The 144,179-nt window shown below is 45.0% G+C and overlaps 2 protein-coding genes across 4 annotated transcripts in view; both read right to left on the bottom strand.

Moving 5' to 3' along the window:
* The window catches only part of LOC136647637 (flavin-containing monooxygenase 5-like), a 22,175-nt gene extending 11,144 nt beyond the window's left edge, over window positions 1–11,031 (bottom strand). The window contains exons 1-5 of the mRNA XM_066623277.1: window positions 10,888–11,031; window positions 9,719–9,907; window positions 8,902–9,064; window positions 4,866–5,008; window positions 1,443–1,642 (exon numbers count right to left, since the gene is read on the bottom strand). Of these exons, the coding sequence (XP_066479374.1) occupies window positions 1,443–1,642; window positions 4,866–5,008; window positions 8,902–9,064; window positions 9,719–9,907; window positions 10,888–11,031 (839 nt within the window). The remainder of the gene's footprint in view (window positions 1–1,442; window positions 1,643–4,865; window positions 5,009–8,901; window positions 9,065–9,718; window positions 9,908–10,887) is intronic.
* Window positions 11,032–57,113: 46,082 nt separating this feature from the next.
* Window positions 57,114–131,596, bottom strand: PRRX1 (paired related homeobox 1). 3 transcript variants are annotated; one of them, XM_066625077.1, is made up of 4 exons: window positions 131,065–131,596; window positions 78,409–78,584; window positions 71,218–71,399; window positions 57,114–58,341 (listed from the first exon to the last, which is right to left on the bottom strand). In XM_066625077.1, exons 1-4 carry the CDS (start codon window positions 131,288–131,290, stop codon window positions 58,200–58,202), a joined length of 726 nt encoding a protein of 241 aa, XP_066481174.1. In that variant the 5' UTR covers window positions 131,291–131,596; the 3' UTR covers window positions 57,114–58,199. The 3 variants fall into 3 exon arrangements, with proteins under 3 accessions (XP_066481174.1, XP_066481175.1, XP_066481176.1); XM_066625078.1 differs by having other exon boundaries at window positions 57,114–58,338; XM_066625079.1 differs by lacking the exon at window positions 57,114–58,341 and adding an exon at window positions 67,636–67,688.
* Between the last annotated feature and the right edge of the window lie 12,583 nt (window positions 131,597–144,179).

Below are 144,179 nucleotides of genomic sequence, written 5' to 3'. Positions count from 1 at the left end.
TGAGGTCAACTGAAGCAGTCACCTCAGGCAGCATAAGGGTGAGACCACTTCAGTTCATCCACTCACCTCCACATATCCTTCTCTTTTTCCCTGGATTGGAAAAAGAAGAGGGGGACCAAACAAAAGTTGGAAGAGAAAAGAGTGCTGGGCTAGAGTGTCAGAGGGGCAGAGGATAGCACATTACTAGGTAAGGGGCAGTATTTCACACATTGCCTCAAGTACCAGGAGGCCTTGGATTGGCTATAAAATTTGGGGTAAGCAAAAGCAATAGGATTTGATAGTGCTTAATGGTCTTTGTGACTGCGATGAATTATTTAACCAGATTATTAAGCCATCGGTTTACCCAGTTTAACCGATGAATTATTTAACCGGAGACATGGAGTCATGTCTCTTAGAGTCTTTTTTTTTTTTTTTTTTTTTTGCAAGAGTCTCTCTTTGTGTGGCTGTTGCTAACTCCTCAAAGCATTCAATGAAGCAGCACTTTCTGGTCAAAAGAAAACATGTTCATTTATATAATGAACACAGGCACAGATTTCACTGTTTTCTATTGCAGAATTTGGAATACGCTAGTACAGAATGTTGTGCTTTAGCGTGTTTTCGAATATTTCTTTACAACCATGAGAGCTATGAGTAGACTATGCAAAGACTCTCAGAGCCTTATCCTATTCTTCTCCCCCCCCCCCCCGCGCAGCCATGCCGAAAAGGAGCACACTGTACAGAGTGGGGAGGGGGGCCAGATTGGAGGGCAGATTTAAGTCCCCTTATCCTCTGTGAGCCTCCTGCTTTGTAATGGGTCTCATTGGACCTGCACCAGTTCTTTAGCTTGGTGCAAGACCAAGGACAGAAAGATGGCGAGGAGGCTGCTGACAGGGGATAGGATGCAGTGCACACCATCACCACAGGATCAACATCATTCTGCATCCTCCTTGCCCCTGGTTCCTCCCCATTCCTCGCCCAATTTCACCCCCTCCCCACCCCCGCCACCTGCTCTTATCTGCTGTACCAGCCATGGTGGCGTCTGGCAACTGACAGGAAACACTGCTCCCTCTTGTGGGAGCTCTTGTGAAAGGACCGCTGATGCTTTGCAGCCATTTTATGACAGTGAAAGCCTCTTCCACTGTTCTAAATCCTTCCCCCTGACAGCCCAATTCAAAATAGGATTGGGCTGTCAGACACAATAGCCTTCATGTGCAGCTGCTTTGCTTCTTTGAATGCACCAGGGCACCAGGATACAGGTTGTATCTGTTGTCTTGTGTGCTCCGTGGGGCATTTGGTGGGCCACTGTGATATACAGGAAGCTGGACTAGATGGGCCATTGGCCTGATCCAGCAGGGCTATTCTTATGTTCTTAATGTTCTCTTAAAATATCTGGAATTGTGAACTGAACTTGCATATGCCCTAACCTTCACAAATCTCAAAGAATTGAGACTTTCTAGCCTTACCTGTGCTGGGGCTTTATACCATAGTTCTCATGGTTAAACCTTGTATTCAGTTTTTTCTCTCCCCACAGGTTTACCAGAGCCACAGGGAGCATACTGCGAAGGAGGTTTTTGAAACGTGTAAAGTGCACCACATCTAAGGGGTACCCATCATCAGAGACACGATTCACCACCCAGGTACCAGTTCTGGTGCTCAAAAAGATCTGCCAGGAGGAATCAGAAAAAGAGTAAGTTGATGATAAAAATCTTCCAAGGATGAGTCAAGTACAGTGTTTCTCCACTGAATCATTTCATTTCTTATGCCAAGGTCTCCACCAGTGCTTTTGAACCAGTGGTACACTATGTGGACCGGTGGTACATGACCTTACCAATTAATCTATGTGTGTGTGAAGTACTGTTCCAGCTTGATCCAAACCCATTGGAGATGGAGATGGCTGGGCCAGCAGTATGTTGCAGCTGTGCGTCAGCTCTGCTCTTGCGCTTCAAAAGAGCTTGGGTGGGATAGCAGATGCAGAGTTTAAACAGAGACCAGGAGGCAGCAGTAACTGGAAAAGTCTTACATTTGCTACAGGAATGATCATGTGGTGTGGTGAGCTGCCCCATCCTGCAGTTAGCAGCCATCCCTAGAGACAATGGTACTTGTGACAAGAAATGATTGAAAAGTCATGGTTTACCCAGGCAGCAGAAGAAGATGGGAAAGAACTTGCAGAGACTGGTGGAGGTAGAATGGACTACAGGTGCATTGCTTAATGATGGGGATACTTTCTCCGATCCCCATCATTATGTGGACAGAATTACATTCTGTATTACATTCTAGTCCAGGGTTTCTCAAATTGTTGGTGGGTTGTGAAACTGAAACTGACAAGCTGATAGCTGACAAGGAAAATGCATTGAGCCCTATGGAAAGTGAAACCGAGCCACACGGTAGATTTACTCATGCGTAAGCAACCATGCTTTGGCAAAAGGCAGGCTGAGAGGAATGCAACACCACCAGACTGGTCCCAATCCAATGAATGCAGGCCCCAACGAATGCTAGAGAAGGAAGTCTAAGTTGACAAATATATTGAGTCCTATAGAAAGCAAAACTGAGCTACATGGGCACAATTATTTGCAAGTAAGCAAATGTGCCTTGGCTCCTATTGAAGGTCAGGCAAAGGGGAATGCAATTCCACCACAATGGTCCTGATCAGATGAATGTGGAGCTCAACAAATGCTCCAGATGGCAGCCCCTCCCCAACCATAGTACAGTAAAAAGGATAAAAACAAGGTTTGAGCTGGTAATGTGAAACTTTGTTTTTAGTCTTGAAAGGCTAGGTGAGTCCCAATATAGCAGTGATTTTCATACTGGAGAGTTGCAACCCACTGGGGGAACCAGAAAAGGGGCATCGCCCTTTAAAGGGAATGGCCCAGAAATAGGAAGCAATGTGATCACCATGATCGCACTGCTGCTGAGCAGGGAGGGGTTTTTTATAACTTGCCTGGGGGTTCCTATGGCTCTCTGGAGACCTCTGCAGCCCTCCTGGAGGCTTGGAAATGTTGTTAAAAGAGGGGCAAAAACCACTTCTTGTTTTTGTCCCAAAACGGGAAGTGGTTTTTTTTTCCTTTTTTACAGGATACTGAAACTGCCAGGAGGGCTACAGAGAGGGGTCTTAAGCTCCCCAGACCCTCCAGAGAGCCAGAGTGACTCTCAGGTAAGTTAAAAAAAACAAAAAACCCTTCCCTGCCCAGCAGCAGTATGATTGTGATGATCGCTCCCCCTCCGCCCATGCAAAGACTTACAGGGTTCCCAAAGTCCAAGTAGGACTTTGGGAACTACTGCAATATAGTGTAATTTTAAAAAGTGGGTCCTGGTGCTAAAAGGTTTGGGAACCACAGTTCAAGTCAATTACATTACATTATCCAGACGCTATACCGCGTTCAACCACTAGATGGGGATGAAAGTATGGCTGAATGAGGTATAGAGTCTAGGTAATGTAATGGACTGAAATTGACTAAAGTGTAATAGTGTAGGCCAGCATTTCTCAGCATTTATCCCCACTGTACTACTTCACATGATCCACCTTTTGGAAGAACCACTGGTAATAACTGATGATAACGTCATCACCAGTTAACATGATAAACACCAGTAAGAGACTCAGGATGGGCAGGAGGATGGGCATGAAAAGCAGGCTTTGGAGCTCTGCCCACCAAACCAAACATCCTACTGATGTTTGTCATGTCTTGTTACTTGTCTCGCTGCTGGGCAGCAGATATCAGGTCCCACAAGTACCACCAGACACCACCTCAAGTACCACTGGTGGTACCCATACTACTGGTTGAGAAACACTGGTGTAGGCAATTGTAATTACAAGACTGCTGTTATAAATGTGGTCTGTCTTTAAGTGGAACGTTGCTATGCAGTGAACGCCTGTACACCATGTTAAATTGCAGGAGGAGAAATCACTTTTTTTGTGTGCTTCACCACATTAAAAATGCCTCCCTGCAAACGGGATGGTCTAAAATATTTCTTTCTAGTGTGTTAGTTTTCTATTGCAGGGGATTGTTTTTACACACAAAAATGGCATTTCTCAGCTGCAGCAGAAATAGTGCAGTTCATTCTATTATCACAGATATCAAGTATAGATTGGTTGAGTGATATTCATGCATGTGTGAACCAAGTTTTCTTTGAAGGATTGCACTGACACAGCTGGCTCCATAAAGGTAGCAAAGAACAGTCCAGCAGCCATCATTACCACTACCCTCTCTAACCAGTTGTGTGTCACAAGTCAACTTTGTGTGTCATCTGAATATATGATGTATGGCATGTCTTTCTGACTTGTCTCAAGCTCATTAGCTAGTGAAGCAGCTGATTAGCCTGCTAGTGATCTGGTGAACCAGCCACCCAACCAGTAAAACTATCTTTTGGCAGACTAGAACCATTACAGGTGAACATAGCAAGCAGCCTTATACAGCTTCAGATTACTGGTTCATCTAACCTAGTGCTGTCATCTCTGGCTGTCTGTGAATAGCTTCAAGGCTGAAGGGAGGTCTGACATGGGGGAAGAGGATGCCTAACCCTTTTTTCACCCACCATTTGTCTACTCAGTTGCCCTTGGCAAGTTGCTTTTATCTTCTGTATCTTTTGTGGATGAGAAAATAGCTTGGACTTTATGTGATTTTCATTGAAAGAAGGGTGGCAAGAAAAAGAGTCCTGCTAATCCTCTGCTCAACCTTGAAACTGTTTTGTATTAAAAGAAAATTGGAAAAAGGAACAGAGAACTTTACACAATGTGTAGCTTTGCCCCAAATCACACTGACTAGACTGGCTTCCTTTCAAGAAAACATTCATAGGATCAGGATGTTAAGTTCCACTGAAAGCAACTAATTTATTCTACTGGATTCAGTGGGACAAACTTTGGCTAGATCAATTGATTTAATGAGCTGCACCTGCTTAGTGACATGGCTGAGGTCCACGGAGATGTCTGCTCCAGAATTTCCCAACCCTATCACTAGAATTCGCTGGTCCCGGAATTTTTCAGGATGCTTATATTCCCGACTGTGTATAATTTTCCCCTTAAATTTCTCAATACCTGTAAAAAAGATGAAAAGGAAAAGAATACATGATTTCCATGATCCTACTGAGCAAAGGATGTTGAAGGCGTTTGAAATGTGAAAGGAAGTGTGTGCTCCAGGGGGATTTCTATGGACATGGTTAAGATTCAAACTCCATTGGGTTGTCTCTGGGTTTTGGGGACCAGGACAGTCACACTGGATTTCCTAGCCCCAATTCCATTCCTTGAGATAGGTATTGCTGATTCAGTAGGAATTGAAGGAACCGAAGATGAATCTAGATCAGTGGTTCCCAGACTGGTGGGTTGCAACCAGCTTCAAAGTCCTGTAAAAAAGAAAAAGGAAAGAAAGAAAGACCACTTCCTGTTTTGCAATGAAAACAGGAAGTTTTCTTTTTCTTTTTTACAGGATTTTACAAGCTGCTGGGAGGGCTACAGAGGAGCTGCAGGCTCCCAAACCCTCAGAGAGCCTTAGTGATCCCCAGGTAAGTTTTGAAAACCATTCCCTCCCTGGCAGCAATACAATCATCCCATCTCTTAATGGTTATAGCCAGTGAGAATTATGTGGGGCAGTGGCTACATTGCTGGGCTTGGGGTGGAAAATATGGGTTCAAATCTCTGTCCTGATATGAAGCTTACTGAGGATCATTCTAGATGTGCAGTTCAAACACACTCAAGTATAAGGTATCTGTAGAGAGGAATGTCCGATTTTAAGGCCAAAAGGAGCACAGATGTGTGGTAAATTTAATCTGCCGCCTCCTTATCTTTCTGTGCCACACCCTAGGTACTCTTCTCCCCATTTGACTCAATTTTGCTATGCGAGAGAGCAAAACCAAATTTGAATGAACAGGGAAAGGTAAGACAAGAAAGAGAATAGGCTTCAACTCCCTTTATCCAAACTCTCCTTTCAACATTAAAGTCAATTTCACCCCTCCCACATTTCTATTCACATATATGTGAACGGGAAGCTTGAACTAGTTTGGCTCTTGATATGGCTTCGGGTGAGTCACTATCTCTCATCAAAGCCTATCTCACAAGTTGCTTGGAAGCTTTGAGCTTAACCAATTTCTGCCCAGTCTACAGGTGTACACGTTTTATCCTTGTTTCATATATGCAAGGTTGGGCAGAAATGGCTTAAACTGAAGAAAAAAAATGGTTTCCAGGTCATCCAGTACTCAGTTTTGTAAATATTTCAGAAACAGAGAATACAATTTCAGAGTTCTACTTATGGGAAGAAATTCTCCCTACAATTAGCAATTGTCTCTGCAGACAAACACTGAATGTGGGGAGAGTGGCAGCACATAATTGATTTAGGTAAGTGGTGTGTTCTCAAGAAGCCCCTCATGTATTCACTTCCCATGGAAGAGCAAAGTCTATTTACAAGAGCTTTAAGATCAGCCTACGCTTTCCAACAGATAGCATTATTGCCTTTTATCATTCATCACACCAAGGAGTATCCCTAGTATCATGGGGGAGGGGAGAGAGAGAGAATGCAACTTTCCCAAGGACCCACAACAGCCTTATCTGCAAGTCAGAAATGTTTGTGTGTTCTGTATACAGTATACATATGATTGTTGAACTGTATGTGCATGCAGTGAAATGTTATGTTCAACTTGTACAGTAGTAGTACACTTGATAAGAACATATGAAGAGCCCGCTGGATCAGGCCAAAAGCCCATCTAGTTCAGATTCCTGCATCTCACAGTGGCCTACCACGTGCCTCAGGAAGATAACTGCATCCTGGTGCCATTCCTTCTGCCACTCCTTCATTCCTTCACTCCTTCATTCCTTCTGCCACCATTCCTGGTGCCACTTGGCCTTCTGAGGTAGCCTATTTCTAAAACCAGAAGGTTACATATACCTATCATGGCTTGTAACTTGTGATGGACTTTTCTTCTAAAAATCTGTCTGATCCCCTTTTAAGGGCATCTAGGTCAGATGCCATCAACACATCTTTTGGGAAGGAGTTCCACAGACAGGGTAAAGAAATATTTTTTCTGTTCTAACTCTCCTGATACTCAATTTTAGTGGATGTTCCCTGTTCTGGTGTTGTGTGAGAAAGAAAAGAGCATCCCTTTACATATTCTATCCATCCTCTGCATAATTTTGAACATCTCAATCATGTTCCCCCTCAGGAGTCTTTTTTCTAGACCAGGGGTGCCCAAACCCCAGCCTGGGGGCCACGTGCGGCCCTCAAGGACTCCCAATCTGGCCCACAGGTAGCTCCCAGTCTCCAATGAGCCTCTGGCCCTCTGGAGACTTGCTGGAGCCCGTGCTGGCCCAATGCAACTGCTATCAGTGTGAGGGCTACTGTTTGACCTCTTGCATGAGCTGTGGGACGAGGGCTCCCTCCACTGCTCGCTGTTTCATGTCCGTGATGCTGCAGCAGCCGTGAAGGAAAGGCCGGTCTTGCTTTTATAGGCCTTGAGCTATTGCAAGATCTTCATTCATTCATATAAATGCCATCTCTAATATATTCGTTTATGTAAATATATGTAAACTTATTCAAATTTGAAATGTAAATTAATTATTTTTATTCCTGGCCCCTGACACAGTGTCAGAGAGATGATGTGACCCTCCTGTCAAAAAGTTTGGAGACCCCCGTTCTAGACTAAAGAGCCCCAAATGCTGTAGCTTTCCTTCATAAGAGAGGTGCCCAGCCTAGGAATAATTTTGGTCACTCTCTCTGCACCTTTTCTAGTTCCACTATGTCCTTTCTGAATGTGGTAACCAGAATAGTATGCAATACTCTAGATGTAGCCTTACCATTGATTTGTGCAATGGCACAATAACGTTGGTCATTTTTTTCTCAATCCCCTTTTTAATTATTCTGACCATGGAACTGGCCTTCTTCAGTGCTGCTGCATACTGGATCAACACTTTCATCATGCTGTCCATCTGCACGCCAAGATCTCTCTCCTGATCCATCACAGGCAGCTCAGAACCCATTAGTGCAATGGTTCCAAACTGGTTGTTTATGATCCCCAGGGAAACCAGAAGAGGACCATTTCCCCTTAAGGCAGGTGGCCCAGAAATGGGTGCCCAGATGACACCGCAGCAACTGTGGTGCTGCCAGGAACAAGGTGCTGTTAAACTTACCGGGGGGGGGGGTCACACTGGCGTCTGGGAGAGTCCAGGAGGCTTGCAGCCCCCTCTGTAGCCCCCTCCAATTGGCAATTGGAGCCCATTTCCAGTTTTTGTGTGAAAACTGGAACTGGGCTCCGATCACTGACCGGAGCTATTTGGAGCAGTATGGAGGCCTACAGAGGGGGCTGCAAGTCTCCCGGACCCTTCCGGAGGGCGGAATGACCCCCCCTGGTAAATTTTACAGCCCTTTGCTCCTGGTGGCATTGCAGTTACTGCAGCACTGTCGGAGCCTGCCCCGAACTGGCAAATACTTACCATGGTCCCAAAATCCGAGTAGGACTTTGGGAACTGCTGCATTTGCATATACGTGAAGTTTTGGTTTTTTGCTACAATGTGCATTACTTTACACTTACTTACACTGAAGCACATCTGCTATTTTGCTGCCCATTCTCCTAATTTGGAGATATCCTTCAGGAGTTCTTTACAATTCCTTCCATCTTTACCACCCGGACAAATTTAGTGTCATCCACAAACTTGATCTATAGTGGGCTCAGCCCCCATGTTGAGTTTGAAAATGAGCACATATACAATCATTCCTATGAAAATTAAGTAATGTGTGAATAGCCCTAACGAGTCCTGGCAAGTTGGAATTTGAACTGTGATCCTCTATATCCATGTCATATGTCACACCCCACTGATCAAACACTCTCAGTAGCGTGAAACACTAAGCAACAGGGTAGTGAAATGAATCACACAGAGGCTTAAGGAATTTTCTTTTCAAGGCTACACAGAATCCTCAAGCAATTGACATCATGAAACCCACTTACCCAGAAAGCAATCCAGAGGAAAATAAGGGTCTATGTGGTGGCCAGTGCAGACCAGAACAGCATCAAAGATGGCAGACTCCTGCTTCCCATAAGTTTCTGTTACAACCTCCCACTGGCCAGTGATGGAGAAATCTGGACGTTTCCTTACGTTGCAGACACGAGCCTTAAAAGACAAAGTAGCTTGCATTTAGCTATTGTTTTGTATGGGTTTTTCACAACATTGGGACCCAAGAATTAAAGCAATTATGAAGTCATGGAAAAAGGTGCTCTGGGGAAAATGGGATAGGCAAAGTTTCACACAGTCTCCTCAGACTGCAGGGACACACACACACACACACACACACACACACACACACTCGCGCGTGCGATGGAACTTGGATGTTGATTTGAATAATTTTGTGAATTTGTCCCACTGAAAATATCTAAAAGCAAACAGGCCTAGTTCTCACTGAGGGGAATACACTGAGCTGTATCACACGAGGCTGCTGGTGGAGGCTCATATATTTCCTCCATACAAAAACATTCCTTCCATATAGAAAATAAGGTGCGGGGAGTTGGGTGCTAAATGTACTTTATCCCTGATTCATCAGTGTTCTGCAAATTCCCCAGAATTCCCCAGAATTCTGCAAGTTCCCCAGAATTCCATTCCCATCCTTCTGCAACCCCCCACTTGTCACACCCACATATTGGTGGAAAGGGCTTCTTTCTAGAAGTATAATACTTGATGTATTATGGACTTTCATTGGAATACACTCCCCCACACACACACTTACACACACGTACACAAAAAGAGAGTTACCAGGGCTCAGTTTCTTACCTTGAAGTGTATGTGCCTTAGTAAGTCAAAGTGTTTTGCATACAGCCTGAAGTACTCCATTACTTTGCTGTGGTGCATGTAGTTGGGATAATCATCAGGAATGGGGAAATCACTGTAACTCATCATCTCCTTTGAAGTGTTAATAGTCAGGGACTTGTAAATACTGGCTTGGCCATCAATATCATACTCCTGCAGAAAAGTGCCAACATTAAGAATGCAGCTCCTCAAAGACTCCTACCACCAGTCTTCTTCTGCAGCGCACAACTGCAGGCGCGCGAGAGAGAACTAGGCATGTTTGCAAAGCATATTCTGCATTCAGGCAAAGCGAGACCCAACAGTATTGCACTGAATGGAGTGTGGATCTGGAATGTGTTCCACCATCCTCTGCTATGTGTAAGTGTTAATAAGTAAATACACTGATGTGGAAACTGTTCTCCTTTGGTAGAAACTTTGGATCTGCTGTGATATACTATTGCACATCAAATATCAGAACTGCCAAATCCTGAATATCACTTCATGTCAAGAATTAAATACTGTAAGATGTACTGTCAGATATCAAACATTGGTGTGGCACAGATATCAAATATTCAGATAATTTTTGAGCAGTCTGAGAATATTCAACATCAGTAGTCACAAAGGAGAACTTTCCAGAGTTGTCTGGGAGCTGTTTAATAAGAACAGAAGAAGAATCCAACCAAAGAGCAAGGCTCCATCAGTCCTACCCCCCTCCCAGGCATGTTCCTCTCCTTGCCCTGCCCTCCCCTGCCCTAAAAGGCTGTACCTGTCTGGTGCTTTTACCCTGTGCTGGGTGGCCATGCAGCATCCTCCACCTGGCACTGGGCCCAGCACTTCTTGGTCATTCTTGTATGAACGCCCTTCCTAGCAAATCTGGCCCTCACTAAGGCCAGAGAGCTATAACTGAGAGCTGTATCATACACAGTTCAACTTCTGAGCCAGCACACATTTATTCACAGCAGATATTAAACCTTCTACCTTCTTTTCCCCCCATAAATGTTGTGCATGGATAGGTGGACAAAACACAGATGTCAGCATTCTCTTTGCCGGGTCCTGATGTGGAGTGTTATTGGCTGTTATTCTTTGTGGCTTATTGACAATTTGTGCATTTGCATCCTGTGCAAGTGCACAACTAAGCTAAAAGCCAAATTTACCTGGAACCGCCACAGTCCCCCTATGTCGTCACTTCTTTCAAAGCATGTTGGTTGAAGACCCTCATCCAAGCAGCATTTAATGGCAGTTAGACCACTGGCCCCAGCTCCTATGATAGCAATTCTTTTAACCATGTTGGCCTGCATCCAGATAACAACAAGCGTTACAGACAACTCCAGACATTGTACACATCCAGGGATACATTATTGGCATGGCAAGGCAAGCAAGGGTTGCCAAAGCATATAAATAAGTAAACAGATCTTTCCCAAAGAGCCACGGGAGAGTGGGAAATAATAGTAAGTTTCATTCATTCTACCCAGGACATGCTGAAATGTGTGTGTTGGGCACAAATGCTGCAGACAATCCCATTGCTCAGCACTGTCCTGCTGTGGTCCAGTGGCAGGGGATTGTACGCAGCATGATGCCTCCTCTGGGATCTCTCTCCTCCCTGAGAAAGAGAGATACATTTCTCCTTTCTTGCAGTTTCTCTGTTGTGGGCCCTTTGTGGACAGGGAACCATTTATTGTTTTGTTTTGCAGTGTCAACTGCTTTGTCAGCTACATTTTGCTGAAAATCAGTATATCATAATAATTTCTCCCTATTCGGAAGCATTGGTAGTGAAACTTGTAGAATACTGACCTTGTCCCATGAAGTTTTGACACATACCTGCATGTCAACACATGGCATACAATATTGTCTTGCTGTCCCACCAAATCCTAGCCAAGCTATGGGTAGGGAGTCAATTTCTACTCTGATTAAGCATGCTTATTCTTTTTTCTCTGAAGGTGAGTAACCAAAAGCCATCAACCTTGTTGTATGGGACAAGAAAAACTCTACTGTAACTCCTCTTATAACATGAGTTTTTGAAGTGCTCTCTCTGTTGCATGTATGATTATTCTTAATGAGGAAGATGATTTTACAATGGCATAACAGAGAGTGGCAATGCTTTGCCAATTGTGTGAAAACGTTCTTTGAAGGTTGGTGCAGAGTACCAATCTGCATCTCATATAGTTTGTATAACGTATAGAATGTATCCCCACTGTTAAGTGGCGTGCGTGCACACACGCACAGGTTTGTGCCACTAAACGATGGGGATACGTTCCCCTATCCCCGTTGTTAGGCGATTAGGTCATTAACCAAATATTCAGCCTATTCTACTGCCTTTGATGTGAAAACAGACACTCCCTGCCAGACACTTGATGACTGCACAGGCTACTGGAGATAGATTGCCTCTTCTTTGCATTATGAACCTCTCTGTTGTATAAACAGACACTCTACTGCAGGCTATGGGAGATGCAATTGCTTCATTAAGAGCATCTTTATTGTGCTTTGACCACCATCATATATGCGGTCCGTCATTAAGCAAACAGTTAAGTGGTGCACGCCTGTACGTGTACACACACACACACACACACACACACACACACAGGTGTGCACCATTTAACAACCTTCCACTTAACGATGGATCACATATATGACAGTGGTCAAAGCACAACAAAGAAGCTCTTAATGAGGCAGTCAGGACTCCCATACTGCAACAGAGTGTCTGTTTACACAACAAAGAGGCCTTTAATGCAAAGAGGCAATCTATCTCCTGTAGCTTGTGCAGCCAGTGAGTGTCTGGCAGGGAGTGTCTGTTTACACAACAAAGGCACTAGATTGGGCTGAATGTTCATTTAATGACCTAATCATATAACAATGGGGATCAGAGAATATAACCTCGTTGTTCAGTGGTGCACTGGAGAACACCATGACCCATTTACCAACTGCTATTCATTGTCTTCTTTTAAGGTAATAGTAGGTTCTGATGACCGGTTTTGCCCCCAGTCTGTTTGAATCTTCCATGAGAATGAGTACAAAGCATTATAAAGTATTATACTCACTGTTTCCTGATGGCTGCCTGCTCCTAAAGATTTCTTATTTCTCTCTATAGCAGGCTGGTTAGGTTCTCTGCAGATGTTGTTCTAGAAAGTTGCCTATGAGTGGAGCAACTACTCAGCTATGCAATACAAGCGGTGAATGTAATGGAAGGGCTGACGGTGTGGAAGGGCTGGTCTGGAAGGGCTGACGGTGTCTTTTAAAACCACTTGACAATCAACCCTGCCCATTATACAGAGATAAATGACTTTCCCATATTTATCCAACTACATTTTTGTGGTAGTCATCACTGTTCTTCACTAGCCAAAGTTTTTCTTTGAAGGCCAAACATTAAATCAGAACATACCACTTAACAAGTTCAGAGAATATCTGTTTGTTAGAGATTCCAGAAAGATGTGCAATAAATTACATCTGATAAATGGCAGTGATGCTCTTCTTAGCTAATAATGTTGACCCTTTTCTTGAAGACCAACCGTTAGATCTCCAAAAGGTTATGTAATCAAAAGGTTGCATATTGATGTAAAAGTACAGATATTATCTGAAGTTGTTAAGCAATGGCTAAACAACATCAGAGAATATTTGTGTACTTTTACACTAATCCCTAGTGATCAGTTACACCTGATAAGTAGTAGAGATAGCCCTACCATGAACCAAAGAGAGAGAGAAAGAGAGAAGGAGAAGGTTTTGTGCACCAGACTGGAAAACAGATCTAACTCAACATTGGACTCAGTTCACCAGGAAGTTCTCTCTGTCATGGAGAATTTATTTCAATGGGACTTGTGCAGAACTTTCTGATGGATTGTGCTTGCAGTCAATCAGTGAGTTATGAGTGCCATTTGAATGTTCCACCTCATGTCAAAATGTGTTGTGCTAGTTGGCACTACAGACAGCAGAAATGGGTTAATGTAATTGCCGAGTCCATACGTTTCACAGGGAAATGCGAAATAGAAACTTTTGCCTCCTCTGTCTTCGCCCTCTCTCCTACAATGCAGAACTGCCCACACGAGACAGAGCAAAGAGGGAACAGGTGCCCACACAAGCCCTGTTAAGAAGGGTTTTTCTTTTCTCAGCATTTTCTCTGATGCTTGGAGGGAAGAGCAGCTGAGAATACCCCAGAACTAAGAATACCTGACTAGAATGACTATTTTTGATGAACGCCATCATTCCATCCTATAAGAAGCAGCCTCAGAAGCTGGATCCGGTCCAGGGCACCAGGATATCCACCACTACATTTGTTAGAAATAGAAAGTAACCGGAAATGTATGTATGAAGCAGCATAGTTGGAGGAGCAGTGAACAGACAAGCCACCAGCCTCGCTCCTGCCCTCTCTTATCTGCTGCTCTGTAGGTCACTCTGAAGACTCACTTGCTTTTAGCAAGAAGATGATGGCAGAGGCAATGTCCAGTGCTACGGGAGGGAGAAAAGGGAAGGGAAAAAAAGGCTACTGTAGCTCCAAATCATGTCTCCCCACCCACCCTGAGCTTAGGAAGCACCAAAAGGCCCTCCTTCTTTTCCCTTCCCTTACTCGGAGTGTGGTGTGTAGGCTCCCTCCTCCATGTTCCACAGGAAGTGGGCAGGTGGCTGAGGGGTGTGTGGCAAACTTCTGTGAGGAATTCAGGTGAATGGAGGCATGCATCCCTGGTTGGAAATGTATAAGGCTTTTCAAGATGGAACTCAGGCAGAAGGCTGATAGGAGTAATGAAAATTCTGGATACTTAGGAAGATAGTCTTTCCTTAGTAAACAGGATCTATAATGGTTTAACACTCTCCCCCCCCTTGACTCCATGTCATTTTCATTGCTGTTCAACAGGGCAAGTACTGAAATAATATTGAAATAATATTATTAGTAGTATATTATTATTAGTACTAATAGTAGGATCAATATTAGTATTGAAATAATAATTATTATAATCAATACATTTATTTAAATGATTTTTCTCCCCTCTTTTCCTCTAAAATATAGGGTGCTCAAGGTGGCTTAAAGTAAAAGGCAATTAATACAATAAATCAATAAAAACAATTAGAACTATAAAATGAAAAAACAGTCTCTCTCTCTCTCTCTCTCCTCTCTCTCTCTCTCCACCCCACCGGCAGCAGTAGTAGCAGAATCTACCCATTTGGGCGCAGATCAGGTGAAAGGGGGGAGGCACTGACTTCAGAGCTTTCCCCACCACAGTGGCACAAGGCAGTCCTTGAGGTACTGAGGACTTAAAGCATCCAAGGTGTTGTGAGAAATGGGTCACAAGCAGAAAAGGACTTAGCCCGGTGTGAGGGAAGAAATAAAAATACCAGCGCTGGGTTTTAAAATCTTATATTGCAATATAAGGACGCAAGTTGGCATGTGCCTAAAAAGCTTGTGTGCCAACCATCTCTTTCACCAGCCTTTTATTCATTCAAAAGGTCCATGCTGCACATTCTTAACATGTTGTTTGTACATAGTTGCTTATTACTAGTAAATCTATCATTAACTATTTTCCTTCCTTCCAGGAGGAGGGATTATAGGTTATCTCTTGTTTTTTCCTTGGTAGACTAATAGTATCTCCATATCTCTGTTACCTGGGGTCTTTCTGAGGTCTCCCAGGAAGGATACCTAAATCAGTTGGTGCCCCCCACTTAACTGTTTGATGGACTTAGCATGTTCCTTCTTGTTAGCCCCTTATATTCTTGCAACACAAAACTCTGGGAGACAAAGGAACAAGGGATTATCCTGCTTCCCAGCCCTTTGCCCTTTTGGTAGTTTCAACACATACTAAAGTTCATGATGGGCTCTTTACAATGTCTAATGAGAGAATACATTTCATTCAATTTGTTTTATAATATACTCTCACTTCAAAGGTTTTAAAGAGATTAACTTGTACCTTGAATTAGAACCAGAAATAGATAGGAAGCCAGTGTAGTTCGTGTAGGACTGGAGTAATATGCATCCCCTCTGAACAACCTAGCTGGCTGCAGTGCAAGTTGGAGTCGGGGGAATGAACTCCCCTTATCCCATGTTGTGCCACTGCCAGCCCTATGGGGCTACTCAAATTTGCACCACCAAAATTGCTGACCCAAATTCAAGCGGCCTGGCTTGGGCCGACCCAGCCGGGGATGCAGGTTGGGATCCAGCTTAACTGCCAGAGTCCAGTCCCAACCCCCCTCCCTGGGCTGGTCCACCCACTGGCCCACCCTTCTCTGCCCCAGAATGGCCTTGTTCCGCCCTCCCTGACCCTCCTTGCCAACCACGCTTGGTGGTGCAACCTTATGTACCCAGAGCAGTGTGGAGGCTGGATGCAGCCTCCGTGGGCTGGCACACATCCTTGTGCCAGCCCAGCCAACTCCAGAGGAAGTGTAAACGTGCCTTACAGCATGTTTGTGACAGTATTGGGCCAACTCTAGGACTTGCACTTGCCCAGAGAGCACTTAGGACCAATGAGACTGATTGTTCCAAGAGCAAATGAAGTGTCATGACACAGCAGGGAACCAATAAGGTGTTAGTATTAGTCAGTCCATTTCCACGTATCATAATTAGGGGCAGACAAAAATGGTAAGTATGAAATATTGCTATTTATTGTAAAATTGACCATTTAAAACCACAAAACATGAATTCTCCTTTAATCCCTCTAACCCAGGGGTGCTCACACTTTTTTGGCTCGAGAGCTACTTTGAAACCCAGCAAGGCCCGGAGATCTACCAGGGGGGAAGGAAGCATCTGACAGACACCCCCTTTGATGTATGGAGCCTCTGCTGGACCAGGTCAGAGGAGGCCCACCAAGTCCAGCTTCCTGTGCCTCACAGTGGCCCACCAGATGCTTCAGGAAGCACACAGGAGGCCTCTCCTCTCTCCCCACCCCACATACTGGGGGCAGCCACAGGTCCCCCCAAGAGGCACATGCCCAGCCTTGCTGCACTACGGGGGAAGGAGCTCCCCACTCCCCGCCCCCCCAAAACTCTTTGTGGCTGCGCCCCGAGACCAGCAGGGAGAGGGAGGCATCACAGGTCCTCCTCGGAAGGGGTGGGGGGGCTTCCCCGTTTCCATGGAGAGGGGCTGCGTGTGCAGGTGGGGGAGACACTGCTCCCACTGGCCCTCCTCCTGCAGCGGCGGGGGGGCCAGGGGGGTCGTCTCACCTGTCAGCCCCGACCGAGAGCGGCAGCGGCTGCAGCACTTACCTCTGGACTCCTACAGGGGCGGCTGGGCCGGGCATGGCTGAGCTAGGTTGGGCCGGACTTGACTAGAAGGGAAGGGGAGTGTCACTCGGGGCCTCCCGTGGCAACCGCCATCAGAGCGACTCCATCTCGAACTCCCGCCCCTCCCCCCTTCCACTACGGAGCCCCAGGAAGCGCCTCAGTCCAGTGCAGCCCAGCTCCCCCTCCCGCCGCCGCCCACTTTAGCTCCTGCTCTTCCGGCATGCAGTGCCACCAAACTGATGAAACTGACTAGAGTCTAGTCAGTTTTGTTGCTGCATGCCTGAAGAGCAGCTAAAGTGTCAGTTTCAGTGTCAGTTTAGTGTCAGCTAAATATGTCAGTTTCGTCTATTCACTAGACAAAACTGACATATTAACAGTTTGGAGAGACAGGGCTCCCCACATGTTTACGTGTTTACCCTTTCAAATCCCCCCTCCCCACTGTAGTAATAATTCATCTCTCTTCATTTGTAGATACTGGACAGAAGGGAGCATTTATTTCCTTTTGGTTTGAAACAGCAAGAACCTAGACTCATATACTGAATTGCTAAAGGGGGTAATTGTGAGATCATTGAAAAGAAAGGGGCAGCAGAGAATTTTGATGCTCCTTATTGAAGGCTTTTTCAAGCAGTGTAAAACAACAAGCTGGGCTGTGCATAGTTCATTTGTTCATTTGCTCTTGGAACAATCAGTCTCATTAGGTTCACTTTTGTTATATAAGGCAGTGTGCTTTCCGTTTCTAGTTATTTGACTATAAGGTTTGATAGAATAGAGATATTTCAATGTGGTTTGATGCATTGTATTCTACTTTAAATTACTCATCGAATGATATATAACATGATGGTATTATTCAGAAAAACCAAGAGTCCCACAATTTCGGCCAATAGTATCAAGCTTCCTTGACACCCCCTGAAGGCCTGATTCTCGGACCTTACATGTTTCCTTTCCCCCAAGTAAAACCATTCACAGGCCAAGATTGGACTCCCAGTTCTATAAAGTTGAGTAACATGGGGTACTGTACAACTATCTTCTTTCAATCAGATAACTCCTCCAACATTGCTCAAGAAGTTGACGTATGCAATGAAGAAATAAAAATGTTGTGTAATTCATACCTCATGATTAGGTTCAAATGATTGCTTGCCCTGACAAAAAAAAGGGGGGGGAGTTCATCAACACCAAGCTGGCCCTGAGCCTTATAAGCTGATTTTCCAAGAACAGAGGCTGTCTGACCAAACTAAAATGACAAGGATTATGAGGCAAAAGGCATGAAAAGCAAAGATCAAGGTTGGTAGAAAGTACTGGAAAAAGCTTTTGGGTGTCAAAGAGTTTCCATCTTCTATTGAGATAAACCAGTACTCCATCTACAGTATAGGCTATTCTGACAGGCAGAAGCTCTCACAAGTTTCAGGCAGAAGTTCTTCCCAGCCCTGCTACCTGAGAGAAAATTCACCTGACATTTAGTTCAGTTATGTTTTCTTCCTCAAATTGTTTCTGATGCACAGGACACGCAAGTGGCTTCAGACTGAGCAGAGCATTAAAGTGGGAATGGGCTGTTTAGCTCTTTCCTTGCCATCCATTCATCAGCACCAACTTTTATTCCTCAAGCTTCTTTTCTCCTGGCTGCAATCTACCCACTCTTGCCCCAAGCTGTCATTAAAATAAAGCAGAAACAACCAGTAGTGTAGCTGGCAGGGAGTCAGGTGACAGGCCGCACCAAATGTCACACTCAGGGTGGGGTATGACACCACTAGTGATCAAAATTGCAAAAATCACAGTTGTTATGAATAATACCACTATATTATATATCATTGATGTGTAATTTACAGAAGAATGCAATGAAACAAACCTGAGTGAAATTATTCTATCAAATGTTACAGCCCCAAAACCAGAAAACAAAAATACAACTATCTTATGTTTTAAAAAAAGTAGATTTCCTTAACTCAGAATGGACCAATGAGGCGGATTGTTTGAAGAGCCATTGAGATGTTACTATGACACAGCATGGAATCAATACAGTGTTAGTAAGGTGTTGCTCTGGGGCAGGGGTGACACCACTAGTGACCAAAATTGTGGAAATCGTGGTTTTTAGGAATAACACCATATGCCATTGGATGTGTAATTTAATGCAGAATATAATGAAACAAACTGCACTGAAATATCTGTGTTCTATCAAAAGTTATAGCCAAATAACCAGAAATGGAAAACAACCAGAAAGGTGAATTTCCTTAACTCAAAACTGACCAATGAGTCTGAGAGTTCTGAGAATAACGAGGTGTTATTAAGACACAGCACGGAACCAATAAAGTGTTAATATGAGCCAGTTCCCTTTTCCATGTATCAGAGCTAATAGTCAAACTCCTAGAGAGTTGTGCGAGTGCCATCAAGTTGGCCACTTTTTTTTGTTGGTTACTGGGTGACCTTTTTGTTGGGTGACCTGCACTGTTCTATAGTGAAATAAATAAATACCATGAGTTACCAGGCTGGGTGACATCAACCCTAGTGATGCCATTGGTGGGAAGGTTGGGTGTTGTTGGTCGCTGGCTTAAATGACTTTTATAGTGGATTGTAAACATTCATGGTGGACTGTAGTCTATCAGTGGTAATTAACCATGATGACTACATTGAACCTCCAGATGCAGGGGCAATATGTCACTAAGTACTATGTGCAGGGAGCAATAGAAGGGGAGGGCACTGATGTTCATCCATTGCTTGTGGGGAAATATTCACTGCATTTTCTGGCCATTATTACTATTCATTTCATATTATGACTATTACTATCTCTCAACCTCAACTACCTCACAGGGTTGTTGTGAGGACAAAAGGAAGGAACCATGCACACCACCCTGAGAAAGGGTGATATAAAAATGTGAATATAAATTAAGAACATAAGAACAGCCCCACTGGATCAGGCCATAGGCCCATCTAGTCCCACTTCCTGTATCTCACAGCGGCCCACCCAATGCCCCAGGGAGCACACCAGATAACAAGAGACCTCATCCTGGTGCCCTCCCTTGCATCTGGCATTCTGACATAGTCCATTTCTAAAATCAGGAGGCTGTACATGCACATCATGGCTTGTAACCCGTAATGGATTTTTCCTCCAGAAACTTGTCCAATCCCCTTTTAAAGGCATCCAGGCCAGACGTCATCACCACATCCTGTGGCAAGGAGTTCCACAGACCAACCACAGGCTGAGTAAAGAAATATTTTCTTTTGTCTGTCCTAACTCTCCCAACACTCAATTTTAGCGGATGTCCCCTGGTTCTGGTGTTATGTGAGAGTGTAAAGAGCATCTCCTTATCCACTCTGTCCATCCCCTGCATAATTTTGTATGTCTCAATCATGTCCCCCCTCAAGCGTCTCTTTTCTAGGCTGAAGAGGCCCAAACGCTGTAGCCTTTCCTCAAAAGGAAGGTGCCCCAGCCCCGTAATCATCTTAGTCACTCTCTTTTGCACCTTTTCCATTTCCACTATGTCTTTTTTGAGATGCGGCGACCAGAACTAGACACAATACTCCAGGTGTGGCCTTACCATCGATTTGTACAATGGCATTATAATATTAGCTGTTTTGTTCTCAATACCTTTTCTAATGATCCCAAGCATACGTAGAATTGGCTTTCTTCACTGCTGCCGCACATTGGGTTGACACTTTAATCGAGCTGTCCACCAGCACCCCAAGAGCTCTCTCCTGATCTGTCACACACAGCTCAGAACCCATCAGCCTATATGTGAAGGTTTGATTTTTTGCCCCAATGTGCATGACTTTACACTCACTTACATTGAAACGCATCTGCCATTTTGCTGCCCATTCTGCCAGTCTGGAGAGATCCTTCTGGAGCTCCTCACAATCACTTCTGGTCTTCACCACGCGGAAAAGTTTGGTGTCGTCTGCAAACTTCGCCACCTCACCTCAAAATTAAGTAAATAATTTTTTCATATGGGTTTGCCAAAAAATTATAGGCTTTGGATGTCAAATGATGTAGCTATGCCACTGTAAGCAACCATAGCTCATCGTGTACTTTGTCTATCCAGTCTTTTACATTTATATTTTGGGGACTGTAACAAGAAATTAAGGACTTCAAATATAAGAGGGTGCCAGCTATGCCCTTGGTAAAGAAAGCACATTTGGCCACAGCCACTCATGCTTTGGTCACATCCTTATTGAATTATTGCAGTGAGCCATGCATGGAACTATCCTTGAAAAATCTTTGGAAACTTCAGAATGCTGCAGCTACATTGTTCAGCAGGGCAAAAGAAGGGATGCATATTACTCCCATCCTACACAAACTACACTGGCAGTGGCAGTGGCTTCCCATCTATTTCTGTTTCCAGTTCAAAGTACAGGTCGATATTTTTAAAGACCTGGATGCTTTAGGGTAAGGATTAGGGTTGTTTTTTTTTCCTATGGGCAATTCTTGTGTGGATCTTTTTCCATGTGGGCTTTTTTCATAGAACCACTCAGAAGTAGTTGGTGGTGACATCATTGTGTCACCTCAATTTCTTCCGAATTGTGTCATTTTTGTGTCTCCAGGTGCCAGATGCCTTAGCTACAGCACTGCATAAGGAGCTCTTTTAAGTGTCATGAATAGTGGTCAAAAGGCTGAACCCCTAAACGCACAATCCAAAAAGGTGAACTGGCCGGCACAAGTCCCTTGCGTTGGCCCACTGGAGTTGCGAAAGTGCCATAAGTCATGTACAGTGTCGAGCTAGGCAGGCACGGGGATCTGGAGAGGCATGGGGAGGGCAGGAGGGCGGATGGTGGGCAGGCAGCAGGTAAGTGGGGAGAGGGGCAGCTCTGGGCTGCTCAGATCTTGAGGTGGCACAGATCCAAGTAGCCCCATTGGGGCTGCTGCTGTGTTACCCGGATAAGGGGTAGCAATTCCCCTTATCCCAGGCTGAGCCACAAATGGCCCCAACACTGCTTTGGATATGGGGCAGGCCCACTGGCCTGCCTGCTCCAGGGCAGATTAAGATTGGGCTGTATGTACGTTTTTCAATGTTGCCCAAAATTTTCAACAAAATAGTGCTTCCGGCTCTATCCCTGCAGGTTCCAAAGCTAAATGGACCTGAGATCCAAACACATTGCTTTGGAGGAGAGAACAAGGACAAAGACAATGTAAGTGTGAAGTACTTCTTGTCTGAAGATTCAGTACTGCAGATGTATTGCATGACTCTCCTAACAAAAAGATAGCATCAAGGACCTGCTTACAGCAAAACCAGTCTGTGAGCAATTTGGGGCTATTTTTGCTGTGCCTTTATGAATTTCTGGCACATATTGGTGCAAAATTATGGATCTGTGCTGGCTTTTATATTTTAAGGAGTCAACATAAAAATATCTGAGTTACTCCACATCCTAACAAAATTGCAACATATATGCATTTTGATGATTTTTTTCAGTTAGACGTTTCTGAGTCTATTTACGGCTTCGGCAACAACAGAGCACTGGGCATTTGCAATATAGTGGCAGAACTCATTAAAGGGGATATCAAAATCATCAGTAGATGGCTTATGAAATTATTTAACATCATTTGGGATAGTGAGGAAATCCCATCCAAATGGAAACATGGAATCATTATTTCATTTTTCAAAAAGGGAGATCCATCTAGCTGTAACAATTACCATGGTATAATACTGCTGCCAGTTATTGGAAAGATCTTTGCCTCCCTAATACAAAATAGGATTAACATAATGACAAACACTTAACAATATGCAAAATGGTTTCAGATCAGGACGATCTACTATTGACAATATCTTCCTGTTGTGACAAATAGTTGAGAAAACTTATCAGTACAGTCAAGACCGCATCATGGCATTCATAGATTTCAAACAAGCTTTCAACTCCATGATACAGACCTTAGAGCCCAATCCTGTGGTCTGCGGCATGGACCACAGTCGCAAATGTGCCGTAAGGCACGTTTGCGGGGCTCACCACTGGGCTCCCACCAGAGCTAGCCCAGCGCCGGCCAGAGCTGGGCTAGTGCAGGGTGGTCACCTGAGTTCCATGGCTCGACGGTCTCCTGGACTGCCAGGCTGTGGAACGGGAGGCGGGGGCGTGGCCGGGGGCGTGGGAGAGGCATTCCAGGAGGGGGGAGGTGTGCTAGGGGGCAGGTGGGAGGTGTGTCGGGAGAGGGGGAGAGGCGGATCTGTGGAGCTGAGCTCTGCAGGATCCAAGGTGTTCATGGAAGGCTGCGTGCCCTACATGAGCGCCTTTACTTTAGCACCGACCTTTTGGTCGGCGCTAAAGAGAGTAGTCCCATTGCGGGGCTGCTTACCTTACTTGGGGAAAGGGGACGAATGTCCCTTTCTCCTGAGGTGCCTCCTGCGGTAGCACGGGAGGCACTGGATCCGATGGCAGCCCTCCACGGAGCTGCCGAGCCTGGACGCTGTGGGCAGCTCAGGACTGGGCTGTTATTAAGCCATTATGGCATTCAAGAGACAACCATTAGATTAATTAAATAACTTTACACTGACTCCAAAAGTTCAGTTAAAATATGAAAATGTTCTTAGTGACTTTTTTGAAATAAAAAGTGGAGTCTGACAGGGTGGCACGTTATCTCCTACAGAAATATAAGTGGTGGGCAGGTACTTTGCCTGCAGCAGCCGAGAGAGTTATGACCCAATCCTTTGCAATTGTATTCCTAAACTGTAGGAGAGTTGGGAGGCCAGATACGACAAGACAGACACTAGTAAGAAGCTCAGGGTGGATGGGAGGGCTTTTTTGAGCACGGAAAAGCATGTTCTGGAGCTGTGCCCACTGAGCTGAGCCTCCTACCGCTGTTTGTTGCATCTCATTCCTGGTCTTGCTGCTGGGTGGAAGGTGTCCAGGGGTCCTGTGAGTACCACCAGACACCACCACAAGTAGTACTGGTGGTACCCATACCATTGGTTGAGAAACAGTCTTACGCTTTCACCTCTGTTAGCAGAGCTGAGGGATTCAAGCAAGCTGGCTGTTGTTAAGAACTTTACAAGGACAAAGAGAGAAGGCAGAAATGAGAAAATAGGAAAAGAACCCAAACAAAAGTCTACACAAAGGCATCAGCAATCCATAATAAGCCCTAAACTAAGGACCACCTCCCCCTACTAGTGGAGGCCAACATGTACACACTATATCCAGGTGGCTCAGCTTATATGTTGTTCCAACCTCAGCCACTCCTCTCAGGCACATCCTACGTGAGATTCCCAATGTAATATTCCATTCTTCTAGGGAGGTTTCCCATTAAGGAAGCTTCCTGGACTTGTTAGCAGTTCTTTACACTTTTGTTAAATCTCAGAGAATTGCCCAAGTGCTGCTAGACTCACACACTGAATTTCAAATACTATCATGTTATCTCAGTCATCCTTAAAACAACCTTGCTAATTATTATGATTACAGATGGAAAGATGAGGATGAATAAAAGTGATTTGTATAGGTCTACCCCATGAGCTTATTGAACAAATTACATGCTTATTGCCTCACAGTCCAGCCTCTTATAGCCTAATCTTACGCTGCCTGGTGCCATGTGGTACGTTGGTTCCCTTCCCCCATGTAGAACTCTGGCAGCCTCAATGGTTCTACTTGGATCTGTGCCAGCTACTGAGCTGGTGCAGAACCAAGGAGACCCATGTCAAGCTCCACAGCTCAGGAGGGGGGACAGGATTCTGTGGCAGCCTTTGCCACCATCCCCTTCACCTACCAGATCCAGTCTGCCCTCTAGCCCTCTCTCCATCCATTTTTGCCCCTTCCTGCCTTCCCCCTAAACCTCCCCTTGCCCTAAAAAGCCTTCCCATCATTGGGACACTCACCAGCCAATGCTGGGTCTGGGACACTCACCAGCCAATGCTTGTCTGTGGCATCCTTCCTGTTGCAGAAGTCCAGCGCAAAGCAGCATAGGCCTCTCTATCACTCTGTGTCTCCTGCTGACAGCAAAGGGCCTTATGACACTTTTGTAATGCCCAACACCAGTGCTGGAGACCTTAGAATTGGGTCTAAGCCATTGTGCTGTTGTATCTTTTCTCAATTTGTAGTTTTGGTCAGTTTTTTTTTTAAACCCATTTTTGCCTGGCCCACATGTATGCATCTATGCAACGTTGGGCAGAAATGGCTTGGGGTTTTTTTTCCTGAGGCAATCCCAATCAATCAGGGATCATATAGACAACATGGTAATGTCGTGTCATCATGCAGTCAGCCAGAAATGGTTATATAATAATGTCAAGAAACTAGATCAGAGAATTTTCCTCATTCTAATCAGACTTCTTAATGATGCCATATAACCAATTAAGAGTCCAATCCTATTCAACTTTCCAGCACTGATGCAACCATGCCAACAGGGCATGCGCTTCATCCTGTGGTGGAGGGGCAGTCACAAAGGTCTCCTCCAGGTAAGGGAACGTTTGTTCCGTTTTCTCAGGGCTACACTGCAGCTGCATTGACGCTGGAATGTTGGATAGGATTGGGCCCTAAATTGGGAAACATGATGAGGTGATAAATCAGAGTGACAGCAATGTTTTGTGCCCTTACAATGCAAGGACAAGAATTTTCACTTTTACACCTATTCCATCACCAAAACAGGTGGTGCATGTCAGAGGGGGAGGATTTTTAAAAAAATAAAACAAAATCTTACATATATTTTACTTTGATAAAGAACTTTTTTCTTAACTTAGAATCTCCATTTCTGTTATGATAGAAGCCAGCACTTACAGGGCTCCTATTGATTGGGTGAATTACACCACGTCCTGGGACCTCCTTTTCTCTTCATACCATCAAAAATAGACCTATATCTGTAACTTCAACTTCCAGTGATGGAAGAATTAGGCTGATTGCATTGGGAGGGAAAAAAGCTTTGCTATGAGCTTGGTATTATTCCATAAAAATTTGCTTCAGGCTCCCGAACCTTCTTTTTATGATGTGTTTATATGCAACTTACAAACAATTCATAAATTCAAAACAACCTTATCACTGGGGAAAGAGTAAAAAACTGAAGTGCATTGTAAAGAGAGGCAAATTCCTGTGCAACTCCTTTTTCTGTTCATTGCCAAATACTAATCCATCATTCTGGGTAGCATGTTGTTATCAGATATGGCTTCCATCATGTAACCTTCTGCTTAATTTGGGGAGGGAAACATAGGGAGGCTCTTAGGGCCTCTAAAAGACTAGTCAAGTCATCCCCTTTAAAAAGCCTGATATGAAAAAAAAAACAGGGCTGCTGCCAGGGTGTATGTGTGTGTTGGAGTTCTCTTTACTCACTCCCCTGCTGCCCAATCCATCTGTAAACAGGATGGGATGGGAGGGACTGTGAGAAAGTGGGGAGAGAAGTGGTAAGAGGGAGGAGGGTCATGGACACCTCCTGCCTTACCTCAGCCAAAGAAAATATCAGAACGCCCATCCTTTGTCCAATGATAATTGGTTCCTTCCTTCCTTCCTATCAGAGACAGGCAAAAGGGTCTGCTCCCACCTCCCACTTCATGCTAAAGCAAAACATTAACACTCATAGTTTAAAACTCTGAGTTTACCAGCCACAAAATTCCAAAACAACTAGTTCTGTTTGATGAATTAAAAGCAATCCTACAATCCCTGTAGACATCACCAGGCATTCAAAGGCAAAACTCCACCATTCACCTTTCCCTGCCTCCCATCAGGAACTTCCCTGCTGCTCGCCCGGTCTGAATGATGACTGCACAAGGTTTTCCACACTGTGAAAACAGTAAGCAAACACACCCAGTGTGTGCGGGGATGGGTGCTGAGTCAGGGGGCCCATGACTTTAATATTTTTCAGACTTCCACATGCACAACTCAAGTGTCCACAAGTCAGCAAAAAACATGCATTTTTCATGACTCCAAGTCTAGTCACCTGACTCAAGTTCCCATCCCTGCCATATAGTTGTCTGAAAAGAGTGGGGGCAGAATTACAAATGTTAAGAGAGTTGGGGTAATGTCCCCTGGTGATTCAATCACGTCTTCTGCAGCTCTCAAAATCCAGGGGGCATCAACGTTTTAAAAATAAAGTGTCTTGCACACATGAAACGGTAATTGCTTGGAAACCAAAGGTTATGAGTAGCCATTGCAGGATCATCCCCGGGACAACATTAGTAGTAGCTGGAAGAAAGCTCAGCCTTATGAAACCTGTCCCCACTACACTGCTATTATGTAAAAGGATCAAACTACATGTTACTTTCAGAACTTGCTCTGCAAGTTCATGCTTTTTTTTTTTTTAAGATAAACAGCAGCCCAATCAAACCAGAACCATGGTAGAAATTCCTGCACTTCCATCATGCCACTTGGCTGTTTTCTCCATTGGAAAAAAGAAAACTCTCATTGGTACAAATGACTCATTGATCTCAGTAAATTGCAACCATGGGGATGAGGGTAGGGCAGGGGTGATCCAGACCAGGACTATGATGGGAAGTCAGGGTCATAGTCCTCTTCCCCTTCCATGGTCCCTGTCTGTATGTGTAACTAGTTGGCAACCTTCAGTCTCGAAAGACTATGGTATCGCGCTCTGAAAGGTGGTTCTGGAACAGCGTCTAGTGTGGCTGAAAAGGCCGATTCGGGAGTGACAATCCCTTCCACACTGGGAGCAAGTGCAGTCTGTCCCTGGCCTGTCTCCCTGGCTATGGGCCTTCCTTCTTTGCCTCTTAGCCTCAGACTGTTGGCCAAGTGTCTCTTCAAACTGGGAAAGGCCATGTTGCACAGCCTGCCTCCAAGCGGGCTGCTCAGAGGCCAGGGTTTCCCACTTGTTGAGGTCCACTCCTAAGGCCTTCAGATCCCTCTTGCAGATGTCCTTGTATCGCAGCTGTGGTCTACCTGTAGGGCGCTTTCCTTGCACGAGTTCTGCATAGAGGAGATCCTTTGGGATCCGGCCATCATCCATTCTCACGACATGACCGAGCCAACGCAGGCGTCTCTGTTTCAGTAGTGCATACATGCTAGGGATTCCAGCTCGTTCCAGGACTGTGTTGTTTGAAACTTTGTCCTGCCAGGTGATGCCGAGAATACGTCGGAGGCAGCGCATGTGGAAAGCATTCAGTTTCCTCTCCTGTTGTGAGTGAAGAGTCCATGACTCACTGCAGTACAGAAGTGTACTCAGGACGCAAGCTCTGTAGACCTGGATCTTGGTATGTTCCGTCAGCTTCTTGTTGGACCAGACTCTCTTTGTGAGTCTGGAAAACGTGGTAGCTGCTTTACTGATGCGTTTGTTTAGCTCGGTATCGAGAGAAAGAGTGTCGGAGATCGTTGAGCCAAGGTACACAAAGTCATGGACAACCTCCAGTTCATGTGCAGAGATGTGTGTGATTCTGCAAAGCACATACTTAAAGCAACATGTTATTGGAACCTCAGGGGATGAGACGCACTTGCATAAGAGCCGCTGGTATAATGTAATAGCTATAAAAAAGTGAACATGAGGTGGGCAGTTTCTGCTTCAGAGCTTACCTGAGCCATGAACACACTAGATTTTCCTGGGCAGCTATTCTGCCAGCCTCTCTCCCATCTTTGATATGGAAATCAAAATGCTGGTCTATCTTATAATGCCATTGTAAAGCTATTCTTATGAGGGCAGGTAGAAGTTTTTGCTTCATCCAACTCCTTCACATAAGAAACTTTGAATAACTTGCTTCATAATGAATTCCTATGAATGTCAGAGCAATTCTTTTTCTTTCCCCATGGAAAGAGCCAGTGATTTCCCTGCCACAACTCCATGCCATGTTACATAAATGACTTATCTGATTAGCATCGTTCATTCACTGAACTGTGCACTTTATAGGCCAGGCAGAATACATTGCTGAAGCAACCTTGCATGATGACCCACTAAACCAAACACAGTCCATCTCTCTCTCTCTCTCTCTCTCTCTCTCTCTCTCTCTCTCTCTCTCTCACACACACACACACACACACACACACACACACAGAGCACAGGCATCACAGTGTCTGATCCAAAAGTACCTTCTAGATGCAAGGAGAATTGCAAAAGTCCTATAGAGAGTAAAACAGCAAACAACAACAGTGTCAAAGAAGATTAGCAGATATGAAGCCAGAATTGCACAGTATAGGCAGAATTTCCAATTTCAGTTGAATCAAATACTTCTATCAATGTATAGATGGAGAAACTGCAAGAAACAGAGAAAAACCAATACAGAAGAAACATTGAGATTCTGGGCAAAATGATGGGGCACAGCAACAGATTACAAAAAAATAGCAGGCTGGATAAAAAAGGTCAGAAAATGCAAGATTTAAGACTAATACTAGAATTAATGTTAAAGACTTATTTTGACCCAGGGCCTGGGTACAATTTACCCCTTGTATCACTCTCTGATGGGCCCTGGTTCACTGGGATCATAAACCTGATAAAATCACAGAGAACAACCAAAGATCCTTTGGGATTTCAAATTACAAACCGATAAACATCTAGAACACAATACACCAGATATAACTGTAGCTGACAAAAAAAAAAAAAATCAGTTTTGGATCATTTATATTGCAATCCCAGGTGACAGTAGAATTGAAGATAAAGAACATGAAAAGATTACAAGATATCAAGACGTGAGAGTAGAACTTGGGTGTCTCTGGAAGAAAAAGTTCAATATTATGCCAGTTGGAGCTCTTGTAGCACTGCCTAGAAGTCTGAAGAAACACATTCACATTTGTGGCTTTGAGCAAATTACACCTCCAGAGCTCCAGAAAGCAACATTTCTTGGAACTGCAAGAATCCTACAATGATCTCTGTGACTCCCAGTATCTTGGCTAAATCCTGAATTGCAGGCTATAACCCGCCCAGCATAGGCTGTGGTGAAATACAGGTGTGCACTGCTTAACAACCATTCTCTTAAAGACGAACCACATACATGATGGTGGTCAAAGCACAATAAAGATGCTCTTAATGGAACAATTGCATCTTCCATACCCTGCAGCAGAGTGTCAGTTTATACAACAAAGAGGCTCTTAATGCAAAGAAGATGCAATCTGTCTCTGGCCTTGTGCAGCAAGTTAATGTCTGGCAGGGAGTGTCTGTTTGCACAAGACAGGCAATAGCTTGGACTGAATGTTCACTTAATGACCTAATTGCATAATAACAGGGATAAGAGAATTTATCCCCTTTGTTAAGTGTGCACACCTGTATAATGATCACAATAATTCTAGATGATACACACCAGCTTCTTAATCCTCTTTTAAATATTACAGGAAGCATCACTAACTTGATTTTAAAAATACATGCTTAGTGTTTGCAGCCTGAGATAAATTTTGACTTATCAGAAGTGAAACTTGCAACCTTCCAATGTGTTTTGCACATGAAGGAATGGAGCCTGCCAGGATAGGGTATGTGCTTAATAGATTTTTTTTTAATCACTTGACTTGAATATGTGGATTAATAAAACAAAAAAAATTCCTGACACTGAATCCAAGACAAAAATATTAAATTAGTGGATAAAATAACTGATTGTTTGGAATACTAAGATCAGGTGTAATTTTTATTCTTGAGTTCTGCGGCATGTGGAAACTCCATTCTTACTACATATAAATCTAGCACACTGTTTGTGGTGGGCAGACTATACTGCTTTTCTTATGCAGCATGCATTAATTTGTATGTCCAATACAGACGTTATAGAAGAACAAGTAATGAACATGGAGCATGCTGGGAGTATGCTTTCAGCATGAATATCATGCTATCCATGGTGTCCCAGCCCAGACCTGCTGGAATAGGAGCCTTGCGGGCAGGGAGATCTTCAGGAGGGGAAAAGGACAAAAGAGACCTTTTCCTTTACCATTCTTCCCCTCTGTTCTGTACAATACACTACTAAAATGCTCTGGTTTCAAACTGGCTAGCAGCTCTGAACCCAAGCACTTTATTGCTATTGACCAGTGTTTTTCAATCAGTGTGTCTTGGCACATAGGTGTGCCACATATGATATATAGGTGTGCCATGGGAGTTTTGGGGAGGGTCATTTATTAGTAAGGCCATTGGGAGACGTGAGCCCTCTACCAACAGTGTGATGTGCCTTGTTAATTGTAAAAAAAACTGATGGTGAGCCTTTACAATATTAGCAATGTGTCAGTGTGCAATTAAATAATAAAAGTTGAAAATCACTGCTATAGACAGCGTGGAGTACAGATTTCTGAAGTGTGGGAAAGGGAAGCTGTGTATCCTTTTCCATTCCTCCCTCTAAAAATGTTCCAGGAAATAGCAGAGGAGAGTTTTTTTTTGTTTTATTTTAACCGCACCATGCACATTCCCCAAACTTTAACCCCCCCCCCACCTCCAGAACTTGCAAGCCAGTTTCCTCTCACTTCATGTTCATTTCTTTTTCCTCAGCATTCCGGAGTAGTGAAACTCATGAAGAGCTCCAAAAAAATCTCTCCAAACACACATGCTGTGCCATCTTCTCTTGTATCAATCGCAGATGTAATATATCGACAGTGCCAGAATCATAGGGTGAAAAAAGTCTTTTGAGTTCAATTCATTCCTGGCTGTTTGAACCTTCCAGTTGTTGAGGCCAAGCAGATGCCATCTCAGCTGAGGCAGTTAATTCCAAACAGTTTCAGTGTTTTTAGTGCAATGGGGCTTTTCTATTAAGAACCAAACACTTTGTTTCATGCCTGTGACACTTTGGGTGCAATCCTACCCTGCGCTGGAACAGGCAAGCCAAGAGGCTTGCGCTGTATCCAATGCAAGATAGGGGCCCAAGGCGGCTCAGCCAGAGGCAAGGGGAAACTTTTCCCCTTACCTCCCAGTAAGGCACCTTTGCCCCAATGGGTTTCCTGGGACTTGTGCCACCTCTTGAGCCTCCCTTCCCTCTCCTCCCTGCCTTCTTCCTGCCCACGCCAGAGACTTGCGTTGGCCCAGATGGGCCGACGCAAGACTCACCAAGGAAGCAAGCAAGGAGGCTTGTGTAAGCCTCCTTAGGCCGGCACACCACTGAGTGCCAGCCCGGCTTCTTCCCTTGCTTCCTCTCCAGCAGCAGAATGCACATTCAGGTGCTGGCCAAAGCCCATAGAATTGGGCAGTTATGTGGGCTCCCAAGAAACCATGATTTCCCAGCTGGGAAGCAGTCATGGGAACTTGCACTCCCCTTCGTCTTGTATGGCACAACTTCCACCACCCTGCCTCATCAGCCTTCAGCATGGCTAACATCTGCACTGTCACTCCTGAATTAGCTTAACAACAAGGCTGGCCACCTAGTACTCCAGCAAGTAAGAGGAGCAGATCTGCTGGCATCCAAATAGCTAAATCATAACTCCTTATCCCTTTCCTAGTTTCATAAATGTTGGAATAAGTATGAGAAGGGAAGCAGCACAAGTGAAATGTCCCACAGGGGACATGTCCCACAGAGGGCTCCACTCTTATCGACATCTACCTCTTTGCCTTTTTGGGTCATTCCTATTGTGCATGTGACTCAATCTGGGAAATAAATCTGAAAGAAGATATCTTTGCAAAGCCAATTTGCTCTAGCAATGTCAAAGAAGGAAAAATGTTTTCTTACTTTGATTCCAACCTACTTAAGGACAAATCTGCTTTTCATAAGATCTATAACCACAAGCAGATAGGGCCTTCCCATATGGAAACAGACAGCGTGGGATTGGAAATAAATATATGTGCAAAATTAAAGAAATATGTGCTGGCATCACCAAAAGCTGTTTTCAATTACTGCCATAGCAAGAGCATTAAGGGGAAATATTTTAAACAAGGCCACTGCAAAAATAGATTTTGTTTGTCATTAGCTTTGAAGCAATGTTTGAGCTACAGGGCTGCAAGTTCCATACACCAAGTTTTGCACTGTCCTGATTGGCCAGGGAGAAAATGTGATTTGTTCTGGTACTGTAATTCTGAGCAGATCTTCCTATATAAGGATTTATTTTGGAGAATTCACTTTCCCATGAGGCCTGATCTTTCTGTGTCCAGTGGGAGATACATTCAGGACCTGTGAGATTAATCTTAACTAAGCACTTTGGTGAGCTAGTTCTAGAATTAAGTGTCAACATGTTTTTGCTCCCTATCTCCCCACCCATAATGAAAAACAGCCCTCCTGGGCAGCAACTTTTGGTTACCATGCAAGGAAACTGAGAGCGGGAGGGACAGATATGACACACGGGGCATGATCCACCAGGATGTTCTCCAGCCTCATTCAAATGATAGAGAACTGCACAAGAGCATGGTAGAATAAAACCTTTAAGGAACACAAACTATTGCATTGGAATCTCTTGATTACAGTTCTCTTGAATTACAGCAGAGATGGCCAACTTCTGTATTCTTGAGAACCCTTTTATTCTCCACATAGTGTTCTGAGGCCAGTGGAAGGGAGTCTTGCTGCACAATCTAATCCAGCGATTTTTCAAACAGTGTGCCATGGTACACTGGTGTGCCATGTCTGGTCTGCAGGTGTGCTGCAGGAGTTTGGGGAAGGGTCATGTATTAGTACAGCCAGTGGGGATGTGAGTCTTCAATTAGCAGTGTGGTATGTCTTGTCAATTGTCAAAAAACTGATGGTGTGCCTCAACAATTTTAGTGCCTTGTCAGTGTGCCATGAGATGAAAAAGGCTGATCTAATCCCTCAGGGAAGGTCAGGCTCTAAGGTAAGAACATCTAGCAGTAAGGGTATTAGGATTATAGAGCAAGTGAGATTGCAAGAGGAGTGTTATTTAAAAGAGATGCTACAAGAATGTTTGGTATAGACTTCATAATTTATTTCCTCTTAAGCGATAACTGTGCAATTCTTTTATGACCAGACCTCAATTAGGATCACTTTAGGGCCACTGAGAGTGGCCAGGGTGATGCCATGAGCCAAGAGCTCTCACTAAACTCTGGCCAAAGTAACGCCATTTTAACATCAGCCCTGACTCTGGACCTAAAATGCTTGTTAGCAAAAAGCTGTGTGCCAGCCCTCACCCAGTGCCTTTGTTATAGCAATAACACAGCTTCAAGTGCCAGCTTACAAATCTTTTGCCTTCATGCCTTCACTCAGTGCTTTTAGTCCCAGTTACCCGGTACCTTGATCCTTGAAGACCAGACAGAGCTGGCCTCTGTTATCTTGCAAGAGCAACAACAAAAGAAGTAACAACCTCCTTCCTTCCACACCCAGACTCTTTTCTTTCTCCAGGAGCTGCTTTATCCCTGTGGGGCTTTTTGCCTCCAAGTAGCTGCAGCTTTGCAGCACACTCACTGCAATCTAAGGCCCTAGTGTTAACCCCTAAGCTTGCCTGCCAGAGCAAGGGGCCTCTGTTGACACCACACCGGATCTCCTCCAGGGATCTAACATCTTTCCATTACATCCACTTGCCTGCCCTCTCTTTTTGGGTGCCAGGTGAAAGTAACCGACCCTTCCCACCTTGCACTGCTGATCAGACAGGTGGACAAGCAAGTGTTGGGTTATCATCCAGTGACTGAAGAAGTAGCAGCCACCACAACCTGCATTCTTTCTCTAGATGGCAAATGGAGAAGGGAAGCTTTCATCACGAAGGAAAAAAGGCCCCAGCACTGAGGGACAGTGGCATTCCCAGAGGGTGGTCAAAACAGTACGTTTTGCAGGTGACTCAATGCACTGTGTAAGTGGTCACTTCCCCTTGCATTCGGAGTCATTCTGGGTGGCAAGAGCAACACAGAGGAGACGCCTCTCCCTTGCTCTCGCTGTCTGGAATAGGCAAGAGGAAGGTCTGCTTACGCATTGAAATGCCTGCAAAACTTACCATTTTGTCCCTCCTCTGGGAATGCTACTGCTAGGGGAGGGAATCCTCCCAGGGTTGCCCAGTCTTTCCTAGTATCTAAAGAGAATGGGCAGACAGTGGCTTCTGCTGCTCCTCTCCCTGGGTCAGGGATTGGAGGTGGGCCTTCCTAGGACACTGAGGCCTCCACTGGCAGCTGGCTGAGGAAGATTGCTCTGACTGCCCCCGCCCCGCCCTAGAGCAACTGTCTCCCTTTCCCTCTGTTTCTGCCATGTTGAAACCCTGTGGAAGAAGCAGAGGGGAAATCTGCATATTTGTTCCAGTCAGGCCAGAGTGCCTTTCGTTGTGGACTTTGAATTTAGGCGTTTCTGTAGTACATCTCTTAGATTCAGGGTGCGTGCACATTGTATGTAATATCTTTGTCTTCGATATCAACTATATATCAAGTGCTTCAAAGGCTAACAGCATTTTTTCAATATAACTCAGATCGTACCATGCCTCTCCATTCATTTTTTCCTCCTTTGTTGTTTGGTTGCTATTTCTTTGTGTGATTTTTTTTTCTCCACACGGTGGTGCTGCAGGCTGCCATTACAACCCAACTGAGAGCAAAATTCTAAGGGCTGAGGGTCAGTTCAAGCAAATGCATGCACACAAGCACATTTTAGCTTTCGTAGAACATTTATAAGAATCTAAGAGGAGGCCTGCTGGATCAGATACATCAGATTTGAGACATACAAAATTATGCAGGGGATGGACAAAGTGGATAGGGAGATGCTCTTTACACTCTCACATAACACCAGAACCAAAGGACATCCACTGAAATTGAGTGTTGGGAGAGTTAGAACAGACAAAAGAAAATATTTCTTTACTCAGCATGTGGTTGGTCTGCGGAACTCCTTGCGACAGGATGTGGTGATGGCATCTGGCCTGGGCGCCTTGCGACTCCTTGCGACAGGATATGGTGATGGCATCTGGCCTGGACGCCTTTAAAAGGGGATTGGACAAGTTTCTGGAGGAAAAATCCATTACGGGTTACAAGCCATGATGTGCATGTGCAACCTCCTGATTTTAGAAATGGGCTATGTCAGAATGCCAGATGCAGGGGAGGGCACCAGGATGAGGTCTCTTGTTATCTGGTGTGCTCCCTGGGGCATTTGGTGGGCCGCTGTGAGATACAGGAAGCTGGACTAGATGGGCCTATGGCCTGATCCAGTGGGGCTGTTCTTATGTTCTTATGTTCTAGATCTTAACCAACATCATGTTTCCAACAGTGGCCAGATGCTTCCTTCGGGGAAGCCCACAAACGGGATTAAGATAACAGCTTTCCTCTGCTGCATCCTAGTAATTGGTACAGTATTGAGGCATAGTGACTCTGAATCTGAAGGAGGTTTTCTTTAGCAACCATAAGTAAAGTTCAAGCAGACCAATTCCATCTCTCTCTCTCTCTCTCTCTCTCTCTCTCTCTCTCTCTCTCTCTCTCTCTCTCTCTCTCTCTCTCTCTCATTTTGCCCAGCCCACAGGTGTACTCATTTGATCCCTGTTGCATATATGCAACATTGGGCAAATTTAAGCTGAACCCCTCAACATTCCATAAGTCCCAGAAATCTACGAACACAGGTCTTTCTGAGGTTGCATTTTTGTTGCCCCCAAAATTATTCTTTTTTATATTCACAAACTAATATTCATCTGCATACCTGGGGAGTTTTCAAAAAATGCAGTTACTATCTTTTTGAGTGTTCTGGTGTGCTGCCAAATGAATGTATCAGAAGGAATGGTGGTGGAGATCATGATAAGACCTTGCATTTTTATAGCAGTTTCTAAGTGTTCAAAGCTAGTCTGAGTAATTCTTACAACAACCCAAAACAGTAGATCAGTTTTCTTGTCCTCATATTGCATAGGGAGGACTGAAATTGGCCATCAGAAGCTTGCCTATGACCACATAGTGCATTCATGACAGAGGCCGAGGTCTTTGAACTGGGGTCTTCCTGATTTGTAACTGAATCTCTTGGCTATCATTCTACAAAACCTCTACAACTAGTTTAGTTGGCAAAACTCTCCCACTCCACTTGCTGGCAAGCTATAGGGACTTGTTGGCGTCCTTCAGTCTTGGAAGACTATGGTATCGCACTCTGAATAGTGATTCTGGAACAGAGTGTCCTCTCCAGTGCATGAAGCCTGGGTAAAGTAGATATGGCGGATAGACTGTTACCCATGCAGCAAATCCCCCCTCTCCACGTCGATGAAATGGTCCAATGGAAAGGCAGAAGCCAATACGGTTGGTTCCAGCGGCGTCGCAGAAGTTGCCAGAACGTGACTGTGTTCAGCCATGAACTGCCTCAGGGACTCCGGCTCCGGATTTTGCCTCAAGGTTGACTCCTGAAGCCTTTTCCATACCTGGATGTAGCCACAAGGCAGTGGAGGTTTGGGATCAGAGTTTTTCTTCTCTCAGATGAGCTGCCTTCCCAGGCGAAAGAGTCCCACCTACCCGATGGTTGTTCAGAGGTTGTTGCCTCTTACGACAAGTACAGCCAAACTGAGGGACAACAAGCTATAGGGAACAGCTTAGTCAATTCACGAAAAGAGAGCAGCATGGAAATGCACCAGTAAACTAAAATCCTGGACTCAATGCCCCAGAGGATAGATGCACTGCAGTCAGATCCAGTTCTCACTGTGACTCTCCCAGACAACCCCCTCCTGTAACTCTACCTCTGCAAGACTGCAGAAACATTTCTCAGATTGCTGAGGGATGTAAATCTTGCTGAGGAACTCCTGACACTTAGCAAACGTTATTGTATTATTAAGGCATAAATCCCATGTCATCACAGCAAAAAGTCTGTGGCTGTTGAGTTAAACGAATCAAGACGACACTTAACTCTTCCCAAACATGATTGGAGGCAAGTAGTACATAATGAGTCAGCAGAGAGAAGGTCCTGAACAGCCATTTATCATGTTTCCTCACATCATAAACTGATCTACTGAACTGTAAATCAGTTGACAGTGGCCTCAAGGCTGTCTACTCCAACCTCTAACCAGCAAGGGCCATCTTCAGTGGCAAGATTCCCTTGAGCAGTGGTTTTCAAACTGCTTCTGGTGGAAGCTTATTAAGGCTTTGGTGATGGTTGACAAACTCCCCTGACATTTCTAGGGTGTGCACTGGGTTGAGACAATTCAACAGTGAGGCCAAGGACTTGGCTCAGTGCCTCACACAAACAGAGTATGCAACCTGTCCCAGAATCCTCTGCAGCATACTAATATTATGTGGCAACTGTGGGGGGGGGGGGCAGGATGCTGAGCTGATAAATTAACATGGGAAGGGTTCCCTGAGCATAGAAAGTCTAAAAACCACTGTTTCTGTCACTGAGTGAGGAGAGAACTAAGGGCCCAATCCTATGGGCTAGATGCGTCAGTGCTGGAGCTCAGTGCTGGTGCTATGTGTTGTAAATGTGCTGTAAAGCACAATTATGGCACCCTTGGAGAAAGGAGCACTGGGCCAGGGCTAGTCGGCACTGGGCGCAGCACTGGGAGGAGGATGCCACAGCCACCGGAGGAAGGTAAGACTGCAGGGCAGCGGTGCAGTTGTTACGTGAAAATCCCCTTTTTCCTTAGTTGTGATTTTGTATCTGGTTGCAGGCCAAACTTCTCACAGGCCAAACTTCCAAAACTCTGGTCAAGCTACAAGCTCATGGATTACACAACCTCCGCTTCCATGTGGTCACTGTATTCATTGTATTGTTTTAACCCAATCACTCTTTATGCAAAAGTGTCTCCTAATCCAATCACTGTTTATGCAAAGGCATTAAACCTCAACACACAGGTCACAATCAGGTCAAACCACAAGCTTATGGTTACAACATCCACCTCTCTAGGAGGAGAAACATCCACCTCTCTAGGAGGAAGAAGTCTGGCATAGTAAATCATTGTTTAAGTGTCTCCTATTCATTGTATTGTTTTAACTCAATCACTGCTTAAGTACGCTATGCAGATTTGAACTGCTTTCCTGGGTTACTGTATTGTGTAAGTTCCCCCAGCTAGGAAGACAGTCATTTGACCCTATTGAATTTTGCTGATAATCCTTTCAATGTTTTACATATTCCAAGTACCCCACTGTGTGTAGTAAGCAAGCACATCCAGGTCAGCTCTAGGTCACATCCAGGTCAGCTCCAGGTCAGCAAAAACCCCTTTTAAGAGAGAGCTTCTGCCCACATGCTCTCTCTCTCTCTCTCTCTCTCTCTCCATGTCAGAGGATCCTCCACATGACTCTTCCCCCCCCCCATCCAACTGCTCTACAAGTCAGGTAACTATCTCGCGTCTGGGACTTTTTCCTTTCTTCCCCCCACCTTTTTTTTTTTCTCCCCTTCTCTCCCCATCTTTAGTTAGCAACTGGGTTTGGCAGACCAGGGACCCCTAAAATCCTTCCCTACAACCGTTCCCTTTCTAATTTCCTCGAATGCACCAAATACTTTTCACATGCAACCACCATAAAGCTAGGTACACTAGATGCAAGTACTAGGACCAAGACTCATCATTTTTCATGTGCATTATGTTTACCTGTGTGTTTTTGTAATAAAAATATAATCTTTTATTAAAAGTTATCTTTCTTTCAGTCTCCTCCTCAAGCTAAAAGGGAATTTCTCTGCATTACGCCATCTTGTTATCCAGCCTATGGTCCTGAAGTTTCCAATAAGGACAGTGTAATTATTCCCCTATACAAAACAGCCCTTTTTGGTAACACAGTCTTTTGGGGCAGGGGGAAGCATTCCAGGGCAGAAGGAGGAACGGGCAGGGAAGAGGAGGAGCCGGCCCAGGGTGGAATTGGCAGAGGCCTTCTCTTCCAGATTCTATTTTCTATTCTATCTGAAAAGCCTGACACAGAGGTTCTCAAGTCCACGCCAGCAAAATAGCCAGTGCAGACTTGAGAAGCCCCATTTCGGGGCCTGGGGCTTTCCTTGGAGGAAGGGGATGAACATTTCCTTCCCCCGAGGAGACCTCCAGTGGCTTCCCCGTGCCTGCAGGATACAGCAGTAGTCATTTTGGTGCCATTGTTCCTCTTGTCATCAGGAAGCATAGGATTGGTCTGTAAAACCATTTGTCCCACCCATCCATCCTGTCTATATCAAAAGGTGACATAATCAAGAAGCAGGTGCTCTGTATGAGATTCTTAACAAAGCATTTGCTGCCAAGCTCCGGATGACTCAGGTAAAATGTAAATTGCCTTTAATTTCTAATTTATCTTGACTGTTTGAGAATGGAGCAAATATTCTGGAGTCTGTTTTCAGCTCACACTATCCCAGTCATTGGCTAATAATCAAGGTCCAGAGGCATATCAGAGGAACCCAGAGCTGTTCCTGAGGCTCTCACCCAGTTGCTTGGAATATTTGTGGGGTCTGGTGGTTTGCTGCAGTGGTAAGGGATCATGTTGTGGAGACAGCAGAGGGCTAATTACTTCTGTCATTGTCCACTTTGCAAATCCAGCCGTTTTTGGCATGAGGCACTCCCTTCTATGTGGTTTCTCGGGCAAAGTCTTTTTGCAGATTACTGCTTGTTTACAGCTGGAGCAGCCACTGCAATTGCTCCCACTAATTACTAATTACTCTTATAGTAAAAGCTCTGTAGCTAATCTTATTTAGCCTTTGGCTGCTTTGCACTGATCAGCTTGCCAATTCCCATGTTTCTTGTTTTGTATGGAATCTCTTTGACATCACAACCAGAGAGAAGTATGGCCATCTTCCAGGTGTGGCAGTCTGGAAGATAGTGCTGAGAAAGACCACATTCACTTCCATGAATTGAGGGCAACAGTGAAACCCAGCGAGGATCCAGGAAGATTTTGATCAAGGCTATCGAGGGATAGCAGTCATGGGACTCCAATATCCATTTGACGGGGGGGGGGGGTGCTACCTGAGTGACCCAAAGCTAGACCGAACAGAGGATGTGATTCCTGGGGCTGATTGCTAGGCCAGCAATCATTTAGGGCAAAAAAAGTGGAGGGACTTCAGGAGAGGATGACAAAGCTTTTGTGCTCCTCAGCTCCTCCCCACTCTGTTTTTGACATTGTTCCTTTTCCTGGCATAAAATAAACTTTAACTACACAAGAGAACCCGTAATTATCCAGGGCTATTTTCTTTGCTAGGCAGACTTCACCCTCTGATTAATTGCTTGATTGTGAAAACAAACTAGAGACCAGAGACAGGATAAGATCCATTGCCTTTGGGGGAATTGGTCATGTATACAAACTTCCCAAAGATTTTTTTTACCCTAGGCAAGCAGGTTTTGCCATACAAAGAACCATATGGACAGAAGGGGGGGAAAAACTTGAATTTGTGTGTGTAAGATATCTATTTGAAATTCCCTGCTAGAAAAGCTGCTAAATCTACTATTAAAATAGATTTAGCAGCATGTGTAAGGAGACAGTTCAAACACAATGGGGAAGACTGCTGGTAAAGCAAGAGGAGAGGTGCTGTTTGAATGATAAAAGGATATACATCATCTGAGGAGTGCTACACACATCACTGCAACAAACCCATGGTTGCTGCCTGAGTTTACTTTCAAAAAGCCAATCCTGGATGAGTTTACATGTATAAGGTACATGTTTTCAAGCACTTATTTGTCCCATTCATGTGGTACACTTGTAGGCCCCCAATTCTATTGCAGTCTTTACTGCCAGAACAAGCAGGCTGCAGGGGGGTGGACAGAGGACAGGAAGAAGGAAGGAGTGGGTGGATACTGGTGACACCAGTTTTCCCCAAGAGCCTATCCCCTCTCTCCCAGACCATCCCACTGTAGCAGAAAGAGAGAAGATCCCCGTTTCTGAGCTCACATTCTCAAGTGATGTGTAAAGAAGGCTGAATTGAAAGGTGGATTTGGCAAGGAAAGCTGTATTCTTTGATCAAAGGTAGTTCCCCCTCCCCCGCAGGGTGAGGAACTCAGAATGCACAACCAGTTCCATTATATAGTTGTATTTTGCTACATAATTTCAGTGACTACCCTCTAGCTGGCATTTCTCCCAGTTTAGCCAATTCTGACTGCTTTCTGTAGTCCTTGATTTCAGCTACCTTGCATATTTCACACACAGAGCTTGTTTCTGGGCAGACTTGAGAATGTTGCCATACTGAGTTTATCTAGGGGTGAAGATGGAGTTTGTCCCATCAACACAACCACTTTCTGTCTTCAGACTTACACCATCAAAATGGCTAGTATAGGTCTGAAGAGACCCATAGGTAGCCTGGGGTAAGTAAAAAATATTGTTACCTCCTCCATTGGCTGCAGCATGCACTTTGTCAGCACAGCCACAATGGCACCAGTGGTGACAGGATTGGGCAGTAGGTGTATACAATACTTGTAAATTTTAGGCTTATGCCTAAGACTATAACATTTTAAAAGACCTTTATATGTGTTTCTGATAGCACAATCCTATGCTTGTCTACTCAGAATTGAGTGCCATTGAGTTAAATGGGACTTAATCCCAAGTAAGTGCATATGGAATTGCAGCCTGATAAACTGTTTTGTTTGGATTGGTCTGCATACCAATCCTGATTTCAGTGTCTTTTACTTGTGACGGGAGACCTTTTCTCTTCTGAAGTTGAAGTCAGCAAAACACAATATTTTTCACTAATGTGAAAGTTCCTATTTTAATGACCTTTCCACATTTGTGGTGTTTGAAGAAGGTCCTTAGGGAAATGGGCCGTCAGTTGAAGCACAGTTACAGCTCCATGTTATGCTTCACTCTCTGGCTTACAGAAGGATAAGGAACAGATTACTGGCTGTATTCAATCTATTAAGTTCTTTTGGCGTCTTGGAACAGTTGATAAATTTGTGGGAATCTTGGCTTTTACCAAACAATGAAATGCAAGTTTCTCCACACTCATGGTTGTACAAAATCACCATGCAAAGTACATGTTTCCAAAAATAAAGAAAACATCTTTTTGTTGGCAACCTTCAGTCTCGAAAGACTATGGTATCGCACTCTGAATGGTGGTTCTGGCACAGCGTCTAGTGTGGCTGAAAAGGCCGATTTGGGAGTGACAATCCTTTCCACACTGGGAGCAAGTGTAGTCTGTCCCTGGTCTTTCTCCCTGGCTATGGGCCTTCCTTCTTTGCCTCTTTGCCTCAGTCTGTTGGCCAAGTGTCTCTTCAAACTGGGAGAGGCCATGCTGCACAGCCTGCCTCCAAGCAGAACTCTCAGAGACCAAGGTTTCCCATCTGTTGAGGTTCATTCCTAAGGCGTTCAGATCCCTCTTGCAGATATCCTTGTATCGCAGCTGTGGTCTACCTGTAGGGCGCTTTCCCTGCACAAGTTGTCCATAGAGGAGATCCTTTGGGATCCGACCATCGCCCATTCTCACGACATGACCAAGCCAACGCAGGCATCTCTGTTTCAGCACTGTATACACGCTGGGGATTCCAGCTCGTTCCAGGACTGTGTTGTTTGGAACTTTGTCCTGCCAGGTGATACCAACAAACCAACAAAATTTATTACATTTCAAAGTCTCCTGAGTTCCAGAATATCCTACATACCTAGTCAGCTAAAATACTCAGGGGCCAATCCTATCCAAATTTCCAGCCCTGGTGCAGCTGCAATGCAGCCTCGAGGTAAGGGAACAAATATTTCCACACCTTGAGGAGGCCTCTTTAACTGCCTCTCCACCACAGGATACAGTGCACACCCCATGGGCACAGTTGCACCAGCACTGGAAAATTGGATAGGATTGGGCCCTCAGTGGACAAGCGAAAGATTGCAGATGGTTAATCAGCATCTATTCCAGACTTGTTAAAGAAGAAAAACTAGAAATAGACCTCAGGTTCTGGATATATTTTCTCATTTCATGTTTATATGAGCAGATTTATACAAAATATAAATGGAATTACTGAAATATGAAGGCTCTTTTTCTAAAATTAAGTCTTCCTGGGAGCTTCTAATTTTCAGGTAATTCTAGGATAATGCATTCTGGATAAGGCACATAAATAATCCTAGCTAATTAGGTATCATCTAATGAGATGCCCACCCCAGACTATGGTGGGGGTTGGCAGTGGGGGGTGAGGAAGGTGACACTGCCCTTGGAGGCATGGTGCCTTGGGGTGTTTGCCCCCTTGCCCCCTTAAGGAACGCCTATGGTGCTGCTTCAGCTGATGATGTGGAAGGCAGAGTTGGAAAGAGGAAACAAACACTACGGGGTAAGGAGAAATAATGAGAGAGAGGTGAAAGAGGGAGACACTGCTGGGGTGCTGGGAGAACCCAATTAGGCTTTGGCAGAAACAGTACTGCTGAAAGGGCAGCCTGTGTGATAATTGGGCTCTCCATTATCATGAAAATATGGTCAAGATTTGCACATATTCTCTGCTGTCATTTGCAGTTATTGAGCTTCTATGTGAGAACTAAGTGCTTATTTCTGGCCACCATGTGCTTAATGATGTCACTTCTGGCCCTCAGCAGGCACCATGAATACTATTCTGCCCACTGTTTGAAATTAGTTTGATACCTCTGCTGTAGAGGGTAGCAGCTTACTGCGCAATCCAGCCCTTGACTCGGGCCCACGAGGGTTACGGCATGTTTGCGCCTCTCTGGAAGGAAGCTGGGCTGGTGCTCAGAGAAGCACCAGCCTGCGGAGGCTGACCCAAGCTTCCGTGCCAGCTTCCTCTGAGTGCCTTGCATCGGCCTGGCTGCGCTGACACAAGGCTCTGAGGTAGGCAAGGGGGCAGGGAGGAGGTGGGAAGGTGGCGCTCCTCGGCAGGGGGAGGGCGGGTGGTGGGTGGCCCTGGGGGCAGGTGGGGAGTGGGAGGCGGGGCTGGGATCTGGCAGTTAAGCTTGATCCCAACCCTCATTCCTGGGTGGAACGGAGAGGCTCCAAGCTGCTCCACTCTTCTTGGACTTGCGCCACCTCAAGAGGTGACACAAGTCCGAGAAGATCCATAGGGGCCAGTGGTCCTGAGGTAGGTAGGGGAACTATTTCCCCTTGCCTCTAGCTGAGCTGCTTTTGACCTCTTGGCTTGCCTGTTCCAGCGCAGGATAGAATTGCGCCCTTAGGCTCTAAGGGTGCAATCCTAACCCCTTATGTCAGAGCTTTCCAGCACTGACATAAGGGCAATGCAGCTGTGAGGTAAGGGAACAAACATTCCCTTCCTTTGAGAAGGCCTCCATGAGTGACACCCAACTGCAGGATGCAGCACATGTCCCATTGGCACCACCTTGCCAGTGCTGGAAAGCACTGACAAGGGGTTAGGATTGCATCCTAAGTAAGGTAGCTTCAAAAGACTAGAGTGGGGAATTTGGTAGTATAGATGCTAAAGGCAGTGGCGTCACTACGCTTTGTGTCACCTGGTGCGGTAGGCCAGCGCGTCACCCCCATAATGTGCAGTGCACCCCCTCCCGTGCAGTGGGCGGTGCCTCTAGAGTCGTGCGCATTTGCAAGGCTCGCGCACGTGCACAATGCTAAATCTAACTGCAACTGAGTTCGGAGGTGCCTACGAGCCCTTCCGAACTCGGCTGCAGGTGTCTCTAGCGTCATGAGCATGCACGAGGCTTGCGCACACGCACGATGCTAGATCTAACTGCAGCCGAGTTCGGAAGGGCAGGAACTCGGCTGCAGGTTTGAGGTTGTGGCATCGCACTTAGTAAGCATGCAGGGGGTGGGGGCGCATGGCGCATCATCCCCCCCACAGCGCATCACCTGGTGCAGCCTGCATCCCCCGCACCCTCCTAGCGACGCCAGTGGCTGAAGGAGATGCATGCAGGAGCAAGTTAATGAATTTTAACTGTGTAAAAGTTTAAACTGTGTAATTTTTCTATCATGTGACATTATTGGTGGTAGTAGTAGCAGTAGTATCAATTTTTAATTAAAAAAAAGTTCAAAAGGCAGACAAAATTATTTAATTGATCTTCCAATATTAAATAAAATCCAGGATCTAAAATATTTTCCCTTTGTTTTCTCCCTGTTTTTACCACTCATGTTCCAATGCTTCATACGAGTTCCTGTCTGGAATGATGAACGATACTTAGGGCCCATCCTATCCAACTTTCCAGCACTGATGTAGTCATGCCAATGGGGCATGTACTGCTGCAGGATGTCTTGGAGCACTCCTCAAAGTAAGGGCAAGTTTGTTTCCTTACCTCAGGATTGCATTTTAGCTGCATTGGTGCTGGAATAGGCTTGGACCCTTAAGCACTTTATCCAGTGTCTGTACCAGGTTGCTGGAGGCCCTGGACTCTGCAGTGGGTCCTCCATAACATCCTCCAAGTACTGCAGCTGCTGATACTGAGGTTTTAATGGTGGATCTGGCCAAGGGGACCCTCTAATGGTTGTGGCCCTCAACCAATGTCCAACCTGGTTGACCTCTGACACTACCTAGACTCTTATCACACATGTGATTCAATATCATGAAATGAAGAGCATTTAAAATTTCCCACATGAACTTTTTATTTAACTAATCCAGCCAGAACCAAACTGAAGTACCAGCCACATCTCAATCTAAATCAGAAGCAAACACCACTAAAATATGATTGTAACATATGATGAACATGGGGTGTCCATATGTTAGACGTTGACTGTTTTGCTTTGATCCATGGAAGAGTTCAAACCTAAGAACTGTTCCATCCAATACCCATGTGTTTCAGATTAAGATTCTGATTTGCTGGATTAGGGCCAGAAGACACTGCCCTTTTGCAGAATCTGAGATTGTGTTCTAGAAGCAGGGGAAGGCTTCATTAAGAGACAGTAAAATAATATCTTTATGAGAACCAAACAATGTTTTCAAAGTGATGTGTAGTTTCTCAAGTTACATAGAACATTTTCTGAGGCTGGGCAAAAAAAAACATTTTTTAAGGAGGGTGAGAGAAAAATGTTGCTGAGTAGTGTTGAGTAGCCCTCACTGTAGCTGATTTAAGTCTTAAGATAGCAATCTGGGAAGCTCCTAGAAACTTAGAGTTGTGTCTCTCAGGAGCCATATAAGTATATTGGGAAGACATAGAAGTGAATGGGAAATCACCTTCTGAAAACATGAAAACCAGCAGGTAGCCCAGCACTCTAGTCACTGTGGGTAACATTTCTTTGGTCAACAATTGGTGTTTATATTTTCAAGAGGGTAAGGTACAAGGAAGGTGGAAGCTCCGGAAAAGTAGACAGATGGATTATGCCTCGACAAGAAAGCAAACGACTACCAGGCAGGACTGGGATCAGGAACTCAAAAAAGCACGCTTTTGGTAAATCCCTGTGTTTTCCTGTTTCCTTCTCTGTACTTTCTATGTTTCTTCCTGGTTTGGGGCATTTTAACCCCTTCCCTCTTAGCAGCTTTTGTGCCTTTCAAATGCTGAGAGTACCCAGCTATGGCTTTATGCGCAAAATGTCCCTTCCACTTGAAGCTGGCAGAAGCTGGTTAGTTCCTGCCAGGTTCCGCTCAGATTCCTGACAGCTTTCCTCCAGGCAGCAGAAGGTAGAGGTCAGGTAACTTGGTGATGTAATTCCAGCCCAGTGACAAATCTTCCCAGATTGGAAGCTCGCTCTCTCTCTCCCCCTCCCAATCCCTCCCTCACTCCAACTGTCCAGAGCTCCACCTTGGACCACTAGCCACCAGGAGTGGCCACAGCCACTTGTAGAAAAGGCAAGGGAAAAGGTTAGTGGTTCTATTAATAAAATAGACAGGGAACCAGTCTAAGTAGAGAATGCTTATTGTTTATGTTGTTTTGCCTTTGTAATCTCTCACACATGTGCTGAGTGCTGAAAATTCCAAGCAGCCATTGTGATTTAAGGTGCATGTAGGAGATTCTGCAGTGCCTCATTGCCATCTGCTGGTAGCCAGTATTATTGCACCTCTTTGTTTTAACTCTTTTTCTGCCAAACTTTCCTTGACTGTTTTTTCTTGGGCTCATCTTTTAAAAAATTAGACTTTTAATAAATTTTGTACATTTTAACCCCGAGTATACCTGGTCCCTGGTTTGGGAAGTATAGTGGATCGTCCCATCTCCCCACTCTGCAGGTACTACTGTGAGAGTGATTTTGATAGGAGATAGGAGGACCCCTGAGGTTCGGTATTTCACTAGGATGAGGATTCTGCCCAGGGAATCCTTCTAGCTAACCTGATCTGGGCTAGTGGCAACAGATTCATTCTGCTAAGGCCTTTCCCCATTCAGTTGCATGTCCAAACAGGAGAGGGGGAGCAGGAAGTAAGTAAGCATGATAACCACTAGACTAGCGTTCTCCAAACTTGGGACTGCTGCACAACGGAAAAGCCCTCCCCGTTTCAAGTGGCACTTACCATTCTGTCACACTGCTGCTGATCTTGCCAGCTGATCTGTACAGAACAATGCTCTGGGCTTTGCGCAAGGATTTGCTCCTGGATTTCTGGGCAGATGCGACTGCCCAGAGAGGCTGGCAAGATCAGCAGTAGTGCAGCAGAATGGTAAAGGCCGCTTAAGATGGGGAGGGCTTTTTTGTTGTACTGGATTCAGCCCATGGGCCATAGTTTGCACTAGACACTACTGCACTAGATCAGCCAGCAGTTGCTGACGGCCCCTCTCTTCTACCCTGACAATTCCAATGCTGCATCTGAAAAAGATTAAAATCAAAGAGGACTTAGGACCTTCATAATAGATAAGATGTTGAACTGGAGTCAACAGGGACCATTGTGTTCCTTGAAGATGGGCATGATACAAATGCCAATGGGAGCTTTCTTCCTGGAATGAGGAAGATGAGATGAGACAGAAGGTTAACCCCCCCCCCCTCAATGTTCCAATCCAGATTGCACTAACACTGTGGTCACTACTGATGAAAGAAAAAACTAGAATGTTAAGACTAAGAACCCATTAAATGTCATATACAATTGTTCCAAACTTTGCACTGGAGTGGGGGACAGGGAAGGAATGCATAAACCTGTCCTTGTTGCCTTGTTTCCCATTCAAATTCCCAGGCACCAAGCTGCTTTGGACCAAGCACTCTGCCCTTTCTCCCATGCAAACTGTTTGCTCCCACAGCTAAAACTTCTACATTCCAGGTATGGGTGTAATAATTATGAAGCACACTACTTGCCCTTCTGGTGGAATGTTTTCCTCCTAGTATTCTAAACAAAAGGACCATTCTAGTTCATTCCAGCAGCAGATTTGATGAAGGATGTAGAGGGGCTGCCACTTCAACTATTCCTTCACCCTTGTCAAACAATTGCTTTTCACACTCAGGCTTTTGTCCCTGGTGAAAGAAATTGAGCTTATTGCACATTCCTGCATGAGAGTGTGAGCCGAAAGTTTCTGCAATCACAGCAACTGGGGCAGGGGGGAATGCCTTATACTTTGATGTAAGTGATGTAAGCAGTCTAATGATAAAACAAATGAACCAACTGTAATTCTTTCAAGAATAAACTAAAGTAGAAATGCAGCCCAGAGGGATAGGATTATGATCTTGAACCTTGAGAACTTTAACAGACAGATTCATAACTTTAAAAATGCATTCAGCCTTGAGGACTAGAAACTAGACATGCCAAAAATATCCATTATTTATAAACTCGCAGTCACTGTTATACATAAGTGTTCTAAACAAGCAACAAGCCTGCAGACAGTTTTTGTAGATCTACCAGAGAAAAAAAGTGATCATTTCAGTGTGCAATAAGGTTAGTGGTGCTTCGAATCTGAACAGGAAACAACATGAAATAAAGCAAATTAAGCATGTGATGCACAACAATTCAGGAATTGTGAATTAAAAACGCAATCCTAAACTGGCTCTTGCTGGCAAAACAGGCACATGTGTGGTTGCAAACATGCTGTAAAAAATGTTGCAACCACATGTAGGTCAGTGCTGTCAGTGGAGAGGCCTCACTGCGGTAAGTGAACCATCAGGAGGCGAAGAGGCAGAGGGAGAACTGAAGAGGCATGGTTAGGGGTGTAACTGGGTGGGGGAGGAAAGAACAGGGGGCAGTTCAGGTCAGGAGGGGGCTGGGACAGCAGTAGAGGCTGCCACTGCATCCAACCCCTCCTCCCGTGCCTCAAAGCCCTATATAGGTCTCCTGCGCAAGCTCAATCACTGGTGCAGAACTGAGTAGACTCACAGGGACTGCTGGTACCCAACACAGGATAGAAGAACCAATGTTTCCTTAGTTCAAGGATAGCATTGGCTCCCTCCCTAGCCCTGCGGGATATAGCAGTGGCCGTTTTGGCGCCACTGTCCCATGGGTGGGCAACCCAGTTAGGATTGGGCTGCCCGGTTTGTATTTGCTTCCCTCATGCCAGGGTTCCGAAAGTCCCAAATAATATAGTATTCCTTATTTATACATTGTGACCAATTAGTTGAGAGTTTCTTGCTGAAAGAAAAATGACAGATCTCTGCCACCAGGAGCTTACAATCTAAATATAAGAATAAGACAACAGAAGGTCAAAGGGTAGCAAGGAATGCTTGGGAGCATATGCAATTGAACGTACTCAAGCTTGATTACAGTTGGAATTGAGGATTAATTTGTTAACCAATGGTCTGGAAAAGGAACATTTTGAGAAGGGATTTGAAGAAAAGGAAGTGACACCACACAGCTGACCAGAGAATGAATTCTGGTTGCAGTGAGGGAGACTAAGCAGAATTGTTTAAGTCTGGAGGAGACTAACACCTGGTAGTAGCCTTGGAGGATCAAAGGTCACAGATAGGGATATCATCAAAGATAAAAGTAGAGAAACAGGTTGGGGTAGCCTATGAAAATAAATGGGAAAGATTCATACATTTCTACTAGACATTTCCTCTAAAGTGGGAGTTTCTTAAGAAGCCTAGCACCGGCAAAGGTCTTTGTGTATGTGGGGGCCAAGCTCCCTGAAAATGATCCTTGAGCAATGGCTAATACATAAAATCCTTTCTGCTATAAGAGGGACAGAACTGATGTGGTAGTTCGAGGTTCCTTTCCTGTTACAGCATTGAGATCTCTTGCTCTGCTCTACAGAGCAATACTACCTCAGCTGAGTTGATAGCGTGCTCAGGACAAGAGCCAAGGGATACTATTGGCACCACCTCAGCTGTTCCAGAACATGCTGAAGCAATGAGAACGCCACATGGTGTTTCTTGATCTCCACTGTTATGCAAGCATTCTACACTTTCCCATTGGCCCCAAATCAACTTAGAGAAGTGAGGATATCACAGGCACAAGAGTGAGGCTTGATCAAATTTCACTTGTCCCAAAGGCTCATGGTTGATACTAAAACTTTGTGGTGTCTGGAATGGTTTCAAATCCCATTTTTCTCCTCCCCCCCCAAAAAAAGCTTCTGCCCTTCTTTGCTTAAACTGGGCTCAGAGGCAGCAGGGCCTACAGAACCATACAGAACAGTGTTTCTGCCATGCTTGCCTGTATCCATAATTGGGTGTGATTTTGGCTCTGGACAAATTAGTGCCACCTCCCACTGTCTCACACATACACAAGGAGTGGATCAGAACTGACCACCCCAGCCCCCCACCACATCTTACCAATTAAAATTTGGTATCATTTCAAAGTTAGTAGCTGTTTGATCCAGATTTTTAGAAGTAATTGATGTTATTTCCATTAATTATAACTAATGGTATACACTATGCCTATTTAGATGATAAAAATCAGTGTTGTATCACACTCCTGAAATTCCAGAATACATTTGGAGTGCATATTCCAAACCAATTAATGATGATTTATTTCTGACCTAGCTCAGTGGTTCCCAAACTGTGGGTCGCGAACTGATTTTTGGTGGGTCGCCAAAGGGTGATTGAAACCACTGGCGTAGCTATGTCATTGGATACCTGGGGCTCATAACTTTTTGTCACCCCATATAATTAATTAATTAATTAATTCATCCACTCAATTTTGTATCTCCCTTCTTCTAAGCAGCTCAGGATTTGAAATGAATAATAATAATGGCCAGAAAATAAATGCAGTGAATATTTCCCCACAAGCAGTGGATGAAATTCTGCATCAAATGGTATAAAACATGAAGGTATTATTCCTAAAAGCCACAATTTCCAGAATTTTGGTCATTAGGGTGTCGTTCCCCCCCCCCCGAATGTCTAATTGACCTGTTTTACATTAAGACAGTGGTTTTCAAACTTTTAACACTGGGACCCACTTTTTAGAATGACAATCTGTCCAAGACCCACTGGAAGTGATGTCATGGCTGGAAGTGACATCAAGCACAATAAAATAAATAATTGTAAATAATTAAATTAAAGAGAAAAAATAATTAAATAATGGGAAGCCAGCCCTGTTCCACCAAATGAATTTTCTCTGTAGCCTGCGTGCAAGAACACCCCCCCCCCCAAAAAAAAAATATCAGTGAGATTTTCAGTCCTCCCCAGTGCCCATTTCAGTGTAAATTCTTATACAGGTCCAGCCTATTTATACACGGATTTTTTATACACAAATTTGACTCAACACGAATGGCCCCTGCAAATGAGAAGGAATGTGCTGATCCCTGGAGAAGGGGAAAAATGCATCCCTTTAAAATCAGTTTAAAAAACTGAGCAGTCCTTTAACAATAGCCTCCTTAATGAGAGAGGGAGGGCAGCTGGCTGGCTCCTTAATGAGAGAGGGAGGGCATCAATCCTTCTCTCTCCAGCGGACCCCTCCCTTCCCCTTGAGCACATGAAAGAAAGGTGATCACTTTGCATTGGTGAAGGGAGGGGCTGAGTGTAAGCTCTCAGCTCTTTGTAAGCTCTTGGAGGAGGACTGATTGATGGATTTTCTTCTTAATGACTCTTATCTTACATCACAAAAGTCATCAAGGTTGTTTTTAAATTACCGAAGCAAAGAAACTTTGTTTTTTAAATTGATTTGCTATATTGCGTTTTTTGCCATCCACATGAGTGCTTGGAAGGGAACCCATGCGAATAATGAGGCTCAACCTGTATTTTAAGCATAGCACTATCAGGACCCAACTGGCTTTATAGGTATTAAAACAAATAAAATGGACCTTATCAGCTAAAGCCTCCGTTTTATTCTTTTGGGGGGGGGGGCTGCCTTCTGGAGCATTTGTTGACCTCCACTTTCATTAGATGGGGACTATGCAGCTAGCCTTGCATTCCCCTTTGCCTGACTTGACCAGGAGCCAAGGCACCTTTGCTTACTTGCGAGTAAATGCAACCATGTGGCTTACTTTTGCTTTCCATAGGGAAATTCCATAGGGAAATTCATACATTCATCTGCTTGGAGGGAGGGACTTCTTTTGGGGTGTTTTTTGGGAGCTGCATTCATTGGATAGGAACTATTCTGGTGTCATTGGATTCCTCTCAGGCTGCCCTTTCCGAAGAACTATGGCAAATTTGCCTACTCACGAGTAAACACGTGATATGGTTTGGTTTCATTTTCCATAGGGTTCCATGCATTTTTTTTGTTTGTTTCCGGTATTTTGGCCATAACTTTTGATGGAAAGGAGATATTTCATTCTGGTTTTTTGCATTGTATTCCGCTGGAAATTCCACATCCGACGGTATATAGCATGATGGTTACTCCTAACCTCCGCGATGTTAGTGATGGGGGCATTTGTGGTGTCACCCCCCCAAGGGGTGGTACCTTGAGCGAACCGCCCCCCACCCCCGCTAGCTACACCACTGATTGAAACATCAGATAACTAATTTCCTAAAGCCCTGAGGCTATTCAAAAATCTGATACTGTAGCTGCTAATTATCTTGCAAAAAGCTCAGCTCCTCCGGTTTACAAGCATATAAATATAGGGAGATATGGTAAATGTCTGAGGTCTTTCTGGCTATTATAAATAATAAATAAAATAAAATATTATTTCTTTCTAGATCTCCTTTTTTGAAAGTTGGATAAACCTTGGTGAGTCCTGATTATGCTATTTTTAAAAAATGAGTCCCAGTGCTAAAAACTTTGGGAACCACTGGCCTAGCCACATTTTGTTTAAAATAAGACCAGGCATGTTGACAGGGAGAGGGAGAGACATTGATCATGGTTATGGGAAATGAGTTATTTCTACCACCCTTTTAAACTATAGTCCAGTTTTTTTAAACAAACTGGGCCATATGCGATACTGATGGCAGAATCATGTCCCCACAGGGCCAGCTTTTCCGTACCATAACTTACTTAAAGGCATTGGTATTCTGTGTTGAATCAGACCTAAAGTAGGAGGGGTTTTACTTGATGGAGTGTTTGAAGTGACTCAAGCACTGCCTACAACTATTATTATGCATTTCCATCCATTCTGTGCACCACTGCAATGGAAAACAACTGATTTAGGACAGAGGCGAAGGGTGGAACAGGTTCTTTAATTCAGAGAAGACGTGACACTAGCTATGTGCTCATCAGGCATCTGGAAATGCTTAATACTGTAATCTTTTTCCAGGGCTGGCATTTTTGAACACTTTACTGTTCACCAATGGGAATAGGAAGGCCTCTTACGAGCACAAGGGAACCTCAGCAGCAAAGCATCAAGGTAAGCAGGAAGCAAACAGGGAAGTTAAGCATCTGTGCAAGGAGAAGATAAGCGCTCATATATTATTTAATTTATTTAATTATCTGACAAGTTCTGTAGAAACGTACAGCTTTCCAGTTGTACAGTAGCAGTGAAGTGAACTGGCTGCAGTAAAACTCTACCAGAAACCCAAACCAGTCCCAGACTTGAAGAGGGGAATGGTAGTATATAGTATGAACATCTCAGTAACAAAGCATCAAGATAAATGGGAAGCAAACAGATGCAAACACCTAGTAGCATGTGATTCAGTCATTAGAAACATAGAGAAATGGGCTTATGCTGTGCGTGTAGTGTAATGCCTGCCTGGTGCAAAGGTGTTGACATCATGCATTATCTAGATAGGGTGTTAGACAGTGCTTGAGAGGCAGAGCAGTCACCGTTCATATTGGCACCAATGACATTGGAAAATGCAGTCAAGCAGTCCTAAAAGCCATGTTTAGGGTGATTTAGTCTTGAAGAACAAAATCAGAGAGATATCCAAAGGAGAACACATTGTATAGTGGATGGCTACAATTACCCTCACATACACTGAATATATCCATGCAGAGATCATGATAAAGAGAACATGTCTTGATGTACTAAATGACTGTGACCTGGAACAGTTGGTCTTGGAATTGACCAGATGCTTAATTCCATGTGGCACACAGAGCCTAATGAAAGATGCAAGTGTTGTTGATAGGGAACAGTCAGGGGAAGAGCTCTACTGTGCCTGGGATCTAGGGTGAAGCCTGACAGAAATGTGTGTGTTTGTGTGTGTGCTTGCAGCTAATAGCAGGTGCTGTCATCAAACCAAGCAAAAAATAGCTTGCCCCCAGTCAGTCTAGCCCCTCACCTGGATATTTTGTTCTTTCTTTGTTCTTGTTCTTTCTCCTGGAGACCCTAAGAAGGAGGAAGTTGAAACCCTGACAGGTCACCTCATAAGATCAGACATAGCAATCCTACTTATATTCCTGCGACAGGTTCATATTAATTTTATGCTCTGCAGAACTGCTCCTCCAGAGCACTTGGACTGCATGCTCTACGCATAACTGATCTATTGGGCCTTGTAACTTATTAAGCCCAATTAATACCTCTTCCATCTCCCATTCCTCTGGTCATACCATGGTATCCCACAGCTGCCTCACTGGGTTAGCTCTCCTTTGCACTCCTTAGTAATACTGGTTTTTCATTCAGCTCTTGGTCTACTGGACCATTTTGCTAGGGATGCCAAACCTTGGGATCAAAAATATAGTATTACCCTCTGGGGAGGTCTGAAGGCAGAACTAGGATGGAACCAGAATAGAACCAGAAGGGTCATGTGCAGAGCAAGAGTGGAACCTGCTGCTTCAGGGAACTGCAGCTGCTTCCTCAATGATGCAAGGGACAGTCGAGTTGCATTTGACTCTGCAGAGCATCTGTCTGACTCCTCAATCAGAGCTATTTGTTTTTAGAGAAAAGATCTCGTTCCTTTGGTCTTTAAGTTTAGACTGTTATTTATGTAAATCATTTATATCCTGCCTTTCTCTCCAAACCAACAGAAGCTGCTATTGTGGCTATCATCTTTCCCAAGGACTACCTGAAAGACAATGTGTCATTCATGTTACATTAACAGCCCAATCACTAACCCCCCCCCAATCGATGCAACCACACCAACAAAGTCTACACTGCATCCTGCAGGGAGGGGGGTGAGGGAGCCACAGGCATCTTCTTGAGGTGACATTTGTTTTTTTTACCCAGGGGTAGCCTGAATGGGTTTTCTTGGTTCTGTGTCAGCCATTTTGCTGAAGGGTAAGGAGAGGGAAGAAGAAGGAATGAGGTTAGGATCCAGTACAAGTCACAGCTGCCAGGAACCATTCTCTCCCCTCCCCTGTTCCACCTCCTGGCCTCCCCCTCCCTACCCAGAAACTCCTCCATTCCTCCCCCTCCTTGCCTTATTCTGCCCATCACCCGCCTACTGTAACAGCTTACCTGCCTCAGCGCAGCTCACCCTCCATTTGTAGTGATGCTCTGAAATGGCTGCTGGCGTCACACTGCTTGTGACATCATAAAGACATGTATACTATGATACATGCTTTTATGTCACCAGAAACTTAGGATTGGGCCACATGGTTACTGTTGTTTGCAAATTTACCTGGGTGTATGTTCTGTTGAGCACAGCAAAACTTACTTCTGAGTCAACAAGTGTAGGATTGTGCATAATATACCTTTTATATTTGTTTGAGATGTTTTCCATTTTTTTTAACGTTTATACATTTGTTTTACCCTTCAAGAGTTTGAGATGCAATCAGCTAGATCTTTAAATGATGTATAATGGCATCAAAGGGTGCAATCCTGACCAACTTTCCAGCACTGACATAGCTATGCCAATGTGGCGTGCACTGCATCCTGCAGTGAGGATGTAGTCAAGGAGGCCTCCTCAAGTTAAGGGATGTTTGTTACCTTACCTTGGGGCTGCATTGTGGCTAGGGCAGTGCTGGAAAGTTGGTTAGGATTGCACCCAAAGTGGTAATAAGTGGCAAGAGAAGAATACACTGTAGTGAAGTGTATTCACTGTAGTGAATGGAGCAAATTCAAAGCTGAATCAAAGTTGATTTTTTTGCATTCTTAGTGGGGCAGGCCTATGGGGGCTGTCATATGTTCTTGCATTTCATACTTTACTGCTATACTGCAGAATGCTTGATGATTCTGGGTTGCACTGGACATGGCATGGGAGTTTCTCGTAATAGTGAGGAAGCCATAATGTGTGGACTCCTTCCCTTTCACAAAGCAAAATAGCTGCCTTGTCTATGCAAACAGTGGCTGTCAAATGGAATATGAGAATGGGGCAGATTCACCTAACTGTGAGGCCTGCCACACTTTCTTCCCTGAGAGGGGATTCCATATTCTTCAGTGATGTTTTCCCCTCTGCAGCACCAAGGAAGTTTTACTCTTCCAGAACAGTCCTGAAAAGATTATTGTGGGGTTTACATTTCAGATACATCACAAGAGGAAAGATGTGTGTGTCCATGGGCACAGAGGGCTCTCAGTGGGAAGCCACCATGGGATACATTGTGTGGAACCCCCCTCCCCAGCACAATACATTTTATATTTTGGTACCCATCTATTTAGAAACTCAACATGACCACGTACATCCAGAATGCTCTCAGTTCATTTTATTTTGTTTAATAAAAAATGAAAACCCACAAAGCTTGTATGTATATCTTATATATATAAATATATACAGTATATATAAAACAAATGATTCTGGACAACATTGTTGATTGTGGCATTAAAAAAAGGAGTAGCAAGGAAGGTATGTGGGGCTACAATCCACTACAGAGTTAGATGCACTTTAGTTCACTGAAATCAATAGGCTTATGCATGCCTAACTCTGCACTGAATTAGACCTCCAATATTTGCATTGGAAACTAACTTCCACTGCCAGTACCAGCAAATTTATTCTTCTGGATTTTCCAAGGGGGCTGTAGGCATCTGAAGACTTGTGAGTCGCACAGAACTCTGCCTCAAACACCACTCCCATGCACTTGCATCTATCCGAAAACTTCTGTTTAACTCAAAGACTTGCATATCCTAACATCAGCACAAATGAGTTCAAGATAACATGTCCCTTTTTATATATGGTGTTTCCTATTTCCTGCAAGCACCATAGTAGCAACTGTTTGTACCAAAGAGGCTGTGGCAGAATAAACAGTGATATACACATTTCTAAATCAAGATGGATTTCAAGATGGAAGGAGACAAAAGTCCTTCCAGGCAATGAAGGGTTGGATGCTAAGGTAGCCAGGTGATTGCTGGTGATCAGGGATGATCCTCCTGGGCTTTGGAGTGATGAAGGCAGAAACCAACAGGGCATCTTTGACTTTGGAAATCCTTTTTGAGAAGGGGTATGCATAAAAACTGTGAGTGGCACACACACAAACTAAAGGCAGATGGGGAAATAAAGAAGTTCAAGTGCAGAACCGGCGGGGTTGGGCTTGCAGTAATTCATAGGATTAGTAAGTGCCTTCGATCCTTCATTGGAAGCACCTCCTGCTGTATTGAGTTTTAAAAAGATTTGCTGGAGCTTTAAGTGGTGATATTTTGTGAGGGTTGGGAGGGTCACTTTTGGAAGCAATTCCCCATTGATTTTAGTCCTGATTCTGCTTCCAGTATAGAGTTCTAGGTTGGGTTGGCTGATTGGTTTTTCTGGATCTGAATCCAAGCAGGATGGCTGCCCCTTGACATGTTGCTTTTCTTTCTTGAAGGAGGCCATTCTCTCTGCGGTTATCTCTAATTCACTGTTGGCACCTGGTTCCTCTGTAAACTGTATTCCTTTGCCTTCAGTCTCAGATTAGCGATGCTGTTCGCCATATTCATGCCCTGGGCAGGGCTCGCATTAGAACAGGAGGCAGAATAAGAGGCCATGGCACTGCTAGGAGAGAAAGGGAGGGAGAGAAGAGAGAATGGGAAGAAACAGTGACATCAAAACACAGCTTTTTGTTGCAGTTTGGTTGCTTTTGGGTTGCCACATTATCCAAAAAATTGCTAAGCCTGCTCTTGTGCCATTAACAGCAGCTTGATCTTCAGAAGACAGCAGGTTACTTTTTGTGGCATAGAGCTCAGCTCACATGCTAATGCCTGCGGATCAAGCAGACAGCCTTGGCAGAAGAGCAGGAGGTCATACCAGACACTTGCAGCCCTACTTATAATCCTAACTGCCAATGTTTACAAGGCTCAAAGAGCTAGACTGAGGATTCTTCCACATTCCTGGTCTGGTGCTGTAGCAGACAAACCTGGAGCGTAGGAAGCATCCTAGAGAAAAGCAGCTACGTTTCCAACCCCAGGACACTGAAATGGGCGGGGATGGCAAGAAGCTGGCTTTGTGGACTGTGCAGCCTGTTTGGAAACTGTAAAAGTGTGGGATCAAGCACCTTGCAAATATGAGGTTGGAGTTTGGGAGCATTCAGAAGCTTACATCCCCTTGATTACTGAAATGACAGCTGTTGGCTTCAGTGTTTTTTTCCCCTCGTTTAAAATGCTGAAAATATCAACAATGAAGGTGACTCATGTTTTCTCAGTGTCCTGCTAGGGGTGAAAATAGCGGAAAGGCAGTCCCTGAAAGCAAATAATTTAAAGTGGTACTTTCTGATAGGGTAGGTCAAGCGCTTGTTACCGTTAAGGCGTGAGAGTTTTCCCCATCCTACTCCACTTGCAAACCTGGACTCTCCTGGGACCAGGTCTGCAGAATGCCCCCCATATGTGTCGTCGTCCCCCTACTGTCACATTAGGTAGGGCCTTTGGAGGGCCTAAAACCCCACTTCTGGTTTTCAGGTGAAAACTGGAAGTGACAATTTAGGCTCTTAGAAGGCCTTTGGAGGACTAGACAGGGCATCCCCGGTCCTCCAAAAATCATTCTAAGGACTTAAAACATCACTTTCAGTTTTTGCCTGAAAACTGGGTTTTAGGCCTACTGGAGGCTTCAATACAGAATTTCCATGCAGGGCACCGTTGGGGGGGGGGAATGAATGGTGGTGGCTCCCCCTCTTCTGTGCTGCTCTGGTCACTTGCAGCTGCTGCCCCCTCCCCAGGTATACCAGTGCCCTACCCAATTTTCATGCTGCTTCTACACTTGGATGGCTAGTAACTAGGACAGGAATCATTCTACACATCTTCAATCTGTGATTTGCAAGTGATCACTGATCTGAATCAGAGAGCTAGTCACCATTGCTAGAACATGGGAAAAGTCATGTGGAAACAACTTAGGGCGCAATCCTAAGTGTGCCTTGTGCCAGCCCAGGAGGGTCGCAAATGTATCATAAAGCACGTTTGCACCTCCTCAAGAGTCGGCTGAGCTGGCGCAAGGACATGCACCAGCCTGTGGAGGCTGAATCCAGCCTCCGCGCCGACTCTGATGGGGAGGGTTGTGTTGGCCGAGCTTAGCCGATGCAACGGAGGTGGGGAGGAGGTGGGTGGGAGGCATTCATGGGCAGGGGGAGGAAGGGAAGAGTGCGGTCCTGAGATGGCACAAGTCCGAGGAGACCCATTGGGGCTACAGTGGCTTACCTAGGGGTAAGGGCAAGAGTTTCCCCTTATCTCTGGCTGAGCCACTTTGGGCCCTTATCTTGCACTGGATACAGTGCAGGCCTCCTGGCCTGCCTGTTCCAGCGCAAGAAAGGATTGCACTGTTAATAACTGAGTTCATTGATATCATGTCCAGAAAGGTACATTAAGGTACTGATACTTCTTTCCTAAGACAACAGATACTGCATTCAGTTTGCCACTTCAAATCTATTTGGCAAGTATTATTACTTTTGTTGAGGCCAACTGAACTGTTATGTATTGCTTTCATTAATTTGGTTTAAACCAGCAGACTTGCTCATTAACCTCCCGAGGGGTCAAACTCTTGCAAGGAGCATTGCTTTGATCAAGCAGCAGCTGTTTGGCTCTTGCCTGTCAAAAACACAGTTTCAGAAAGTGAAACAGGTGGGCAGTTTTTCATTTTCATAGGATATGCTGGGCTTATAACCTGTCTAGCAGCTGCACACACATTTGATCTGGAAGACCTGCTTTCTAGTTCCAGATGACAGGCCAGAGCCTCCTGGTGGTGAAGGAAGTATTTCTAAGCCCCTGATTCCCTTGGATTTCTGTTGGTTTCACTGGCTGTAGTCTTCTGAGCACGCTCAGAAGCTGCCAAGGAAAATGCATGGAGCCCTATGGAAAGTGAAACTGAGCCACAGTACGCATTTACTTATGAGTAGGCAACCATGCCTTGGTCCATTGGAAAGGGCAGGCTGAAAGGAATGCAATACCACCAGAATGGTCCAGTTCCGATGAGCACAGTTCTCAAAAATACTTGAGATTGCACTTAAATATTTGAGTGCACACTGCAAGCAGCAGAAGATCCAATGGACCAATCTGACCCACAGTGCCTAATCAGTGGGGAAATTCTCTTGAGCAATCCACACTGAAACAAAGTGTATGTAAGAGCACAGCACAGTGTCTTCATGGCAGTATTCTTTAGTTTGGGTTCAGCGTTTGAAAAACATTTAGAGTTAAACTGGAAGTACTGGGAATGACAGACTGGTGCTAGGATATCCTGTATCAACTCTATGTGAAGTGCAGAACCTCTTAGACCCACTCATCCTGGGGAGTGATGCATATGAGATTTTCTTGCTTTTATCACTGTACTATATGACACTGTGGTGCTTTTATTGGAGAGTGAAGTAAGAGGAAGATATTGCTCTTGAGGTTGAGAGACCTACAAGAGGCAGGTACCTCCTTCTGCACTACATATCTTCAGTCCCAGAACCCTGCAGAGCTAAGACTCCTGGACTGGGGAGAGGCACTAGCAAGATCTTTAACCTTGCAGTGTTCCAGTTGACTGTGTATGGCCATGTTGTGTCTGCCCAAAAGAGACCTCCCCAGAAAGTTACCTTTGTAGAGTCTTCTCTTAGAATTCATTAGGGACTTCCTCATGCAAACAACATCTTATTTTGAGAAACTATTTTAGAAAGTATGAGAAGAGGGAGAAATAACAGGCCAAGTGAGTTCATCAGATCACCTCCTACGGATCATCACCATGACGTGAAGGGTGCTTTTGTAAGGTGGTGAAACAGTTGAATGCCATCACTCTGCCAAAACTTATATTGCAGTTCACACAGCACTGCACCTTCGTTTTAAGATAACAGTGAAAAAGAGGCTGTAGGGCACACATTTAAGTCAATTTGGCATTCAAAGTCTGTAGTAACATGGCCTTTAAAGAGTTAAGACTCTTCTATTATGGCAGGGCTCTCCAGACTCCAGTCCATGGGCTTGATCTGGCACACTGCCTTTTCCCTTCTCCATGTGAACAGTGCTTATGTTCTGCGGGGCAGCCTTCCTTCCCCACTGCTGATCTCCCTTGAACTGCTCTCTGGCCCACCACTTCCAGATTCTGTTGCCCCAGCAGCCACTGTGCCCAGATTTCTGAGCAGATGCGAATGGCCGGGGTGCAGTTTGGGAGACATCAGTGACAGGGAAGGAAGGCTCCCCAGCGGAAAGGTAAGCTCCTGTCAAGTCAAGCATGCCTTTCCCACTATGCAGTGGTCTCCCTTTTGGAGACCTCTCTATTATGGGATGGAGCTAAACTCCATCCTTTTCTTTCTTGTTCTTAAATGTTGATGTTAAGTGTGTCCTGCCCTACGATAAGGAAGCATGCCTGTTTGACTGCAATAAACAGTGAGTAAAAGCTATTTCTTCTGGAATATGGGGCCCCTTTATAAATAGCCAGACCCAATAGCCATGAATGAGTCCCAAGTAAGCAGCAATCCATTCAAGTGTTTGCCTCTGCTTTGTTCCTTCAGTTTTGAGTCACACAGGCAACCTCAGCTAGGATAAGTGCTGATGGTGAGGAAGAGTGAACAGGGGAAAATTGACAACATACATTTTCCAGCCATGAATTCAGACACATTTCATCAAAGTGTCCAAGAATATGATAGGGCTTCTTGGAAAAGCCTCCAATCATAGAGTGGCAAAGGGAGGAATGTGCACAAACATAAAATACACAACCCAAATACAGTCTTTTCATTCTGCATTGCTGGTGTGGGGGGGTGGAGGGAGGTAGAAAAGCTGCAAGTTGTGTTTGGTGTATTCCATTTAGGATTTAATTAGAGAACTCTTTTTTTTGAAGTCTGTTTTGTGCCTACTTTTTTCAGTTCCATTTTGGATTTTAAGCCCATCAGTGTAATTCTCAGAATCTGCCTGGGGTTTGCTTTTCCCTCTATGCGAGTGCATTTTTTTAAAAAATCCCATTTGATCCTGCCCCATCTTTCTGAAACCATTATTCTGAGTTTGTGAGATGGTGCTTGAGATAGAATGGGGTTTTTCTTGGCTTGTGTTGCAGCTGCTTATTTGCAGATGCTCAGTCCACAACTGAGCACCATTTATATATATAGGCGTGCATCACTTAACAATGCTTAATGACCTTCCATATAACAGACTACATATATGGACAGACAGCGATCAAAGCACAACAAAGAGGCTCTTGATGAGGGAATCAGTCTTCAGTAGCCTGCCCAGCAGTGTCTGTTTACACAACACAGAGGGTCTTAAGGAGGCAATCAGGTCTCCCATGGCCTGCAGCATAGTGTCCGTTTACACAACAAAGAAGAAACTCTTAAGAGGCTGTTAACAAGTCAGTTGGTCTCCAGTAGCCTGCACAGTGAGGGTCTGGCAGAGAGTGTCTGTTTATACAACAAAGGCACCAGATAGGGCTGAATGTTCACAAAATGTCCTCCTCACATAACGACAGGGATCAGAGAACATTTGGTGCCGCACACCTGTATTCTTTCCCAGGGGTCTTTGTTTTGGATGGAGCAATTCATATGAAATAAAATATAAGGCTTTCGTGGCCAGTATCACTATTGTTGCAATTAAAATTGTCCATTATTAAAGGCCTCAGTCTAGTAAAAATGTCAACGCCTAACGTTTTGCCCATCATTTTGGTGTGCATTGTCAAAGGTTTGTAAGCTCAACGATGCACTCAAAAACATCCTTCTCTGTCCAGAGAAAACTAGGCTATAAATGTTGGTGGTGAACCAATTTCTGGTTCACATGCCTTCACTCACCACCTAAGTACTCCCATTCACAGCTGTCAACTCACCAATCACCTCTGTGTTCATTGGAGATTTAAATGGATTATTGCCTGCCTAAGCTCCTCCTTATTGCTGAAACTTTGAATTCTAACCTTCATGAAAGCAGGGAGACAAGCATTACTGATACTCAAGGTCTTTTCTATTCTACTCTTCTTATACTTGTGGATTTCAATTGCCTCCCTATATAACCAGGTATGTTATTGTTTGGTCATAGACAATACCTGCATTTGATCAAAATTCATCTGGTTGCCAGTTCTTATAACATGCTCCACAACTGCTGGTTTTTCTGCCTGCTGCAGTGTCTTTTGCGCTCTTCCAGCCTTGTGTTCACATTCTTTTTTATGGTGCCTATATATACTTTCTTACAATTGCAGGGGTCATGGTATACCCCGGCTGTGGTGTCTTGGGTCTTTGGCTGAACAAAGCACTTGTTGAACCTTCTAGTGGCTTTCTCTGCCAATATGATCCATTATGTTGTTGATGTATTGAAGAAACACTTTCACTCCTGTTGTTCTTGGGTGTTTACCACCACAGAGGTTGCATAGCCCTCTTAATTTCCTGCTGGGAATACCCATTTTGCTGTAACGCTCAGGTAACATGGCTCAATTTCAGCCTGAAGATGTTGTGGTTCTGAAATTCGTTTTGCCTCGGTTATTAAACTGAGGATATTAGGATGTTGATTAAACTCCTGTTTTGTCTGGGGAGATGGTTGTTATGAAGTGTTATGCAAATACCTGTCCGTATGGGTAGATTTTCTGAGAGTTAGAGTAGAGTTAGAGTAGAGAGAGAGTTAGAGTAGAGTAGAGTTAGAGTAGAGAGAGTTAGAGTAGAGTCCTCTTTGCGAGTGACTAGTACATCCAGAAAAGGCACCCCCTTTTTCCTTTTCCTTTGATAATTTTACTGCTGATAATTTTACTGCTGATAATTTTCCATTGATAATTAATAATTTTCCATTGATTAATTTTACTGCTGGGTGCACATTGTTGATATGTTGTACAAAAGAGTTCAATCTCCCCCTTATTCCAAATGACAAAGATGTCATCTACATACTGGACCCACACTACTAATTTATAAGTTGCTGTTCTTAGGGCCACTCCCTCAAATTTCACCATATATAGATTTGCGTCCCCCAGGCTCAAATATCCTGTTCAAATAATAGATTATCATCTTCTTTTTCCCCAACAGATTGGGGACTAAGGTGTTGCTTGCTGGGATAGACTTGGTTTACTCTGAAGCACATTATTTCAAGAAATACAGTTTATAAAGATGCAACTGATCCAAGACCCCACTATTCCAATGTTTGCACTCTCTGCAGTTCATTGGTTCAGATAGCACAGTGATTTTCAACCAGTGTGCTGCAACGCATTAATGTGCCATGAGTGGCCCACAGGTATGCCATGGGAGTTGGGGGAGGGTCATTTATTAGTAGGCCATTAGGGAATGCGAGCCCACCAGCAGCAGCATGGTATGCCTTGTCAATTGTCAAAAAACAGACAGTGTGCCTTGACAATTTTAATACCTTGTTAGTGAGCCATGAGATGAAAAAGGTTGAAAATCACTGAGATTGTGGGCTTGTGTGTCTGAATGCCTTTTTAAATGATATCTACATGAGTCCCCTTTGCCATATGTATCTGAAATGCAGCAGGTATGATTCCTTTCATGCTGACTGGCTGGAAAAATGTGAAGTTAGGGAAAGGAACTGGTTTTCCCAGTGAAATCAACAGGATGCTTACTGTATGCATGCCCTTTTAATGAACACTAAGAGGGATCCCTTGGCACTAACTATATGTAATTTGGCAGGCACAGTCTTTCAAAATGTTCCTAGCATACTTGTACATTTCATGCAGATTAGCTGGAAAAACACAACAAAGTTAGATGCAAGAGAAGTAAAGCTGGTTTCCCCCATCAAAGGATGAATGAACAAATGAAAACTGGTGAATTTTGTGATGATGGAAATGTGATTGCAAGTGAACACAGTCACAGATGAGACCTTTAGTGACAGAAGCAACTGTTGAGAAAATTGAGGTAGAAATTTTTTTCATGCACACACCAGTGGACGGGACAGGACACTGTGTTAAAGAATCCTTTGTTTGTCTCCGTTTGTGCAGAAGTTTATAGATGGAGCCATTATTGCTGACCCTTGCTTTTTAGTTAAGTCCTTGCTTAACTCAGAATATAACCCAGTTATAGTAGTTGATTGGTATATGTTTTGTGAAGCATTCAGGAATAACCAGTGTTGGAGACAGGATACTGGACTGCATGGACTACTGTTTTGGCTCATTAGAGTACTTTTCATACTCATACTTAGTCAGAGGCCACTATGTATCAGGAATAGGTGAGTCAAGCATGGCTTTACTCAAGTTGAGTCACAAGTTTCTGCCTCCTGTGACTTGACTCACAAACAAGTCCTAACAAGTGGATTTCTGAGTAGCCCAGAGCATTTTGGTGACTTGAAAAGACTCGAGTCATGAGTCTTTCCCTTTAAAAAGCCAGCTGTGGCTCCATGGGAAAAAAAACAGGGCTGCTGCCAGGCTGTGTGTGAGAGAGAGTTCTCTTTAATCATTCCCTGATGTCCCCATCCCATCTATAAACAAGGCGGGAGGGGGTGGAACAGACTGCATGAGAGCAGGGACAGAAGCGGCAAGAGGGAGGAAGGTCATGTGCAGCAGCTGGGAGGCTTACCAATAAGACCCAATCCTTTGCAGCTCTACTCAGATAGTCCCATTTGAGCCAGTCATTCAATGAGGCTTCTCCTTCCAAGTAACAACGAAGCCATGAGGAGCCATGCAGTGGGAAAGCATGATAGCTATGAACCACCTCTGCCTCCATGGGCTTCTCTAGCCAATCCTAAGGCAAGAACCCCCTTGCCTTCATCCAAAGGAAAAAAACAGACCACCCACCTTTCATCCAATTATCATTGGTTCCCTCAGATAGAAAAAAGAGCCTGCTCCCTCCTCCCGCTCGATGCAAAGGCAACACATTAGCTCTTCCCTGCTTCCTGGCTGGAACATTCCTGCTGATTGCCCAGTCTGAACGATGGCCCAACAAGGTCTTTCATGCCATGAAAAAAAAAAGTCAGCATACCCAGACAGAATTCAAGTCTGCATGCGTGGGGAACGAGTGCTGAACCAGTGGCCTCAGACTTGAGTCAATGCCAGAGGCATTCACACGGATCGAAAAACAGGATTTTTTTGCAACTCTGACTTAAGTCACTTGATTCAAGTTCCCATCCCTGCGATGTATATTCAGAAGGCATCACCTCCCCTTTCGATCCAAGTTCCCCCAACAGTAATGTCAGAATTTGTTTGGTCTACTTCATAGAGTTGTTGTAAAAATGAATGAACTGCAAAACACTTTGCAAATTTACAGCCTAATCCCAGCAGCGTCCAGTAGTACAGCAGCACCAAAATGGCTGCCAATGTATCCTATGGGGCCATGGCAGCCACTGGAGTCTTCTTGAAGTGGGACTACTTCTGAGCAGGGCTGCAAAGGATCAGGTCATCTTGGTAAGCCTCCCAGCTGCTGTGCATGACCCTCCTCCCTCTCGCTGCTTCTGTCCCAGCCCCTCCTACCCCTCCTGCCCTGTTAAAGATGGGCAGGGACAGCAGGGGTGTGTTTAAAGAGAGCTCCGACTCACACACTATCCAGCAGCAGCCCTATTTTTTCCACGGCAGACTTTTCAAAGTGGGGGGGGGGTGACTCGACATGAGTCCATTAGAGTCACTAAAGGGTGACTCGGAAAGTGTCCCCGTTAGGACTCTTTTTCGAATCCAGTCGCAGGGGGGCAGTGACTCCGTGACTTGACGAGTCAAGCCCCACTGGGTTTTCCCAACACTGGTTGTTCCTTTACCTTGATGACTACTGTGTCACTGCAAGTCAGCATTGAGTTGAGGTTTATATAATCAGGCGCTGTGGACCATGTGATATTCATAATAAATACATCTGAGTATTGGTGTATTAAATCTTTGTTTAAATGATTCAAGAACTTTGAAGAGGAATGAATGATCTCCATTAAATTGAACAAGATCCCGAAGTTAGATCTTTCACTGCAAAGACGATTAGGCAGAAAAAGTTCCTGGCGGATCATCCCCCGGGGTATTGTTGGCCAAATCAGTCTGTCCTTTTGTTCTGTCTTCACTTTCCAGGCCTGATAACAATAAAAATGTGATTGTGTGTCAGGCAAAAACCTCTTTTGTTCCCACCTGGTTCATATTTGGCTTGTTTGTTTACTTTGGTTGTACAGAATTCACCAAGAGAGTTTCCCTGGAATTTTGCACAAGGCTACATTTGAGGGTTTTAATTTTTTAAAAATTTAGAAAATCAAATGTCAAACGATGCTCTGTGAGGATGGCAAATGAGGGCCAAATCCTATCCAACTTTCCAACATGGATGCAGCCATGCCAAAGGGACATCCACTGCATCCTGAGGTGAGAGGGCAGTCATGGAGGCCTCCTCAAGGTAAGGTAATGTTTGTTCTTACCTTGGGGTGCATTGTGGTTGCATCAGTACTGGAAAGTTGGATAGGATTGGGCCCTGAGAGTGGTCCCCAACGGTCTGGGAGAAGAAAAAGAACAATGATTACGCCTGGGAACGGTTCTTCTTTTAGGCATGAAAACATAGGCTTTGCTTTTTATATGGCAATAATTAGAGGAATAGATGGCCAGACAAAAGACAGTGTTGGTTTTGTGAAATAGTGCTGAGCCACAACAGGGAGGGCAGTTCTGCAAAATGCTAATCAGAATTGAAAGATGGGACTCTGCTTTGGTAATTCTTCAGAGATTGTTGCTAAAGGCTGAGAAACTATCTGGCTAGAACTACCTATGTAAACAGGATGGAAAACATTGCTCCAACTCTAATAGGCTTCATTATCCCTTAGCTATCTGCTTCCATTACCAATCCTACATGGTATTATGTCATCACATTCAGTACAAGATCCCTGAGTGACTGGAATCACTTGAGGAAGAATGAAACAGAGGAAAAAGGACTGCTGGTTGTGAACAAACAGCTGCAAACATTGCGATGCCCCAGTTTGAGAACCACTGGGTTATGTGCAAGTGGCTAAATTAGACATGTTTTTCAGTTCTCATTTCTGTCTTCATATTTACTAGTTCCAGCAAATAACAGCCAACTAACAAAATACATATCAGCCCCTTCTTTATATGAACCATACTATTGGAAAATTGAAATTTGATGTGTGAAAGAGCCTGGCACCTAGACTTTGCCCTCCAGCTATCTGAGCTGGAATGAACAAAAGCAAGTAAATAAGTGTTCATGGTCTAGGAGATGTTCTTTAATGGTTTCCATCAGTGTAATTTCAGGTAACCTCTAACCTGAGGGGAATGGCTGAGGTTTCGATAATTTATTATTCTTCCCCTTCTGAGGTCTGTGAAGCACTGGCAATCCTGGCCCCTGTGCCACCCAGGCCAGGACTGCAGAATGCTGCCCCCCCCCCATGAGGTGTATGCCACCCCACCCCCATGAGGCCCTCCTAAGGTCCTCTGAGGCCTCCAAAAGGCCTAAAACCCCACTTCAGATAAAAACCTGAAGTGAGGTTTCAAGGGCCTCTGGAGGCTTTAGAAAGCCTTTGGAGTGCTGGGGAGGCTGCACCCTCCAAAGGCTTAAATATGGGGGCCTAGAAAGGTGGGGGTGAGGAAAGGAGGTGTGGCACCCTGGGGTATATGCCTCCCCTAGGAAAGCCACTGCTGTGAAGGAAAACAACAAAAGAAGTATTTTCTAGCAGTTTCTGTCCTGAAGGAGAGAACGATATGTGTCTGTGAGGGAGTGAGAGGTTGGAATGGAAGCTGAGAGTGGAGCTAGAAGCAAACTGTTGCACCTTGTATAGGAAGGAAAGACCCACATGTCACCTGAAGATATTTGCAGAAATGTTTTGCTATCTACCTCCATCCAATGCTCAACTTGTATATGTACAATAAAGCAGAACTCTCCTCTGAAGGAAGCCAGAATTCAAGTAGTGCTGTGCCTCTGAAACTCAGGGAAGGAGCAGGAGCCCATAATAATACAAGATGCCTGTCTTTAGGAGGTGGGGCTAAGTTGATAAAGAGAATCTCTCCAGTGTAAGATTCCTAGGTGTTGTGTGTACCAAGAGTGTAATCTTCGAAATGCTTGCCTAGGAGTAAGGTCCATTGAACATAATGGGCTTATTTCTGAATAGACATGTATAACAGTGCACTATTAAGCTCTGTGCAGAGATGTTTCATCCCAGATCCTCAAGCCATGCAGCATCCATTTAGGAAGCAGGCTTTGGCACCACCATCAGCACACAACTTCCACTGCATTTGCTGTGAATTACAGCCATTTTATTATTCAGATTTGTACCCCACCTTTGAATACCAAGTATTGGAGAAAGTGAAGCGGTGTGTTGGGTGTGCAGGGCTTAAACCTGATCCTTCCATCCAGAACTCCGGTGACTCAGGTGCAGAGGAGGTTTAACCCCCACTCATCTCTCTCTGACAGGAGAATCTATTTTGCCCCAAAAGGGAGCCACTGAAGAGCATAGCCCATAGCCCCAAGCCCAGGTTTCCTTTTTTGCCTTATCCCTAGGAAAGTGTTCATTCCATTAAGTAGCAACCAAGTAAGCAAGGCAGCAGTGGAGTAAAATGAATTCTTTATTTAAACAAATGCACATAATGTTAGCTGTTTCAGTGAGAGCTCCTGGTCTGCCACCCTTCTCAGGTCAGAAGACACAAGAAAGACTACCAAGCGTACAACAGCATTTCTCAGTATTTGTCCCCTACTGTACCACTTCACTTGGTCCACCTATTGGAAGTACCACTGGAAGTAACTGGTGATGATGTCATTGCCAGTTACATCCAGATTGGGAGGCCAGATGCAACACGACAAACACCAATAAGGGGCTCAGAGCAGACAGGAGGGCCTTTTCTAGAGCAAGAAAAGCATATGCTGGACTCTGCCTGCCGAGCCAAGCCTCCTACTGCTGCTTGCATTCCTGGTCTCACTGCCAGGTGGTGAGGGTCTGGAGGTCCCACGTGCACCACTGGGCACCTTCTTGAGTACCACTAGTGGTATGAGTACCAATGGTTGAGAAACACTGCTCTACAACTTATAGTACTTTTATGCTAGTTTGATTCTAATGGATCCCTTCAAAAAATTCTGGAAATTGTAGTCTGGTGGGAGAGCTGAAAATTCTATCAGCAAGTAACATTTAAATCACTATCCATTTTGACAGGCTCAGTTTTCTGTTAGTAGATATCAAGTGGATCGAAGTCCACACCGACTGGGACCACAAAGGGGGGGGGGGCTTTAATCTTATCTCCACCATGGTCCGGATCTATGGACAGCCTCAATCTGATTGCTCTTTAAAAAAAACAAAAAACTAAGTCAATTGGAACATATTAAGCATCAGCATAAGTCCTTTGGACCAGAGAGCTCTCTCTATTCATGCATCACAGAATACAGTTCCTAAGGTTCCCTGTGAAAAGGGACTGGCAGTTTAAGTCTGTGATGAAATATGACCAATTCTCCATAGAGGACCAGTGCAAAGCAGAACAAATCTGATCAGTTCTGGAACTAGGGAAGCAATGGAGAATCTTTTCTGGGTGATTTATTTCCTAGATTTCTCCCGTGTAACTAGGTAGGAACTGGCTGGACACAACAAGGGAAAACTGGTGAAGGGGAGAGACATGTTATACAGTCACCTGTAAGGCGAGGCAGTCCCCCAAGAGAGATAGTCAGTGGGTCTTGGAGCTGGGCGAGGTACAATTGGCTGCTCCACTGCAGTCACATCCCCTGAATAGGATTTGAGGAGGGATGCATTCTTGTTGGCCAGCATGGCTCTCTCATTCCTGCGAAACTTTGCCCGTCTGTTCTGAAACCACACCTAGGAAGAGAGGACAACAAATCAGTGTTAGCAGTCAAATGCCATTGTGAGGATGTTCTAGTTACTTGAATAATAACCAGTTATTTATATATTTCAGCTTTTGGTTCCAACAAGAATATTGTGTGCCTAGGTAACCATCCAAAAGAAAAAAATAAAACCAAATAATTACGGAACCAGAACACAGCAGACACCCAGCCTAGAGTGCACAACCATTTTTCACCCAACATTCAGATTGCACCTAACCATAAATATCTAGACTACTGTTCACTGCATGTAAATTGAAAGAGATTTGTCATTGCTGTACGTTGCTGTCATTGTGATTCAAGCCATAGCAACTTTGCCTTGGCACCTGATTGTCTCCTCGTTTTCACCAGCCACAAACTCATTTTCTGTTGGTCAGTATTTCTCATCTTTCTATAACTAGTCAAAGAGATTTGACTCTACATTTTCAGCAAGACAGGCCCAAGACCTCTTGGTGCATGAGGTGCCAAATGTTGCTCCCACTTACCTGGAGTGCCAACCTCTGCTTCTCCCACTCCCTAGATTAGAAAAAGAAGAGCAGATGAAGCAGAAGACAAATTGTGGAGAGGAGGAAAGAGGTGGGCTACAGCATTAGTCGTTCACATCAGAAACAAGCCAGAAGTAAGGTTCTTTCCCTGTGCGCCTGCAGCCCCACGCTGAACTCCCCCCCTTTCCCTCCCACTCCATGGTTGCTTTTCTTGTATCAAAGGGACACTTCCAGCTTATGTCTACTGTTACGCCCATCAGTCCTGGAGAAGAGAAGGCTGAGAGGGATAGGATAGTGCTCTTCAAATATCTTAATGGCTGTCATATGGAAGAAGAAACAAATTTGTTTTCAACTGCCTCTGAGAATAGAATGAAATCCAATGAGTACAAACTGCAAGAAAGAAGTTTCTGGCTGGACTTCAGGAAGAAAGTCAGCAGAGAAACAGATTGCCAAGGGAAGTGGTGGAATCTCAGAGGCTCAACAGGTACCCGCTCTAAGAGGATTTCCTGCTACAGGCAGGGAGTGTTGGCCTAGATAACCTTGTAGGTTCTTCCAACTCTATGTTTCTATGAATTAATGCAATCCTTCCCACAGATAGTGCATGGGATAGATGGCTGTTGCGATTACTGTATGAAGTAAGGCTACTCATGTTCCAGCAGGAGTTGCCTAGCATTTCAAGAACTATTCATATTATTTTAAAAAGTCTAGATTTGAATAGTGGGCACCCTTTTCACCAACACATCCAGGAGTCTCTGCTTTTATCTTTTTCTTCCTCATTTAAACTTCCCTTAAGCAATGGTGGACCTCCGCAGCCCCACGCACCGGGACAAAGGTCCGTGATGATGCCCTCTGCGGGATGTTGCCGCTGCTGTGTGCAAATCCACCCCCCAACTCACCTGGAGCTCACAGAGCCTCACATAACTCCAGGTCGAGTTGGGGAAGCCTCTCTGAGGTTCCCCAACACTTAAAATTGTGTTTCCGGAAAATCGGAAAAACAGTTTCTGACCGTTGGGAGCTTCAGAAAGGCTTCTGCAGGGTCTTAAAGATGCGCAAGGCTCCGTGCCTGGGGCATTTGCCCCATCGACTAAATGGGAGGTCCACCACAGCCCTTAAGAGTAGTAGCCCAGAAGGTTGCTGTGCTCAGGCCTGGTTGATCTAAACACTCCATTAACTGGCATGGCACTCGGAGAAGCAACTGCAGTTAGGAGAAAGACTTGTTCCCTTCAAGTAAGACTCCTCCTCATTTACATGTATCCTGATTTCAGTATTAGGTTCAGTGTCAGAGTGGCAATATTAAGCAGGAAATCAAATTTTCCACATACAATTGCAGGCAGCTTTGCTCCCTACCTCCTTTGCCCCCCCTTTTTCCAAAATGCAGTCAATAGTCTTGGGAGGTTCCTGGCTCTCACCTTAGCAAGCATCTGTTTCTAGGATTAAAAATATATAGGGCACCTGTATGGGAACCTCAGCAAGGCCCATGCAAGATTTCTTTTGGCAGCTTAACTTGGCTTAGAATTTTGCCTATGCCATAAATTCAGTTCAAAAATAGACATATATTTTCTACACATTTCCCCCAATTCCTCCAAGTTCTATCCAATTGTTAAAGCAGGAAAGTCCTGCAGCTGCTTCAAGGAATTTAATAGCTATTTCCCCCACTGTGGAATTTTCTAGGTTTGATTTAAGGCCACTGTATAAAGATCACAACTCTCTGCTAACATGTGGGTGCTGTCAGCTCCTTGGGACAGAAACCCCAAGCACATTTCAGATCAAAATAAATAATTTTTAAGTTCTCTTTTTTTAATTGAGAATATTTAAGTCCATATTTAACAGTATCACTGAAGTTGCATAGGAGTTATCACGGTTGAGCCGGAGCAGGTTCACACCCATCTGCCACCTTAGTTCCTGCCCCCTCCACGATGCACTGTGCCAGACCCCTCAGTCTACCCTGTAATGCTTTTACATCTCCCTTACATCCCTTCCTACTTAGGGCCCAATCGTATCCAATTTTCTAGTGCCTGTGCAGCTGTGCCAATAGGGCGCGCACTGCACCCTGTGGTGGGGAGCAGTCACAGAGACCTCCTCAAGGTATGGGAACATTTGTTCTCTTACCTTGGGACTGTATTACGGCTGCACCAGTGCTGGAAAGTTGGATAGGATTGGGCCCTTACCCTGCCACCATTCCTATTCTCTACCATTTCAAAAAGTAGAGAGGGTGGGGAACAAGGGAAAAAATGTTGGGGGAGGAGATGATGAGACTGTTGGGCTCTAGTGACTTCTCTCCCCACTTCCTCTTTCCCTCACCCACCCTCTCTGCCCTTTTCAAAGTCATGCAGAGAGGAAGAGGAGGTGGTGGTAGTGTGGGCCAGTTAATGGGCATTGGGCTGGCCCTGAGTTTAGCTTTGTTTGGTTTGTATTTAGGAAGAAAACACCTAACTGGGCCAGAGGAATAGTTATGTGAGGCAATTGATTCTGCTCATGATTTCCATGAGATACTGCTGAACCTACTTTGTTGAATAATGTGATAGGAACCCTCTTTTTAGCTACAGTTTTGATAAACTAGCTCTCTGTTAATTTAACCCTGTTCCCAAGATACTTGAGAGCATGTTGGATGAGTTATGTTTCAGGAACCAGCAAAGAAACTCAAGGGAGCCATCTCACATCCATTGTCACCTGAAACTCAATCCATTTCTTTGTAAACCAGACCAATAAAATGCCTGGTTGAATTTCAACAGTTCAAAGACATCGCCTTTTGATATGGGGTTATATCCTTTCCTGCTCCAGCTGCCCACAATAACCAACCTTGCATAGCCAGCAGCTTCAAAGCTAATTTCTTTATTCTCTCAATATTCAGGAGCTATTCAATATTTGTCTGATTGGACAATATTTGTCTGATTGGTATTTATATGCACACCTGGAATAGATCCAATTGAATTCAATGGAACATATTTTTGAGTAGACATGCATAGGATTGGGTTTCCCAAGTGTGCATCATGATGCCTCAAGGCAGTGGTTTTCAACCTTTTTCATCTCACAGCACACCGGCAAGGCACTAAAATGGTCAAGGCATGCCATAAGGTTTTTGACAACTGACAAGGCACACTGTGCTGCCAATGGAGGGGCTTACATCCCCCATTGGCCCTACTAATAAATGACCTTCCCCCAAATTCCTGTGGCACACCTGTGGACCACTCACAGCACACCAGTGTGCCACAACACAATGGTTGAAAATGGCTGGTTGGGACATTTGCTGTGTCATAAGAACATAAGAACAGCCCCACTGGATCAGGCCATAGGCCCATCTAGTCCAGCTTCCTGTATCTCACAGCGGCCCACCAAATGCCCCAGGGAGCACACCAGATAACAAGAGACCTCATCCTGGTGCCCTCCCTTGCATCTGGCATTCTGACGTAACCCATTCCTAAAATCAGGAGGTTGCGCATACACATCATGGCTTGTACCCCATAATGGATTTTTCCTCCAGAAACTCGTCCAATCCCCTTTTAAAGGCGTCTAGGCTAGACGACAGCACCACATCCTGTGGCAAGGAGTTCCACAGACCGACCACGCGCTGAGTAAAGAAATATTTTCTTTTGTCTGTCCTAACCCGCCCAACACTCAATTTTAGTGGATGTCCCCTGGTTCTGGTATTATGTGAGAGTGTAAAGAGCATCTCCCTATCCACTCTGTCCATCCCCTGCATAATTTTGTATGTCTCAATCATGTCCCCCCTCAGGCGTCTCTTTTCTAGGCTGAAGAGGCCCAAACGCCGTAGCCTTTCCTCATAAGGAAGGTGCCCCAGCCCCGTAATCAGCTTAGTCGCTCTCTTTTGCACCTTTTCCATTTCCACTATGTCTTTTTTGAGATGCGGCGACCAGAACTGGACACAATACTCCAGGTGTGGCCTTACCATAGATTTGTACAACGGCATTATAATATTAGCCGTTTTGTTCTCAATACCCTTCCTAATGATCCCAAGCATAGAATTGGCCTTCTTCACTGCCGCCGCACATTGGGTCGACACTTTCATCGACCTGTCCACCACCACCCCAAGATCTCTCTCCTGATCTGTCACAGACAGCTCAGAACCCATCAGCCTATATCTAAAGTTTTGATTTTTTGCCCCAATGTGCATGACTTTACACTTACTGACATTGAAGCGCATCTGCCATTTTGCTGCCCATTCTGCCAGTCTGGAGAGATCCTTCTGGAGCTCCTCACAATCACTTCTGGTCTTTACCACTCGGAAAAGTTTGGTGTCGTCTGCAAACTTAGCCACTTCACTGCTCAACCCTGTCTCCAGGTCATTTATGAAGAGGTTGAAAAGCACCGGTCCCAGGACAGATCCTTGGGGCACACCGCTTTTCACCTCTCTCCATTGTGAAAATTGCCCATTGACACCCACTCTCTGCTTCCTGGCCTCCAACCAGTTCTCAATCCATGAGAGGACCTGTCCTCTAATTCCCTGACTGTGGAGTTTTTTCAGTAGCCTTTGGTGAGGGACCGTGTCAAATGCCTTCTGAAAGTCCAGATATATAATGTCCACGGGTTCTCCCGCATCCACATGCCTGTTGACCTTTTCAAAGAATTCTATAAGGTTTGTGAGGCAAGACTTACCCTTACAGAAGCCATGCTGACTCTCCCTCAGCAAGGCCTGTTCGTCTATGTGTTTTGAGATCCTATCTTTGATGAGGCATTCCACCATCTTACCCGGTATGGATGTTAGGCTGACCGGCCTATAGTTTCCCGGGTCCCCCCTCTTTCCCTTTTTAAAAATAGGCGTGACATTTGCTATCCTCCAATCTTCTGGTACCGTGGCTGTGTCCTCCCTCACACTCCTGTGGCATACCTGCAGTCCATCCATGGCACACCAGTGTGCCATGGCACAGTAGTTGAAAATGGCTGCTTTAGGGTGTCGCAGCAAACTCATGAGTGCCATGGGATGTCCATGGTGGTCCCTCCTATCTGTTCACCTGGGCACTGCCATCTTGGATCTCGCAAGATTTTGTGCCATCTCTTTAATAGGATTGCAAACTCTGACTGAAGCTATACGTGGAGATTTTTCCCCCCTAATGTGATCTAATGCTGGACATTCCTGGAGGCCCTGTTAAAATCTTACTTTCAAATGTCACCTGGAGATTGATGCTGGAAACTCCAGGCCAATCCTAGAGGGCTCACAATCCTACCCTTTACAAGGGTGTCCTCTATTGGAAGACCAATATTGTATGTTAGCTTTGTGTTCTGAGGGAAGCAGAACCACAGCTTACAAGTTGGTTCAGGGAGCAGGTGTAGATTGCTGAGTCAGCAGAATCAGCAGGCACCTGGGACTGACACACCCTGGGTGTGACCAAGCCAGCACTGATTGGCTAAGCTATCTACATAAGGTTAGTCTGCTGGAGCTTCCAGTGCAGCAGTAGGGGTGTTGGAGATAACTGTGGAACTGCTGCCAGTGACTGAGGAGGCTGGCTACTGTATGTATATGTTATAACTGACTTATGGACTGAATCTTTGACTGTGTATTGTTGGAAGCTGATTTGGATTTGTTATACTTGGACTGACTGCTGTTCGTCCTGACTCTTGGAGTGCTTACTGACTAATCTACTTGTGATATCCCTTGCTCAATACATCTGCTGAAGTACTCTGCTGTATTTGCTGTTTTTCTTGCAACCTACTCACATTGGGACAAAACAGGGATCCTACACCAATCATCCCACAAAACATAACCTTAACATTGTATAAGTGGCAACTTCCTACTTTAGTGGATTAGTCATATAGAAGAATTTGGAGTCAGAACCTGCAGGGCTCTGTACTAAAAGAGGATCTTCAAACCTCAGGTAAACAGGCTTATGGCTTATGACAATATTACCTATTTTTAGGTTATTTAAGTAATACAGGGAGGATTTTAGTGTTTTTAGAGGCATGCTTGTCAGTATTTGTTCATCTTCTGCAATTCTGAATGGAGAATTTGGTTAAAATTGGGATTTGTCAAATCTGTACTTTCTTTACCCAGGCTCACATCACATTTCTAACCATTGCAGGATTGTGAAAACTACCAAAAGGATGGACATTACAAAGACATAAAAAACATACAAAAGGACTGCAAAAGACTTGTGGTGGCAGCTGGACAATTTGTAAGCTGCAGGTGTCCCTGCTAGTCCTTATCATTGTTAACCTATGAACACATGCCCTCATATCCCTATATCGCCTCACCATTACTACCAAAAGACATCTGAAACACTGAGCTCAGTATAAACTTCAGAAAACAGTTACTTTCTGTACAATAAGAGAACCTGCACAAATAATGCTTTGCAGAATTAATTTTGAGTGCTTCACTAGAAACTTCATGATGTGAAATTTAGTTTGTTTTTTTGGGGGGGAGGGGGGGGTAGATGCAGAGGACAAGCAGCCTGGACCTCTGCCTAGTACCCTATACCATCCCATTAAGTTATATTTTGCATCCAACTCTGGGGTTAATTGTGTTCATATTAAAGCAGAACAAATTACCTGAACCCTGGCTTCAGTAAGGTTGACCCTACGTGCTAGGTCTTCTCGTACAAAGGCATCTGGATAGTGTGTCCGCTCAAAGACTCTCTCCAGTGCCTGCAGCTGGCTGCTGTTAAAGGTGGTTCGGTTTCTCCTCTGCTTTCTCTTCTTCTTCTCTTCTGAATTTAGCTGGTCACCTGGGAAAGGAGAGAAGACGAATGATGGGGCAATTTTACAGATAGTTTGTAACCTTAATAGAGACAAATGCAAGGACTTTAGTTGATCATTTTTTTTCTTTAACTGTCCAATGTCAAACTAAATTTAAAATAAATATGGTTGTTTAGCAGAGAATTTATATCATGCTTTTTGTTTTATTTTTAAAGTACTCAAGATACTGCACATCAAAGGATATAAAATGAAAAATAAACTTAACGTAATTTAAGTCCAGAAATGTTGAACCCAAAAGAAAGCTCCAAAGGAACTCCCAGGACATAAAGTTCTGGTTCTGCTACAGAAAAAGCCTTCTTGCAAATTCCAAACAACTTCTACTCTGATGGTGATAGAATGTGCAAGCTCATGTCCACCCTGCAAGTACTGTATCCTATTCCCACACTGTTTAGAACTTTAGAGGGCATCAACCACACTTTGAACTGGGTGATAAAAGTTATGTCACTGAAACAACAATTGAACATAAGAAGAGCCTTGCTGGATCAGGTCAAAGGCCCATCTAGTCCATCTTCCTGTATCTCACAGAGGCCCACCAGATGCCTCAGGGAGCACACAAGACAAGAGACCTGCATCCGGGTGCATCTTGTAATTGGAACTACATGTTATAAAATAAAATGTCCCTAGTCAGAGCTCTTGTACCTGCATTCTGAGTGAACTGAAATTTCCAGGTGTTCTTCAAAGGCAGCTCATTCACATTGCAGTAGTACAGTCTTGATGTAACTAGGATATGCTAAGTAACTAAGAGCGCAATCTTAATCTTGCGCTTGACCCGTATAAGTCACTTATGCCAGCCTGAGAGTGGCTCAAAAGTGCAGTAAAGCACATTTGCAACTATTCTTGAGTCGGGGAGGCCAGAGCAAAAATGCATGCTGTCCTTCCTGCACCAGATCTAGGCCAGCAACGGGTGAGCATGTGCTGGCATGGGGAGGTCAGTGGGGGGGCTTGGAGAGAGTGGCGGGAGAGAGGAACAGGAGCGTTTCAAGGTGGGGGGAGGGTGGACTAGTAGGTGGACTGGGCCTGGGATTACACCAGGCTGCTTGGATCTCCATCAGTAATTTAGCTGGCGCAGATCTGAGTAACCCCATTGGGTTGTCTGAGGCATTACTCGGGGTAAGGGGAGAAATATCCCTTTACTCTTGAGTTGCTCTCCAGCCACCTCCAACCCTGCACTGGACATGGAGCAGGCCAGTTGGCCTGCCTATTCTAATGCAGGATAGGATTGGGCTACCCAGTACTTGATGTAGTATGACTATGTACACCTTTCCCCAGGAATGGACACAGTTGGTGTACCAGCCTAACCTAAGCAAAAGCACTCTTGACCACAGCCACCACCTGAGAAACCAGGAGCAAAGTTGGGCCCAGGAGCAACCCTGCAGCTCCAAGAGGGATTGAACCAGTTTTCCACCTTATTTTTCATGCTACTTTGTGGAACCCTTCTCATATATATCACTGTGCAGCAGTGTCTCCAGACACTTAGCAATGATATATGACATCACCAACTTCTGGGTCATCAAGCTCTGTGGAGCTCAGTTCTGATCTTTACACAGAATGCTGCCCTAACAGGTTGCATTGTTAATGTGGATAGGCCAGAAGCACATTGGGTTTGTTCAGATGATATTTTTATTGTCCATATGGCCCATGCGTTAGAAGATATGCTTATTCACAGCACATGCACGTCCTCACCTCTCTCTTCACTTCCCCAGTAGATTTTTCTAATCTAAGCCACTCCCTTACATGTAAACCTAATCTTCAAAAACTAAAGACTGTGACACGACTACCTCCATCAAAAAACCAGTGTTCTTCACTTTTGTGTGCCATAATTCAGCATGAAGAAACAAGAAACTTCATAACTGGGGTGAAAAAACTATACAGGGCAAAATGGCAATAGGAATACATGTAATGCCAATTCAGGAAGAACCTTTGCTTCCCCATTTGTAGGAATCTGAAAAGAATCCAATTCCTAAAAGTATGTCTCCTCTGATCCTGATATCAACTAATCTCAATGGGCAAACAGAACCTCTTTGTTCATTCCTTCTTCTGTTTGGTGGTCAAAAACCAGAAACAAAGCTTATCACAAACAACATTTCTCAGTTCATGATGAGACAACCTGATCCAGCAACCTGCTCAGCAAGAGAGTTTTAATGGAATACATCATATGTGCATGAAACTGCTTATTAAATCAGATCACTGGTCCACTCTTGTGCAGTAGTGTCTCCACTGACTGGCCATGGCTGTTCAAGGATTCAGGCAGAGGCCTTTCCTAGCTCTTTTACCTGAGGTTTTTTAACTGGAGACCTAGAAACTAAACTTGGGGCCTTTTACAAGGAAAGAATATACTTTGCTCCCAAACTAGATGCCAGGACTACACATGCACATCAGGATTACATTATTCAACCCTGGATTTGGTGATAAATTATAGACCTGTGAACAACCCATACACTTAATATTGCAGAATAAAGATTTGGGGATAAACTGCCAGAGGAGTAGAAAACTCAGTGCAAATTCCTCTGTCAAGACCCTATTAGAATAAAAGCTCTTGTTGTTTACTTGATGACTAGTGGATTACATTCAGTAAATCTTGGACTGCATTTTGCTAAACGCAGTTCTCACATTCTTCCCAAAGAAAGGACATCAGAAAGTGAAAGTGAAATGAAAACCATACAAAATGTCTGCCTGGGAAGGATAACTGAAATTCTTCAGCTGTTGAAATATACTATATTAACAAGCTTTGTGAAAACTCAGTTGAGACTTCAGGGGTTGGGGAACATCGTGTTAAAAATCACAGATTCCTGAACTGATCAAGCTGTATGGGACTATGAAGGAGCTAAAGAATGTCTGTTGGTCAGTCCTGTGGTTGCCAGCAGGTACAGTATGTCCCATCTATTTGTCCTTGGCATTGGGCCTGTGGGAGATGCCAAGCAATTAGCATCTGCATAAGCAGCGGAGATTTATCTTATAAACCCAACCAAAGTTTCAAAATACAGAATGACTTACTTTTGCAAGTACATCATAAGAAGCAGAAGAAACCATACAGATCATGCAATTACAGTGAACCCTCAATTTAATGTAACAGACCTGAATGTAGCAGACTTTGGAAATAACAGAAGCAATCTGCTTCATTAAAAATTGCACAGGCCTACAAAATTGAGGGTCAGAAAAGTTTTTCCCAAACTTTATGGTGGTTTGTTATGAATTTGGGGTACCAATTCCAAAAATGGCATCCGTTTTGCCCTATCCTGTCTAGTTTTGGAGATATAGTATAGCCTCATTAGTGAATGGTTCAAGCAGCTTCCTCATGAGGAAACCATGGTGTAGCCTTCCTCATGAGGAAGCTGCTTGAACCATTCACTAAAGAGACTATGCCGTGTCTCCAAAACTAGACATGTTAGGGCAAAACGGATGCAATTTTTGGAATCGGCACCCCAAATATACCCAGGAATTGGTGTAACGTTTAAGGAAGCAAAATGTGTGTTGGCCTGCGTTATTAGAAAGTTTGAACACCTGCCTGTACATTTTCATAAATGCATTTGGATTTAACAGACACAGCATTAATGGACACCCTTTCCACTCGTTAGTACGTTAAATCAAGACTTCACTGTAGTGATCTTACATAAAACCAATTAGACACCATATTTCAAGATATAATTGATTTTCCCAGAAGTCTTTGAACACTTTCTCTGAGAAGGATCAGATCCAAAAGGGAAAAGTTTTATTAAGAAAGTATATCACCAGACACATTTTGCTAGCCAGCAGTTGGCTTTGCTGTACATCTGATACAAGCTATTGCCCTCAGTTCTTTCGGAGAGAAAATCAGCCAGCTAGAAAAACTAAACTGGAATGGAGGTTTACACCAGGGATGTCCAAACATTTTAGCATGACATTTTAGCATCATCTCCCCGATGCTGTATCGGGTGCCAAGAATAAAAAGAATTAATTTACATTTAAAATCTGAATAAATTTACATAAATGAATATATTAGAGGTGGAACATAGGAATAAATGAAGGTCTTGCAGTAGTTCAAGGCCTCTAAAAGGCCTTGCACAAAGCAAGGCTGGCCTTTCCTTTGCTGCCACTACTGCATCGCAGACGTGAAACAGCAAGTAGTGGAGGGAGCCCTCGTCCCACAGCTCACAGTAGAGGTTGAACAGTTGCCCTCACACTGAGACCGGTTGCATCAGGCCTGCACGGACTCCAGCAAGTCTCCAGAGGGCCAGAGGCTCATTGGGGACTCCCTGAGGGCTGGATTGGGAGTCTCCAAGGGCTACAAGTTGCCAGGGGTTTAGGCACCCCTGGTTTACACATTTCAAAATATTTACAACCTCTACTTCCCTGGGTAGGCCATCAATTCTTTGATAGATTTTTTTCCCCCAGACTTGAGATGCACCAACACAAATTTATTTGGGGGGGAGGGTGTACACTTGGAACGAAGTGTTTGGAGATGATTATTACAGAAGTGATTTGACTTTATCAGATGAGATGGAAAGTAGCTTGTGAAAAGTGTAAATTCAGAAAATGATTGGGAGCACTTCTAGCTACATATGACAATGGTCTTTTACAGCTCGCATGGCATGTCATGCGGTGGACCTGCACCAATTCAACAGCAGTAGCAACAGACATCCCTAGAGATGAAATATCAGAGTTGGGGAGGAGCACTACAGCATGGGGCTGGTTTATTGATAGGTCTCACTTTCTTACTTGGAAAGTGACAGCCGGACAGCTTGAGACATACAAAATTATGGAGGGAATGAATAGAGTGGATAGAGGGATGCTCTTTTCCCTCTCACACAACACCAGCACCAGGGGACATCCACTAAAATTGTATATTGGGAGAGTTAGAACAGACAAAAGAAAATCTTTCTTTACCCAGTGTGGAATTAGTCTGTGGAATTCCTTGCCACAGGATGTGGTGATGGTCTGGCCTAGATGCCAGGGGATTGGACAGATTTATGGGGGAAAAGTCCATCATAGGTTACAAGGCACGATGAACATATTCAGGCTGAGATTAGCTGGTCACTCATCATGAGGGCCAGGTAGGAATTTTTTTTCAGTCATCCAAACTGGCCATGGTTGGCAGTCTTTCTGCCTACCCCAGACCGGTTAGAGAGGAAAGATGTGTTCAGTAGGTTTCATGCATTAAAAATTGGTGATGTGTTTAACAAAGTGGCCCAGGTTGAACCCAAGTGCAGTCTGGTGTCTTTGTTGGGGTGTGTGAGGGTAAACAGAATGCCAATGCAGGGGTGTGGCAGCAAGATGCAAGTATCTTGTGTGTGCTCCCCAAGGCTTCTGGCGTAACATGTGAGATACAGGAAGCTGGACTAGATGGGTCCTGGGCCTGATCCAGCCAAGTTCTTTTTGCTTCTTAGCTGACTGTGATCATACTAAACCTCAGTTTCTGTTTTCTCTAGCATTGCTAGTACTAGTTTGGAGAGAAAGCATCCCATTCCATTTTGAGCCATAAGAACATAAGAACAGCCCCACTGGATCGGGCCATAGGCCCATCTAGTCCAGCTTCTTGTATCTCACAGCGGCCCACCAAATGCCCCAGGGAGCACACCAGATAACAAGAGACCTCATCCTGGTGCCCTCCCTTGCATCTGGCATTCTGAAATAGTCCATTTCTAAAATCAGGAGGTTGCACATACACATCATGGCTTGTACCCCGTAATGCAGCCAATTCCTGCACTATGTTTTTTAGTTGAACTACATACCCAAGATTTTTAAGTGCACCTAAATAAATGGTGGATGTGGATGTGGCAAGCTATGTGTGCTCTTAAGAGACTTAAATTAGCTACAGTTCATTCTTGGATATGCATGTAGTTGCAAAACTAGGCTTGATGTCACAACATGAGGAAAACCGCTGTAACACCAAAAACAATAGAACAGGATGGGATTGTCTCCTGGATTCAAGCACCATTGAAATGAATGGCATTTTCACAAGACCCTCTTACCCAGCTCTTATGGACTTCAATGGGGCCAACAGGAACTGTTACAAGAAGGTTGTGCCTATTTATTTGGGGTGGTTTTACTGTTTTTTGTTTTTAGCATAAAGAGTCATAGAAACAGATTATCCATGGCTTGAAAATTTAAGGTTGTGAATAACACTGAGGGGGAAAAAATGACTATATTTTTTTTAATATGTCTAAAGTAAAACTATGGGAACATAACTTATTTTGGCTGGTAACTCCAGAATAAATAAAATTCCTCTTTATTCGGTATTAGAGGCAACCCATTAAATTTACTGCCAGAGTTCAGAGTTGAGTGAATGTACAGAGCAAGGGCAAAACTAGATGTGATGCATAAAAAACATCTCCCAATATTTTTAAAAAAATCTGAAATACAGCTACAGGGCACTCTGAATTTACCGGTAATCAGAGCAGTAGGAGGGATGTGCTGCTTACCCCTTTCCCCACAAGCCATAATAATCACACACACACACACACACACACACACACACACACACACACACCCAGTCACATTGCTTGTCCCCCAACTAACGGGGGACAAGATATTGCAGAAAGGAAAGCAACTTTGAGAAGGCAGTATTTAGTAGACAAATATAGTTGGCATCCTTCAGTCTCGGAAGACCATGGTATCGCGCTCTGAATAGTGGTTCTGGAACAGAGTGTCCTCTCCAGTGCGCGAAGCCTGGGTAAAGTAGGTATGGCGGATAGGCTGTTACCCATGCAGCAAATCCCCCTCTCCACGTCACTGAAATGGTCCAATGGAAAGGCAGAGGCCAATACGATTGGTTCCAGCGGCCTAAGTCGCAGGAGTTGCCAGAATGTGACTGTGTTCAGCCATGAACTGCCTCAGGGACTCCGGCTCCGGATTTTGCCTCGAGGTTGACTCCTGAAGCCTTTTCCATAACTGGATGTAGCCACAAGGCAGTGGAGGTTTGGGATCAGAGTTTTCTTTCTCTTAGATGAGCTGCCTTCCCAGGCTAATGAGTCCCACCTACCCAGTGGCTGTTTAGTCACCTCTTACGACAAGTACCACCAAACTAAGGGCCTATTCTTATCCCCAGCCCCCAGAGGTTGTCAACCCAGGGGTAGACAAATGATCTGCAGCTAAAGGCTCGATGCTGGCTGCCCACTCTGTCTGCTACTCCAATCAAATATGGAGTACTATAACTACATTCAAGTAAAACAAAATGTTCAAAGACTCTTCACAAATGATTTCCTCATGTCTTAGAGTGGTGTGGAATTATTTGCTCTTCCCACCTCCATCCCATATTCTCCATCCAGAGAGATGCCTTTCATTTATGGAAAATGTAACAGTAGGAAAAACAGCTGTAATAGGGATTGGATAAAAGTAGCAATATGAAAGTAGGAGAAAAATTGGGGAAATCAGGCAGGTACTGTATGAACAAAAAAGCTTGGTCATCTCAGTAAAACTCCAGATGTATAATTGTGTGTCCAATAAGAATCACTCACAAACTAAATGTAAATTTCCTCCAGCAAGCAAATCTCTTGTAATACACTTCCTCTCTGTAAGCTGTGACTATTCTTTTTTAAGGGTCTGCATCATAATTCCTGTTGTTATAAAATGGGAAGTATAAATCATATAAAGAATTCCAATCAGCATTAAACACTGCATACATTACTTTGCAATCTGAAAGATCCACACAAAGAAATGATGATATTCTGGGAATGCAGTGACTTTTTAACCCTGAAGGAAATCTCCAAAGAAAAGCAAGGCTCACAGTGGTCCCTTAAGCATCACTCTAGGATGAAGCAAAGCTATGCGTGCACATCACTAATCAACGTTCATCTGAAAACAATCCTTCCAAAAGCAAAATAAACTATTTCAAGTTAACCAAGGACTCTGGTTGTGTGTGCCATAATGGGTGAAATGATTAATTACCCCAACGTCCTGAAGTTAAGCTGCCAACTTTTTTTCTGGAAGGGTTCTTTTACCTGAAACAGCTACATTTCAGCTGCAATCCTAGGCACATTTACCTGGGAGAAAGTCCCAGTGAACTTAGTGGGACTTAATTCTGCTTAGGCATGCATAGGATTGTTTTGTTAGTGGCAGAAATTCATCCGGTGATGCTTTTCTCAGTCTTGTTGTTGTTACTTATAAAGAGCCTAAACATTGTTGGTATTAGAAATTAATTAACAGAAATATTACAGGGTGTCATTGAGGCTTTCAGTCTCAAGATAAAGGCACAAGATGTGTTAGGGTGGGAAGGAAAGGAGAGTAAAACAGTATCAATTAGAAAAAGCCAGGTGAGTAGCCATCACACTCTAATGGGGTGGCCACTTAGCTGTCTGTCTTCTGTGGTAGTTCAGAGGGAACACTGTCTGAGTCTTTGGGCCCCACCTCTGATGGGGCAGGGGTGGAGTCTTGCACTATGACAACTCCCTTATTCTGAAGGGACTTCAGCTAATCAGGAACAACAAGGATATTACAGGAGATGGTTCTTGGAAGGGAAAAGCCAAACCACCCTCCCTCTCATACCATTCAACTAGGGCAGGGCTGCTCAAACTTTCAACTTTAGGGATGCTGGACCTTTAACAAGTGTATAGAAGAGAGAATTTCAGCAGGTGCAACTTGTCATCCCACAGATGATAAGCTGCACCTGCTGAAATTATCTCTCCTACACAATTTTAAAGGTCCAGGATCCCTAAAGTTGAAAGTTTGAGCACCCCTGAACTAGGGGGAGCAAAGAGCAGAACAGCTACAGCAGCAAGAAAGACTGTTGGTTGTCAACAACTCGGTTGGTTGGAGGGATGGCAAGGACATGCTCTCACCTGTATCAGCTGTTTATTCAGCATTAGTCATTTTGTTTTTACCTGCTTTATTGGTAGCCTTGCTGGATAATTCAACAGTTAGGCCAGACTCAGAAGGTGGACCTTGCTGGAATAGCAGGGCCCATGAGAGGGTGGTGCAGAGGGTAATCTATACCCAGGCCCAGGGTCAAAAAGAGGGGCCCCAGAAATTTCCTTACATATTCTAAGCTCACTCAGGCTCACTGCCCATGCTGGATGCTAGGGAGGCTACCATCAATGCATGGCAGTGGCAGCTGCAGCAAGCCATATGCACTGGGCCGAGGAATGCATACATGACACCTTAAGACAGCGTCAAATCTGGGAGGAAACTGGCCTGCTACAGTAGCTCTTTGGCGTGTGAATCCGCTTACCATGAAGGAGTGTACTGGAGTTCAGGAACACAGATGTGGGGCTACAGCTGCTGCAGAAGTAAGTTTTGGTACACACAGCACTTTCCATTCTAGTGTGAGTCTAAATACAAAGATGCTTTCTGCAATGCTTTTCTATATTTAAAATATTTTAGAGACACTTAGAAATGCATTTGGTTTTCTGTATTACTGTATCTGTCTGCTGACGCCACACAGGCAGGTACACCTGGGAAGCATGGTTGGAAGATTATTCCAGCTGTTGCCTGTTTTGCTCCTCCCCTCCCCCTTTGGGGAGGTCTCCTTGTGATGGCTAAAAGACTGGGGCCTGGTGTTCTTTCCCCGTACCTCCCTTTCCTGACTCTCCCAGCCAGTGTTCCTCCCACAGCTGACAGCAGGGTCTGCCTCCTCCTCACCTCAAGCCCTCCTCTTGTCCTATAAGCAGCCTGTTCCCCGAGTGTCCCCCAGGTAAGTCAGGGGGACCCTGACACTTTCATTTTGCAGAAGTTTGTTTTTTTTAACAAGTGCCCCTGGGGTACCCCACTTTGGGAACATGTACCCCAGGTTGGGAACCACTGTTCTACTAGTATGTTGTTTACAGTGCACTTACTCTGATAGTGCTTACAAAAAGGTTGTGAAGGCCAGAATTTTAAAAAGCTAATAAATAAAAAGGTTATGAAGACCAGAATTTAAGAAATTAATGAATAAACATGATATTTTACAATATTTTTTAATAAATTAGAGACTATATAGTTCTTAGGTAACAATTACTGGTAGGTTATTTTTCAGGATCACATAAAATCAGACAAAACTATAGTCAGACACCCCTGAAGTTTACCCTCCCACTTATCCAAGGGTCACAGAACATTCCATGATTTTGGCTCAAAATCTGCCCTCGACTTATCTATGAGATTGACTTGTAGGTGACTATCTGTGGTAATTGTAATTGTGTTTTATAGTTTTTAAGATTGTTTTAACGTTTTATGGCAATGATTCCCAAACTTGTGGGTCGCAACCTACCGGGGAACCAGAAGTAGGGCATTCCTCCTTAAGGGGAGTGGCCCTGCAGGGATGGCAGCGACAGTGCTGCAGCAATTGTGGCACCACAGCGACCAAGGGGCTTCTTTACTTACTTGGGGGCAGCACTAGCCTCCAGCAGGGTGTGGGATGCTCACAGCCCCCTCTCTGGGCTCCCCACTGCTGTAAAAAGCCCTTATCTCTGATCAGAAGCCACTTCCGGTTTTGCAAGTTCCTGACCTTTCACTTTTTTAAGCAAAAAGCAGAGCATGTTTCAATGACAAGCTATTTTTTTCAGTAAGAACATGACATGATTCAGCCTGGAGTGGGCCTAAGACTTCTGAGCAGAGCACCAAGGCTTTGGTAATATGCACATTTCTTTAAACAAACAATTAACTGGCAAAAATGAGGGTGATTAAGCAAGAAAACATGAGTAATTGATCGATGGTCCTAGTAGTTTGTATGCATACACACTGCTATTTCCTACTTAGTCTACCCTTTAGGGTACATAATAACAGATTCTGAGGCTAATGGTGCAATCCTATGCAAGTCTCTCAGAACTGAATCCCATCAAGTTCAATAGGACTTACTTCCATGTAAGTGTGCATAGGACTGCAGCCTTACCAGTCATGGCAAGCTCTCCCATTAGGGAACCCCTGCCCTTCTTTACCCATGACTAGGTAGGATTGATTGGACTGGACCATGACCATAGAATCATGAATGCTTTTGGTCATTTGGTCCTAGTTCTTCTGTTGGCTATCTCACTGCTTAGAATTGGACTATCTGGAAATTCATTTTGATGCCTTATAGAGTAAGCTCTGGGGACATGCAGGTACTGTGTAGAAAATAGCCTGTGTAATCCTATAGCCAGCTGGATTCCCAACAAATTCCCTTTTTAATAAGAATTCCATCTGTATATCATTCAAATGCTCAGTTCACAAACACAAGAATGTATGGCTACAGATCACCTTCCTTGCCAACTCTCTCTAGTTGTAAATAACCAGGAAAAGGAGCAGTGATGCTGTAATTCACTTGCACTGATTGGGTGTTACAGTGTAATGAAAGATGTAAATATGAGACAGAGCAAAAGGGTCAGGCCACCAAAGGCAATGCTCTTATTATATAAATGAACAAAAATGAATCTTATTTGCTGAAATGAGACGAGTTCCCAGGATAATATCTAGATCTTGTTGGAACCATAAGCGGATTTTCATTTAGAAAGCGAGCTCTGAACCACTAATATGCTTTATGGGTCCCTCTGGCAAAATCTGTCTTGACTAGGACTCAAAAATGAAGGCATAGAATCCAATAACAACATAACCTGAGACTGCTTATTACATTCCAGGCTCCATTAGTCTTTCAATGCAGACAAGCAACTCAACACATTCCATGGATGAAGAATAAGGTCCCTTTCATCTTATACTGGGATAGTAGATCTCTTTGGATTCTTTGAACTGTTGAGTGTTTAACGCAAATTCTAATTTACCTCATTCTTTCAGTTTAAGACAAGTTACAAATAGGCTTTGCCATTATTAGGCCCGAGGAATTGAAACTGAATGGAAACAATTCTGCTTATGAGCTGCCATGATGGTGGATTTTTGGGGGGGGGAGGGGGGACCAGCAGATCTGGAGTCAAGTATATCTAGTAATGCTTTAGCTAGTCTCAAACTAACTCCCCTTGCACAGTGAATGCAGGTTCTCAGTCAGACATCAAAGGGCATAACCATACCTTAGGCTTCAATCTTAAGGTTCAGAATTACATCTGAATTAGAACACAATCCTAACCAGGTCTACTAAGTTCTATTTTGTTCAATGGGGCTTACTCTCAGGAAAGTGTGGCTAGGATTGCAGTCTTAGTCCTACAAAACTTCACTGGGCTTACTTCTGAAGAAAGTACTTACTCAAGTTCATTCACTGCCACTTGTGGGGAGGAGAGGTTTGTGACATGATGATATCATGCCCCCCCCCATTTTGTTTTGTTAATCATTACTGGGAGAGAGAGCAGGAGACATGGAGACTACCTGGCAGCCAAGAAACAGAGAATTGAGGTACCTCTATATTGACAGAATAGTGAGTTTGTAAAAGAATTGAAGTAAAAGAACTGAAAATGCAGAGAGGAGTCAGAAAAAAATAATGTATACCTGAAGATTAGCTGCTTGAGTGAAAGGCTAAAGCCAAGCCAAAGTTGAATATGACTACCTCCTCAGGCATAAATGCCATTTCCTCTGTTAGGCAGGCATTAAGGTAGTCCCCAACCTCAGAACATAACAAGCCTAGCAGCTAGTCCTGGATTACTGGACTCAGCCTCAGCCCTCCTATCTCCAATCCAGCTGTCAGTGACTGCTATGAAAGGAGCAGAGCAATTGACAAGTGAGAGTATCAAGATGTACTACAGAGAACCAATATTTCTCTCTGTGGCATCATGTAGTATTTTGATGATTTTGATACCATTACCGATTAGAATGTCAAAGTACTATCATTTCATGTTATTGCAGCATGGCAAAAACACCTTTTGCAATCTGATAAACCAATACAGATGCATGGGACTGACTTGAAACTTGAGACACTTTTAAACTTAGTGGAATTCCTTGGAAGTAAGCAGGCTTCAGTTCTGCAAAGCACTTACTCTGGAATAGTCCCCCAGGGGATGGAAGGTTTAACCCACCATGAACAGCAAATGGATTTCACATTTAGCTAATACACTGTTGCATCTCACATCTCTTAACCTTTTGGTATGATGAATATTTGGAGCTTATTGTTCCTGGTTGCCTGCCAAAATCTAATGACCATCTTGAGATTGTAAATCAAAAGGATGAGTAATGTGACCCTCTATATATTTCCAAAGAGCTGAGTGCTGTTTAAAACCAAAATTCCAATAGAAAAAGAGATGGGGAAATTATTATCAGCAGTTCTGCAATCTGAGACTAGTGTGTGCTTTATTTATTCAATTCTATCTGTGACTGACGAACAATCACTGTGTAAAGAGAATAGGCATGATCACAGAGAAGCACTTTCAAGTCTCAATGACAGAGACTGAAGTATGTGTGTGACACTCCCTCTGAAATCAATTCGGCTAAAAAACACAACTTTGACTGAATTGTTCCAGATCATATTATATATTATTATCATATACAGAGTTACTCTGCCCACACATTTGATACATCACCATAGAAAACTGGGAGTCTTAAGAAACTGGCATTGATTTATGGTTGCCCCCCTACAGGTATTTCATCTTTCCCAACTATTGCCACATGAGAACCCCAAACTCTGGCCCCATCCAGTTAATGATTTCTCCTTCCTGTTTGAACAGTCCGCAATGTAAGAAATATCTGGTGATGAAATCATTAATAAAAGCAGATATTTTTTCAATATATACACTGTATATCTTTCCTTGATGGCCACTTGATGGTAACCACAGATCTTTCAAGCTCTTTGGAGCACCACTTGTTATCATCCTACTATCTGCATTGAATGTATGTGACACAATGTATCACATTGTACTGTGAATGCAGGTTTGTGATTTGCAAATGGAAAGCAAGAAATAAATATATTAATATATGTCCTACAATTGTTTTCCTGTGCATCATCAGATCTGTCAGTGAGGACTTGCCACAGTATGCAAGTGGCAGCTGCACTGCTGAAATAAGTGGTAATGGTAGTACTTGGAAGTTGGAACATTTCTCATGTGTGCAATGAAAAGGCACGCCCTGCTCTTTTCACAGAAACGAATCATCAGTTTATAATGAAAAAATATGACCGTAAATATAAATGTCCAAGGGCTACACTGGGCTATGTCAGATGCAAGGGAGGGCACCAGGATGAGGTTTCTTGTTATCTGGTGTGCTCCCTGGGGCATTTGATGGGCCACTGTGAGATACAGGAAGCTGGACTAGATGGGCCTGATCCAGTGGGGCTCTTCTTATATTCTTACTTTTTGTTCTTGCAAATGAGCAAAGGAGTGGAAACTGGGGTGTCCTGGGTCAGGAAGGCCCCCATGTTCCTGAAAGTGGTAACCTCCTATATTTCGATACTCACTGGACTAGGGAATATGATTGACTGATGACTGATTTTTAATGCCATGTTTTGCTGCATTCTGTCTTAATATGAAACAATGAAGCACACCATAAAGCCACACACAGCAAGAGAGAGAGAGAAGATAAAAATCACAATAATTCTAAAGCCAAATTTTAGAATTGCCAACGTTTCAGGCCTGACCTGGAATCTCCAGGAATCTGCATCAATCTCTAGGTGACTATGGAAAGCAGTACTTTTACCCTTCCCCCACACTGTCCTGTGAAGACGCCAAGATGGCGGCCAGTAACTACTACGGGTTTGCCGCCGTCACCGGGGCCCCGTACAGCTGTTCTCATGGCTGAAACATGGTTCTTCTTATCCCCCTGGGGGCTGGAGATAAGAATAGGCCCTCAGTTTAGCTGTACTTGTCGTAAGAGGCGACTAAACAGCCACCGGGTAGATGGGACTCGTCAGCCTGGGAAGGCAGCTCATCTGAGAGAAGGAAAACTCTGATCCCAAACCTCCACTGCCTTGTGGCTACATCCAGTTATGGAAGAGGCTTCAGGAGTCAACCTCGAGGCAAAATCAGGAGCCGGAGTCCCTGAGGCAGTTCATGGCTGAACACAGTCACGTTCTGGCAACTCCTGCGACGCTGCTGGAACCAACCGTATTGGCCTCTGCCTTTCCATTGGACCATTTCAGCGACGTGGAGAGGGGGGATTTGCTGCATGGGTAACAGCCTATCCTCCATACCTACTTTACCCAGGCTTCGCGCACTGGAGAGGACACTCTGTTCCAGAACCACCATTCAGAGCGTGACACCATAGTCTTCCGAGACTGAAGGATGCCAACAACACACACTTTTACCCTGTGCAAGAGGAGGAAGGATTCTGTTTCCTAGTCAGGTTTCGAACAAGCAAGGATCTGTCCTGATGTCTGAGCTAGCTGATCTTGGTTTATTCCAGCCAGAATGTTCAAATATATCAGAATCTGAGTCTTAACAAGATGCTTAAGCTCCTGGTTTACTTGTAAATTCTATCTAGAACAAGGGTCTCCAAAGCCTGGCCCAGGGGACAGATGCAGCCCACGGCAAGCTTCTATCTGGCCCGCAGCCTTCTTCTTGTTCCCTAAAAGCCTCTGGCCCACTTGGCCAAACATGAGAGGAACTATGCTCTGATTGTGTCTGGAGGGTGTTCTAAGGACTGGAGAGGTTGAATGAATGAGCCCATTCATTCATTTATTCACTCATCTAAGTTCTATCTCTAATTTATTTATATAAATTTTATATTTAAATTTTTTTTCCGGTCCTCAACACCATGCCAGGTATTTGATGCATCCCTGTATTGGAATTTCGGAAGATATTACCGAGGAGATAGGGTGTGGTGTCCACAGTGCCCCTTGCTCTGAGTAAATGCAGGATTAAAGCCAGGTGGTAGCTGGAGGTGTGCTGCACAGCTGCAGCCACTAGAGCATAAGGAGATCCCTCAGGTATATAGGGATCACCTGAGGCAGAAAGGTTTTGGTGGGTTTTGAAGGAGTGCAGGTTGGAGAGGAGACTGACTTACTGGGTTTATGGAATTGGGAATCGGATTGTGACTGGACTTTGGCTTTGGACTCTGATTTGGATACCCTGACGGATTGGACTGACCTACCTGGAACCTGACTTTGGACAGTGACTTGGCTTATTGGCAACTCTGATTGATGGGACTGGCTTGCAAGGCCCAGTGGATTGGGATTTGGCAAAACAGTCCCTCTGGCCAAAAAGTTTGGAGACTGCTGGTCTAGCATAAGCAAGAATCTGCTGGTTTAGATGTTACAGTAGGTACTGGGTTGGTCTGAAGCAAAATAAAGCTGAAATCCTATACACACTTTCCTAGGACTAAGCCCCATTAAACCCAAAGCACTTACTTGTGAGTAGACATGCATAAGATTACACTGTAAGAAACAGAATAAATCCTCCACTTGTGTGTAGGGTGGGGACAGCGGAGTTCATATGATTTTATCTGATGTATACCAGTTCAATATGACAAGCAATCACTTTTTTTTTTTTTATAAAGCACCTTTGAGGGTCTGCAGTCCTGACCAGAAGACTGGGGTGGAGCGGAAGGGATTGCTTAATTCTTTCCCCTTTGATTCTTGTTCCACTCAAAAACATGCACAGCTGGCTACTTCCTAAATTCTTGAATCCTTTCCTTGAGGAGAAAAAGCAACTAGGGTTGCCTTTGAGTCAAAAGAACACCAGAGGAAAGCAGTGCTTTCCCTTTCTCCACACTGATCCAAGTGGCAACTGTTTTTGCATGAAAAACATTCATGTGACTGTGTGTCAAGGGCAATTTCAGCCTGTGTGCACAGGTTGTCCATGAGTGACATTTCCATTCCAGCCTCTATCCACTTCAGCAGAATTATCAGTTTCAGAACAAGAGACATAGATTGTCAGTTAAAACACTTAGAGCCCAATCCTATACGTGTCTACTCAGAGGTAAGTCCCATTATAGTCAATGGGGCTTGCTCCCAGGTGAGTGTGGACAGGATTGCAGCCTTTAGGCCCAATATTATCCAGCTTTCCAGCACTGTTGCAGCTGTGCCAACAGGGCATGTGTTACATCCTGTGGTGGTGGGGGGTCATGAAGTTCTCCTTGAGGGAATGTTTTTTCCATTACCCCAGGGCTGGACTGTAGCTGCATCAGTGCTAGAAAGTTGGTTAGGACTGGGTCCTTACATGTCAAAAATAAGATGTGAGCTTCACAGTACTTATTATCAAATAGTTATTGTGACAGAGCTCCAAGAAGTTCTGGAGCATGAGGTAGACTATCCAGATGGTGCTGAAAAATTTAATGATGAACTAAACAGTTTGCAAATCTGCTGCTTAAACATACCTGATGATCCCTGATCAAACAGCACGACTGCGATTTATTATTTATATGTCATCATCTTTAGCTCCAATCCTATTCAAGTTTCCAGTACCAGTGTAGCAATGCAGCCCCAAGGAAGAAACATTCCCTTACTTTGAGTAGGCTTTTGTGAATGCTCCCCTGAATTGCAAGATGTAGCACACCCCCATTTGGCACAGCTGCATTAGTGCTGGAAAGTTGGTTAGAATTGGGTCCTTTGTAGCTTTTTCTGTTCTCTCAGCAGTTCTGTGCTGCACAGATTATTCACTCTGTTGAAAGCCAGCAACCGGTCTTCTGCTGTGGGATCATGAACCCATGACAGAGGAGGATGGAACCTGAACTGCAATATTCTGCACTCAGATCCACATCACATTCAAGCACAAGGACCACAAGCACTAATATCAAATGTTAGTTATCAGGTAACAAATATTAACTATAAAGTATAGCTCTATTCAGTTGATAGTCAAAGCAAGGCTTTTTAGTGGTAAATTCTGGAAAAAGAAAATATTGGCTTCATCATCATTTAACCTCTCAGTCTGGATTAAATTATTTAATCTTTGGCATAACCAAAAGCCATACCTCACACAAGGCATAAGAGGATAATTTCCCCTTACCAGCCATCACTATAGGGCTTCTCAGACCTGTGCAAGCTATATTGCTGGCGCAAATCTAGGAGGCGCTGTGTAGGGCTGCCTGGCTTGGGAAGGGCGTTTGGATAAGACATGCACCACTGCTGATTCAACAACCTTCCTGGGGTCCGATACTCCTCTTGTTCTACCTCCCCCACCTAAAAATGCCCCCTCCTTGCCACCAGAGTGCCCTCCCACCACCCTCCTCACAGTCCCACACCACCTGGCATAACCTTACCTGCTCCAGCCGGCATTGGGTTGAGATGTGGCACCGACAGGGTAGTGCACGCCTTTGTGCCAGTTCCCAAGTCATCGCAAATGTGCCTTATGGCATGTTTGTGACACTTGGAGCTGACAGGATTAGGATTGCACTGTCAGTTAAATTGATTGGCCATAGATAGAGGTGTTTGTTTCTGATGATAGGATCATAGCGTAAGGCTTACTGAACACAATGGGCTTACTTCTGAGTAAATTAAATAACACCTTTAAACATCTCTAGCAATAGATTCAGAACAGGCAAAAGAAATTACTTCACACCATGCATAACAATGGTTGCCACATGGGCTTTGGACTTGGATGATTGGCTACCATGGCCAATAGCCATTGAGAAACCTAACCAAACCTCTGTGTACACAGGCTGCTCTGTGAAGAGCAGCAGTGCAAGACAACAATTGCCTTCAGTCCTATTTGTGGACTTCCTGGAATCATCTGACTGGCTACTGCTGGGATGCTGGAGTAGACCTTAGGCTTAACTAAACAGGACTCATGTTCTGTACAAGCTGTATGTTGCCCATTACATTATGATAAAACATTAACGGTTTGTGACACACATCAGCCTAGGAAGATCAATGTTTCAAATGCCTGAAGTCCAATTTAAGACAGCTCCTTCAATAGGCTTGTAAAACACAGTTCATTAAATGTTTGCTAGGGGAATGAAAACAGGAAAGATTTTTCCACACAGAAGAGAATGTCCAAGAAAAGCCCCTTTTTACTGAAATTGGCAGGCAGCTTGGAGACATTTATCTTCCGTGCCGAATGTATTCTGTCACTCAGCCTGTAACTAACAATATGCTGACAACCACACCACAGACCTACTCTGTATTTTATTTGGCATGGAGGGATTATTCCTTAGCGTCAAGTACTTGCAACTGGCGTTGGTTAAATGAGGAATTACAGCCTTTCAAAAGCTCTGTTTATTATTGGCAGCAAATTTGCCTTTGACTTCAGAAATGATATTATGCACCTCCACGCATTCACAGCCATAATTTGTTTGGCAGCAGGCTGTAGATTTCGGGTGGAAAATTGACTGTCTCATGGATAGTCTCTGTGAGGTATTTTAATTTGCTGCATGTTATACAACCAGTTCCCCTTCCATTCCTCAAATCAAAGATCTAGCGCTCTCTAAAGAGTTATGTACATGCTAAGTATTATCAGAAGAAGTTCATCAGTTTCACAGTTATCCTTTCATAAATGTGTATAACAAATGTGGGAATGACAAACCAGTGTCTTGTACTAATATTTCAAGAATTTAAATATCACTTCTTATATAAATAAAAGTGCTTTGTATACACCATCTTAGTGGCTCCACAACAACCCTTACACTAGGATCCAACACTAGGTTAGTGTACTCCCGTTTTGCAAAGGTGAGAAACGGTAGCTAAGGCTGCCAGGTGAAATCCTGACTAATGTGAGATTTTGAGGGATTTCTTGATTCATAGCTCAATGTATTTGCCACTGTAGATGTTAACAAAAGTTGGTGGGGGGGGGGGCGGGTTGCAAAATCAAAAGTAATTGGAACCAATAGACCAATTTGCAGTTGGTTTCAGCAATCTAGGTACACAGAGTGTTTGGAAAAGTTACAGCCCAATCCTATCCACCACCATCCCACACCATGCAGTCGTGCATGGTGCAGCACACTGCATTTAGTGGGGGGGGGGGAGAGACTACTTGCCCATGAAGGTTAAGTAAAAAATATTTTACCTCCCAGTAGGCTGCCTAATTGCCAAAGAGTCTCCTTGGACCCATGCCAATTATTTTGCTGGCGTAAGTTCAAGGAGCCTCAGGGGATGGGCCTGGGTTGGGAAAAGGGGATAAGATTAGGCGTGTGCAACTGCCACCAAGAGTCACCCCCTCCCACCCTCAAACTGCTCCCCAGTTTGGCCCAATCCTTGTCCCAAACCTTCCACAAATGGCACCCCTTCACCTCCTGAGTGTCCTGGTGGTTCTGACCAATGAATGGAGCCTCCAGCTATTTCCACCAGTAGCTATATACTACACAATGGCAGTCCAATGTTTGCACTGTTGCAAAGTGACTGACAGCAACAGGTAGCTAGATCAACTGCCATTGGATTGGGGCAAAAGTTTGTCAGCATGATTCCAATGGGGCCATCTGCAACATTCCCATAGCTACCAATGGTGCCTGTTGGCAAAGTCCATCACTAGAGCCTGGCTGCAAATGAAGCTGCAATGCAGTGTCTCGTTTTTTTTAAGGCAGTTGTGATTTGCTCTCTCCAACAGGGGGTTCATACAGGTTGGGTGTGGCTCCCTGTCACTGCCTCCATCCAAATCTCTCCTTTTCTTTGCCTCCTCAGGTTCATATATTCATGGGGGTGACTGGGCAGAGCCTGGAGGCAGTCATGAGCCCCCCCCCCCCAGCACAGGACCCAAGGCACATGCCCCTCAGGCTCTGCCCAAGATACAGCTCTACAGCAATTCATGAGTGCAACCTTATTTTCTCTTCTTCCTGTTGACTCTACCCTCCTTTAAGAAGATCCCCTTCGGGACAAGGTGAATTGGCCAGGGTGCAATATCGCCCTCTGTTTAATTACACAAAAAGGAGCAGGAAAGAAGAGGAGAAAGAAAATGAACCCAATGTTCTGCTTGCATTGGCACCTGTGGAGAATGACAAGGGAGGACCAGCTGAACTTTCTCCGTCTTACAGCTCTTTTCCCTGGAATAGGTTCTGAGGTAGAATTCAGAAAGCGCTCACCAAGGAGATGCTGCAGGGCCTGTAATTCAGTAGCAGACCACATGCTTTCCATGCAGAAGGTATCAGGCTCAATCTCTAGCAACTCGATGTAGGGCTGGGAACGACCCACCCGACACCTGGAGAATGGCTCCCAGGCAGATGGCTCAATGAGCTGACTCAGTATAAGGCAACTTCCTGTGTAACATCCTGCATTTTCATGGAGTAACTTTCCCTGTGAACATGTGTGTATCTCACTGTCTTGATGTCAAGACAGTGTCATTCCACTCCCCATGTCAGCAGACCTACTTGGAGGATGTGTATCCCTCTAGTTTAAAGACCAAAAAAGAAAAGAAAAAAGCCTAACATCCCATACCAGGAAATTCAAAAATAACTGCTTTCTCTTCACTTTTGAAATACATGGCTCAGAACTGAGACAGAATGGAATTTTTGGGTGAGTGGTGTTGTATGTGCTCTCTCCTCCTCTTGGGGGGGGGAGCAGAGAGAGAGAGAAAGCTTGCTCTGAGGTCCAAATAGAAAAGTTGCATGCATAACCAAACTCTACAGCGCAATCCTAAGTTCAGTGGGACAATTCCTGGTAAATGTACATATATAGGATTGCAGCCTTAGTTTCATTCGACAGCTCTTCTAAGTTTTTTCTCCATCCTTGGCAGAGTACTGTAATCTCCGTAGGGTTCCCACCAATCCTTCCCCAATTCATTTTTTATTATTTAATATATTGTGAACTACTCCCAGTCCAAATTTGCAACATCAGTGTCGTGTTTGCTGGAAAATGCTACCACATTTACTTGAGAGTAAACCCCTGCTATGTTGTAAGAACAGCAGAATATGAGTGGGTGCATGGAGGGAAGTAATTTCTAGGAAGCACCAACAAAAAATTGAAACTCTGGGCAGAGGCATAGCTAGGTCATTTGACATCCGTGGCCCATAATTTTTTGAATTCCCCCCCCCATACGACAAAATTATTTTCAGTAATAGTCATGATATGAAATTAAAAATAATAATGGCCAGAAAATAAACACAGTAAACATTTCCCGACAAGCAGGGGATGAAAGTCAGTATCCTCCTCTGTCATTGCTCCCCTGCACATAGTACTCAGTGACATGCTGCCCCTACATATGGAGGCTCAATGTAGCCATCATGGTTAATAACAGCTGATAGACCCATGTCCACCATGAATGGTTAGAATCCAACTTTAAAGCCATCTGATTCAGTGACCAACATCACCCAAACTCCCCCCCCCCCCCCGCATTAACTTCCATTCCCTTGCTCCTATTCAACATGCTGCAGGAACTCTGACCTGAAAGACTTTGCATATGGGCAAAACCCATGAGGATATTTTTTCTGCTCTGATTATACACTTTACATAATTAGAGTTTCACAGAGTCTTTTTCACATTAGACTTTTTAACCGCCTCCTCCTATTTCCAGTCCCCATTCCCACCAGTCTTCACAATTCACTTAATAACCCCCAAAAAGTAATCCTAAGAACATAAGAACAGCCCCACTGGATCAGGCCATAGGCCCATCTAGTCCAGCTTCCTGTATCTCACAGCGGCCCACCAAATGCCCCAGGGAGCACACCGGATAACAAGAGACCTCATTCTGGTGCCCTCCCTTGCATCTGGCATTCTGACATAGCCCATTTCTGAAATCAGGAGGTTGCACATACACATCATGGCTTGTAACCCGTAATGGATTTTTCCTCCAGAAACTCATCCAATCCCCTTTTAAAGGTGTCCAGGCCAGATGCCATCACCACATCCTGTGACAAGGAGTTCTACAGACCAAACACACACTGAGTAAAGAAATCCTTCCACCTATTGCTTCCCTACTCATCTCCCTCCTTCCAACATAAGAAATATTGCAGCACCTCCCAATATTAGCCCTGCACATGTCCCTCTCTCCATGAGCCTACGTCTCCCCAGGTTCTGGGGTCCACTTTAACAGTTATATAAGCCAGTTACCAACAAAACTCAAACTTTCCACCAGTGGCATCACTAGAGTTAATGTCACCCAATGGGGTGACTCAGAGAGTCACTCCCATTAACTTTATTTATTTATTTGACTATATAACATTACAGGTCACCCAACCAATCAGTAACCAACAAAAAACCAACCTAAGACAATTGAATACTAGTATTAGCTCTGATACATGGAAATGAGAGCTGACTCATACAAACACGTTGGTTCCATGCTGTGTCATAACAACACCTAATTGGCTCCCAGAACAATCAGTCTCATAGGTCGGTTTTGAGGAGGAAATAAGAAAAGTCATTTTTTGTTACATAAGGCAGTTGTGTTTTCTTTTTCAGGTTAATTGGTTGTACGTTTTGATAGAATACAGATAATTCGACCTTTTTTCCCCCCCATTACATTCTGCATTAAATTACACATTGAATGATCTATAACATGATGGTATTATTCATAAAAACCAAGTTTTCCACAATTTTGGCCACTAGTGGTGCCACCCCCAAGGGTGTCACCTGGTGCATCCCACCCTCCCCACCCCCACTATCTATGCCATTAATTATCGGGAAGCTGCCATTTTGAATTCAGTTGTTGCAAGCAATTTCCACAATGTGAAATATTTTGATTCACACTTTAGTCTCCTGTTGCATTGTTTTATAAAGTTTGCAGCAGGAAATATTACAATGCTGTGACAGCCAGGAAGAATTTTTTTAGCTGTTCTAAAACCCTGTGGAAGGAATCAGGACAAAAACTAGAAGCACTTCTCTCTGGCTGACTTAAGTGGTACTGCTAAAATAGGCACTAAGATGTAACAGTTCATTTTAATTGAATGGGCCTTACTTAAACATACATAGGATTGGGCTGTCAGGTGAATCAATCATGCACTGTACTGTACAGTGTTCCTTTCAAGCCAGCCCACAAGTTTCCTCTATTGTATCACTGAGGCGGCAACCCTAACTACACTTTCCTGAGAGTCAGCGCCATTGAACAAAACAGGACTTACTTCTGAGTAGACCTGGTTAGGATTGTGCCCTAAAGCCCTGGTTCTGCCATCACTGTGGTACCCACTGGCCCAGAGGGCAAATGCAAGTGTCACCCCAGATGTCATCTTGAAAGTGATGCAGAGAAGCTGAGTGCCTCTCCTTTCTTCTGCCTTAATCCTAGCTAGGAAGAAAGACAGAAATGTGATTGTGACTCACGGGCCACTTCATGCAAAGGACTGTGTTTCTCCGTCCTAGTTTTCAGGCATTACTATAATATGCATTTGTTTAGACATAGAAAAGGTTTGGATGGATAGATGGAGGAACAGATGCTGGCCGACATTTTTGCTGATCTTTCAATATGTTTTACAGCATTTCATTGGTGGGCACCTTGGATATACAGGTTGAGCCTGCTTATCCGCAGATTTTGTGTCTGCAGAGTTGGCTTGACATGGGTCCCCTGGGCCCACATGGAGCCAGATTTGGCCCAACCTGGCTCAAAGCCCAATCTGGCTCAGATTTGGCCATATTTGGCCCAAATATATGGTTTTCAGAGCCCACCTGAAGCCTCCTGAGTTAATATTAAGCTTTATGTTGGTTTACCTGTGATTATGGTTACTGCATTAACAGCGCAATCCTATGCATGTTTCCTTGGAAGTTGGCCCCAGGATCATGCTGCTCAGGGGGGCTGCAGAGGCTTGGGTACATTTACCAGAGCCTCCTGAAGCCTCCTGGGGGTGCGGGGAGCCCTGAGCGGCTGTCTGCAGAGCTCCCCGAAGCTTCAGAAGTGAAAGTGGAGCAATCACGCTCCAGGAAGACCAGAGCCTTCCCACGTCCACTAGAAGACTGCCCCGGACCTGCAGATGCAGGTAGAACTGTGAGGGATATGGGATGGGTTGAGAGGTATGAAACACTGATGGGGGAGGGCAGAACAAGGTGGAGGCAGAGCAGGGCAGCAATGGGGCAGAGAAAGGGGACTGCGAAAAGGTGGGTTCAGCAGAAACCTACCCCCCATCCCAGACCCCATCCTGCAGCGTGGGTCAACATGGACCTGCACCAGCAAATTCATTAGTGCAGGTCCAAGTAGACCCCTCCATGCTGCAAAGGCTTACTCCTGGGTTAGGGAACAAATGTTCCTTTACCCGGAGGAGACCTCCACAACTGTCTTGATGCAGCAGTGACCATTTTTGTGTTGCTGCATCATCAAGGGGGAAGAATCAGATTGAAATGTTAGTTTGAAAACAGAAGCCTCTTAACTTATTTTGTATCCTCATGCATTGTGCACAGAATGTTTTGGATCTGATTGATTCTACTCCATTCATGATTCAAGGCCCCCACCCCCATGCACACACAATTTGTCTTCCTCTCCCCTCATTTCACCCCTTATGTTTTATTGTGCTCCATCATGACATCATGCAACCTTGGAGTCTCCTAGGCGCCTTACTTCATGCCACATTGCAACCTCTGCTGTGTCCAAAAAGGAAAGAAAAATATTCTATGCTGGGAAAATGGCTCTGAGGTTTTGCTGGAGAGAGCACTTGGAAGTGGACATTTGTACAAGTTGGATGCTAAGGGGGAATCAGATCAGAGGCCTCAGCGCAAACAAGGAAAACCACAGAGATCAGGAAGCTGCTCTCTCACCACTCCCTGAGATACAACCTCTCCGTCTTCTAGCAAATTCCCATAATAACCCCACCTTCTCTGCCCAGAGCTAAGTAAACAGTCTCTGTGCCACAGTTGAAGGCCAAAAGGGCATGACCCACCATTCCCAGACAGAAGAAAGCTCTCTCTGACCCAAAACTTTCACCAGCAGATTAGCTGTGAATGAGGCAGAAAGATTAGGGCAGTGACATATAGGCGGAGGAAATTTGCTTCACTTATCAGTCCCAAACACAGAGAAGTATCTTGTGCATCCCTTCAGTCAAATGTTGAGCTGCCAGAATGCTATCTTGGATGTTTGTAGTCAGTAGAATTCAATGGATGTCTACTCAGAAGTAAGTCCCAAACTGCCTAAGGGGGCTTACTCTCGTGAAAGTGTGTAGGATTGAAGCCTAACAGCTTCAATCTTACTTCCCCCCCCCCCCCATCACAGCAACACCAAACTGGCAAATGCTGCATTCCAGGGTGGGTGAGTGGGTGGGCCAGGAGGCTTCAGCAGGGAAAGGGGATTTTAAATCCCTTTACCTCTGCATAAGCCTCCCAACCCGCAATGGGTTTCCTTGCACCTGAATCAGCAGGTTTGCAGTGCAAGTCCAAGGAGAGAAAGAGTGTGGGGAGGCTGCTGCCAGAGGGGATAAGATCTGGTGTGGGCCTTCTGTGATGGATTCTCCCCCTCCAGCAGCCTCCTGGCCCCATTACGCCCCCTCCCCACCTCCGTTCCACACACCCCCCCCCCCCGCTACTCACATCCTCAGGAGGGCACAGACCTTCCTGCCAGCTGCTTCCAGCAGAGCAAAGGCGTAGCTAGGTCATTTGACACCCGGAGCCCATAAAATTTTGTCACCCCATATGACGTAATTAATATATTATATTATATTATATTATTTATTATTAATTAATTCACATTTTTATACCACCCACCTCTAAGCAACTCAGGGTGGTGTACATGGTTCCTCCCCTTATTTTGTCCTCACAACAACCCTGTGAAGTAGGTGAGACAGAGATAATAATAGTCATGACATGAAATGAAATGTGCCCAGGAACCAAGGCACATTTGCGTACTCAGGAGTAAGCGCAACCATGTGGCTTCCTTTCACTTTCCATAGGGCTCAATACATTCCTCAGCTTGGAGGGAGGCACTTATGCCAGATCTTACCCCTGTTCCTGGGTAGCTCAGGGCAGCTCAGGGCTGCTAAGATCTGTGCCACCTCCTGAGGTGGTGTAGATCGAAGTAGCCGCATTGAGGCTGCTGCACCTTTACACAGGGGAAGGGTAAGCGATGCCCATTGCCCCAGGCTGAGCCACTTTCAACCCCAACTCTGCCATGGATGTGGGGCAGGCCTGTCGGCCTGCCTGCTCCAAGGCAGGTTAGGATTGGGCTACCCATCATGTAGCATAGATTGTTATGGTTGCTCACTGACCACTCTTGCTAATTGTCAGCAAATAGCCCAGGATATTAGCTAGAGAAGCTATATCTCTGTCAGAACCTTTCTCTAGGTTGGAATGTAGTACCCATCAGAGTTTGGAGAAGAATTCAGCCCTCCAGCTAAGGGGAGGGGACAGAGTAAACACTGAAAGTACATTACAGTTTAAGTACAAAAAATGAACAGAGACAGATCATTATAGTTGAAGTTAGCTAGAACGACCTACAGGTAGACCACAGCTGCGATACAAGGACATCTGCAAGAGGGATCTGAAAGCCTTAGGAGTGGACCTCAACAAGTTGGAAACCCTGGCCTCTGAGCGGCCCGCTTGGAGGCAGGCTGTGCAGCATGGCCTTTCCCAGTTTGAAGAGACACTTGGCCAACAGACTGAGGCAAAGAGGCAAAGAAGGAAGGCCCATAGCCAGGGAGACAGACCAGGGACAGACTGCACTTGCTCCCAGTGTGGAAGGGATTGTTACTCCCGAATCGGCCTTTTCAGCCACACTAGACGCTGTTCCAGAACCACCTTTCAGAGCGCGATACCATAGTCTTTCGAGACTGAAGGTTGCCAACACTCAGCTAGAACGAAGCATGCAGTGTTGAGGAGAGTTGTACGAGTTGCTGTCTGAGAATCCAAAGCTGATGGATGTGCTGTCTATAGGGGGAATTGATTGCTTCCAGTGTGCTCTGCTTGTATGGTTGAAAAGAAAGTAAATATTCCAAAGATACCATAAGACTCCAGTGCATTCTCATCTAACGGAAATTGAACCCAGTAGTGCTTCCTCTTAGAACTCCACTACACTCAAGGAATATATATCAACTTTTAAAATGAGCCAAGTAATCATTACCTAGGGATAGTAAATATTATAGAGGTTCCCAAACTCTCAGGAAACCTGTATGTGGGGGAGAGGAGGGGTGGCAATACATTTGGGATGATCCTGCTGCTGAGGAGGAGGAAAGGGGTTTTTCCAGCTTACCTGGGGATTGCTATGGCTCTCCAGAGGGTCTGAGGGGGGTCCTGGTGCTAAAACATTTGAGAACCACTGTGTTATTGTGATTATCTGAAATTTGGCAACTTTCCACATACACATGTGGACACTTTAACGTTGCAATCCTATGCACATTGACCTGGGAGTAGGCAACCAGTGCAAGCAAAAATAAAACTGAAGCACCACTGAGTAATCAAAGGAAAGCCAGACAAAGCAGTAGTGTCTTCACTGTCCACTTACAAATGGGCAGTGTAGGAGCCAGCTGGGTCTCACAGGGGAGTGGATTCCATAGCTAGGAAACCATCACCAAAAAGGTGCTGTTCTGTATTCCCACTAGCTGCACTTCAGCAGAGTTTCAGATGACGAACACATTTGCAGGTTCATGTGGGAAATGGGATCCTTCAAGTACCTAGGTCCCGAGCCATGTAGGACTTTGGAGTCAACACTCAGCATACTGGGAACATAGTAGAAGCCAGTGCAGCTTGCAGAACACTGGTGTAATGTGCTTTTGAGTGGCAACATCCTAGCTTTCACATTCTAGACTAGCTGAAATTTCAAGACAGTCTTCAAGAGCAGCCCTAAGGAAGGAGTGTTACAGGAGCCTAACAGCACAATCCTAGGCATACCTTCTCAAAATAAGTCCAATTGTGTTCAACAGGGCTTGCTCCCAGGATGGTGTATATAGGATTGCAGCCTGAGCGCCCAATTCTATCCAACTTTCCAGTGCCGGTTCAGCTGCAATGCAGCCCTCAGGTAAGAAAACAAATGTTCCCTTACCTTGAGGAGGCCTCCACGACTGCTTCTCCACTGCAGGATGCAGTGCATGGCCTGTCGGCACTGCTACATTCGCACTGGAAAGTTGGATAGAATTGGGCCCTAATTGGGATGGCGTGAAGGCATGGATCACTGTAGCCAGATCTTCTTTTCCTCAGAAAAGTCCACACCTGGTGCTAGGCAAAAGCACTTTTAGCCACTGCCACCACCTGCTCATCCCAGTTGGATCCAGGAGAACTCCCAAACTGTGAACCCGATGCAGCCCCATACAGAACAGGTTGTATACCCATCCCAGAGTCTTTTTTCACGAGTCTGTATTTTCACTGATGAACAGCATCCAGTCTTACCTGGATTAAATTTCAATTTAAATGTCAACTTCATAGCTCACATTCAGTACTTCACAGTTACTAGACACTGATTTGGAGCCTCAGCAACCTCCTTGGAGCCAGATGGAAATGAGAGTGCAATCCTAACCAACTTTCCAGCACCAAGATAAGGGCAGTGCAACTCTGAGGTAAGGGAACGAATATCTCCTTAACTTGAAGAAGCCCCCATGACTGTCACCCAACTGCAGGATGCAACACATGCCCCATTGGCACAGCTATGCCAGTACTGGAAAGTTGGTTAGGACTGTGCCCATAGCGTTGCATGTCAGTGTATTGCTGACGCCACACTCGAAACTTGGGAACATTCTCTCCCAGCAACCTCATATAGATGTTCAATGGGGGACAAGATGGAACCCAGCAGAATGCCACTGTTAAATAGGTCAAACAGCCATCCCCTAGCATTGCCTTCTGGAACCCAGCTGGCAGGTAGGAGTACAATTACTGAAAAATGGCACTCCCCAACAAATTCCTGCCTGCCAGCCCAGAAGGATACTGTGGTTGATGGTATGGAAAACTGCTGAAAGGTCCAGCAGAACTAACAGGGTTGTACTCCCCTTGCCCAGGTAATCAACTACGGCAACCTCTGTTTCAGTTCCATAACCCCTCCTGAAAACAGGCTGGAAAGTATCAAGCTAATCTGTATTATCCAGAAAAGCCTGGAGTTGAGTCACCAGAGACCACTTCCTGTCCAAGAACAGCAGATTTGACACTGACTAATAATTAGCAGAGTTCAAGAAGGCCTTTTGCAGTGGCAGTCTTACAAATAGCCTCCTTAATTACTGATGGAAATGCACCTTCTGTTAAGGAGGTGCTTATCACCCCCAAAACCACCTTTCAGAGCGCGATACCATAGTCTCTCGAGACTGAAGGTTGCCAACAATCACCCCTGCCATCCAAACATCAAGGAAAGCAGTAATAATTTGCACCATGTAATACAGTTCCATTAGAAGCACATCATCAGAATGATTCTATCAGATGGCTCTGCTCCATTTCAGAAAATAAGCCCCCAATTTAAAATAAATTGTCATGAAATTAGATAATGGATTTGTTATTATAAAAAGCTGATGAACCAAGGTCTTTAAATGAGGACTATAGCTGACCAAAGTCTCTACCCATCTCCAGTATCTCCCCTTCAGAGGAATCTGAGTAATGCAGTGCCCCTGGAACTTCTCACTATTCAGGGAAGGAGGGCCCACACACATAACAACATTGACCAGAAAATAAATGCCAGGGGGAGCCTTCTCTGTAGTAGCACCGCAATTATGGAATTCCCTTCTTGGGGAATTAAGAACTACCTCCTTCCTCATGACCTTTCAGCAAGGGCTCAAAACTTTCCTATTTCATCTGGTGTTTGAGTGATGCTTGAGTTTTTGATGCTTGAGGTGTCTGAGTTGTCTGCCCTCTGATATCTTTGTCTCTGTAATAATGCTTTGATCTAAATAGTTCCCCCCCATGGTTTCATTGTTCTTATTATGACTTTATTAATAGTTTTGCATATTGCACATTTCAATATGCTATTTGTAAGCTGCCTTGGACATTTGCTTCAGCATGGGAAAGGTGGGATATCAATCTTTTAAATAAATAAATAGTGCTAAATATATATGGGGCATTATAGGTTGAGCATCCCTTATCCTTATACCTTATATGAGTATCCTGCTTAGGACAGGAAGATGTCCGGATTTCAGATTTGTCTGGATTTTGGAATAATTGCATAAATAAAATAAGAAATGCTTTCTCTTGCTCTTTCCACTGATACCCAAATGGGTGTATGCTGGCCTCTTTAACATTTTTCAACAGTGTCTGTATAGGTACACAACACAGAGCAGAGAACAGAACTTACAGCCTGTACTTGCACTGTATGTGGCAATGAGCACACAACCTTACAGTGCTCACACTACAGAAAGTTTTAAAAAACATATTGGGCAAAAATGTTTGGATATCAGAATATTTCAGATTTTGGATGTCCAGATAAGGGGTAGTCTATCTGTATAAGCAAAAAGAGGGGGGCACAAATTTCTGTCTGAAAGAACATACAAAATCTAAACTTTGACAGTAGGAAAGATGAATGTGAGACCAAGAACTTATAGAAATGTAGGTTTCTTTCATCTGGGAAGAGGGAAACTCAATCAAAGAATTCATGGGAAAGGTGGGGTTCTGAGACAGAGAGTCCCTTAGATAGCAAAACATTGGAACAGTGGAAAAACAGACTTTCAAGATAGTTATGTACAGAAGACCTTGTAGATGGCAGGCTGTGAATCTTAACTAGGAAAAAAAATAAATGCCACTGTGGTGTTTTAAATGGCTATGTGACACTACTATGCAGTCTAGGGAAAGGCAAATGCTTGGTTTGTTAACTGAGTAATGGTTACACAATTTAGCTTTTAAAAAGGACTTTCCCAAGGGCTTCAATCAAGGTTTCATACTTCATTAAATTACACCATCTAGAATGAAAATTCAGTGCAGATGACAGACTGTTGATGCTTGTGAAAGGCAATCTGTCAAGTCATGTAGACCAAAAGTTTAGATTTGGTCTTATCTTCCAAAGCCTAGTGTGTTAACAGATATTTCTTCATTTATGCAGTTTTATTTGAAAATGACAGTGCAAAAGCATACTTCATGCAGCACAAAAGGCAAGGAAATGAAGAAGACTACAGAATCCCGCAGTTTGGAAATCTTAAGGAAGGCAACTTTTTTTCTCTTTTCCTTTTTTTTCTGCAGGGAACAAAAATATTTGAATGAAAATATTTCTTAATGAGAGAGGAACATGACTGATACTTTAAATGAGAGTTTTCAAAAAGTAAGAGCACAACTCAATCCATTGGGAGAATCTCTAGTATGTGTCCGTTTGAAAAAATTAAACTGCACAAGGATACAGTATAAGAGCATATACCCAGGTCTCCCACTGAAAGCAACATTCTGTAGTTTTCTGAGCTGATTTATCTTTTTTAAAAGTATATATAAGCAATCTATAGTTTTACATATTCTCACATGCTATATGTGTATATCGAGGAAAGTTTTTCAAATATCCACAAATATATCCATATGTAATTGCAGTCTATAAGCCATTTGCTCAAAGGCTGATAAAGGCAAAATGTCTTCAATCCATTGAGTACTAGTACGAGGGCACTAATCCTTCCAATTTTTTAAAGTTATATCTTAGCTTTTTTTGCAAGGGCTTTGAAAACAGATCATCTTAGTTTCTGTTTGTTTTGTTCTGTTAATTGGAACTGTATTGTGTTCTTCAATGTATCCTTTTTTCTTTCACAAAACTAAAAAATTAAAAAATGTTTCTAAGCTGATCTGAGTGCAACTTATTTGTAAAAAAAGCACTATTCAGAAATCAAGCAATAACAGTAATACTACTATGACTAATAATAATTATTATTATACAATAATAATAATAATAATAATAATAATAATAATAATAATAATAATAATAATAATAATAATAATAATAATACATTATTCGTAAATACATCACAATGTTCTAGACCCCTGGGTGGGGCCCGAATAGAATTAATGCCAAGTCCAGCTAAAGAATGGGCAGCTATGATATGCAAGATAATAATACAAAGAACAAATGTTGAATTGGATAAGCTTGCAAGTGGAGTTATAAGTTGAGATTTTTTAATAATTAAAAGAATATATATATTCACTATTGAATGTAGAGAGGGGCAAGACAGGACTCAATCAATGCTTGATCCACAGATAAATAAGTCTGTCAAAAGCATTTCAAAGGCAAGATAGGGGAGAAGAAAAAGCCATGGTGAGTCTTCTTTTTCTAAATTTAAAGCCAAGTGTTATTCAGGTCACACTTATTTGCAATTATAACAATATAATCAATAGGGGAATGAATCCTGTCTAGAAAGATACAACCTTACTGACAAAAAAGAAAATCTGGGTAGTTCAATGAGGGGTCTGGGAGCGCTCAATGCTAGCAGATGTTAAAACAGGTGATGGGAGATGAATGTAGGCAAAAAGTATGTAAGAGCAGAGTGTACAGTACATTGAATAAATAAATACTTAAAAAAGAGAAATCAGTCACACAATCCTTAGGCTTTGGTTTTTTTTAAAGCTGGTCAATAAGCATTTATCCTTTCTCCAGGTTTTAATACACATATATATAGTTTGGCCTTTAAAATATAATTCATTTAAGACAGAGATGTCAGACATAAGTCCTGTGGGCCAGATGTGCCCCCAGAAGCTCTTATCCATCCACTCCCCAATATAATTGCACTGTCCCAGCACCACCCTTTCAGCTGCTTCTGTCAAGCTGCTTACGCTACGCTGCTGTAAGACAAAATGAGCCCTCAGAACACAAGGGATTCTGGGGACAAGGAGCAGACCAAGAGGGATGAGAGAGGGAGATGCTGCCAAAGTGCTGGGGGAGCCCAATTATCTCCATCCGTTGAGGCAGTGCCACTTCTGCTGAGGTGTCACTTCACAGACCATCTCTCAGCGGCTGATCTGCAAAATGATGCAAATTTTCTCTGCCATCATTTGTAGCTAATGAGTTTCTATGTGAGAACAAAGTGCTTATTTCTAGCCATCTACGTGATGTCATCACTTCCTGTTTCAAGCCCTATGTGCTATGCATGCTATTCGGTCCTCTTTATGAAATGAGTGACACCCCTGATTTAAGACTTCACCCCTGACCTCGCTGTCAACACCAATACTGTACTTCCGCTGGACTCTGAATTTACAGATTTCAGTGGTAAGCTTAAAGTGACTGTAAGAAAAAAATCAAGCAGGAAATTAAATTCAAGGGTGTCTGAATTTTGCAAAAATCTTTGCTGGCCTTAAGACATTCATTCAGTGTTCAAACTTGGATTAACCAAGTTTGCTTGGATCTTGATGTTTGCTTTTGAATGAGCTTTAAAAAGTAATTATCATATAAATGAATCAGACTTTCAGGAGGTCTTTTATAAGAACAAATATGCATTTCCGATTCAATTCCAAGCAGAGCTGCTTTCCTTCCCATCTTTGGGGATCACCTCCCCCACCACAATTAGGATTCAGTTATTTATTCTAGGCTTATTATCAAGCTTGTCAACCCAATCCAATCATCTCATAAAAGATATCTCCTGTTGCGAAGTTTCCTATCTAGCTCTACTTGCTGTACTTTGTCAAAGTGATTAAACTTGCTTCCAAATCTCTGGTTTATGTTCAACATTTTATAATCTGCTTTCTAGTCTGAAATGTCAACCATTTATCTATGAAGCTCAAGCCTTTTCATTTTGAACACACCGCGTAGGAGTTTAATAATACTGATCTTAATAATACTGAGCTCTCTTAAGCTAAGAGAGGAATGGGGAACTTTGGTGAAAATTTTACTTATGACCACAGCTTAAAAGCTAGGAAGAGACACTTATCTGGGAGCATATCCCATTTAACTCACTGACAGCACAATCCTATACATGTCTCTTTAGAAGTAAGCTCCACTGTATTCAGTGGGTCTTACTCCCAGGAATGTGTATATAAGATTTCAGCCTGACTTACTTCTGAATAAGCACGGCTAGAAGAATTAGGAAGCTCTTAAACATAGATCACTGCAAAACACTATGGGTACAATTCAGCAAGAGTTACAGCCCCATCCTATGTAGTGTTGGCCTTAGGAGCTGCTGGGTTCAATGCAAAACATTTTTGCAGAGTCCCCCTCCCCCCACTCAGTAGGATGAGTGGCAGCAGCGTCAGGATTGCAACAACTGCTTCTAGGATTGCCCAGTTTCAAGCTAATCAGACTCAGGAGTGGGAGGGAGGGAGGGAGGGCCGTCCAGCAGAAATGTTCAGCTCACTGTGCTCTCCTTATGATGCCTTGGCATGGAAGATTCCATAGAGCATCGGCTACAGAGCGAGACGCCAGCAGTGGGCGCTCTGGTCACTGCCAAAGGGCAGAATCCCTTCAGGCATGCGGGCCCAATTTGTCCAAATTGTTCAAATTGCCCTAAGGCAGGCCACAATCCTATGAGCCCATTCTGCTAGTTTGCAGCCAGGTGCACCAGTGCCACAATGGTCCTGCACAGCCTGTCCACTAGTCTGTGCACCACTTGTGCCAGTATGCTGGCACTTCCGCACACTGCAGGCAGCACGGCACAGATCAGCTGCCTGCAGGATTCTGCTGGCAGAGGGGCAAATCAGTGCAGGGATTGGGGCTGGATCAGAAGGGGTCATGGCAGCACTGGTGTCCGCCATATCGCAAACACCTGAGCCACTGTGCCTTCCCCAAAGGCTTCTCAGAGTTAGGACAGCAAAAGAGCTGACATAGGAGTACCATCTGTTGTTTCTCATTCCTACCTTCCCTGACTGACCTCGGCCCCAGACAGCACATTGGAGGTTGAAGCCAACATGCCAGCAGTCCGGCATCCCTTCTGCCATTACGCAATAGGATTGGTCCATTAAGCACCTTTTGGTCCCATTTATATAGCAGAGTGAAATACATGCTTGAGGGCCCAATCCTATCCAACTTTCTAGCACCGTTGCAGCCGTGCCAATGGGGTGTGTGTTGCATCCTTCAGTGCAGAGGCAGTCACGGAGGCCTCCTCAAGATAAGGGAACATTTGTTTTGGTTGTGCATCAGTGCTGGAAAACTGGTTAGGATTGGGCCCTAAATCTCTCCCACTGGGACTCCACTTTTAAACTTTGTCTGGATCAAGGGCCAGTCATGCTGAGGTTCTATATCAAGCCTAAAAGGCCCCATTTCCTATCATTAAAAAAAATGTATTGTTCCTACAGGACAACGAAAATAGAACTTTATATTTGCATATATGTAGAGATGGTGCACCAAAAAAAAAATTAAACATAAATAATTTGCACTTATTTGCATTCTGAAGTACTTTCCTGTTTAAATGTTTGATCATCTTTATCAGAGCTATAACTGACTGTCCTGGCCTGTCACCTCCAGGTTCTCCGCAGAGGGTGGAGTGCTCTCTGCTTGCTTTGCGTGCCCTTTTCCTTTTCCTGTGGAGGCTCCAAAGGGAAAGGGACAGGGGACACAAAGCGCAGCAGCGAGTGCCCCACCCTCTGCGGAGAACCTGGAGGTCTGGATGGAACATGGGGCAGTCATGTGCCCCCCCCATGTAGCACCCAGGGCACGTGCCCCTCAGGCTCTACCCAAGTTATGCCTCTGACCTGTATGATCAGTTAAGTAGCATATACTGTATATGTCATCTGAGGACATAACAAATGATTTTGCTGTTTTGACAAATTATGTAAAACTTGAAAAGTTAATATTTGGAGACCCTTCATAAAGTGAAACCCTAAGCTTTAAGCTTATTTAGCTTGTTCATAAATCAGGCCCGGTCTGGATAATGCTCCATGGAAAACTGTATGCTCTACTTTAGAGACAGCATTTCTAAAGCCCAGTAAAGGCCCTTAAAAGACCTCTTCTGTTGGAGGGCATAAAAGATCATAACCTCTGAATAGAATCTTCAGATTGTCTTCACTTCTTATCACTTTTGTCACAATAGCTGCACAACTCACTGGAAATCTGATTCCCTCAGCCTTTGGGGTGGATTTTTCCACAGCCACAAAAGGCCATCTAATGCCATTTATAGACACAACCATCTCATTAGGTATTGCATACACATCAGATTTTAAGGGCCCAAACATAAAACACACCAAGATGCATAATCTGCTTCAAGACAGCACTTTTGTCAAAGCTTCCCTCCTACCATCACCTACTTGTTCCCCCTCACACCTTCATGACTGCTCTCTCTCTCTCTCCATGGTGTCTAGTAAAAGGTGAGATAGCGTGAAGTCCAAGACGTATAGTACAGTGAACCCTCTATTTAACAGACTAATGGGGGGAAAAGATATCTGTTGATGCCATATGCCTGTGAATCTGAATGCATTTATGGTCATGCAGACACACTGCACATCTCGTGCATGCATGAAAATATATGATGATTACTTTTCAAGAAGCAGACAATGCCTGTCATTTCCAAAGTCTGTTAAATTAAGGTACATTAAACAGGGGATTCACTGTAATTCTGAGTCTCCCTCCACAACGTAATATTTTTCAAAGAGCCCTTTCCAATGGATGCCAGCTGCCTGGTATCTTAATTCTTCCTTGATTTCAGCTGCCAATCAGCAATTCTGAGACACAGAAGAGGTAGAGTCTATTCTTCTTCTGAAAATATGTGAAGAATGATTAAGAACCTGAATGGTCCCCATTGTCTTACCGATCCATAAACTGTATCATGTGCCTATAACAACTCATCGTCAATTCCTAGACTGTTCAACAATTCCCCTGTCCCACTTCTTTCTCAGCCTCACCGAATGTCCTTCCCAACTGCTTCAGTGCATTCTCTCCCTCACTTGGAAGGTGGTCTCTTTTCAAATCCCAGGTCAAATTCTAGCCCCCTCCTTGGTTCACTGAAATGCTAGTTGTTTAAATCAGTTGTGCATGTTTATAACACAGTAGCAGAACTGAGTGAAAGAACCATCACAAATCAGCTATCACAGAAAAGGCATATTATTCTGCTGCTTCTGAGCAAGTTCTTCTTCTATTCAGACTGAGATCAGCAAGAGCAATAAGAGCTGCACCAACCTAGTTGTGCTTTCCCATATAAGCTCCTATCTCTGGTCAGTGAGAAAAGCACAAAACAGAATAATTACTCTTTCAGATATGGAACAGCTGGATGGCTTCCTTTGCCCCTTGTGCCATGGAATAGTTTGGTCAAGTGAATGAGCACTTGCTTCCATGTAAAAGCGTTTAGTAGGATGAACTACTTAGCAAAGAAAAAGCACACCTGCATCATGGTTCTCATCACACTTATCTGGATTAACACTCTGCCATCTGAAATAAGTAGTAGGGGCATGCTGGCCATGGCTTGGGGGTAAAGAACCTAGGTTGTATCCTGAAGGACCCAGGTTCAATTCCTGAGGCAGCAATTTTCAACTACTGTGCCATGGCACACTGGCGGGCTGTGGATGGTTTACAGGTGTGAGAGTTGTTTTTTTTGGGGGGGGGGGTCATTTATTAGTAGGGACATTGGAGGATGCAAGTCCCCTGCCAGTAGCATGGTGTGCCTTGTCAATTGTCAAAAAAAATCAGTGGTGTGCCTTGACAATTTTAGTGCTGTGTGGGTGAAACTTAGTGGAAACATAGTAGGTAACACTGTAGGTACTAATCAGGAAAGGAAGACAAAGATTTCAGCTATGCAATAAAGTGGGTGATTTCAGCTATGAAGTAAAGACTTCTTTCAGCATAGACATGAATTCTGATACAAGTCAAAGCCACAATGTGAATTCCTCCTGGAAATAGACAGTGAACTAATATTCTGGCTTGCTGATAGCAACATAACCTGGGGATTCTCTCTTTGCATGCTTGCAATCCATGCCAAGGGCAGGCACAAAATTCCTTTATCTTTCCTTGTTTTCCAACATGAAACTCTACAGATTAAACGCAAGGACAGGATCCACAGCTACATAATTTCAGGAAAAAATGTCAGAGCCATTAAATCCAACCTTTCTTATTGTTATCACAAATATTATATTTGAAACGACTGCCTGGCATACCTCTGGATGGACACAAGACAAGGAGGAGAGGAGAAACTATCAAATCAAAATTAGTTATGAGTGAAAGTTATGGAAGAAGCTTTGTTTGCCTCCTCTGCAGCCAAGATTCATTCACAAATTCCTGAGGATAAGTTGATAGATAAATCAATGCTACAGTCTAATAAAGATGACCATGAAACATGCAATATAGATGCAGAGTATACTTGTGGCTCACTTATGATATATCAGAAGGCAATCTTTTTACAGTCCAATAAAGCAAGATTTGATATTGATTCAATTTGAGAAACAGTCTCTCAATTTAAGCTGTCATCCTGCTCCAGAAACTATTGAGGTACTTGAGATTACTCTACAACAGGGGTCTCCAAACTTTTTGGCCAGAGGGCCGCATCAAATATCTGGCGTGGTGTGAAGGGCTGGAAAAAAATTTAAATATAAAATTTAAATAAAAAATTAGAGACGGAACTTAATTGAGTGAATAAATGAATGAATGGGCTCATTCACGGAACCTCTCTCTTAGAACACCCTCCAGACACAATCAGAGCACAGTTCTGGTCATGTTCAGTTGAGTGGGCCAGAGGCTTTCAGGAGACAAGAGGTTGGCCGTGGGCCGGAAAGAGGCTTGCTGCGAGTCGCATCTGGCCCCCGAGCCAGGGTTTGGAGACCCCTGCTCTACAAGGACATTCCATGCAACTCCAACTAAAATAAACAGGAGGAGCCCTGAAGCAGCTCTGGTTCGTGTCAATGATCAAATGATCGTGTCAAAGTCACCTTGGGTGCCCTTCGGGGAGAAAGGCGGAATATAAATAAATAAATAAATAAATAAATAAATAAATAAATAAATAAATAAATAAATAAATAAATAAATAGGACTTGCTCTCTCTGAGTTTTGACAAATGTTCATTCTGTAATTCTGCTGGAGACCATGGAACAATCCCTGAAGTTGGATGGGGCTGTTGATCATCACTCTGGATCATCAGGACCCACTGAAAGGGGCAGAATTGCCTTCCATTCAAATACTGCCCTATACATATAGAAATTCTGTGGCATGAGTCAGATTCCAGTCCATATTTGGATTTTCCAGTGTGTGGTGCTGTGAGTTACTCAAAGGTAACTCTTAAGCATTTATTTCAGATAAATGTGCACAGTATTGCAGCCTTACTTACAAGTTAATTCTATCAAAATCAGTTAGACATGGAGCCCAATCCTGTGCATTTCTAAGAAGTAATTACACTGTGTTCCATGAGGCCTACTCCCAGGTAAGTGTGTATAGGACTGCAGCCTTACTTTACAGCAATGTCCCAATCTGCACAGGGTTCCAATGTAATAAATGTGTTAGGAAAGCGGGGGGGGGGTATTGGCAGCCCAAACCATAAACCCAGTGGTGACCAGGACTCCAGAATGCTGAAATGGTTACTGCTGGATCTTATGGGCGCTGGGCTAGTGCTGAGAGTTTCCTTGGGAGCATACCCCAGGTATCGCAGCCATGGCACCAATGGAGCTCCTCAGATCTGCACCCACTTTTGAGCAGGCACAGACACAAGGAGGGCTGTGTCAGGCTGAATGGGCTGGGAGGAAGGTTAGGATTTGGCAGCAGAAGCTGCCACCCTCTCCACCCTCCCTCCACCCCATTCCGACCACTCCCTGCCTCTGAAGTCTTACCCTGGCCAGTGCTGGAGGAGGTGCTGGTGGAGTGCTGGCTGGCTGGCTGGCTGGCTGGCCATCCAGGTGGTGCTGACTGACCTCCCCAGGTGCCATGAACATGCCTTATGGCATGTACATTTGCAACACCCAGCACTGGTACTGGAGCTCAGCACTGGCACTAGGACCGTTCAGAATTGGGCCCCTAGAGGGAGGCCCTGTAGATTGATTTCAGAGGAATTCATTTCTAAATAAATTTCAAGGACACCATCCAGATTTTTTTTTTAGTACAAATTTCCAAAGCACATCTATGTTTTCTGTCTTTCTTGTACAAGGATTGGGGCATAAACACTGTGCTCTTCATTTTGTCGAACCAGATTTCAGTGCGTGCCTGACTCTCTCAACAGAATAGCTGGGACTCTCAAGCTGCGGCTATCCTACGCATGCTTACCTACAAGCATGAAGCTCTAGTAAACTGCACAAGGCTGTACTATAAAGTCCTTAGCGTTGATTAAATTGAACCGTAGATGGTTAGGCGACTCAAATTAGTTTGCGAACAGTGCGCTCCTATGCTGGATTCGTCTCTCCGCTGAGTTCAGTGGGACTTACTACGAGGTGGACCTGTGTAGTAAATCGTTTTACTAATCTCTTCTTCCTTTTGAGTGGTTTGATTGTCGTGAGCCTGGAACACTCTTGATTTAGGGGAAACAACTGCCAAGATTTAAGCCAGTTGCAGGGCCCCTGACTGTCTCAGGGGTCCCACGTCAGCAAATCTACATGAAACTGTACAGCGCATCGCTGCAGTGAAATCTTACAGGTGGACGCTGCTTTCCCTTCCAAAGACTCGAGCCAGTTCAGGGTCTTCTGGTCTGGAGCCTGAATTAAGTGGATCCGTTTCCCTAGTTTAATGATCCGTGCAGGATCCCCGTCGGAAGATGAAGCTTTGGTCCAAGCGTTCGTTTTCAGGGCGCTTGCACTGAATTTAATGAATACCAGAGCCGTATTTTTTCCGGGGGCTTCAGAATGGGCTATACCGTGATCCAAAACACACTTTCGACCTGGGATCATTTCCCAATCGCAGTGAGATCTGAACACCGGAACCCCTGGGGTTGCCTGCAAGTCCTAGAAAGTGCTCTCAGGATGGCAGCCTGAGTGATGGATGGATGGAGGGACTCCAGCCCAGCTTGGTTTTGGTGCCCTGGCACAAAGGATGCCTGGTTCTAGCAAGCCCCCTGGTGAAACTCCCTTCCAGGTTGGGCGGGTGGTAAAAGACCTTCCTTTTCAATCGCTTGCCCATGAGTTTCCAAACCAATCAATCAATCAATCAATCAGGTTGCAGTCCTATCCCCACTTACCTGGGAGTAAGCCCCATTCAGTATAATACTTCTCTGAGTAGAGATGCCTGGAGTGTTTAATTGCCCAGGGCGGTGTAGTGGTTTGGGAGGTGGACTTAGGCCTGGAAGATCCAGGTTCAAATCCCACCTCAGCCATGAAGTATCCTGGGTGGGTGACCTTGGGCCAGTCTTTCTCCCAGCCTCAAGGTTGTTGTGAGGACAAACGGAGGGGAGGACCCTGAGCCCTTTGGAGGAAGGGGGGTATAAAAATGTGAAAAATAGGAAAGAAGGAAAATATGTCCACAGGGTTCCTTAGAAAAGTGCCCACACCCCTTTCAGAGTCCTGCTAGAGCACCAGTCCCGGGATTTCCCCCCTCTCTTCGCGTTCCCCATTTCCCCGGGGAAGCTGGCGAGGGAGTCAAGCAGCCAGCGCCGTTCCCAGCACATCGGACCCAGGAGCCTCGACGTTTCGAGCAGCGGGTCGGTTTCTTGGTGAGGAGAGGCCACCTGGAGCTTGCTTGCGATCCTCTCTCCCCCCCCCCCAGACGAACTTACTTCCAAGTAAAAGGCAACGATGCAGAAAAGAACTAGCACCCCCCCCCCCGCAAGTGGAGCTGATGCCAGGCTTGCATCTCAACTCCCGCCTTGTGCATCCTCCTCCGGGGGAAAGCGCTACGTTCCCGGACCTGCGGGAAAGCCACGTCGAAGGAGGCCAGTGACAGCCCCACCTCAGCGAAGACAGCCCGTCTGTTAACGCGGAGCAGGTCCCGCTGGGTGAAGGGGCATTATGTGCCCAAATGTGTTTGGAGATCGCAGGCAGGCAAGCCTCAACGGAGGCGCGTCACCTTCCTTCGTGATGATGATGAAGATGATGGTACAGAGGAAGAAGATGTGATAACGAGAGCCTGCAAGCGTTTTCTCATAGAACCTTCCCACTACCTATAAAATGGGGGGAACCACTCCTAAGGCTGCCATTCTGTGCACACTTTCCTGAGAGTAAGCCCCACTGGAGACAATAGGACTTACTCCCGAGTAGACATGCCACCGCAGCCCAAAACTGCCTCCGGGCCTGATCTTCTTCACACTTACCTGGAAGGAAGCCCCACTGACTACAAGGGGACTTACTTCTGAGTAGACAGGCCTAGGATTGGGCTCTCCGTCTCGTGTTCGCACCCCAAGGGCGGATTCCTCCGTTTCGACGCGCTTCTCCACTTCCCCTCCGCCCTCCCATCCGTGGTTTCGGGAGCCTTTTGGTTTCCGCACGATGATTCCCAGTGAGATCCCACCCCAGTTCAGCCCGCCAGTGACACCGTCGCCCGCTTGGTGTCTTGGGCTCTTTCCTCGGTTCCTCCGTCTTTCCTTGGGGGCAGGGGGTTCCGAGCCCCTGCCATGCGTGCCTACTCAGAAGGAAGCCCCATTATAGTCAGTAGGGCTTACTCCCAAGTAAATGTGGCTGGGATTGAGCTCCTGCTCAGATTCCCTCGCCCCGACAGTGGCCCGCCCGGAGGCAGCGGGGAGGGGGCAGAGCGAGGGTGCGCTCCGTCTGTGGGCAGGGACGCTTCAGAAGGGGGTTCAGACTCGGAGTCGGGCGGAAAGTGTCCCGAGTGTGCTGGTGGTTCTTGACAACACTGACTGGAAAAGCTGCTCATCGCGCCTGGAGCCTGCCCTTCCGTGTGCCGTCAAAGAGCCCCGTTCCGCTGCGATCTTCGTGGGATGCTCGCGTCGCCTCCCAGGCCGCACGAAGCCGCATTCAGTGTCACCTCCTTGGGCAGCTGCGCCGTGCGGAGGGGTTCCGAGGCTCCAGGCTGCCCACAAGCCCGCGATGTTCCGTCGCGGGAGAGAAAGGCCCCGTTTCGAATGCGATGCTGATCAAGCGGAACGTGGCTTCGACTGCAATCTTAGCCACACTTACCTGGGAGTAAGCCCCATTGACTCTAAGCCCCATTGACCCCATTGAGTAGACAGGCATAGGATCAGGCTGTCAGGCTACGATCCTATCCACACTTACCTGGGAGTAAGCCCCATTGACTCTAGTGGGATTTATTCCTGAGTAGACGTGCACAGGCTTGGGCTGCCAGGCTGTGATGCTATCCACACTTACCTGAAATTAAGCCCCATTGACTGTAATGGGACTTACTCCAGAGTAGACATGCCTAGGATTGGGCTGTCGGTCACCCCGTGGGGGGTCTTCACGTCTGTGTCTGACTATACACCATATATGTGACCATGTGAAGTCCCCATCACACGTTTCTTGTATCACGTGTGGGAAAAGCATCGGGATGGTGTGGGGTGGGTGGGAAGGTCCTATATCCGCTGCGGGGAGCGCAGGCATCCGCGTGAACGAGACCACGACAAGAACCGAAGTGGAAACAACAAAGCCAAGAAGCGTTTGACTTCCAAGTCGGTTCTGGGGGTGGTGGTGACGCCAGGGCAATCCCCGGCACACAGGCATCCTGGTGGGACCTTCCCAGAAAACATACATGTAGCCCACGTCTACTCGGGAGGAAGTATAGCTTGCTCAGTAAGCAGGCGCTCTCTATGGGAGGGAGGAGAAGGTTGGCCATCATTTCTCGCAGGGGGGCACGATCTCCCCGCCGGTAGACGCTCGGTAGGCAATCCAGAGGAAAGAGAGGGGTGTGGAGAAGGACTGGGCGCCCCCCTCCCAAGCTTTTCCTCTCAAGATCCCACCGCTCAGCCAGCCCAGGAGTGGCGAGCTGGCAGCCCAAACCTACTCAGAAGTCAGTCCCATTATAGTCAATGGGGCTTAATTCCAGGAAAGTGTGGCCAGGACTGCAACCTCAGAGCCCAATCCTACGCATGTCTACTCAGAAGTCAGTCCCATTAGAGTCAGTGGGGCTTACACCCAGGAAAGTGTGGAGAGGACTGCAGCCTCAGAGGCCAATCCTCTGCCTGTCTCCTCAGAAGTCAGTCCCTTTGGAGTCAGTGGGGCTTACACCCAGGAAAGTGTGGAGAGGACTGCAGCCTCAGAGGCCAATCCTCTGCCTGTCTCCTCAGAAGTCAGTCCCTTTGGAGTCAGTGGGGCTTACACCCAGGACAGTGTGGAGAGGACTGCAGCCTCAGAGGCCAATCCTATGCCTGTCTCCTCAGAACAGAAGTCAGTCCCATCAGAGTCGGTGGGTGTAGACAGGAGTGGGCTGCAAGTGCGCATCGAGAGAAGTCGTGGGCCGGCGGAACATCCACAGTGGCTGTGGCTGAGCTGTGCAGCGAGGCGAGTCCTCGATTTCCACGTCACGCAGGCTGCACCGGGCGGCTTCCTCCCAAGGATTTTGCCTTCGATGCGCACGGCCTTCGGAGGCACTTCTGCCCCAAAGAGCAGCACGCGCGGACAGCCCAGCGCCTGACTCGGCTGGCGTCTCTCTCCCGCGGTGCAGGTTGGTGGGGAAGCGAAGTCGCAGGAGAGATCTCGGTCATGCGGATGAGCGCTGCAAACCAGTGCAAGAACTGCACCCAGAGAGACACAGGCTGCCATCCTCTCCACACTTTCCTGGGAGTAAGCTTCAATGACTCCAGGCAGAGGACCGGGCTCACAGGCGCGTCCAGAGAAAGCCAGTCCAATGTGGGCCAACCTCGGAGTTACTCAGTGGGTTTAAAAGGATTGATTGGGGTATTTTGACCCACTACCTTTAATGGAACTTATTTCCTTGTGGGGTCGGCTGGAAGGAAGCCACCAACAGACAGAGCTGTCAAACAAATGCGCTTAGGATCGAGTTGTCCAGACCCATTGACAGACTAAGACTTCGATCCAACCGAAGTTAAGCACTTTTGTAGTCAACAGGAGAACTCCACAGACACCGGAGGCACCAGTCCTGTACATATTATTCGGGGAAGGGGAGTCCTACGGAACTCAGGGCGACTTTCTTCTGCGTGAACATGACCAGAATCAGACTGTAACCCTCTTCAGCTGAAATGGATGTAGCTGCCTCTTCTCTTTTGGGGTTATTAAAATTAATGCCTATAAAGAAACTAGTGGCATGTAGACGGGCTTAATTTTGGCTGGATTTCATTCAAGGTCGGTTTAACGCAGGTACTCAAAGTGTACTCCAGTAAAGTGTATATGTGGCAACAACTATATTCATGTCAAATATGAAAATGAAAAATAAATATCAAATATGAACATAAAAGGGGAAAGAGTATCTAAACACTGAATCAGAGAGAAAAAAATGTGATGATGCACCAAGTTACTGACTAACCCAAGTTGCTAACTAAATACTGTAAACAACAACAACAACAACAACAACGCATTGAACTTATGTGAGTTGCAAGAGGACATGCTAGAACCAAATAATGGTTATTTATGACATGATAGTAAATATGCCAGGACATTCTGCAGTTCCAGTTTCCTTTTTCTAGATGGACACACCACAAACTGCATCAAACTCAGGTCCCTATTCAGATTCTCAGGGGGGAAAAATGCATCTTTAATGGGTTCTTTCTGTCTTCAAAGGAGATTGTGTGCTTTTGAGGTACACAGAACTCTTGGTCAAGTTGTATAGTCAAAATATTTGAGGTTCACAAAGCTCTTGGTCAAGTTGTATATTCAAAATATTTTTAATTGATAAAAGCCTCACTCAACTTTGTTTGCAGACTGTTGGGATTTAAAATAATAGGTGAAATAGTCCCCCTCCTTTCTGGTTTTTGTGAAATTTTCTCAGTTATATAACTCAGTCCAAGGATCACCTATGAATTGTTGGTAGGTGGGTTTTTGTCCTCTGATGCTCAGTTTATAGCATGAGCCTGTGCATGGCTACTCAGAAGTAATTCCCATTGTAGTCAATGAGACTTGAAAAGAGTTTATAGCATTATAGCCTTAATGTGTTTCTATCTCTGTCGTAAGGACTGAAGTGGTATCCTTATCTCATTGCGTTCTCACAGTAATATGTACACGGGCATGCTTTTGAGGTAGACAGAAATATTTGTTGGGCAGAAGAACTAGGAAAATAATTCCTCAGCTCTGTGAGACGAAGGGCAGGATGGCTTGCCCACTTTCTTAGTAGTAAGCAGAAAGTACACTCTTTCTTAGCAGTAAGCCTGACTGACTACAATGGGACTTATTTTAGAGTAGGCATGCCTAAGACTGTGCTGTAAGCCTTGTAAGGTATCAGGCAGTCCAAGGTTGCACTGCTTGGTCCCACCCAGGATACCAGCCAGGGCAGGAGCACTTCCTTCATCAGGCAATTCAGAGAAGCAGATCTGCTCTTAGTTATGGCACGATCAAGATTAGTCTTCTTGACCCAATTAACAGTTTCATAAAAGCCTTTTGTACTTAGTTCAACCAAAACAAAACGCCTTAATTTATGAACACCTCCGCTTTCTTTCCAGCTGTCAATGAGCTGTTTTCCAATTCTGCCTCCAGAAGCCTCATTCTGCCTACATTGAAAACTTGCCTAACAACTGCCTCTCTAAGAATACACAGGCACAAGTTTGTATGGGGGGGGGGGGGAACCCACACACCACTAGGTTAAGGCCTGCTAAAGCCTGTGGAACCTGAAGTTTGTGCAGCGGCTATACCAGAAGCAAGAGCATTTTATCCAATGGGGGTTATTACATTGGGAGAGGAGACTTTTCACATAATCTAAAATGCTTTAATTTGGAAGTAAGGCTGCAATCTGATACAAACATACCTGGGAGTAAGTCTCATTGACATTAAGCGCACAAGCCTATGCTTATCTACTCAGAAGTAAGTCTCATTGTCTTCAGTGGGGCCTACTCAGGAAGGCATACACAGGATTGCCACCAAAGTCACCTAAAAATCTGTGGATCTTCCTTCCATTGTTTGCCTTTGGTTTTATTTGACTAACTATTCTATTTCATTTTAACATTTACATTTTGCTTTAGCTGCTCTGTCTCAAGACAGTGATCCATGCAGCAGTACTTGAGACAAATCTTTGCTCCCGCACTACTCATTTTAATTTGGAATGGCTTCACTTTGTTTATTAGATTTCACTTCAGTTGGGACAGAAAGTCAGACTAAGTTAGCACTCCCACACACAGACAAATCAATGGTATGGCCACACCTGGAGTACTGCATACAGTTCTGGTCATTACATCTCAAAAGAATTAGAGGAAATGTAAAAGGTGCAGAAGAGAGTGAACAAAATGATTATTGAAATGATTCCTCCCTTATGAGGAAAAGAGATCGCTGTTTGTCCAGAAAGAAGTCGCCTGAGAGGGGGTATGATTAGGACATAAAATTATGCAAGAGAGAAGTTTTTTCCGCCCTCTTGCACAACACCAGAACCAGGAGGCAGCCTGTTGGGAGAGTTAGAACAGACAAAAGAAAATATTTCTTTACCCAACGTGTAATTAGTCTGTGGAACTCCTAGCCACAGGATGTGGTGATGGCATCTGGCCTGGATGCCTTTAAAAGGGGATTGGACAAATTTCTGGAGGAAAAGTTCATTACAGGTTGCAAGCTGTGATGGGTATGTGCAACCTCCTGATTTTAGAACTAAGTTCCCTCAAAATGCCAGATGCAAGGGAGAGCAACAGGATGCAGTATCTTGTTGTCTTGTGTGCTCCCTGAGGCATCTGGTGGGCCACTGTGAGATACAGGAAGCTGGAGTAGATGGGCCTTTGGCCTGATCCAGTAGGGTGGTTCTTATGTTCTTAGACATACTTTGAGGCCCTTGATGGGGAGAGTCAGCTAATGAAGTAATCCTTGAAAAGGATAAACTGATAATTAATTTGCAGATCTAGGAGGCAGTGAAGACATGCACTGTGGAAAGCACTCAGCTCTTGCTCAGAACTTGGCTAGAACTGGGAGACATCCTGTACTCAGGTCTCTGGATAAGGCAAAGTGGGTGTGTATAAGACAGAGAGAGAGAGGGAGGGGGAGAGAGAGAGACTACTCCTGGTGCAAAGGAGGGTATGTTTACCAGCAACTGCTAAACTAAGAATATGTTCTGCATTCAAAACTGAAACTTTTCCCCATTCGTCCAGACAAGCAGGAATGAAGAAAATGTGCAAGGATTTCAGCTTATTAACCACAAATATTGGTTTTCTAACAAAAGGAGGGAGGAGGCATCCCCAGCTCCCCTTGAGTTAATGGTAGAGGGTTGATGGAAGCTGTGTGGTTTGGGCAGGGAAGTCCTCAGGTCATTTTACTGTCCTGTTGACTGCTTGCTCTTGCTCGCCTGCGGGACTTGGCCTTGCGAGATTAATTTACTCCTTTTCCTCAAGTGTGAAACTGCTCAAATTCAGGGAATTTTTTTTAATAGCACTGATTCATATTTGCACAATCCACTCCAGTGTGGATTGGTGGGTACAGATAATAGGTAATTAAAGAATGCACCCATTGATTCATTTGTAGGACCAAATTCAAAAACCACCTCATGTTTCCCTGTTGGCTACTTCTGTTCCACATGTGATTCTACAATTATTGTAGGCATCCACACACAGGAAGAGGAGAGGTGAAAGAACCTCATCCCTTTCCTTGAGCTAAGCCTTTCTGTCTTAGAGAAACATGTAATGGTGCAATCCTGCTCAGGGTTCAAACCCTTGGGAAGAACCAACATCAACCCTATAGCCCTCAGACACGGGATGGCAGACATGCACCCAGAGCAGAGATAAGTTCCCCCCTGCTTTTAAGGAGACTTCCTTCAGCCAGGCCTGCTCTTCTCCAAACCAGCACCTTGTTGAACACCAAACAGACAAATCCAGCCTAGCAGCATAAATGCCCCCACCCCAAACCCCTGGGCAATTCTGCTCTCTGCAGCCAAATAATCAGGAGACAGAATTCCATGTAAGGGAAAAGTGACAACTTCCTGAGGCCCAAGTCTAAGCCAGAAACCAGAACTCCCCTTTGTATGGCCTGCAGTTTTTACTCTGATTTAATTCATACTTCTGAATTTTGATAGTCACTGTCGGTTGTAGCACCCAGTTTCCACTCCACATTGCACTGAAAAAATAAAGAAGTTCACCTTTCCAGGACTGAGAAGTGGGTGGGATTCAGGGGTCCTCAAGGTGCCTTAAACAGTTCATCCCCAACACTGTTAATTGTAACTAGCTCTTGCTAAAGAATATTGGCAGCCAAATGACAGAGGACCAGTGTTTTATTCTGGCCCTGGGAACAACACTGAAAGGCATTTAGCCTGCTAAGTTCTACTCAAGGCCTTTTAGGGCCCAATCCCATTCAATTTTCCAATGCCCGTACAGCCATGCCAATGGGGTGTGCACTGAATTTTGTGGTGGGGAAGCAGTCACAGAGGCCTCCTCAAGGTATGGGAACATTTTTCCCTTTACCTCAATGCTGCATTGCAGTACACGGGAGCTGGAAAGTTAGATAGGATTGGGCCCTTAGTCATCCTGTTATAGTTTTAGGTAGTTACTTGGAATAGATGAATTTATAGTTCCTACAAAACAAACATCATTTGTTATTTTAGCCAGGATATGAACCACCAAGTAACATCATTATCAGAGGCCGTTTGGCATATTTCATGTGTACAGGGAAGCCCTTTGTGGGTACATGGAGACTGTCTCCCATGTACCCATAAACACATAATCTGCATAACTGACTGCTGTTCTATTGAAATCTGTGAAATTTACCTATTCTCAAGGTCCCGATGAACACAGGAAATCTGCAGAGAGGTAGACACACTTTACTGTGCGTGAGTCCACTGGAACTCTTATGAGTAAAATGGGACTATGCCGATTATGTGAACAACTTGCCGACCTAAGGCTGCAAGCTTGTACAGTAACTTGGGAGCAAATGCCACTGAGCTCAATGGGATTTACTTCTGAGTAGACACACATTGGATTGTGTTGGAAGACTGGCAAATAAATCCAACCGAGGTCCATGGGACTTGCTACCACCCTTAAGCCGATGGAGCCAGGCCTAAAGAAAGTCTCTGGGTTCAGAGGGGTCTGGGGATGAACTGAACAACAGGGGAGATATGGGCCGAGCAGGACCAGGGCAAGTGGCTGGAAGCCCTCTGGCCAAGGGAGCCCTGCGGGGAGAAGGGCACTTCTCCCGCCCTGCCCGTTGGGTCCCCGCTGGGACCGGCTTCACTTTTCAGTTCGTCCTGCCAGCCCCAGACGGCTCCGTCCAGCCTAGAGTGGCCTCCTCCTCCTCCTCCGTGCTGGGCAAGGAGGACTTGGCCACACTTTGTGGCGGACGAGCCCGGGCAGGGGGCGAGCAGGGCTGGCAGCCGCGTCCTCAGAAGGGCCTGCGGGGAAGCCCCCGTGCAGAGAAGAGGAGGCGCGCCCGCTTCTTCCCCTGCCTGCGGCCGTGGAATAAGCTCTTGTGCCCGACAGGCCCTGGACGGGAGGGCCGCCTGCTCGCTGAGAGCCCAATCCTAAGCATGTCTACTTAGAGGTAAGTCCCATCTTAGTCAATGGGGCTTACTCCCAGGAAAGTGTGGATGGGACTGCAGCCTGAGGCGACCCTTCCCCAGCAGCGCAGGCAGGGCGGCGTCGGGCGGCCTCGCTTCCTGGGGACTGAAAGGAAAGCCCAGCCCTGCGCCCTTCCCGCACCCGGACTGGGAAAGCGGCACCGCCGCAAAGCCGGGCCGAAGCGCCGGGCTCCTCCCGGGGGGCAGAGTCGGGGCGCCTCCAGCCTGAGGATCGGTCCGCTTTCGGTGGCGGAGCGGGTGGGGAAGGGGAGCCCCGAGAAGGGCGGCGCGGGCAGCCCGGCAGAAGGCAGGTCCCCCCGGCACTCCTCCGTTCCTACCGCTTCCGACTGGATTCCTTTCCCGGCGGAGGTGCAGCCTGCCTGTGCTGCGCGCACGCATCTCAGAGGGGCCGGCGGAGGAGCGCTTCCGACGGAGGCGGCACTGGGGACTCCTGCGGTCTCTTGCCCTGCGCCCCTGGAGCCGCCCTGACCGGCTGGCCCCGAGATCGCACCTGGTCTCGCCCCCTCTAAACAGGCCTCTCTCGCGCACAGGGCGCCCAGAGGGGTCCGCGGGAGCCGGGGAGCCTCTCCCCCTCCCTCCTCGGCTGGGGACCTCGGCTGTACCCAGATGGCAGCCGGGGGGCGGAGACGCGGGGACTCTCCTTCCTCGTGGCTCTCAGGAGTGGATCGCAACAGGACAGCGATGAAAATCGAGACAAAGGCTGCCATTCTAGCCACGCTTTCTTGGGAGTAAGCCCCACGGACTCTAATGGGACCTGTTTCTGAGTAGACACCCATAGGATGGTGTTCTTAGGCTACAATCCTATCCACACTTTACTGGGAGTAAGTTCCATTGACTCTAATGGAACTTACTTCTGAGTAGACAATCATAGGATAGGCTTGGATTCGAAGCAGACCTGAATGGAGGAGTCCGGAATGAGGGTGTGTTGGTGTAAATACACTCTAAGGCGAGGAGGACGCCGGAGTTGGCGGGCGAGGGACGTGTCGCTTCGCATCATCCGAGCCGTACCAGACGCTCTTAAAAACCAGATCTGATCTGCCTGCCCCGCTTCTAGAGAGACCCCACGATCTGTGCAGACACTGCCTGAAAACTGGGGTGTAAGAGGCGCGGACACCGGCGCAGGACGGGGCTGGGGCCATTCCCCAAGTCCAAGGTGAGGCTTATCCGCCTGGGGTCCCCAATAAAGGGGCGGAGGCTAAGGCTGCCATCCCATCCACACTTTCCTGGGACTGCCTCCACTGGGACTGACTTCTGAGGAGACAGGCGTAGGATGGGGCTCTGAGGCTGCAGTCCTGTCCACACTTTCCTGGGAGTAAGCCCCACTGCCTCTAATGGGACTGACTTCTGAGTAGACAGGCAGGGGATGGGGCTCTGAGGCTGCAGTCCTCTCCACACTTTCCTGGGAGGAAGCCCCACTGACTCCAAAGGGACTGACTTCTGAGGAGACAGGCAGAGGAGGGGCTCTGAGGCTGCCGTCCTGGCCACACTTTCCAGGGAGGAAGCCCCACTGCCTCTAATGGGACTGACTTCTGAGTAGACTTGCATAGGCTTGGGCTCTGAGACTGCAGTCTTGTCCACGCTTTCCTGGGAGTAACCCTCATTGGGGTTACTCACAATGGGACTTGCTTCTAGTAGACAGGCGCAGGCCTGGGCTCTGAGACGGGGCTGCGCAGCCGGGGGAGCGAGGCAGGCGGAGGGCGCAGGGGAAGGCTGCCTTGGCGCGGCCACTTACCGTCCTGCTGCTGGGTGTCGCTGCCGCTGGTGAGCCCCGGCGACTCGAGGAGGCTCCTGCCGCCCTCGCCGACGCCCTCCTCGGTCTGCGCCGCCACCAGGTCCGCGGCGTCCTCCAGGTCCAGCAGGTGGCTGACGGAGAAGTTCTTCTTGGCCTGCAGGCTCTCCAGGGGGTTGGCGGCGCTCTCCAGGCGCGCGGGCAGGACGGGCGCGTAGCTGGAAGTCATGGCTGGGCCCCCCGGCCCGGCGCGGGGAGGGAGCCGAGGGCGCAGGAAGGGTCCCCACAGCGCCGTCGAGCAGGCTCCAGGGGGCAAATCCGCAGCCGGGCGCGAAGCGGCTCCGCCCCGGGAGCCCGGGGCACCGCCGAGCTCCCTCGGAGCGACTCCCCGTCCCGAGCCGCTCGTCCTCCCTGGCAAGCGCGCTCCTCCGACGGCCGCGGGAGGGCCGGGCGACTGGCAGGCGCTCTTCGCCGCCCGGTGGACCGAGCGCCGCCTGCCTGCTGCGGAGCGGGTCTCTCTCCGCCTCCCTCTGCGCCGGCTCTCCTCTGGCACTTCAAGCGACCCAGCCGGGCATGTGGGTGGGGAGCTCGCAGGACCCCGGGGAGGGAGGGAGGGAGGGAGGGGGAGGGCAGGGCAGAGCCGCAGCCTCGAATTACGTGGCAAAGGCTTTGTGCTGCTCCTGACGTTTCACAGACCTCCCCCCCTTTCCTTCCAGGCCAGCCCCGCCAAGCCCTCGGCCGGCTGGGCTCTCCCTCCCCACCCCCTGCCCCAGCTGATCGCCGAGAGCCTTTCCTCCAGCCCAAAGGGAGCCGTGGGGGGGCAGGCTGGGGGTCCCCCGCGCCTCCCGGCTCTCCCTCTGGGCTCCGTTTCCAGTCCTGCTGCCAGAGGAGCTCATGCGCACGTCGGGGCAGGAACACCGTCCACATCCAACGCATCGGACTCCTTAGGCACCCTTTCTGGCTTGCCCGGCCTTTTGTGCTTTGGGACACCCCAGCAGGAGGACCCGAAGGAGGACAGAGAGATGAGGGGACGCCCATTCATTACTTCCACCGCTGCGCAACTCCGTGGCCCTCTGTGGGCGGATTCACACGTGCACTTGTTTGTCACGGAATTGCTCGGCGCTTGGTGAATGAATGAAAGGACTCTGCCCAAACTAAGACTCTTCTCTTCTTTTGTGCGAGAAGATATGACATCTTTCTCTGCAGCACTGAACATGCCAGGGCCCATGTCTGCACACAGGCCGCTCCTGGCACTGGATCTGCATGTGCGAGTCAAGCCTTAAGTGCGTAATCCATTCCGTGTCTGGCAGACATTGCCCCATGGATTGTGGTGTATTTACGCCTATACATATAATGCCAAACAATTTTTACACTGTTGGTCTTTATTCTTCGAAAATTCGTTTGTGGTTACAGAGAGAGGGTTTCTAAGCAATGATCACCACCATGCGCAAGTTCAGCCAATGTTAAGCACTAGTTGACCTCACTAATGTCCGGTATTTCACTCTTTTCAACTCAATTACTGAAAGGAATGGGACTGCTGAACTTTGATTGGACCATGCCCTCCAAATTTGTTCTGTCCAGGTACAAAGGTAAGGGCAGGATTCAATGGAGAGTCAACAAAATCAAGCATGTGCTTAACTCTCCTGTTGAAATCAATGGGACTGAAGACAGCTGCACTTTAGCACAAGCCTGTGCAAGATAAGTGTGCATGGGATGGCTTTTGTGTATGCCTGCACGTGTGTATAACAGAAGGAATTAAACACCAAACACATTGTATGCTTTTCATACTTTTCACAGTGTATGAGTGCAGTACGTTATGCATCACGTATGCACCTGTCTCTTTTCATACTATCACATCAGTTCGATAGTTATCCAATTTGTAAAACACAAATGACAAGGGAGTGTGCACGTCCTCCTTGCACATGTTGGAAGCCCTCAATGCTTCACAACTTTCAAAGCTGAGTTTTCTTTCCTCGCCCTCTGAAGAATCTCCCAACTCTCTCTTAAGTGATCGAAGAGATATCTTTTAAGCAATATTTTGCAGGGGACAACAACTGTCCCTAATTCCTCCAACCACAGTGTCCCTTCTGATAGATGTTTGCTGCAGGTGTCTCCCTGCAGGTGTCCTTTCTAAAGGTTCCTTTTAAAAAAAGTTGAGCCTCTTTCAGACAGAAAACCAATTTTCCCTTTTGCTATATGTTTTTACTTTGTGACCTTTTTCATCTTCTGAAGTCGATGCCACCAATGGACTGTGACAGATTTGGGGATTGTGATGTACACACATGATACCAACTACCCAAAACCAAAAAGAGAAATGAGCTCAGTCTCTCTCATGTTCAGCGTCCACATCATTCTATTAGGAGGACTTATGATTAGAAAACTGAGGGTGAGCAATGCCTTCACCACCGTTGGTCAAGGATTGAATGAACAGGATCCATTAGTAGAGGTGGGAGACAATGGTGGTAGCAAAATAAAAACACATTAACACAACTTTTTGCACTTCTCATTTTTGTTAACAACAAACAGACCAAAAAATCCCAAAATCTGTGAAAAGTAAAACCATTTTTTTTGTTTTTATTTATTATTTATTGGGGGGTGCATGGATAATGATTGTGGCTGCATCTGCTGACACTATACCACCTATATTACCTACCTAGTACACTTTAAAAGTGATTATAATTTATAATTATAATGTAAATTTTAAATAAAAACACCCAACACTTAAGAACATAGGAACAGCCCCACTGGATCAGGCCATAGACTCATCTAGTCCAGCTTCCTGTATCTCACAGCACCCACCAAATGCCCCAGGGAGCACACCAGATAACAAGAGACCTGCATCTGGTGCCCTCCCTTGCACTGGCATTCTGAGGGAACCTACTTCTAAAATCAGGAGGTTGCACATACCCATCACAGCTTGCAACTTGTAATGAACTTTTCCTCCAGAAACTTGTCCAATCCTCTTTTAAAGGCATCCAGGCCAGATGCCATCACCACATCCTGTGGCAAGGAGTTCCACAGACCAACCACATGCTAAGTAAAGAAATATTTTCTTTTGTCTGTCCTAACCCTCCCAACACTCAATTTTAGTGGATGTTCTGGTGTTATGTGAGAGTGTAAAGAGCATCTCTCTATCCACTTTATCCTTCCCATGCATAATTTTGTATGTCTCAGTCATGTCCCCCCTCAGGCATCTCTTTTCTAGGCTGAAGAGGCCCAAATGCCTCATAAGGAAGGTGCTCCAGCCCAGTAATAATCTTAGTCACTCTCTTTTCCACCTTTTCCAATTCTACTATGTCCTTTTTGAGATGTGGCGATCAGAACTGGACACAATACTCCAGGTGTGGCCTTACCATCGATTTGTACAATGGCATTATAATATTAGCCGTTTTGTTCTCAATACCTTTTCTAATGATCCCAAGCATAGAATTGGCCTTCTTTACTGCTGCCGCACATTGGGTCGACACTTTCATTGACCTGCCCACCACCACCCCAAGATCTCTCTCCTGATCTCTCTCTGCACTTCTCTCTGCACTTCTAACTTTTATAAAACACCAAGATCAGCAAAGAAACAAAAGCAAACAGTTTTCTCCCACCTCTAGCCATTAGGCTAAATACCAGTTAACAGAGGGCTGGGACATTGTATGATTATTTGGAATTTGCTAAGAGCTTGGGTTATTCTAACATTACGCGGAAACAAACTCAGCTTTGCCAGCTTTGATTCATTCAACAATCAAGCCGCAGCCATTTCAGGCTTCCTGATGAAGATGCTTGTATGTAGAGATGGCCCAAACTGCCCAATGTTTCCGCAACCTACTACTGTGGTGCACATGCACCCCCACCAGAAATAACCCCTTACCTCCTTACCATGCTCCTTCCTTGCCTGGTTCTTTTACAAAAACAGGAAGCACAGTACTTCCTGTTTTATTTAAAGGGACCATGGAAGGAAGGAGTGAACTCAGTGAAGTGAGTGGACAGACAAGTGGTTTGCTGCTGCCTATGCAGCTTTTCCAGGCACTGACAAAGATGATCCACTTCCGTATCCACTCACCTTGCTCCTTCCTCATGAAATCCCTTTTAAATAAAACAAGACACCCTGTACTTCCTGCTTTTGGAAAAGAACTACATGAAGGAGGAGTGAGGTAAGAAACTGGATGATCCATTTCCCACTCACATTTAACACAATTTATACGTGGCTCTGTTTGTGGAAATTGGGGTGGGAGGGAGGTGGCAGAAGACTTTGGATGAAGGGCACCATGAATCCCTCTTGCCCTGCCACTCAACATGTTGTATCATTTGCTTCATGGATGGGACAGTCCTTCCTGTCTGGAACCCTGTGTTTGTTCCATTCACAGTGTTTGTTTCATAAGTGGATGGCTCATCACGGATATAACAATACAGCCAAAGATATCTTTTGCATCACCTCAAATGAAACACTTTTCAAGGGATCCAGTTTGCAAATTCAGCTGCCAGTCATGTGTAGACAAACCAAACAATGTACATCAGTGATGTGTGGTGAGGTCCAGGCAGGGGAAGGCACAGCCATATCAAAACACACACTCTCCTCCTCCTCCCCTTAATCTCAGTCTCTCTCATTGAAACATACACAGTGTCTCTCCCCTGCCCCAAATGTTTTTAAAAACTCACCTTTTATTCCCTCAATCTGAGATAGTTAGAGCTCATTGACATGCCCCCTGAGGCAACTGAAAATCTGCCTCTCTTGGTGCTTAAGAGAGCTGGTCCACTGTGCAGGCACACTGTTTTTGGGGTTTTTTTTTTTTTTTTTTTTGTTCTTAACAGAACAGAGGTGACTCCTCCTGCTGTCTCCCCAGAGCTTGCTGATGCAGGAGTTCTGCATTTTTTTCATTGGAAGTCAGTTTCCCTGCTTTTTTCTTTTTCTTTTAAATTGGAAAGTAGCTATGATTACAGCCTAACCCAGTATTATTCAAACTGTGAGGCGCTGCACCAGGAACTGAAAGGGGAGGCGCAGGATGTCCTGGGCATCTTTGGTTGTCTGCGCTTTTTTTAAAGCAGAAGAAAGGGAGTTACTCAGCTGCGAGAGTGGCCGCTGCCACCCTGCCCTCTTCTCCCTCCACTCCGAGGCTGCTGCCTTCAGTGTTCACTGCATGCTGTTTCCAAAGCTCTTTGACTCCAACCCCCATCTGGCAAGTAGTGGGCAGGCTCAGCTTGCAGTCCTCAACCCTTGTTGATGGTCCTTGTCTGGTTGGTTCCTTGTCTGGTTGGTTCCTAGTTCCCAGCCTGGGATCTCTTCTCATCAAAGTGAAATCTCTCTTTTCAACCCCCTCCCTCTTCCACTCCCCCCTTTCAATCTCCAAACCTTCCTCCCCCTCCCCAAATAAAACGCTTCCTATTTTACCAGTCATCAAGACTCTTAAAGTTGCTTCCATGCAGTTGGCAAAGGGGGGGAGGGGAGAGACAAGCACACACTTTACTTGGCCAGAAGCAGAAAAAGGGCACTGTTTTTAAAGTGATTTATTAATCTTGTTGTTTGACTGAAGAGGAGAGGCTGTATTTTTAAAGTGATGAATCTTGCTATTTGAAGGGAATACTTATCAGCCACTGATGAAGTGATTGCCAACCCAATCCTATCCACACTTTCCTGGGAGTAAGCCCCATTGACTCTAATGGGACTTACTTCTGAGTAGACATGCAGAGGTTTGAGCTGTGCATCTCCTAGTATAGGAGACAAATCAGCTTCTTAACGAAACCCTTATCAACTCTGATATATTTTCATGGTCTATTTTTGTTTTCCCCACCAGCTGCTGGAAAAATTTAATTTCATCAAATTAATAAAGGGTTCAATCCTGTCCAAAGAGAATGGGAGAAATGACTAGTTGGATTGGGGTCCACAGGGGTGTGTGTTTGTAATGTTGGTCAGATTGGTTGTTCACAAAGTTCATTTGATAAAACAATTCTATTGGTATACTTAAAAAGTTTAAAAAAACGAGTCCTGTTGGACCAGACAAAATCTACCTACTCCAGCATCCTGTCTCCAACAGTGATCAGCAGCTGATCATTTATAAAGCTTGTATATTGCTATGTATTAATAATATATTTTTAATATCTGCATTTAATTAATGATATGATTAATATAGTTAATATATATATTTAATATTATATTATAATAAATATAATATAATATAGTTAATATTTCTGGCCACTTCCTGTTTAATGATATCATTTCCAGCCCTCAGGAACATGATGGGGAGTCATGGCCAACAGCCATGGGGGTCAAAGGAGCCACTGGCCAGAAAAGTTTGAGTACCATTGGCCTACCCTGTTGGAGGCAACTCTTCTTACTACCTCCCCAGAGATTGCTGGAACAGGCACACTGCTGGGTTGTGTGTGTGTGTGTTAATTTGGAAGCCAGTCATGATTGCAGTAAAATGGCTGCTGGCTGCTTCCTGCGCATTGTAGTGTCTCTGTGTGTGCTGCTTAACAGTCCAATCCTATGCATGTCTACTCAGAAGTAAGTCCCATTAGAGTCAATAGGGCTTGCTCCCAGGAAAGTGTGGCTAGGATTGGGCTGTAACTCACTAACTGTAATGAAGAAGAAAGGAGTGGAGTGGAAAGGCAAGAAACTTTTTCTTTTTACTTGTGTCCTTGGGCTTATTTTTTTTTTTTTACTTGTTGGGTCTGGTGAGGCTCTGCCTCCCTTGACTGCATATCACTACAATGCCCACCAAGTTGCACTTTACATTCTGAAGTGTGTACTTAAACAACCTTACATGGGCACCTAAGAAAAGCTGTGAATTACCATTAAATTGGACTCTCATTGGAGAAAAATGGGTAGAGGAGAAATAGGAAACCATTCATCAGATTGGCATGCCTCTCTGAATGGGGAAAATAGCAGGACAGGAAGGGTATGTGAGAATGTTGCAGGGGTCACCTGACAGCAGGGAAGGAGACGGGCCCCTGTAGTTCAGTGGTAGGAGTCAGCCTGGTCTCCAAGCTGCCACAGACAGGCCAGAATTTCCACCTCCCCCCTCCCATTTGGGAAAGAACATCTGATGCCATCAAAGGGCTGTGCAAATTGAAACCAGATGTGCTTCTCCCAGTTCTTGTCGTGCATTTAATTAAGGAGCTGGGACTTGGGAAGAGTCGGTTTTATCCTGACCTCCTCCTCTCTCTCTCCCTTTTCCAGGCAGTCATGTAAGATAGTGCCAAGGTATGCACCAAGCTGGCTGGAAGTATGGAAGCAAAGTGCCCCCCAATGCGCTTTTCATGCAGTTATTCTGCACACTGGAGACTTTCCACTCACTTGAACACCAGAAGAAATCTCTTATAGGTTCTATCTTGTACCCCTACCTGTTCCCTTTACCCATACTCATTTAAGATTGTACCCTCCCATCTCTGTCAAAGCTCATTCTTCTAAAGTAGTGATTTTCAACCTTTTTCATCTCACAGCACACTGACAAGGTACTAAAACTGTCAAGGCACAACATCGATTTTTTGACAATTGACAAGGCACACCATGCTGTTGGCGGGGGGCTCACATCCCCCAATGGCCCTACCAATAAATGACCCTCCCTCAAACTCCCACAGCACACCTGCAGACCATTTGCAGCATACCAGTGTGCCACGGCACAGTGGTCGAAAATAGCTGCTTTAAGAAAAGAGAAGTTAAAACATACTACAGAGCATGTATAGGGTATCCTTCTCTCAGTGGACATCTGTAGGTTATCTCCAGGCACTTAAACTTAAAACCATGAGCTTCCTTCCAGGTAGGGCTTTTCCACAAAGCAGGGGTAGACAGGCAATACAACACAACACCAGGAGAGCCTCACTGGATTAGACAGCACCCCATTTCCCGCAGTGACCAGCTGCTCACCACCAGAATGGTGGACCATCTAGAGCCTGCTATTGCTTGAATTCTTGTAAAGTCTGCTGGACTTAGTGGACCTTACTGTGATCTAGCCAGGCACTTCTCATGTTCTTAAGCAAGAATGCACATGCAGTGTCACTGAATACAGGTTCATTATCTGCGTCATGGGGTTGTTACGGATCATGGGGATTGCAGTTTTTAAAAAATGATGCACGATTGAAATAAGACTATGCCCGCCAGAGAGAACTGAGCCCTGGCACCTTTTTCCTGAGAAATGAAGCAGTCCCCAAATCTTGACAGCATTCTGAAAACACAGCCAGAATGTTTTAAACAATGATTATGGTACTCTGATACCATCCAGTTTTATATGGTACTCTCTACCAGACTGTTGATGCTTACTTCACCCACTGCTTTAATGGCTTCACTTCATACAATGAAGTTCAATTCATTCACAAAATCATATGACTGTGTTTAGAGTATATGGCTGCTTCTGTACTAGTCCTTTTCTCTGAAATTGCCACCCTTTGTTTTGTTCACTTTTTATGGAGTATCCAGATGGCATTGTCATCAGCCAGTGTTGCATTCCAGTCTCTTCTGTTTGTCCTCCCACGTTTTTTTTCAGGCATCTTATTGCAATTTGTTGTAATACAATGCGAAGGCAGCACCAGCCTGCCCAATCAGGGCAGGTAAAGCACTGTTTAGATTTTAAAAATATTTTTTAATCATTTAATTAAACACTTCCTCTTTGCAAGCCTTGCCCATTCTAATGATTCCTGTTGATCACATTTGGGAATTAGTAATAAATTGTCGCTTCGAAAGCCTCTCTTCATTGCTCTAAGCATAAATGTCCTAACCTGTATTTAACATGTGTTTAATCACGTTAAATAACCTGTGTTTAAAGTCAATAAGTACAGGGCTAGTTAATCTTTGGAATTGAGCCAGGTTTGCCTTAGAAATCAGGAAAGCCTGAAATGGCCTGGAAGCAGCAGCTTTGGCATGTACATTGAAGTCACCCAGAAAAAAACAGCAAGGTGTTAAAAGTATACTTCTGCCATTCTCGGCCTGCCCCATCAATCAGCCATAAAAGCCCAGTTGCTTGTGTTCACCATAATAAAGTAAAACCACTGTTTGAAGAAAGGGAAAAGTGAATATCCTCATGAGATGGCAGCTGCAGGGATAAAAAAATATTAGCAGAGCACCACTGGGGGAGTGGGGAGCATGGTGGCTCCTTAAGCCCTGAAAGAGGACACAAGAAAAGAAAACATGCAGAGGAAAAAGCACAAAAGTCTCATAAGCAGAGGCAGAAACAGACACATTACACCCCAGGCAAGGCCAACTGTAGCAATATCCAGAGAAACCTGGTGGTTTCTGCCTCCATCAGGTGTGATTCATATGTTACTGGCAGCTTTGCAAGAACTGCTGCCCTATGGCTTTTTTCTTTTGCAATATTTGGGTCAGTTTTTTAGATTCAACAGCAATGCTTTTTCTGGGCTGCACCATTTCAGACTGCAAATGAAGGTTGCACAATCAATTACCCCCACCCCCAACTACCTTGTACATTAAGGCTGCAATTCTGTACAGACCTTACTGGGAGCAGGTTCCATTTAACTCAATGGTGCTTACTTCTGAATAGACATGTGTAGGTTGGTTTGGGCTACAAGGCATCTGGGTGAAGGCTAGGGTAGAATCCTTCTCTTTGAAATGCTAGATTTTCAGAGCTGGAGACTTTTAATCACAGACTCCATCCACCTACAGCCTGATATGGTATAATCCAGGAAAATATTTACTACAACTCTGATGAATTTACAAACTAGCCCCAAGGAATCCAAGAACCACATGAATTAGGAGATTTGGGGTCCAATCCTATCCAACTTTCCAGTTCTGATACAGCCATAGTACAACCCTGAGGTAAGGGAGCATTGTTGCCAACAAGTCTCTGATAATGGTGGTACCTACAGGTCAGCCTCTCCACTTGACCTTAGGGAAGGGGCCACTTGGTTTGTGGAAGGGGAGGCACTCATTCAAGCACCTTGCCCCTAAGCCACAAAGACCTTTAAATGTAATCCCCAGCACCTTGAATTGCACCTGGAAACAATCTGGCAGCCAGTAAAGCTGGTAGAATAGTAGCATTACTGAGTCAAGCCACCTGGCTTGAGTTACCGTACCGGCAGCTGCATTCTCCACCAACTAGTTTCCAAGAGACCTTCAAAAGCAGCCCCACATGACTCAGAGCCCAATCCTATGGGCTGTGAGCACAGGTGCTAGAGATGCAGCACTGGCACTGTATGTTGTGTATAAAGCACTTTTTGGCACCCATCAAGTAAGCAGCTCTGGTGGAAAGGCCTGTGCCATCCCACAGGCACTGAATTTTGCTTGACAGCCTCTGAAAGAGATAGGGTTTGTCCTGGGCAGCAGGGGACTGCGGGAGGGTAGTCCAAAGACAGGGAGGGCTGTTTCTGGGCAGGGGGAGGGTGGGATGGGGATGGATTGGGCAGGGATGGTACAGCAGGCCTCCACCACATGTCAACATTCATTCATTCATTCATTCCACCTTTATTGGCATAAACAATCCAACAGCAATACAGAATTAAAACATTCAAAGTAGCCAGCAATCATTGAACAGACAAAGAAATACAGAGGAATTTACGCCTTGACAGTGCCTTAAATATATATTTTGCTACATTTGATGAGTGGCACTCATTTCTCCCGTCCAACAAGTACCAGACCAAGTCTGTATCTGAACCATGAAAGTTTTCCAGGAATGGATATAGAAATTGATGGTGTAAATCAATATAGTGGGTACAGTACAAAAGTACATGGATCAAGGACTCTTTTGAGGTCAGGTCACAAGAACATGACTGGGGACTTTCCAATGGTCTATTAAATCTTGCTCTTAGTACATTCGTAGGTAAGATATTAAACCTACCCAGTGTAAAGGCTCTACAAATCTGAGGTGAACACATGAACGATAGATAACTTGAACCCAAATCAGAGGGCCATGAAAGACCGGTATATAGAGGCGAACAAGACTTACAAATCCTGTTTCTCTATATCAAATAGTCGGGTCCGAATAAGATTCTGAGCCGCAGACATGGGTAATCCTCCTATCAAATCACTTGATAAACCTAGGAGCTGGAGTCTTTTATGAAATAAGGTTAGACCAGGGGAAAAAGAAACATCAGCAAGAATATTGGAGAGCATGATGTTCTGATTTGCCTCAAAACCGACTCTTAGCCAAAATCTCAAGAACCTTAGCCAGGCCAGTGTTTCAATTTTATGCAGACCAGCTTCGAGGCACAATGCTGCGTAAGGGACGCAGTGAGGTACCGCAAAGATCTTATAGAGGAATCTGGATTGAACACGTTCGACTAGAGTGGAAATGACTGAAATCCAGATAGGGATACCAAACAGCAATTGTGCCAGAACCTTGGATTAAAGATCTGCACCGACGCTGGGATATAGGAATTGTGTGTAAAAAACTGCAAAGTAGCTTGAACTAATAAATTGCTTGAGTTAATAGCAGCCTGGCGATGGGGTGACCAAGTATGCCTATGAAGAAACAGAACCACATGTCAACCCTGTCCCAGGCCTGCCAGCATTATATGAGGCTACCTGGTTCTGTGCCAGCTAAATAGTTGGTGCAGTTCTGAGTAGCCCAATTGAGCAGGCTGGAGCACTACAAAGGATAAAGGAACAAATGTTTCCTTACTCTGAGGAGACCTCCCACCTGCTCAGTTGCAGTGCTGGATACAGCGTGGGCCTGCTGGCTCCGCTGTACCAGCACTGCATAAGATTAGGTTGTCAGGTACATAGCCTTGTATTCAATGCATGGTTAACTGACTCGGGTATGAATGCAGTTGGTGCACTGGCCTAAGCTGGGCAATGACCCCCTGAATCCACAAGCAGCCCCAAATCTGCAGAATAACTCCATCAAGGGGAGTGCTTTCTCATCCTTAACAGGTCAACAATCCATCACCCAAACCACAGGTCTCTTGACCAGAGGCCCCACTGTTTTATCTGTTTCAATTTGTTCATCCTCATCCAGCCCACAGATGACTCTCTCTAGACATCTGAAGAATGATGTACAAACACAACAGCACACAAACCAAGACTATTCCCAGTGTGACAAAGTCCATGCGGCTAAATTCATCAGATGATGATTACAAACATCAAGAGGAAACTTGCGTGTATAAAAATGTTTCACTGCAGATACATGACGGTTTCTATATCACAGTACACGCAATGCTTTTCAGCAGACTCAGCTTGCCAGTCATTGTGTGTAGTAAGGAGGTGAGTGTAGAGCAATAAAGTGATGTTCATGCATGTGTGAACCAGGTCTGTCTCATCTTGTGAAAGACTGCATTTCAGGTTGTCACTAGATAACACTGGAATTCAGTTCAAAAAAGGATTATAGGCAGTTAGTTCTTGGACCATAAAAAGTAACAGCCTCTCATTTGATCCCAGAGCAATTGCTTAGCATTCATGCCTGGAAGCTTCAGCAAACATAAAGTTTTCATATTGTTTTGCTTTCATGTGTAGAATCCAAAGTTAGACACTTTTTATCATATTTTACAGAGACAGATTCTTTGTAGCTCTGATTGCACTTGCTGTACTGAAACCGACAACAATTTTTAATAGCAACATCACATCTCGTGGTATACTTTTATTTGTTTGTGTAATTTTGTTTGTTTAATTTTATTTTTCACATTTGTATTCCGCCCTTCCTCCAGGCTTCTCCTCCTCCTTTTGTCCTCAGAACAACCTCAGGTCAGGTTGAGCTGAGTGGGGATTTGAGCCTGAATCCTCTAGGTCTTAAATCCAGCTCCAGAACCCCTATAAAAACATACACATTATTCTTTTGTCCTCCTGACACCTCTGCTTCCAGAGGCCTGCACGTCACCCCATGCAGTGGGCGAGGCAATGCCCCAAGGCCCAGGTGGTGGGCGTGGTGATGTGCCATCGTCCCGCCCCCACTGGTTTTTTGGCTGTACCTTTTGTTAGCACACAGATATTTCAATGTGGTTTGTTTCATTGCATTCTGCATGAAATTACTCATTGATTGATATATAACATGATGGTATTATTTCTCCAAATTCTGATTTTAGTGATTTTGAAAACTTGTAGAGTCTCTCACACACACACCCCGTGACAACTTACTAACACCTTATTGCAGCAGTTCTCAAACTTTTAGCACTGGGACCCACTTTTTAGAATGACAATCTGTCCAGGACCCATTGGAAATGAAGTCATAGCCAGAAGTGACATCATCAAG

Source organism: Tiliqua scincoides, chromosome 4 (genome assembly GCF_035046505.1).
Source record: "Tiliqua scincoides isolate rTilSci1 chromosome 4, rTilSci1.hap2, whole genome shotgun sequence".
NCBI lineage: Eukaryota > Metazoa > Chordata > Lepidosauria > Squamata > Scincidae > Tiliqua > Tiliqua scincoides.
The sequence above is the reverse complement of the archived record's forward strand: the minus strand, read 5'-3'. Positions and strand labels throughout refer to the sequence as shown.

Excerpts from the sequence above, each read along its gene's own strand:
- PRRX1 (XM_066625077.1), bottom strand. The coding sequence starts at position 131,290 with ATGACTTCCAGCTACGCGCCCGTCCTGCCCGCGCGCCTGGAGAGCGCC. Across the intron at positions 71,400-78,408 it reads TTACTGAAGCCAGGGTTCAG|GTGTGGTTTCAGAACAGACG; the intron begins GTAATTTGTTCT and ends CTCTCTTCCTAG. Across the intron at positions 58,342-71,217 it reads GGGACTGCCTCGCCTTACAG|CAGTGCCATGGCCTCTTATT; the intron begins GTGACTGTATAA and ends TTTCTCTCCTAG.